At 35.5% G+C, this 144179-nt stretch overlaps 1 pseudogene; it reads right to left on the bottom strand.

Annotated features, from left to right (window-relative positions):
• LOC141499033 (alpha-enolase pseudogene) overlaps window positions 1–795 on the bottom strand; it is a 1227-nt pseudogene extending 432 nt beyond the window's left edge.
• Window positions 796–144179: the final 143384 nt, after the last annotated feature.

The raw sequence follows: 144179 nt of genomic DNA, 5'->3' as shown, positions 1-144179 counted from the left end.
AAGCTTTTTCTCGTTCACTGCCTTTTTAATGCGCTTGGGATTGGTCACTGTGAGATCATCCCCTGGATAGTTCTTGATGAAGCTCTGGTAGAGGTCCCCAAGTTCAACAGGTGAGATGTATCTGCTGGGATCATCAGGATACTTGAAGTCCAAGTCATATTTCCCAGATCAGAAGAATTCAGAGGCAGCAACATCCATGCCAATGCAATACCGTGGGCATCCTGTCCATATTTCTTCTTAACAGATTCTTCAGGTTGTGGTAGACCTCAGCTCCAATGTGCATGGCCTCCTTGAAGTTTGCTGCTCCAACAGGGAGGATCATGAACTCCTGCATTGCTAGCTTGTTACCAACATGGGAGACACCATTGAGCACATTGAAGGCTGGAACTGGCAAGATGACTTCTACATTGCCTGCAAGATCAGCAATATGGTAGAACAAGGAGACACTTTTCTCAGCAGCCCTGGCCTTACAAATAGGCAGAGGCACTCCCCATATGGCATTTGCCCCAAATTTAGATTTATTCTCAGAGCCATCAACCTTGTCCTGCTCCACAACATTCAGTTTCTTGCTAGTCAGGGTCGGGGCAGTAGTTTTATTGATTTGCTCAACACATTTTGAGACACCTTTCCCCATATAGTGGGCCTTATCATTGTCTCAGAGTTCCAGTAGAAATAGAAGGCCTACTAGGCACAGCAGCTCTGAAGAGACCTTTTTGAAGTGCAGAGATCAACTTCAATGATGGAGTTTCCCCAAGAGTCAGGGATCTCTCTTGCAATGATTTTCAAAATCGACATGTTGAATTTCTGCATGGAAATTGCTATGCTGGGTTCACAGAATAGAGGCTGAGGGTAGAAGGTGGGATTTTTGAGACTTGAGGAAGTTAGAAAAAACAGAAGGTAAAGATAAGGAAGGTGAGAATTCCAAGACTGTAGGACAGAAAGTGCCCAATTGTATCTCTCTCTTACCTTTTCCTAGAGAAGCTATAAAAGTAACTTAAAAATTAAAAAAGTTCAACAAAACTAAATATATGTATATATATGTACTACATATTGCATTCATCATCTTTATATATGTATAATGTATATTTCACACACACATATGTCAGTCAAAATATATTTGTGATAGGAAAACTGCTTTAAATGTCAGTCATATAAATAAACATCACATATAGTTATGTATAGATAGCTAGCTAGATATATTCAGTTTCCCACAGCCATGACCTCTTTCTGCAAATAAGTTTGGGAAAATCTTCTCAGATTTGGGGCCAGATTTGGCCATTATTATTTCATATTTTGTTGTTTTAATTTTATTCTCATTGTTTCAATTTATTTTGTTGTATTTATCTTATATATTTTTCCAGATTTTTCTTTCTTCACTTTTTATTGGTTCATGTCCCCCCAGCCCATGTAGCCTTTATATTAATATTTTCTTTCAGCACAACAGTATTTTATCACATTTTTGTTCCAGAATTTGTTTAGACATTCATTCCTCAATCAATAGCAGGAAGATAACATTGTCAATTTGTTGTTCAGTCATTTCAGTTGTATCTGACTCTTTGTGACTTCATTTAGGATTTTCCTGGAAAATATACTACAGTGTATATTCTCTTCTCCAGTTAGTTTTACGGAAGAGGAAACTGAGGCAAACAAGGGTTTAATTAATTTGTCCAGAGTCATCCAGACCAGATTTGGACTCAGGAAGAGGAGCCTTCCTGAGTTTAGGTCTGGTACTCCATACATTGCACCACCTAGTTGTCATAGCCTAGCACTTTTACTCTTAGTCGTTGTCAGTAAGGAAACCTTTCTTTTCCCAGACTAACAAAGTATATAGTTTGTTATTCTTCCCAAGGGCAATTTCAACAAAAACCCTATGGGTTCAGGAAATTAAAAGGAGAAAGTATTTTAACAGTTTAAAGGAAGTTAAAAAAGGAAAAAGAGAGAAACAACTTGGTTAAACATATACATACTTACATATATACATATATGCCATACATATATATATACATACATATAATTCAAGTTAAATACCTTCATTTAGTATAACACATAATGTGATGATCTCTCTAATTTAGCAGAAAGTGACTTGGAAAATTTCCCCTGCATACATCCTTGAAGAAAAATGCGGGTAGAGATATAAAGTTAGTTAAATACCTTTAATAGGCACTTCAAAGCAATGGTTATTAAATCATTTCCACAGATTTTCAAATGTTATCAGTTCCCAATGCAGGCCAAAGCCACTCCTTGATAGAGTATCATAAATTTGAAAGACAAATCAGATGTGGGCATTTTACACCAAAGAAGAACTCTATCTCCTACACAGGACCCATTTTTCAATGTCGGTATAGGGTTGCATCTATCAACTGACAGATGTGAAACACTGACCTTTGGGGATTACTTCTTTTTTTGTTAGTTTTCAGACCTACAAGATTTTGCAAGAGGCTTGTAGCAACACTTAGAAAAAGCAGCTGGTTCTGTAATGCTTGATTGGTCCGTTGACTTACTGGAACCTAAACATTTCCCCTTTCTCCTTTCCACAGGTCTCACACACACACACACACACACACACACACACACACACACACACACACACACACACACACAAAAAAGATTTAATTCTCTATGAAATAATGAACTCGATGCTCCTGAAGAGAAAAAAATCAAGAGCAATTAGAGACAACCCTGGCTATTGACAATCAATCAACAAGTACAGATTGAGTGTCTATTATTTCTTAGACTCTATGCTACTGGTGATATTAGTGTTGCTCAAACAAAGACAGAAATATAAAATTACATTATATTATATTGTATGGTATGATATTCGCTTCTATTACATTCTAGCCTCATCATGGTGCCTCTTGGAATCACTATCCAGTACAAACAGTAATGTCTATTCTAACTCCACATCACTCCCCTCCATCTTCTTCTCTCCTGCTTACACCATCACCATGCTAGTATACACACTCATTACATCTTATCAAAATCATAATAGTCAATTAATAAGTGAATACATTTCCTTCACTCTCACTCTTCCCTAATCTCCCCTAATTGATAAATCTAAAGTTACTAAGTCAGTGCTAGCACTCAAAAAGTTCAGTAGCTCGCTATGGCTCCTAAATAAAAACACAAACTCCTGAGTTTGATATTTGAAGTTTTTTAACAACCTGTCTCCAACATGTGTTTCCAGTTCCTTCATGTTATTATCCCTTATACTCTACATTCTGGCCAAATGAGCTTGTGCCTTTGTCATCTTTCCCCTAATGGGTATTTTCCCTTTTCTTTTCAGCCTCTTGAAATCTCTCACTCCCTTTAATGTTGTGCTCAAGAGCTATCTCATTCAAGAAGTTTTTCCTTATTTTCCAAATTGTTAATGATTTTTGCTTTCTCCTGTTACTTTGGGGGGGGGGGGTTGTATATATTTTGTTTTTACTTTTTCCATGTTTATACTGTAGTCCTCTACCCTTGTTCCAGAAGTTTCTGGTTTGATTTAATTAGATCACTTCACAATTCTAATGCTCACCTGAGTTTTTAAAAACCATTGTGTGTTAGTGGTTTAGAAATGCCTTGGTTCTAAGATGGATGTCTTTCAGTGCTTGTATGGATCAATGTTCTCATTAATACAAGTACTATTTTTGGTAGAGCAGATATCAACTTATTTACACCTCCTCCCCTGTGATAATATTCTTGCCCTTCATAGGTGGATTTTAGGAATTATCTGTTCCCTCTTCCCAAAAAGCCTTCCATAACCACCTAGTTGGTATCCATAAAGATAAATTCTATTAAAATGTCAGTTATGTGGGAAAAGATAATACATTAAACCTTTCTCATACTTTATTTAGTTATTGAATATCATTAACATGAATATTCCTTGTAAAAGTACATATCCTAACCCATCTAGGTCTTCTGATCCTGTATGACTCTTGCCTATGTCCTAATATAGCTCTTCCATATTTAGTCCAGCTAACCTGTTTAGAACCTTCTTCTAAGTCTCTTGGAATTGTTTAAATGCCTTTGGAGCATACATATTGTTTTATGTGATTACTCTACCTCCCTTTTTTTGGTCAAGTATTTATGTGTTAACATTTATTTGCACTCTTCTTTTAAGAAATGCATCGAATGCACCTGCCCATTTATAGTCAATAAGGTGGGAAACACCATCAAATTTAACCATTTGTGATACAAAGGTCCCAGGTATTCTTAGGTAAATTTGCTATTTCTATGACTCTGACCTAACTCAAAAAATCTGAAAAAAATTGAAGCCTGCCACCACCATGTACCTTAATATTAGCTCTCTTTGTATGTAATTTATTAAAAGAGGTGAGTTTTATTCAAAAGAACTGGCTGGAAAAACTTAGAACATTTAGAAAAGATGCATTTGAGTGTCTACTTATGTATTAGGCTCTATGCTACTGGTGATATTAGCCACTTCTCTGACAAATTTATGTAAATCTTAATGACTATATATGACAGATCACAGCTGCCTTTTGCTGTTTGCTATGGTTCTCTGATATGATTCTATCTTTAATTTCTGGCATTCTTAGTAGGTAACATCAGGTGTTGTTCTCTCCCTGGGCTTCTCCTACAGTTCTCTGTTGCTTTTATTAGGGGATTTCATGTGTGATAGTGATGGAATTGTCTTTTGTTCAAGCAGGTATCAAAAACCCTCCAAAAAAAAACCCTAAATAAAAATAACAAAAATCCCTGTTCAGGCAATTGTTTTCTCTGTCACTGGATGTAATCTTTACCAAGGGGAAAAACCTTTGTGTGGGGGGAAGGCATTTCTCTGCATCACTTAATACTAGGAAATGGGCTTACAAAGAGTTAGGTATGACTGAACAAAAAGATACTTTCCAATTCTAACTATTATGGTCTGGGGATCCAAAGAGGCTATGATATAGAAAGATCACAAGTATATTCTGAATGCTAGGAAGGAAACCATACCAAGAGTTGCTTCTGGATTTATAAAGCCATTCTGTGGCCCTTAATTTAGGTTAAGATAAAGACCAAAGAGAGATGAAGGAGGAACCTCTCTTACAGATCACTAGGGAGTATCTTGGCAATTGGTTGTGCGTAGATGAAGGTCTCAGGTTCTGTATTTAGGACTCTAGATACACAGCCAAAGAGAAGAACATCTGTAAGTGGATTTGAATATCTTAACAACTGTTAGGGGGACTGACTACCTTATACTTTCTTTGAATATACTCTGCTGTATCTTCAGGAATCTTGTTCTTAGTAATTTCTCCTCATTTTCCCTGTTTTCTTGCTTCAGTTGCAGTTCAGAGGGAAATGAAGTTTCTCAGTGCTTGCTCTATTGAGAGAAACTTGTTCCAGAGTATTGTTTTAGGCTCTTTGAATTTTTGAGTTAGACTAAAGAAATGCAAAAGGACATGGGAATTTGGGACTTGACTTAAATATGCTGTTACAAGTCACTAATGGCAATTTTTTTTTTCACATTTGCATAGGTGAAGGGAAAATATCTTTTTTTCCTAAACCCAAGGACAGTACTCATATTATACATCTCTTATGAAAAGCAGTTGGGTTCGTACATCACTCACGCTCATGAATAGTAGCATTGTAAAGCAAGCTGCAGTTACTTCAGACACAAAGGTCCATGAAAGAAGATACTAGATGCAGGTTGAACAGCAGGTGGCAGCAGAGGATATGCTAAGCAACATGGTTCTCTACAGGGGGAAAAACATTGTGGTTTGTGTAGCTTCTATAAATTTTATAAAGACTAGTTTCTCAAGATAATTGATAGATATGGCAGGGATGGGCAGCTATTTGTATTCATTTTCTCTGAGAAGTACAGGAAAAAGCATCAAGAAAGTTAATGGGAAGGCTGGTTGTGACATCTATGCCATTACAGACAAAGAGCTGGAAGTGACTTAGAGACTATGTAGTCTAATGGTCTCCAAAATATGTCCTTAGTCTCTTGGTAGGGAGGGGATCTAAGTGGACCTCAAGGCATGAATTATCAACAAATTGGAGAATGGAAAGATGAGCTATATTACACCTTCCCATAGCAACCTTGGACATGTCTCCAATACAGATATCCTACCTATATCACTTATTAAATACCCAACAACCCCTATTCTATGCCCCCTCCTTCCACTGGATTTTCATTTTCCAGAGTTTGGGAAGCTCAAACAGATACAACCTAACAAAGGCCCAGGCATAAAAAAGCAATTGTTCAAACAAAATTCTGTCCCAAACCACTCTTCTTCCCAATATCTCCTGTACCTCAACTCCTCGACCGTGGCTAATGAACATCCTTCAGTGATCATGCAACTGATCTCATCAGGATAGCAGTTAATGAAAAATCACTCCTCCCCTCCCCCCTTTTCCTTCCCCTCTTCATCTTAGTTCTTTTTGATATATTTTGTTGCAAAAGATTGTAAAGTCTATCATACGCAGTCATGAATAGATTGAGATTACCATTCCGAAACTCCAATATTGTCTTTCCCTATAAATCAATCCTTCAGTTTCCCAGAATAGCATCACTATCCTTTCAGTCTCACATATTTTCAATCTCCTCATTACCCTTGACTCCTTACTTAGCTAAAATTTTCCAAAATTACAAGTGGTGCTTTCTTGATAACCAAATCTGATGGCCTTTTCTTAGTCCTCAGTTTTATAGCATCTGTTGACTACCTACTTTTCCTGAAAAATTGCTGTTCTCTCTGGATCAATGAAAACAATATATGTCAATAACAAAATGTTCATGTTGGCACATTCATAAACTTGGAAAATAATTTTCTAATCGGTTTGAAAATTTTCCAAATGAAAAATTTAATGTGAATTTGGAATCTTCTTTTAAAAATCAAATTTGAAATAATATACCTATTTATTAGTTTCCTAGAACTAATTTACATAATAAAATATGAAAATTCACTAGCCAAATTTCAGCAAAGACTTTTGTGGAACTAATAGATTAGATTAAAAAACAAGTATCATGATTTGTAAAACACAGCCAATGATACAATTCTTTCATTTGGATCCATGTATCTTTGTGAAGTATCTTTTTCAGCAATAGTAACCATTACAGTCAAGAATCAAAATGAACTGAATTTTGAATGATTGTTTGGTTTTTTGTTTGTTTTTTAGATTTTGCAAGGCAATGGGGTTAAGTGGCTTGCCCAAGGTCACATGGCTAAGGTAATCATTAAGTGTCTGAGGTCAGATTTGAACTCAGGTACTCCTGACTCCAAGGCCAGTGCTCTATCCACTGTGCTACCTAACCACCCCTTGCATGATTGTTTAATGAAATATTAAATCAAGGCTTTTGAATAATTTTGTAGCATTAGTACATGAAATGAAAATTTCAACATATTTCAACTTTCCTAGTATATGAGAGACAGCTTGACTCAGTGGAATTTAAGCCCTGCTTCCATTATTTATTGACCTAATAACCCTGAACAAGTCTGTTAAGGTCTCAATATTATAGATTGGTTGTATTTTTATTTATTTTGTGAAATATTTGCTGATTACATTTTAACCTAATTCCATCTATACTCAGGTTGACCAGGCTATGAATTGATACTTCTTCTCTAGGCAACTAGGAGAGAAGTCATCTACCAGGTATAGGGAATTTCCTCATCTGAGGGATTCTTATATCAGGAAGCCAAAGTTGAAATCATTACTGTTTTGTAATGTATATAATTATGAGAAGCTTGATATGTGTATATATTTTATAAATAAATAAAAAATATAAATCAAAAGATCTGGAGAACTTTAATTTAGTCTTTTTCTAGATAAGGAAATGCAGTTAAGTGTCAAGTCTTATGATTTCAAGTTCAACACTCTTTTTTATCACATCATGAATTCTAGGGAAATGAAATGTGTGACAAAGAATAATTCCATCACTTTGCAAAGAACTGATACCAGTTCTGAGTGAATGTCCATATGAATTGTATTTTTTTTCTAATAAAAAAGAAACATAAGTTTTATCAAGAAGGATATTGCTCAGACTAATATTAAAATGTTTTTTTCAAAGACATGTGTTGAGAAAATAAAGTATTCTTAGCTAAGGAGAAATATTCATGGAAAACTATTCATTAACACATTAAAGAAATTAGTAGTAGAGATAAAGAAAACAAGCATTAAAACCTTTGTTCTTCTTAGACCTCTCAAAAACTATAATGGTACATAGACAAAGAGCATTGTGGAGACTGGGCACCTCAGAATAAACTTCAACAAAATAAAACAAAATTGGAAACTCTGTAGTCAGTCAAGAGGAACACCCAGGCTCATGGGATGATCGAGGGCTGTGCTTGGTGACACAAATTTATAACCTAGGCATCTGGCTGCAAGAAAAAACCAGGGAAGCAATGAAGCATTAACAAGTACTCTTGTATATCAGAGGAAAACAATTTTAAACATCTCAATGAGCATATGCTAGGTGTAGATTATCCTTCATTTGTGTGTGTCAATAATATTAGTGAGAATACATTCATTACCTGTTTGGAAGGCAATATCAAATTCCATTTACAAACTGATTCCACTAATTAAAAAGATCTTAGAGGCAATCTTGCCTCCTTACTCAGGTGAGCCCCTGAGCATTCCTGATTTCACCTGCAGAGTTCCCATTTTTCTTAGTTTTTTTTTAAGTTTATAAAGAGCCTCTGAGGCTCAACTCTGAGACTCTATGATTTTGTGACCTTTGCTTTCATACCAGTTCTTCTAAGAGAAATGTCTGTGACTGTCAACATTTCCCCCTTGATAATGATCAACACTGAATCTGCTACCTGGAGGGGTCAACACATTAACCCACATTAACAAGCAGTTTTCATTATCTGTCTGAGGATCCTCTTGACTGACTCCCTTTGAGGAAAAAAAAAGCTAAGGTGGTTAGTTGAGGTCAGATAATTTTTTTCAAGGCAATCAATGCAGCAAATCAGTGGGAAAATCAGCAAGTCAGAGATATGAAGACCAAACCAAAATCTGAAATTTTTTACTTAATACATTACATTCCTCTAGGATGAATACCACATAAATATTCAAATAGAAAGAATACTACATAAGTAACACATTATGAATATGGGTTTCTCCTACCCCCTCACTTCCAAAACTCCTCCTTATAGGGTCTGAAATTCTAATAATTATAATTATTCATTTGGATTCAGGATTGTTTCCAGGAGTCATCTAATAAAATTAATACAGAGAACTGGCATATTTTAAAATGGGTACAGTTTGTTATTAGTATTTTCTACTTCCCTTTCTGTACTCCTTTACTATCTTACACTATTATCCATTTCATCTCCTATTTATTTTCAAGTATCTCCTATTATGGAAGAAAGTGATATGATTAAAAATAATTCAGAAAAGATTGTAAATGAAAGACAACAGTTTAAAACATTACCTTTAGGGGTGTTTGAATTGTAAAAGAAAATTCCTATTGAGGTAAATGCCTTAAATCTAAAGACACAAATATCTCATGAAAGAATTTCAGGCACTTGGACACATGAAGAAGTTGAGGGAGATATGAAGTTTCCTATTATCCATTAAATTAAAGCATGGAGGAAATCACCTTTACCACCTATTCATAAGGCTTATCTTAATGTGTCATAACATAGATTAGTTTATGAGATAATCTGACTCAACTAGGAGTAACATTTTGGAGAAAAGAAGCATAAAATAACTAAATTTTGTAAAGGAGATTAAGAAAATTTCAGAAAATGAGCTGAGAGAGGCACAGATAGGATTTGATGTTCTTCCTCTTGAGCTCTAAGAAACCAGGAAGTCACCAAGCTTCTAAAGTGGTACTGAAAAGGAGAAAGAAGTTCAACTCTAAATTCCCTAAATTTCCATTTTATCTTTTAACATAATTTATCATTACACATACCTATATCTCTCAATTATTTATTTGTACTTATTTATTTATATTTTAGATTTTTCAAGGCAATGGGGTTAAGTGGCTTGCCCAAGGCCACATGACTAGGTAATTACTAATGTACTTATATATATTTAAACAGTCTAGAGAAGAGATGGTTTTGTTTTTTTTAGCAATTGTGTCAAAATAACAAAAAATATTTCAACTATGAATTTTGAGTTGTCAAGGATACTGTGAAAATCTTAAATAGCAACAAGACTTCAAAGTAAATCCCTTGGCCAAACTGGTACTTATTTATTATCAAAAAAATTCACGAGGTTGGAAAGTATAACACAGATAAGCAAGTTCTGAAGCTCCTGTCATGGATGAGGTATGGAGTGTGAGCTATTTCAGGAACCATGTTTTTGAAATGTTCATTCTATCAGTGACTGAAAAAAAAAATAGAATTACCTCCCAAAGATAAAAAAAAGATATTAATGTGTTCAATGCTTCATTTTAAGACTTTATACTTCTTAATGATAGGAAGGTTTAAAGTGAACTAAAAAGTGGGGCTGTAATATAGCAGTGTTTTGAATAAATATGAGAAGGATCCTAGAGGAATTTTAGGGTCTATTGCTTTCTATGAGTATTTTGTTTTTATCTTGACCAGGATTATAGGTTCCTTTGAGGTGGCACATTCCTAATTGCTTTCTGCTAGCACAGTCAACTAATGATAAACACAAGAGAATCTATAGCTATCCAGTCCTGCATCTTGCCAGCTATTGACATTGACCTGGTTTTGATGGATAATTGAAATAAAACAGGAATTTTCAAAGTGTTTTGCCCCAAATCACTCTGAAGCTAACTGCAAATGACCTCCTATCCTCCATCTCACCCTTTATCCCCACTAAAGAAAAATAAATTAATGTGGGAGGGGAAACTTAATTTAATGTTTCCTCAAAGAAGGAAACAATTTAATGTTTCTTCAAAGAAGGTTTTTTTTAAGGTGGATACCTACTTTAATTAATGAGGATAAAAAGTTACTGAACAAAATGATCATGTGGTACTGAATGCAGATTTCAGGGTGGACAAAGAGAAAACATAGCAATATAAATTCTTTTTAGGTTTCTTCTACAGGTGACCCCAAAGTCTTAGTTTAGTGTAAAGATAAAGACTTTTAGGTATTCTATATAAAGCTTGTGCAATCATCCCCTTCTATAGAACTAACCTCTTTTGGTCCCTTAAAAAGTTACTTTGTTAGGCTATGAGCATAGGAGTAATACAAATGACTGTGGATAGATATGATGCAGATATAGATTCTAGAACTCTATTTGCATATATTTTATCTGGATCAGTGATGCCTTAAGTATAAGAAACTCCTTTTGTATCCTGTCTAGGATAATGGAAAGAGGGCATATCTTATCATCAGGAAGACCTGGCTTCAAGTTGTTTTGTTTTGAAATATACTAGTTGTGTAGTTATGGTCAGATCATTTAATATCTCAGAATCTTAGGCAACTTTCTAAGATTATAAACTACAAATGAGTTACTACAGCCCTGAAAAGGATTTTCAAACTGAAAATTCCTTATCAGGAAAACTCAACAGCTCTCCCATATCTGTATGTCTATCTGTCTATCTGTCTATCTGTCTGTCTTTCTGTCTCTTGTCTGTCTCTCTGTCCATCTGTCTGTTCATCCATCCATCCATACATCTATCTACATCATCATGATCTGTACTCTGTCTATACATTATATATATATATATATATATATATTGAATTTCTGAAAAATGAACCCTTGTGTAACATTCAAAGTAAATGTATGTCGATGTCAATTATATAGATAAATCTAAATTAATGTATCTAGGTAGATGGATAGACAAATGGATGGAGGGATAGATTGATAGTTAAATAAGTAGGTAGACAGATAGATAGACACATAGATAGATAGATAGATAGATAGATAGATAGATAGATAGATAGATAGATAGATAGAGATAGGTAGATAGATAGGTAGATAGATAGATAGATAGATAGATAGATAGATAGATAGATAGATATGGTAACACATCTAGTAGAGGTAAGCATTCTTGAGGAAATGAGAAACAAAATAGGCCAATTTTAAAGAAGAGATTAAAGAAGTTCCAGAACATGAATAGAAAAATTCCCAGTTGTAATGGAATGTTTTCCCCTCGGATTCTAAGTAGACAAAAGGTCTCTAAGACTTTATATTTTGACACCTAGACACACAAAACTTGAATTTACAGTAGTGTTCTTTATCCTAAAACATAAAATATGTATTTAAAGATCATTTATAACAAAGAACAAAACAGTAATGTTTTGACAATACAAATGCATTTTGAGGATTACAAAGGCTAAAACTTGCATGGAGATGGGATTCTGGGTCCTAAACTGCAGTAACAAACTGTGAGTCAGTGGGTCTCAGTTTTCCTGTTTTAAACAAGGAAAAGTTTTAAGATTTTCTTGTTGATAAAAAATAATCTGAATCTAGTATGTTATAGCAAAAAATGCAATAATATTTACAGCTTCTGCCCTAGGGTCCACTGTCTTGTTTGGCAAGACCTGGCCCACTATTTCAGGCAATCTCAGGCATTTTTTTTTAACTTTATGGCTTACATTACTGCTAGCTATCTTCTGCATAGATGCCTTGTTGACCTATCTATATCCCTTTCCCCCTTCCCATTCTGGAATCAAAATACCTCTTCCTGACTATCGTTCCTATAGGTATATAGATAGACAGATAGATAGATAGATAGAGATATTTATATATGTAGATATTGATCTTGCTTTTTTTAATCCCCAGATCTTTTAGCTCTTGACAAAAAAAAACCACTTAAATACTTTTTTCATTAATTATTTTCCAACTCCATGGCCTTTCTGCCTAATACATCAGAAGGATCATGGTATCATAAATTTGAACCCCAAACATTTTACAGAGAAGGAAACTAAATCACAGAGAGATTTAATTGACTTACTCAACTTGTAGATATCTAAAATGAGATTTGAATCCAGGTCTTACTGACTCCTAGTCCAGTGTCCTAATCATTATAGTGCTCATCTTTGAAAAAAAGGATTTTAGGGATGGAGAGCAACCCTCTGACACTAATTGTGTGTCCCTAGGCAAGTTACTTAATCTCAGTTTGTCTCAACTCCCTAAAATTGGCAAAATAAAATCATGAGTAGGTTTACATTTTCACTGATGGAAAAAACATTGGAGCAAATCAACAGATTAACCCCAAATTTGCCTTTTCCATCACATCATAATGTAATATTAATTACTTGATTGTTTTCATCATATTCAAACTATTAAAATGTCCAGTTTGCCCATTTGCTTGTTAAAATGAGTCCCATTCCCCCTCAAAAAACAGCAATACTTTCAAGGTTCAAGGAGAAACCATCCCTGGCCTCCATCCAGAAGGGCCTTTTTCTGGAGACTGGGAAATGGTCTTGAAGCCTTGGTCTCCTGGGACAGCTCAGGTGAAAGTGCTGGGCTTTTTTTTTTAACTGCCTTTCCTTTCTCCTCCCGAATCATCGGGATTTCACTTTGCCACTGGAGATCCGCGCACGAATCAGCAGGGAAATGCAATCCTTAGACTCTGTATCCTGTTCAACCCTGGGAACATGTTCCCCTTCCAGTCCGCTAAGGGACAGCATCGTACCGTTCAACCTAACGGGGGCCACTTGCCGGTCGGGGCACTCCTAGGCTCACGGGGAGACACGAGGGGGCGCTCGGGCACAGCGATTGGCTCCCTTTGCTCTCCAGCCTTCCAGTCACAGAGTGAGCTGGGGAGAAACAGGAGCAGGCAGAGGTGGAGGTGGGGGTAGGGGAGGCCAGGCTTTTAGAGCAGGCAGGGATGGAAAAGCCAGGAAGCTAGATTTAATTTATTAATTAATTTATTTTATTTCTGAGGGCAGAGACATATACGGGTTACAAAAAAATCACAGGCACACGTATACCCAGATGCGCTCGGGCTGGTGAGCGCCACCGTGGGCAGCTTTCTCTTCTTTTTCCTTGAACTTGGATAAACTTGAATTTCTCCAGCGGGAGAGAGCCCAAGCTGGGGTGGCTCCGCGGGTTGGTATAGAGAAGTCTTCGGGTCTTATGCAGTTCCCTGTTTAAATAAATCTTAGTAACCAATAGAGAACAATCCCCACATTAATCTTGTGTAATTAGCGTTATAACCCTTGGCAGTTCGAGAACCACTAAAGACAAAGCTTTATGTAAATCAGTCCCCTCTCCTCTCTCCTTCCCCCAACCCCACTCCCCCCTTCCCCGACTCTCCCCTTCTCTCCCCCTTTTCTCCCCCCTTCTCTGTGTCTCTGACGCTGTTTTCGAGTCTGCTTTTAATGATACGGTACACTGAGTAACTTAAAATTAATTATAAGGTTCTTGACTGAAAAAGAGAGAGAGCGAGAGAGAAGGAGAAGGGGGAGGAGAGGGGAGGGTAGAGAGGCTGTGCTATTAAGAGGGTTTAGAATACAGACAGTTAGCCACCTGCACTTGGCAGAACTGTCCAGCTAAAGACACAGCACAGTGTGTGGGGAGCTTTAATGTCGGGGATGTGAAGTCTTCTCTAAGCCATACTTGGGGGACAGATTTCAGGCTGGAGACCTGGCTACTCCCGGGAAAGGGCTGCCAGGCTTCAAGCAGGTATGCTCTGTGTCTCCTTTAAGGACTGGTGGTTGGCACTCACTCTAGAAGGGCACATTTTCACATTGTGGGGATTCAGGGGAGCGCGAATTAAATAAGATCATGTGAAAAAAAAATCATTCCAATCATCACCTATGTTTCTAGCTGCAAATGAAAGGGTTGTGTATCCGTACCTTGGTGAGCAATTGGATACGGACCCAGGAACAGAGGAAGAAAAAAAAAAGGCAAAGGAAAGTGGGGAAAGATCTCATCACTAGGTTCTGGATTTGTCTGCATTGCTTACTGTTTCTGAGGGTTCTCCGTGAAACGAATAAATTTTTAGTTGCTCCTAGGGACTGGCTTGTTGTTTTATGGCATGTACTTATTTAAAGCTTCTTTTGTCAGGGTAGAAACGATGCAAACTCCAAATAATGTGCAGGTTTCTCTGTTGAAGTTGGAAGGCAGTTTATTTCATTGGGCGCTGCAAAATTCAAAGAGAAAGAAGAATCTTACCTTGTCGAAAGAGAGACTCCGAATGCTTGCTTTTCCTTTTCACAAATCAGCACCTAATGACTTGGAATATATTAGGTAGAAGGTAAAAAATGCCGTCTCTGGAATTATTCCTGAACTACTGGCATTGTATTGTTTTTTTTTTTCTGTATAACCTGCTTGTTGATTAAAACCAAATTCTAATATAAATCTGTTTATCTACCTGCCAAGTATGTTATCTTGTGTTTTATCTATCCCACTCTCAAAGTTAAGAAAAATTCCATATAGAGTTTAAGATCTGATAGATGTTAAACCAAACTCCGCATCTACTCACTTTGTTTACGAAATTGAATAAGAATGAGGGAGGGGGAAGAGACTTCATTTCACAGCCCAACGGGTCTGTTTAAATAAAATATTCATTTTTTAAAAACCAAAGTGGATTTAGTTTACTCTGCAGTTCAGTAATTTAAACAGCACCTATCTGCTCCAGATATAGTTGCTATGCATGCACATCTATACTGGTGAGTTTGAAATTTAGAACAAGGCTTTGATTTATTCTCTTTCCATCTGTGATTAATGCACCTTAATTAGCTAATCTCAAAGCCATTATTTACAACTCGGGTAGACAAAGGGAAAACTGATGATCCAACACTTAAATTCGGTTTGAAATTATGAAAAGCTAAGAAAAGCTTTATTATTCTTACTTGTCTTTTCTTCTCTCTACGATAAAAGCAAATTCTCCCATAAAATTAAAAGAGATAAATAACTTAAGAAACTAATTAGATTTATTTTTCAGAAATTGAATTTTGTTGGAAATACGGAGAAAGAGTAACTTGAAATAATGTTCCCTTTTTTTGAACAAAGCATTTTTCAGCTCCAGCTTTCAAGGATGTTAATGAAACGGGGTTTCCATTTTAGAAACGGAAAATCTGGGAGCTGATCAAGTGACTTCACCCCAGGCCAGGGAACCGAAGAAAGCCATGGGATAGGGTTTGCTAATCAGGACTAAATTGATCCATAAATCCTATTTACACTAAGGATATGGGTAGTAAAAGCGGACATTCTCTTACATGAAAGACCAACATCCAGAAGGGAAAAATAGCTTTTTTAGTTTTCTAATTCATACCTCATCGTCCTTCAGTTAAGTTTTTTTTTTTAATCTCATCTTTAATCCAAATAGCGAAATTGGGCACCTTTTCTTGGTATCGGATCAGGGAGAGTGCGGGACTTCCCCAGGGCAGTACAACTAACCTCGGATTTCTGGTGCTTTATTTAGCCCCACCCCTGGGGTTAGAACAAATTACCCCTAGACCCTAGGCTAGAACTTGGGGTGTCCAAAGAAGAAGGTAACCACTGTAGGTCACCTTTCAATCACTTCTGCTTTCTATTTCGCCTTGTTTGTCAAAGTCTCAAATGGTCACCCCCAGGAAACCTGTTCCAGTAGAAAGCACGACTTTCTACAAATATACCCTGGCACGAGGACAGCATTATTATCATCATTATTATTATTATTATTGGTTGGGTAAAACTCTAAAAGCCATAGGAATGCTCATTGTCGGAATCATAGGTGTATAGGAATGGCATCACGGAAGGAATGGAGGCAAAGATTCTGGAAAATAAAAAAGGAAAAGCCTTTTTCTTTTTCAGTTGAATCTGATTCTGGGAACGAAAACTGAAAATGAGCCCCGAAAATATAAACTTGTCTTCCAGGCAGCAATACATAATAAAATTAGAAATCATTCTAGAATGTTAACTTGGGGGGGGGGGTGCGGGGGGAGCAGGAGGAACCAAACTATGTTGATAACCTAGAGAGCAAAAATGGTTTAAATGGTCTGGGTTTTGGGGAGCCAGGGGGAGGTGCTTTGGGGGAAGAAAGTGAAAGGAGAGGTTCCCAGAATGCTCTATTTGGCTGAACCAGAGTCCCTAAATCTTAGGAACCACGTAATCCTTAAGGACGCTGCACCTCCCAAGCAGAGGCTTAGAGGAAGAAAATCAAGGGAGCAAACAGCATCCTTCCTACCCCTCCTGCGCTTTAGTCTTCCTTGATACCCCTCAGCCTGGAGGCTCCTTCCATTTCCTGCTCCCTCCTTAACCTCCTCCCCAACCCCCACCCCTGTCAACAAACAATACTAGAAGGTTGAAAGGAGATGAGAGACAGAGACCAAGATAGGCAAGCACAGAGACATCCCCGGGGTGAAAATCTGGAGGTGGAAAGAAACTCCAACTATCTTTTAATGTTAAAACAAGAATGGTGCATTCAGTTTACTTGCATATTTTTCAATCTGCATCACTGATTTGAAAATAATTGTATAAGTGATATTGTGTAGCCTGAGATAAACTATCTAAATCTCCAAGCTCCCAAGAATTTGGAATTTTGTTTATGAACGTCCTCAATTAAAAACAATATTATTCTTTTTCAAATTAAATCATAGGCTGGACTACAGGGTGTGGTGAAGAGACATCTGTTTAATTTAAACTATGAATTTGCGGGATTTTAGGCTGTTTGGGGGTCTACCTCTAAAGGTTATTAATCTCCCCTTCCCCTATGTCCTTGGAAAGAAATGGATTATGGATGGTATCAAGCAGGATTATGAATTTGTCGAGGACAGATGGAGCTGGATAGAACAACTTCAAATAACAAAGACAATGGTTGGGGCATAGTTGTTTGATGCCAGTTGTTAGGCAAAGAGTTGGGCTCCACACCCAAACTCAGGAAAAATTCATACTATCTCTTCGTAGTAATGTGTTACAATCTCTGCCCCTTCCCGCCCCCTATGCTGAGATGCGGCATGGGGATCCCAGTCAGTCCCAATGCCTCGCGAGAGATTCTGTCAGTCTCCCCCCCCCCACCCCACCCCACGCTAGCAGAACATTTGCTTCAGAGTTCAGCCTTCCCCGGGACAAAGCCAATTCCAGTCACCCCCCCCCTCCCCTTTTTAGCAGTCAGTTTCACCCCAATTAATGCTTTGCAAGGAGGCATACACCTGCTCCAGGGAAGGTAGAGACTGTTGTGGGTGATGGTTTTGTTTTTGGAGGCGGGGGAGAGGAGTGTGTCAGACTTTGAAGGAGACCTCTATAGGATAAAAATCAGGAATATTTTCAGAGAACTGAAGTCCAGAGAGATTTGCCTTAGTGTTTTTTGCCTGTTGCTTTCTGTATCTTGCTTACCCAGTAGCCTTCCTTCCCCGCCCCCTCGACACCTCCAAACCAAGCTATCTCAGTCTATTTCCTCTCTGACCCTTCTTTAGCCCAATTACTCCGCTTGCAAAGTTTGAGAAACACTGGGACCGTCTCTAGAGGTCTGATTTTGAAAGAAAGAGAGAATGGCACTACCTGGTATGGGAGAGAATGGAATGAGAGTGAAGCTGGGACCAAGGGTCCTCCTTTTAAAATTTTAATTTTATTGACACATCTCTGAAAGGTTTGTTTTGGTAAAAAGCAGATCTGCAAATTCCAAAAACAAACACACGGACACATTGTGTATATCAGATGTTGGGTATAAAAATGGTTTATTGATTGAAATAATAGAAGCATTATTTTGATTTGTCTTGACATGATGGCTGATTTATAGATCTTTTCCCCATTGATTTCTCCGTGCTGTCCAGACACATGGAAATGATAAAATCTCACCAAAATGCACCTTCGTGCTAATCAAGAAGAGTAGATGAACATTATTAATTTATATCTACGGATCACATATCCCGTCATGGGGGAGAAAAGGGGGCTAGCTCAGTCTTATTCTTCTGCTTGAATTTTCCTTCAAAAAACAAAACACACACACACACACACAAACACTCACAGATACACGCATACAGAAACACGCACACACACACACACACACACATACACAAACCGCCTAATGCATCTGTTTTCACTTTACACTTTCAATGAACTGGGAGGAACAATAGTGTGAGAAACATCTGAAAATATGAAGAGACAGACCTGCATGTGTATTTCATTTCTCCGGGGTTAGGGGAGAAAACAACAAAAGGGAAGAGAGCAAACACACACACACACACACACACACACACACACACACACACACACACACAAACACACACACAGCCTTTCCCCCTCCTCCTCCTCCTCCTATCCCCTGCCCCCCCCCCCCCCCCAACCCCGGCCGCCTTCACAAAGGGTGCGCTGACCCAGAGCTAGCACAAGGCAAATAAAATCGAGGAGAATGGGTGGAGATGAGAAGAAAGGGAGGAGGGGATAGGAGGAAAAGATCCAGAACAATTAAGAAGTAAACTAGAAGCGGGCGGGGGGAGGGAGGAAGGAGGGGAGAGAATGAAAGATTTTTATCTATTTCTGAATGGATATTTTAAAGTTTCTTTAAAGGTAACGAGGTTTTTGTTTTGTTTCGCTTGCGCTTTTTCTTTCTGCCACCTCCGACTAGGTCAAATGAAAACTTAAGTCTATTAAATCATTTAAGGCACAGTCCCACGGGAAGCTAAACGTGGAGTCTCTTAATTGCTCCAGGCTCGGCTCCGGGAAGGCAAGGGTCGATCTCCTTCCCCTGCCAGGGGAACTGGTCTCTTCGCCTGTGGAACGCTTTGAGCTGCTCTACTCCCAGGTTAGGGGTGGGCTAAGGAAGGAAAGCCAAACAAGAGAACGAGATAGCTTTGTTCAGTCACCAGAAGGTGACCACGTTGCCCCCCGGAAGAAAAAAAAAAGGCGTTGTGGAAAAGACCAGTGGGGAAAGTAAAAGGCTGGGGAGAGCTGCGGGATTTAATGACAGTGAAAGTATTAGGAGGAATCGGATTGAGAGAGAGCAGGCGGGCGAACAGCACGGGAGGGAAGGAGGGAGGGGGACAGGGAGCTTTACGGCATCTGGCTAATGCAGCCAATAGATATGACATTAGTGATATTGGAGAGGGAGCCGGAGAGGTTGCAGCCGGCGGGTCGGACGAGCTGGGATTACAAGGACCTTCCCAATCCGATTAGCCATTGCTCCTCTTCAGCCGGCCCTTCAACAAGGGAATCTTCTGGAGCACCACTCGGGGTTAGCTCCGGAGGGGGAGGGGCAGTGGGGGAGGGGCTTTCCACTAGGAACAAGGGGAGACCTTGGGGCCGGGAAGAGAACCCAATTAGACAGGAAGGAAATCTGAGGTAGAGGTGGCAAGAAAGTAAAAGACGACTGAGCAATGAAATGGGTCTCGTCCAGGGCTACTAGTGTCCTACACTCCAAATTGCTTTTTGTCCTTTCCCGGGTTGAGCAATAGGAGGAGTGAAGTCCACGGGGGGGGGGGGGGGGGGGGGCACGTGTCTAAGTCTTGAGACTGAAGGTCCTAGAGTTAGGGACCCATCTCCAGAGAGAGAGAAGGGGAGGGGGTTCCTGGCTCTGGAGGACTTATTTTTTTAAATGATTGATTTCTCAGCCTGTTGCTCCAGCTGGCCTCAAAGCATGAGCCTGTCTCTCCAGAGCTTCACCAGGGAGTCTTCATATGCATTTGCAATGCTGACCTAGCCGGGGGGTATGAACTGTTTTTAATCATTTTGAGAACAGTCTCAAACTTGGTGTGGCGGCTCCCTCCAGCTCCTCACCTCAGGCAGCAGAAGGAAGGAAGTTCATTCACTTGCTGTAGCTTCCTTATCTCTCCACTGGCTGGAATGTCTTCTCCGGGCGGAGGAGGCTGCCTTCTCTGGGTGATTCCGGAGATAACTGGCCGTGGCTCTGCCCTGATTACTTAAAATTTAGAAAACGGAGCCTCTCCACTACGTCTGTTTACCTCGGTAGACAGTCTCTTAGTACTGGAGAATTCTGCCTCCTCCCAGCTCCTTAAAAAAAAAAAAAAAAGAATAAATGATTAAAAAAAATCAAAACAAACCTTCGAATGAGAACGCCCAATTTTATGCTCCATCTGTTCTGTGTGTATGTGTTAGATTCTCTCTGCCAATCCCAAGAAGAGAGCATTTAGGGGCATTTACAATTCCTTTTGTCACTTGCCACTCTCTCTGTAAAATCTGTATAGATTTTACATATCATTTGTTTACCAAATTAGTTCCTGTTTCCTCCACCCAGTCCGTGGGTAAAGCATTCCTGGATTAATTGCTGTAGTGGTGGAGGGCTGGGATATTTAGCACAATCACCTGATGAAGCTAAGATTACATCTTCACAAAGACTTAATAACAAGAACTGTGTAACAGTTTCTGACCACTCAATTTTCTTTCAATTATCCTATATCACCCTGACACCCTTCTTACTTAAAAAAAAAAAAGTAGCCTGGGAAAAAAAATAAAGTCTCTACCTCCAGGCATTACAACCTGGGTCAACCTTGTGGGAAAGCAACATTGTAGCTTAAGCAGAGCTGATGGCATATGCATCCTTGACTTCAGTTCTCTCAGTGACATGATGCCTGCAGATGTTCTTGGATATTATCAGCTTATTGCCATATCTCACTGGTTAAAAGCTATTTTCCCCATGAATTATTCACCCAAAGTATGATCCAATGCCATTGATTGGCACTGAACTTGGGAATTGTAAAACCAGCATCCTTATTAGAATTTAGGGAGGAATTTTTTCAAATGAAAATGAGGGCTTTTTTTTAATGTTAGAGGGCTTTTATTTCAAGTATGCTAGTTCTTAGTTACTTAGAATATACAAATGACACACTAATTCCATGTTTTCTTACTTGACTAACTAATATAGTGTGCAAGAAGCCCCAATCTACCTTGTCTGGTAACAGGCTGGGATAAATGAATATTTATTCACCTCTAAATAGACACATAATTAAAACTTGGTTCCTTTTTGAACTTTTGTCTACCTCACAAACTGATAGGGATTTTTGTCCAATCCAGTAATCATCTTATTCCAAGAAAAAAGTAGGAATTTTTTTTAAAAAGTTTATGAATAATCTCCAAGGGACTCATTTAATTCTTTATTGACTGGTTGACTTGTTTTATTGTATATGGATTTAGACTCTCAGTCTTTTCTCTTTACTCTTATTTACAGAAGATACCTATAAAGGAATTAAAGAAATGAGCCCAACCTGGGCCACTCTTTCCACTTGTGGTTAGAAACCAAAGGAATGTTGAGACTACATGAGAATAAGGAATACAGGTGTGTGACACGTAATGAAACACTTTATGTTAGAGTAATACTAGTCTTCAGGATTTAGTTTTCTCTTATTTGAGAGATCTGAGAGATGTTGAAATAGATTAGACCAGTGACCTGTTATATTATTGCTTCATAATATCATCTTCCAAGATTTGAAAAATAACTTAAACAATTCCAATTTCTCTCACAATGTTAATTAATTCAGGATCTCATGGTGGTAGTTGAGATGGAAGGTTCTCTATCCTCTGGTGGAAATTGTAGCTCCTTTATATCTTCTGCTATGTATGAATTTATTTATTGAAAATCCTTTGAACTTCTTGTTTATGGCTCTTTGTTCTCAAAGAGGACTAAGGATATCACAAAGGTGATAACTTGAATTTCATGTAAATTGGATTTAAGTGAGACAGAGTTAGGCAAAGTCCTCAGCTGTACTATCTCCTCCAGAGACCTGTTTGAACTTATTCATATTTCAGCTTCTAGCATTAGTTTGCTCCCCCCCCCTTTTTATCTGGGGTTTAATTTGTAGAGCATTTTTATCTGCATGTTCTCAGTGGATCTTCCAACAACTCTATGAGTTAGGTGCTATTATTATCCTCACAAGGAAGCTAAGACTGAGAGAAGAAACATAACTTGCCTATGTTTACACAATTTAAATGTCTGAGGTAGCCTTTGAACTGAAGAATTCTTTATTCTGTGATTTTATTGTGAAAGCAAACTCCCAGATGAGGGAATCCAACTATCAACATAGGCTGGCAATTACTCTGTAATTTCTAGTATTAGAGAGGCATTTCTAGACAATTGAAAAGGCTTGTCCGGGATCTGTCATTGTCCAGCCAATTGTATCAGAGGCATGACCTGAAACCAGGTCTTTTTGGCTTCAAAATCAATTCTCTATCTACACACCACGATGCCTCTCTTGATCTATCATTGTTTAGTTGTTTACAGTCATATCTGATTCTTTAGGATCTCATTTTGGATTTTCTTGGCAGAGATACTGGAGGGGTTTGCTATTTCCTCCTCTAGCTCATTTTGCAGATGAGGAAACTGAAGCAAACAGGTCTAAGTGACTTGCCCAGGGTCACACAGCTAGTAAGCCTCTGAAACCAGATTTGAAACCATGAAGAGGAATCTTCCTGACTCCATGTCTGTTGCTCTATTTACTACATCATTCACTTGTCTGACCTATCTATGAAATTGTTCTATTTTATTAATTTGAATTATGACTACCAGCTGTTATTGTATTTCTAGAATAAAGAATTCTTCCCCCTCCACCTAATATCCTCAAACCTCTTGTTAATTTTCATGGTCTGTTTCTGAATTTTTCTTCATTGTCTGTTTTATTTATATGGCAATATATATTACAATCAAAGACAGTCTGTTCCTCATTATGGTGTGGAGGTGACAATGACTTTTCAAGAGCTGTAACAACTGAGTCAAATTCTGAGGGCAAATTCCATCAAGAGAGAAAAGTTCAAGACTTATAAACTGTGTCTTTTGTCTGAAACTTTGTAACTAAGTATGGAGCGGCTCATTACTTCTTCAAGAGGTGATGGATATTGTAAGGTGAAGGAAGTAGTCACTCAAAATGATGAAATCACAGATCCCTTGAAATATGTAAGAAGTATGTCATGTTCAAAGATAGTTCTTTTTTTCTTTCTATACCTTTCTTGTTGGTGTGTAGTTCAGTCATTTTAGTTCTTACTCTTCATAATCATTTAGGGTTTCTTGGCAAAGAAATTGTAATGGTTTCCTATTTCCTTCTCAAGCTCATTTTATAGATGATGAAATTTATGCAAACAGGATTAAGGTGCTTGACCAGGATAGCATAACTGGTAAGCATCTGAGGCCAAATTTGAACTCAGGTCTTGCTGATTCCACATCCTAGATTACATGCATTGTAGGATATCACCTAGCAGTCCATTTTCTGTTGATGCCTATCATTCTTTTGCTTTTTGGGACACAATCAATTAATGTCTTGGGGGTAGTCTATTAGGATTCCTTGAGTCTGTTCTTGAGTTTCTAGATTCAAAGATTTAGAGCCAGATAGCACCTAAATGGCCATGTCATCCCTTGCTGTTATTTTACTGATGATGGAATTGGAATTGATAGACCTGTCCAAGGACACCTTTAGTAGTTAGTAGAAGTGGGATTTGAACCCATGTACTTTGATTCCAAATCCATTGCCTTACCCCCATGTACTATATTACATCTCCAAAACGGAAAATGGAAAATGCCTGTTATTTTTCAGATCGTCTCTCCTATCTATGTATTCATTAGGCCCAAATCTGTTTAGCTTCTGAAATCAGATAAAATTAAGCAAATTCAGGTTTTTTAACTTAGAGCCCAATATCTTAAAAGTCTATTCTCAATGGTTTCTCTCCAGACTTTGCCACTATGCTTTCACTGTCTCTTCCTTCTACTCCTCTGGCCTCTATTTCCCATTGACCAGTTTTCTCCCAGTCCCCCTTTTTTATTGGGGGCTTCTTGGCCCCTGGCATCCCAGAACCTCCATTTTGAAGACTGACACTGATACTGATAGTCTTTCTCCCTTTTCAGTTCATTTTTATGTATGTTCGTCCCCCCATAAAAATGTAAGGTCCTTGGGAACACAGATTATTTCTTATTTCTTTTATTTCTATACTTAACATAGTCCATGGTGCATAGTAAGTGTTCAATAACTGCTTTTTGACCTGAACTTTAAATTTATCATCTTGTTTGTACTGAAACTCATAATTACTTTTCACCTACCATTTCATTGCCTGGAAGAATGTCATCAGCAAACTTGGACATTTCACTGCATAATTCTTTCAGATTATTTAAATCAAGGTCAGATGACTAGTTATAGCACCGATTCTAGGGAGACCCACAGTTATCACTTCTAGATTTAGCAAGGTTCCTATTTTTCCTAATGATTTGATAGTCATTTAGAATTAGAAGAGCATTTATAAATCTTGGATTTGTTTTTTTTCTTTTTTTGACTAATAGTAATGGCTAATTTCTATTTATGCAGTATTTTAAAGTCAGTAAAACATTTATCATACATTATCCCCTTAACAACTTTTGGAAGAGGTTCTATATTAATCCCATTTTACAGACAAGGAACCTAAGGTGGAGAGAAATCAAATGATTTGTCCAGAGTTGAGGCAGAATTGAAACTCAAGTTTTCAAGGCTCCAAGTCCAATCCTCTAACCTTTATGAATTCTTTTTCCTAACCCCATGGTAACTTCATTGAAAGAAAGCAAAAATAAAAACAGACCTTATCTTTTGAAAGTCTAAGTAAAATCACTTCCATTGATTTTTGCCTTTGTACTTATTGACCCCTTTAAAGAACTGACATGTTAGAGGGGAATGATTTGCCTCATAGAAGCTGTGGTTGCTTTTTCTTCAATGGATATGACTATTTATTCATGCAATGATCATGTACTTTAATGCAGATTCTGTCAATTTACTGAGAATGGGAAGAAAAACCCATTGATCTTTTCATGAATTTTTCCTTCTTGTGGTTGGGAATCATGATGGCAATCTTTGAAGCGCCTACTCTATTTGCCATTTATATGATAGATCATGCATTTTAGTTGCAGTTCCAGAATTTTACTTTGTTTTGTTTCCTTCTCACATTCCCCCCCCCCCACTTTTTTAAGGTTTTTTGCAAGGCAAATGGGGTTAAGTGGCTTGCCCAGGGCCACACAGCTAGGTAATTATTAAGTGTCTGAGGCTGGATTTGAACTCAGGTACTCCTGACTCCAGGACCAGTGCTCTATCCACTGCACCACCTACCTAGCCACCCCTCCTTCTTACATTTTAAAGCAGATTCCATCTAGCTGATTTGCTTCTATCTAGCTTATAGCATCCTTTGTGCTTATATCTATAATACACTTGTTTTGTAAATTATGCTGTGGCTCTTTCTTGGGTATAGACACTGAGGTCTTTCCAATTATGTAATCCCATGATTCTATTTACTTCTGATATCTAGGGTGGTAAAATCCATAGAGGATTGAACTAGGTCTCATTAAATCCTTCATTTGAATCTTGCCTCATCATCTGGGTGAGCTTGGGCAAGTTTTACCCTTTCTCCACCTCAGTATCATCATGCTTAAAATGGGAATAAAAATGGCACCTATCTTAAAGGTAGGTGGGGGGTCAAAGGAAATAAATTTATGGAAAATTCTTTAAAGCATTACATAAATGCTAGTTATTATTATTATTATAGTTATTATTAGTCAAAAGATTATTATCATAGGACACAGAGCTAAAAGGTACCACAAGAATCATCTATTCCAGTTCTAAGCTGGGATTCATGAATTTTTTTTAAAAAAGATAGTTATATGGGATTAATTTTATTTTATGCATATAAAAGAGGGTCCATAGTTTTTACCAGAACAAAAATGATTAAGAGCCCACAATCTAGTGCAATCACCTAATTTAAGAAATGAGGAAACTTTGACTTAGAGGGTTAAAGTAAATTGTCCCAAATCACAGGTGTTAAATGGTAGAGTGGGAGAGTTTACAATTTGAATTTTCCCAAAGTCTTAAGTAAAAGTGGAGACTTTCATCAACCTTTGTTTTTTCACTCCTGAGTGCATTTTTTGTGATAATTAATCCAGTAATGCATGGCAGAAAAAGTCTGGATTTCAATACTTGCTGCCTGACCTGGCCTTGGGCAAATCCCTTAAACTTGCCATACCTCTGTTTCTTCATTTGCCAAGGAGAGATAATGATTCACATCCTCCTTTCTTCATAAGATTTTCTTCTCTCCAAAAGCAAATAAGATAATGTATATTGAAGTGCTTTAAAAAGTATAAAATGCTAAACCTATGCAAAACATTATTATTATCATCATCATGAAGGGTTCCTACTGATTCTGAGGCTGATTTCCTGCCTTTGATATATTTAAAGAACCTCTTATTATTGGCTTTAGTCTGCTACAAAGTGCTCTTCATTTCTTTCACACTTCCTCATTTCTTGTTAGCACCTGATCTACCATATTTTGTGGGTTTCCCTCTTTTCTTCACTTGGGTGATCTTTTTCTTTTTCAAAAGATGCTTCCCTCCTCCAAGACATGACTTCTTTTACTTTGCCAGTTAATGATGAGGGTTTTTTTTAAATTAAATGTCAGGTCTTTTTGATATATGGTATTTACTTTCCCTTGGTAGTCAATAAAATCTTTTTAAATATCTCTAGGCTTCCAGTGGGCTTTGATTTGTATATATTATTTTATTTTGAATTAAAACTGACCAAATTTTATAACTATGTTCTAAAATTTGTATTGCTGTGGGATGGATAATTTTGGTTTGCTATTTTCCTTATAGTGTTGAAATCAATCACTTTGTTATCACTATTGTTATATTCCTTGAACCCATTCTTATCCATTTCTCAGAACCAATAGAGAAAAGAGAAAAAAATAGTTCAAGTATTTTCTTTTCAGTACATCTCTGTCCTGTGTTTCTTCAAAAAACTAATTAAAACATGATTCATGGTTGATTGGTTTAATTCTTTTGCCTTGGAAGAATGATGCTTATAGACTTGCTATACCTTAAATTTTTTTTAAAAAGTGAAATGTTTGCTCTTGGATATTATTGTTAGGGATCTCTCTTGACATGCCTCCTAGAATATTTGATTTGAGTAAGTAAAAGAATAGAGGAAAATAAGAGAGACTTGTTGTTTCCTTCTTACATTTTAAAGCTGTAGTTGTACTTCTGCTAGTGATGCAGAAAAGAGGTCCACAGTTTCTTGAACAGTTTTAAGTATTATTTTTCTTTATATATTTCAATGTTGTGCTTATTGTTAATTGCTACATTTACAAAAAAATTAAAAATGATTTAGTTTAAAAGTTAAAGTTTCCATGTGACAATGAATCAATGATATAGAAAATTAAGCAAATATGTTCATCACCATAAAATCCCATGCCTATAAAATAGTTGTTTGAAAAAATTTAACTGGCAGTTATTAAAAAGTGGAACTCAGAAAATTTTCTTATATATTCAGAGTTGTCCTATTATTTTATGACTAAAAGGTTTGCTAAGGCCTTCATAGAAATTGAAATAGATGATTCTGAGACTACATTTATGACTTACTCTGTCTCCATTCCAATAGGTTTCCCATAAATTTTCTATAATGCTTGGAATTCACATCTTTAATCCCTCACTTTGTGTTTAGATTCCTTGTTAAAATGAAAACAAGATATCCAGGAGAGATAGCACTCTCTTCCATTGGTACTTAAGTTTAGTTTATAAATTGTGCCATGGTATCTCTCAGAGCTTGAAGCAAGAAGACACAGAACTGGTAAGTTTAGGTTAGGAGTGTGGGGTCACAAAAGATCCAAAGAGATTTTACTGTACATGGGGAGCAGCAGGGCCATATGGTCCAAGGAATATTGTAACCAAATGACTATGCAATAGTGATAAAAAGTGATTAATTTTAACACCATGAAAAAGATAGGAGGTCAAAATTATACATGCTCAGTGCTAGCAACAGGAGATAAATTTCTAGGGTACCAGAATGTACACGTGAGGATCCTCTAAGATGACTAATGAAAAGAAGATAGATTGAAATATCACTTCAATATCACTCTTTGAACTAGCATTGCATTGATGTGGAATGTGGTTTTCTGTGTGTGTGTGTGTGTGTGTGTGTGTGTGTATAACCTTGTGTTAATTGTTTAGTTGGAAGCTATACAGACATGCTTCACAATTTTGCCAGAATTCTATACTTTCTTTCAAAACTATTCTCCCTTTTTGCTTTTATGAAGTTTCTTCTGTTCTCTTCTATGGGGAGGAACAATGTGAAGTGTTGGGTGAAAAACAGTGGTTATGCATAAAGGTTGCATATTTCTTTTTTTTTTTTAATTAAAGGCAATGGGGTTAAGGATGATTTGCCTAAAGTCACACAGCTAGGTAATTATTAAGTGTCTGGGGCCAGATTTGAACTTCCTCCTGACTCCAGGGCCAGTGCTCTGTCCACTGTGCCACCTAGCTGCCCTGGCAGTTTTTAAAAAGTAAAACTCAGAAAATTTTCTTATATATTCAAAGTTGTCCTACCTATTATTTTATGACTAAAAGACTTGCCAAGTTCTTCTAGCTCTCCTAGCAAGACAGTTTTGAATTCAAAGAATTTGGAGATGAGAGGGAATTTAGAAGCCATCTATCAAATCCTCTTGTTTTTATAGAGAAGGATTAAAAAAATGATAATATATAAAATTTTTAAATGGTTCTAGACTCAGAGGAAATAAATTTTAAGTTTGTTGTTGACAAAATGTACCTAGCATCAAATAAGGAATATCATTTCTCTGGAGTTTATTTTTCATATTTTTAAAATGAGGGTGTTGTATTATATCAGTAATGTCAAACTACAGTGGAATTAAGCCCTACATAAATATCCCTATGGGCCACATCTTGATTCAGTTTTGTTTAAAAATGCAATTTTTAGGGGTGGCTAGGTGGCCTAGTGGATAAAGCACTGGCCCTGGAGTCAGGAGTGCCTGGTTCAAATCCAGTCTCAGACACTTAATAATTACCTAGCTGTGTGACCTTGGGCAAGCCACTTAACCCAGTTTGCCTTACAAAAAACCCTAAAAAACATGGGATTCTTAGATTAGTTTATAAATGTAATATTACTAATGTTTTATTGTATTTTTATTTGTTCTGTTGAATATTTTTCAATTACATTTTAATTTGGTATGTGTCTCACATGGGAATGTGTTTGATACTTCTAGACTCAATAGCTTCTGTCTCACCCAGGTCTAGAGCTACTGTCCTCTGATCTCTCTTAATTTAGTTTCCTGATCTGTAAAGTGGGGTTAATGCAACTTGTACCACCTACCTAAGAAGATTATTGTGAAGAAAAAGCATTTTGCAAAATGTAAAAAGACAAAATCAATGCACAATGGTCTTCTACTTCTATGTGACCTTGGCAAATCACTTAACTTCTGTAACTCTTGATTTTTTCATTTGTAAAATGAGGAGATTGAATTATTTTGCCATAAAGACCTCTTCTGTTTCTAAACTGATTACCCAATTATTATTAAATGACAGAGTCAGAATTTGTACCCAGGACCTTTGTTTACAAAACCAATATTCTTTCCAAATAACTTTACCTCTCATGGTCTCAATTTACTTTTCTATAAAGTTAGATGGTTGGTCTAGATGATCTGCAAGGGTTTTTCCAGTTCTCAATCTGTGATAGTATAAAATGATCCTGAAAATGATGAAAACCTGTCTGTATTTGTCCAAGCAAGGATCAGGTTCATTGTTTTGTGACCATGAATTTGCAGAAACCTCTCATCTTCTCTTTACTTGTTATTCTGCCATCAAATCTTTATTTACCAATCTCTCCTCTGTGACTTTTGGCCAAGCACTTTCTTATTGAAAATATAAATCAGGTGGGGCGGCTAGGTGGCGCAGTGGATAAAGCACCAGCCCTGGAGTCTAGAGTACCTGGGTTCAAATCCGGTCTCAGACACTTAATGACCTAGCTGTGTGGCCTTGGGCAAGCCACTTAACCCCATTTGCCTTGCAAAAAAAAACCCTAAAAAAAAAGAAAGAAAATATAAATCGGAGGGGTGGAGCCAAGATGGCGACAAGAAGGGATCCAGTTTTAGTCACTCTCTGATAAAACTCATAAGCTAAGGACTCTAACTAAACTTTCGAGAGACAGAACCCACAGAGGGACCCAATGAGGCAGTTCTCCTACTCAAGATAACCTAGAAAAGAGCAGAAAGGCTCTGCTCCCTGCACAAAGTGGGGGAACAGTGGGGGACCTCTGCCAGAGTGAACACTGGAGCCCAGCCCTCAAGGCACACAGAAAGCAGTCTTTCAGCCACCCTGATCAGGAAACAGAAGCAGGCAGAGCCTGTAAGCAGCAGCCCCCAGGGCATGAGCCCATTGAACTGAGGGAGGGGAGTGAAGAGAGACTGCAAGCTCTGTCCTCTGCCTCTGGAACAGGACTCTGGGGCTCTGACCACATTCAGATGCCGATCAGTCTAGCCCCCCCCCCCCAAATAGAACAGCAGGCCACCCCCCCCCACCTCAGCCCCGTGGCAGAGGGGGGCACTTCTGGTCATTCACAGACCAGGAGGGAGGATAGAGTCTCACACACTGAGACCCTTGTAGGAGTGCCCCCAAAAGCTTAGGAATCACCCCAAAACCAGGCCCAGGCTGGGAAAATGAGCAAGCAGACAAATAAGAGGAAGACCATTGAGAAATATTTTGCATATGAGCCCAAGAAGGATCAAAATACTCAGTCTGAAGATGAGGAAGCACAAGCTCCTGCATCTAAAGACTCCAAGAAAAACAGAAATTAGGCTCAGGCTATAACAGAGCTCAAAAAAGACTTTGAAAATCAAATGAGGGAGTTGGAAGAAAAACTGGGAAAAGAGAGAGATGCAGGAAAAACATGAAAATGAAGTCAGCAGCTTAGTCAAGGAAATCCAAAAAAATGCTAAAGAAAATAGCATGCTAAAAACCAGCTTAGGTCAAATGGATAAAACAGTTCAAAAAGTTATTGAGGAGAAGAATGCTTTAAAAAGCAAAATTGGCCAGATGGAAAAAGAGATAAGAAAACTCTCTAAGGAGAACAAATCCTTCAGACAAAGAATAGAATTCAGGTAGATTGATGAATTTACCAGAAATCAGGATTCAATACTTCAAAACCAAAAAAATGAAAAATTAGAAGAAAATGTGAAATATCTCATTGAAAAAACAACTGATATGGAAAACAGACTTAGGAAAGATGATTTAAAAGTTATTGGAATACCTGAAAGTCATGATCAGGAAAAGAGCCTTGACATCATTTTCAAAGAATTACTACAGAAAAATTGCCCTGATATTCTAGAAGCAGAGGGCGAAATAGAAATGGAGAGAATCCACCGATCCCCCCGAGAAAGAGATCCCCAAAAACCAACCCCCAGGAATATTATAGCCAAGTTCCAGAACTCCCAAGTCAAAGGACACAGTTCAAATATCATGGAGCTGCAGTCAGGCTCACACAGGACTTAGCAGCAACTACATTGGAAGCTCATAGGGCTTGGGATGTAATATACCAGAAGGCAAAAGAGCTTAGAATGCAACCAAGAATGAACTACCCAGCAAGGCTGAATGTCCTCTTCCAGGGGAAAAAGATGGACTTTCAATGAACCAGGGGAATTTCAAATGTTCCTGTTGGAATGGCCAGAGCTGAACAGAAGGTTTGATCTTCAGATACAGGACTCAGTGAAGCATAGAGAGTGGAGGAAAAGGGGAAAATATGAGGGATTTAATGAGGATGGAACTGCATGTATTCCTGTATAGAAAAATGACACTGATAATACTTATATGAACCTTCTCAGTTAACAGAGCAGGTTAGAGGGAGCTTTTATAGTTGAAGCACAGGAGAAAGCTGAATTTGAAGATAAAATATGATGTAAAAATGGAGTCAATAGAAAAAAGGGAAATGTAATGGGAGAAAGAAAAAGGAGAGGGGGAATAGGCCAAGATATTTCATATAATAAAATTTTTTTATTATAATGAGCTATTGCAATGATATGGAAGGGGGTAGGCAAGGGGGAATGAGGGAACCTTTGCTCTCATCAGAGGTGGCTAGGAGAGGAAACAGCATGTATGTACTCAATGGGGCATAGACATCTGGAGTAACAAGGAGCGGGGAGCAGGGGGAAAGGGTGGATGTGAATAAAGGAGGAGAGGATGAACCATGGGGAGTGGTCAGATTTAACACATTTTCTTTTTTACTTCTTGCAAGGGGCTGGGATTGGAAGGCCTGTCCAGGACCATGGGGTCAGGTGGATTCTGGGCTTAAGGGGTGGTGTGGGGGCCCAGGACCAGGGATCTGTCTGCTGTGCCACTCAGCTACCCTACAGCAGAGTCAGAGTGAAAGGAGAGAGAAAATATAGTACATGGTAGTTGAGAAATAAGAAATAAGAAACTTTTGTGATGGACTTACCATAAAGAATGAGATCCACCCATGACAGAGTTGTTGGTGTTGGAACAAAGACTGAAGCACATTTTTTATTATTACTATTGGGGGTGGGGCAGGGCAAATGGGGCTGGGTGGCCTGCCTGGGGCCACATAGAAGGGTGATCTTTGAGTGTCTGAGGCCGAATTTGGACCCGGGTGCTCCTGGCTCAAGGGCCAATGCTCTGTCTGCTACCCAGCCACCCCTACTATTATTATTATTTTATTTTATTTTGGGTCTTTTTTTTCTTCTTTTTGGTTTTTGCAGGGCAGAGGGGATCAGGTGGCTTGCATGTCACACAGCTGGGTGATTGTTGGGTCTATGGGGCTGGATGTGGGCTTGGGTGCTCATGGCTCCAGGGCTGGTGCTTTGTCCATTGCGCCACCTGGTCATACCTACAATTGTTACTATTATTTTTTTTAATTTTAATTTTTTTTCTCTCCCCATTACTTTACCGCTCAAGCAAGTCTATATTCATGAGGGGGAGGGGTATTTTGTTTACTCTTAAAAAAGAATATTTTATTATTGTAAAAAAACATTTGTAACAAAATGAGAATAAAATAAATAAAAAATAATACGGAAAATATGTCAGTGTGCATAGCTTAGAAAGGTTCCTGGCTATGCAGCTGTAGCTTTCCCTGAGATAGAAATCTGAAGTTAAAGCCAGAAGTCTGACAGGCACAATTCACAATACTCCATTTTTTTTGTTTAAATTTTTGATTCCTTAAAGGATTACTAGAGTTATGCTATCCTAATTGGGAGCAAAAGAGAGAAAATTTCTTGGAATGTAGTTGAAGTAAAGTGACCTCTGTGAAAAAAAAAGTCTTTTAGATATTTGTTGACATTGGCAGTAGGTGGAGGCTAACTGGAATGAGAGCTTTCCTCCTCCTTCCCCAACTTCTTCCACACCACATCAGCGCCTTCAAATCAATATGTTCATCAGCAAATAGAATCTATGTTGGCCACTGTTGCAGTGACCCTCTCCTCTGCCTGAAGATACTTATGATTCCTTTTTTTTTTTTGATACTTATGATTCTTATAAGTTTAGATCAGATTTGTGAAAACAGAAGAATTTAGCAAAATAGAGATGACTGAATCACTGCTAATTTTAATAGATATATTTCTATCCATCTTTCTTTTTGTTCTTTAGCATATCAATTTTCTATTCAACACAAATGCTCTTATTATCCTGCACAAATGGAAAGTCTGTTATTGATGATATGGATTTGTGTCTAGTGTGTGTATGAGACTTGTGGCTTGAAATTGGAGAAGATTGGAGATGGAAAAGTATGTTAGAGATCAGCTGATGCAAATGCATACTTGCTTTCTAGTCTTTATGAGTCTCAATTTCTATCCTTAAAATAAGGATGGCAAAACTTTCATAATCTACCTTATAGTGAGTTGAGTACTTTGACAACTATCATAGCCACAATTTTTATTTTCCTTCTCTTCTTTCTCCTCCTCCCCTCCCCATCATTATCACAATCATCACCATCATCATCATAATCACCATCACCATCATCATTGATTAATTTTCTTGTCTTGCCCAAAATCATACAGCTTATTTAGTAGAATTTGAACTGAAGCCTCCTGCCTGCCAGGTTAGGGCTCTTTCACTATAAGAAAGATTCAAATTATATCATCCTGAGATGATTTGGAAAGATACTATTCATGTTTAGCTTTTTATTAATTTTTAGTTATGAGTTAAAGGGAGAGAGAGAGAGAGAGAGAGAGAGAGAGAGAGAGAGAGAGTGAAAGAGAGTGAGTGAGAGAGAGAGAGAGAGAGAAGAGAGAGAAAGATTTGGTTGATTAACAAAGAGTTATCAAGAAAAAATGCGTTTTGAGGACATATATTTAGAGAATATATACAACTAAATAAGATAAATAAAAGCACATACTATATGCATCACTTGTTTTCAAAGATAAGGCAAAGCAGTATTATATTTTTCATGCTCTATTGTTTAGAAAATGAATTATGCATAAACTTCCCAAAATATCAGGACAACTCATTAACATAGTTACAATGCCTTCCCAATATATTATTTTTAAAAGATATGAAGTATATATATAGGCTGTAAGAACAGGTAAACATATTGAAGGATTAGGTTATTTTTGGTCACCTTGAATGGTCACATTATCAGTATTACAAGATGAGTAGTCAAAAATTCTGGATAAGCTCCCCTGCTTTGTCATCATGACACAGTCAGAAGAGAAATAGAAAAAAGATAATTCAATTGAATCTCTGTAAACAGATTTTTTTTCCTCTTAGTCCCCTTCAAGGAGGATTTGATTTAAAGTAATTATATTGTCAATTTGAACAAAGGACAGGCATCAACATATGCTAATTTTTCCTCTACAATTGTATATGTTTGTTCTAAATTGTGTTTACTAATATATTATTAATTTTTGAAATTATAGAAGCTTTACTACCATTCATTCACTCAATTGGCATTTTTAAAGGAAGACAATATAAAATATCCTGAGAGTCAATGAAACCTGCTTGCTCAAGGGCTAACCTGGAACTGACTTGTTCTGTCTTTTGAAGCCCCTTGAGGATAGTGAATGTACTTTGTATTTCCTAGTGCATTGTGTGCTGGCATACAGTAGACCTTTATACATACATTGAATTGAACTGAATACAATACTAGCTAGTATTGAAATGAATTAAATATATGTCCAAGAGAACATCATTAAGTCACTTAAATCTAAGTGATTCAGACAGGTAGCTAAGTCTAAGTTACAAACAAGTTTTCGAGTTGCATTAATGAAGGAAATTTCTACCCTGGCAGTTCACTAGGCTAATGAATTAAGAGATGTGGACCAAAATCTTCCATCCAAAAGAAAATAGTCAGGAAGAATTTAAAACAGAGTGCCTATCCTAGAGAAATATAACTTTGGGTATGAGGACATTTAGCAAATTATAATTCACATTCTAATTCCCACTTATTTTTCTACATGAAGAAGACAATTTTGCATTCCAACATAAAGGACTATTTTGTAATGAAATACTTATAAGAGTGCTAAGTCATTTAGATAGTCTGTGTGAGATCTTACTTATTTTTAACAAGTAAAACTTAAATATACAAAATAATTTCACTTGATGTCAACACATGCATAGTCCCAGAGTTTATACTTTGAACTTTTCAAACTCCTTAAAAGTTACAGTCAACTAAACTCATTTTGCTAAGGATGCTGGGGACCCATTTTTGAATTCTGAATGTCAGCACCAAAGAACATTTGATAAAATAAGTTTTATATGTTATTTATGAGGAAGACACTTAAGGATTTAAATAATTCTTTAAAATATTTACATTTTTTCCTCTTGGCTTTTTGTTGTACACTGTGTTTTATAGAGCTTCTTTTGTATTTGATGGAGATTTCAAACTAGAGATTTATAGTTCAACACCTCACCACAAATTTTGTAAATATTCAGTGGGGGCTTGGTCCTGAAACATAAACACTTCTTCCTATTGAAGGTCTGAAGAAAAACAGAGCTCTCATTTATTATGTGATATCCAGAAGAGTAAAGAGATGTGGGACTCCCTCCCCCAACTACAACCTCCACCCCAGGAACATCTTCTTCAGAAAGAAAAATGAAATGTCATCATGCTGAGGTGAATCATAACGAATGTGATGGCTTGGCTGACACTGAAAATAAATTGAAGAAAGTTGTGAGAAATATTGGTGATTTTTTTTCTAGGATGTTGGGAACAGCTTTATAAATTAAACAGTAAGCGATGACAGCTTAGGGGCAGTAAGTAAACTACTCTGAAGATAATCACCATGGAAACTAAAAAAGTTTAGCCATCAGCAAACTAAAATAGTCCTTTTCAATTTAGCTGCTAGAGGGGACAATATAGAATCTTTATTTCCCCCCCCTTCCAGGTTGAATTAATGATGAAGGAATGAGATATCCAGTTAATTGGAGAGTCAATAGAGTTAATGGCCAGAAAACAAGATTCATCAAACTTATATAATAAACTATAATAATAATAATAATAATAATAATTTTTATATAGTCTTTAAAGTTCACAAAGCTATTTTTTATGTTAACTAATTTGATGTATAAAAGATCTCATATTATAAATGTTGTATCTGAAACCCCTCAGAATTTCCAACTTAGCTCTTTGATGCAAGGTTGCAGCTATTCTACATGTTTTATTTTATTTCCAATTTTACAGATGAGTAAATTGGGAGTCAGAATGGTGATATATAGGTTTGGAGATTTAGAATTAAAAGGAACCTCAGAGACCATCTTTTTCAAATCCTCTTTAGACAGTTGGTAAAACTGAGGCTCAGGAAGATTATGTCATAATAGATCTCAGAGGTAGTGGTAGGATTTGAATTTGTTCTTCATTTTAGAGTCACTGATTTTTTTCATCATACTGTTAAGAAACTTGCTTAAGGTTGCACAGGTGGGAGGAGATGAAAGTGTCACTAACACAGAATCTTATTGTTCAAATCTCTGTGCATGCCAAGAAATGGAGCACATGTGTACAATTTTGTAGCATTTCAGTTAGCTTTAAGCAAAACTATGAATTTCATCTCCCCTTTCTGGGTCTTAGTCCCTTTTTTGTCATGCTCCTTACCTCAGATGCTCTAGTGTATTCATACTTTCTCTACATTTCTTTTAAATCAGAAACTTCTTAAAAATTCAAAAGAGGTTCTCAGTGGATGAGGAATACTTTTACTTGGAGTATATGAATTTGTTTTTCTTATCTTTTTGGTAACCATATTTCAATATAATTGACTTCCTTTGTAATTCTATGTATTTTATTTTATGCATTTAAAAACTTTATCCTGAGAAGGGGTCCATGGGCTTTATCAGCCTGCCAAAGAGAAGCATACTGAAATAAAACAGGTGAAGAACCCCCTCCTATAAATAGTACATCCTTCAGAGGTTCCTATTTGTGGATGACACAGTGATGATTTCATTAAGCTCTGAAACTGCAGGGTCTCCTAAATGAGTTGTATAACCACTCAAAAGGGTTCAGTTTAACTCTATGTATAAGAAAAAACAAGTAGAAGAGGAATGATTATTGTCCAATAAAATATATATAAAAGAAGGATATGGATAAACCATCTAAGTGCTCTCTTACTACATACATTTAAGGCATATATTGCAGGTGGACAATGAATTGAGTCTAGAAATGAGTAAGCAAGAGTGGGCTGGATTGCATTTCAGATTCACATTGCATTTTTCATTAGCTAAAGTAGAAGTCAAATCAATCTTTTCCCAGTGGTATTATTATAAGAATGCAAGTCATGAAATACCATAATTTCTGAAGAATTAAAATTATGCCATCTAAATGGTAATGCAAATAATAATAATAAATAATGATAGCTCAGATAAGCATGATGAGTATAGAAAATATATAGCTATTACCAATGGAAAATTGCACATACACAGCAGAAACCAAAAAATTATCTGCAGAGACATGTATGACTGGAAAAAAAGGTAATTTGGAAAAGAAGGCGTGCAGGTCATACAGTAAGAACAAGGGATAATTGATGAACACTCTTGTTGCATTGTTATCCATATAATGTTAAAAGTTTCAAGGGAATAACCTCAAGCACATTGAAGGGAACCCTCCTAGAGGATTTGCATAGAACATGGATAAGAGTTGCTTAGTATGCAAAAATATGGATAAATGAAGCTTTTTACCAATGGTGGGAGTAGCCATATTGAAGAGATTGCATATATTATTATACTACTGACAGAGGTATAAATCATTTCTAGGGTTCAGTGTATTGCCCTTCCTTACAGACTTTGTATTTAAAAAACAACAGTGAGAGTAAATCTTCAACTGTGAAACTTCTGACTAGATAGAAATGGGCAGGGACTTGATTTCCTTATAATTATTTTATGAAGGCTATTTCTTATTCTACTCTAAGGTCATCTGGCATCTATTTCTGGATCTAATAGCAAAAAGTTAGCTTATACTTGGCTGCTGCCAACTCTGAGAGCTCCCTATCCAAGCCTGAAGCAAATTTGGAGAGTAAATAACCTTGAGAATTAGCATCTGATACAGTCGTCCATGTAATACTGTCATCTGTTCTGATTATCATCGTTTGTAACAGAACATTTCAAAAGGTTATTTGGCACTAGGTTTAGAGGAGTCCTTGCAAATAGGCTCAGCAATTTTTCTAGTTGCAGAGTGGCTGGACTGAGATAACTTGATGTCTAACATTGTCAGAGGAAAGTCAGTTTTATTTTGGCCCTATCCATATTTTTGATTTAATCCCCCCTTCTTTGCTAGTGGCCAAACTTTGTTACTACTGGTTGATTTAAGACTGTACCTCAACAATCGGTTGATAAATGCAATATTCAATGAACTGAGTGACTTGCCTATATGAGATTAATAGTTCAGTATGCTCAATTAAAACAGAACTGAATTAACTGAATTTTCTAATGGTGATTGGAAATTCTGATTTCATTTAGAAACGTAGTTGAAATTGAGTTAGTAATTTTAATCTTTTGTAGGTTGGTTCCACACTTTTGTAAAAGTAACAATACTTATACAATGAAAAGAGAGAATTATCATTGTTAAACTGATTTAAAAAACATTTTTCTTGGATGGGAATGATCAGAACCAGGGGAATTTATTTTGTAAAGTGAAAAACTACTTCTTGTCCATTTTTTCCAAACATAACAAAACAAACAGACAAAGCTATGAACTGGAATTAATTTTGAACATAATAAGAGTGATATATATATATATATGTATATATATATATATGACATACAAACATATATTGAATTATATAGATTTCATTTAAACAATTTTATCTGGTTTTTAGTTTATTTTTATGAGAAGTAAAGGTGAATAATTTCAAATTAAAGATCTCAAGTGAAGCTTCATATTAAAAAATCCTTTCCCCTAATTGCATATTAAAACAATTTTTTTACATTTAAGAAAAAGTTATGAGTTCTAAATTCTATCTTTCCCTCCCTTCTCTCCCATCTTTTCCATTTTTATGCTTGAAAACAGATGAATATCATACATCATGAACCTCTAAAATATCCAGAGAACTAAGTTTTCACTTTTCATCTCGATATCTAGATGCAATCAAGGGATAGACTGAAATCAGCTGTGACCTGAAGATCTGAAATGGTTTCCCTTATGCTTTGCAAGTGGAGATTTGTTCCTTGATGAAGTTTTTTCCTTTGTTTGTTCTGGAAACTGAAGGTGAGAATCTGAGAGTCTATAGTTCACTCTCTGCATTTTTATGGCCCTGATAGCCTGGTCTAAGGATAGAATAAAAGATTGGAATTCAGAAGACACAGCCCAGTTCTTAACTCTTCATTGACTTGACAAGTTATTCAACTTTGCACTTTTGTTTTCTACATTTACTTATTGGGACTTTCCACTGTGTAAGTCAAAAATATATCGAGTCCCTTTGAGTGCCAGTTTATATGAAGATAAGAGTTAATAATTGCTTCTGCAGATAATGAAAGATTGTTCAGCTGGATTGATAATAATAATTTTACTATTTTCACCCCTCTATCCTATAATTTAATATTAGTATCCATTTTAAGTAATTTTCGAAAGAATAGAATAAGCTTATCTTAAATTATCTCTATCTATATATTGATATATACATACTAATAAACAAGTCAGAAAAATAATACTGCCTAGTAGTGTTCATTTCTTACTGTGTGTCTGTGTGTGTGTTCTTTTAATAATTAACATCTCCAAAGGTTGTTTGGCATTAGGCATCAAGGAGTCCTTGCAAAGACCTGGCACAAGAATGTATGTTGAGATAGCAAAAGATTGAATCAAATCTTTCCAAGGCAAATAATCATGCCCAATCCAAACAAACGTTTCATAAAGCTTGGGAAAAATGGCATAAATGCCCCCCAAAAAGATGTGTGTGTGTATGTGTGTGTGTGTGTGTGTGTGTGTGTGTGTGTGTGTGTGTGTGTGGTATTGGTGCTTTCCTGTAGTCTAGGAAAGGAAAAACAGGAGGCAATATCTCAAAGGTCCTTTCCAACCATCATTTCATTGTTCAGTCTTAGCCATGGATTTATTTAATTTTGCATTTTACGTGAGAGAAGTTTCTTAAACACATCTGACCCACACAGGTACGGGTTTGAGTAGAATGTACCAGATGATTATATTATGTAAGGAGGTGGATTGATACTTTTTTATTTGAAGATTTTGTACATTATTAATCAAAAGATCCAAATTCCAACTATAATAATGTGGAGATACATTCTGTTTATACATTATACTTGTAGAGTCTGTGGGTTTCATTTGCACCTGCCAATGATCTACAGATATATATCCATTTGGTGGGAGTTCAGCAGCAGTGGGCCAGAGGGTTAGCTAAATACCACATGAAATCCTAAGCATTGAAAGCTAGCATTTTCTCAGTTCTTTTTGGAAACTTTGGCAACCACAAACTTTACCTTTAAGATAAGTGAGAGAGAAGTTTGGGCTGTTTGCCAGGTAAAGCATATAAATAGATTAAAACAAAACAAAACAAAAAATCAATGTATGTGCTAAAGCTGGCTTCCATTATCATCATCATTCTTATCTTCTACATATATAATGAGTAAGTTCAGTTTGCAGTTGAATTTTAATTCTACAATCACCTCAAATGATTGTTAGCTAGATCTGAAGTCTATAGATCTCATTTTATATTATATTTCTGCAGGAGAATAGAGTGTATAATCAAAATCTGACCTTCCACTTTAATTACCTAAACAGAGAATTTGCTTACTTTACTTTGGAAACGGATGTGATCCATCACATTAGCCCATAAATAAGGTGTCAAACTGTTAAGCTGATCAATGAAAATAAATTATTGAAAAATAATGTGACTCTAAGGTCTGCAAGGAAAATAGATGGTGTTATTTTAAAATGAATATCCTCCATTCCTAAAATAATTATTATTTTAAGGATGAACATGTCTATTCTAAATGGCTTTCCCAACCGTCTGATACAGATTTCTGCAAAGATAACGTGACAAAGTCATTTCCAGAACTGGCCCTGGAGAGAGGAAGTCCTGGTTTCTAGTCTCATCTTTGATTCATACAACCTGTGTGACTATGGGTAAATCAATTAAAATCTTGGTGTCTTAGGAAACTCTCTATGACTACGAATTGGAGAGAATTTGCATGAGTATTAACTAAATAAGCTTTGGTTCCCCTAAGTCTAGATTTGAGTAACTTATCTAAAAGTCAATCTTTTTTTTTATTCTTATATGACCTATGACATTTATTTGGGCACATTTGTGTATAACAGGAGGGCTCTTAGTAAATGTGCTCTTTTTCCTGCTTGACAGTGTCTTGGTCCTAAAGAAGGTTTTTTGAAGACACAGTCAGAAGCATGGATTGACAATGTCAAAACTCTCAGTGTTAACAATTTGCCATGGATTTTTGGTGTATCCCCAGCTACTAGCTAGAAGTTCCTAGGCTTGTAGTTCTTTCCCTTGTTATGCTACTTCAATACTAGAGTCCCCAGTGTTTCAACAGTGTTTCTATGACTGCTTTTACAGATACTAGTTTTTCACTTACTAGTGGTAGAAACAACTTTTACTTTAGTAATTTACCTTAAAAAGGCAAAGAGACCCATCCTCATACTTTAGTTGATCTGGGGAATGAGGTATATAAAATATCATACCTGTTGGAGTTGATGTCAATGAGATAGTGGAATTTCTAGGGCTCTGAGGGGATAGATTCCCTTTTAACCTAAAATGTCTACTGTCATGATGAATGGGAAGGACTTAAGGATGCAGTGATATTCTTTTTGATCTTAAAGAAAACTATTTTTACTGCATTGCATTATTATGGTCCATAAATAATCCTGTCTAAATCACTGAACTGACCTGAATTAGACCTGAAACATAAGCCTGGTACCCAGCTGAGGGTACTGACTAGTTAATTTAGAAACCTAATTAATCAATGTGTGCTGGATTACAGTCATGACTTAATCCCAAAGAAAGACAAGGTAGTAGTAAAAGTATTTTGGGGACAGACAGGTATTTTTGCAGCAACCTACTTCAACTGAGTATAAACCTGATCTGTTGGTGGGCACAGTAGTTGCAGTTCCTTTATTACATTTCTACACTCCTGGATACCCAAAGGGACCTTGTACCCTCACCCTCATCCTCCTCAGGATAGGAAGGTACCTTTGTTCTTTTGGAATTTGCAGATTAGAATCTTCCAGTAGAAAGGAAAACTAACTATAGCATAGATGGCCATAACTCCAAAAGGGTATTCAGAAGTACCCGAGAAGTGGTAGACTCTAGGCTACAAGGAAATACAGAATTTTTATGACACCTTGTATTATATAGGGATTATATTGGTGCAGAGAAAACAAGCTTAAAATCATTTTTCAAGAAGTATGGAGGAATAAGGTAAGTAAAGCTTTTCAGGACAGCTCAATGAAGAGAAGAAAGCTGGTATTATGTGCAGAGGTCTTAGGTGGAGAAAAACTGTAATCTGATTTATTTTACAGCATTTGGTAAAATTACTTAGCCTTTCTTTCTTGAATTGCACAGTGGAAAAAATAATAGCTTCCTACTTTTTTGGCATAAGAGGAAAATGAATTAATTTTATAAGGTTTTTTTGAAACTGTGAAGTACCATATAAATACTAATTATATCAGCAATTGGGATGTCAGGTAGGGAACTAATTCCTCTAAAGTAACCTGTGAACCAATCAATCAACAATTATTTATTAATCACCTCTCTGTCTAGCTACTAGAATTAAAAATACACTGAATGAAACAAACGTACTCTTAGGGAGTATAAATTCTAATAAGAAATACATATTCAGCAAGTGTATATGGGGATGCCATATATAATATCCATGTGCATATGTGTATATATGTGTGTAAAGAATAAATAGTATATGGCATAAAGCTGTACTTGTATAATATTTGTGTACATTTATATATAAAGGGTATTTAAACAATGTAAATAAAAATTGTACACATATGCACATTCATGTATATATTTGAATATATAAAACCATAGTATGTAGAAGATATATATATATATATATATAATATGGATACATATTCATAGATATTTAATTAGCTGTATAGTAATGCTATATAATATGATGTGCAGATATATACATGTACATGAATATATTTGTATATATAAAGAGTACTTAAGTAGTGTATGTACTTAATATTACATGTAGAAATGCATTTTTTACACACACTGAAGTAGAGTATAAGTAAAAATATACAAATAAATATAGAAAACAAACAATAGAGTAGTTAAACATAAGGTAATTTGGAAGTGAAGGCACTGGCAGTTGGGCAGATCAGGAAATGTTTTTTTAATATAAGGGGCATTTAAGTTGCATCTTAAAGGAAGAAAGATTCTATGGAGTGTCTAGAAGAGAAACTGGATGTGAAGGAAGTGGGGGAGGGGTTTGACTTGACTGGGAGAAATTGGTACTTCACTTTTGTGAAAAATAATGACCTTTCATCAGTTGATATGGAGCTGACCATTTCTGGCTAAAACAAAAAAGTGTTATTCTGTGAATTATGAAATTTAAATAAATTTTACATAGCAAAAACTGATATATCATTCACTAATCAATGCTACAAATCAAGGCAAAACTCACTAGCCAAATCTGACTTAGGAACAGTATTGTAAATAGAAGCACAGTACATACATTTCCTTTGTAACTACTATGACATAAAGAAAGATATTCACAGAGACACACATACACACAGGTATACATACATACATTAGAGCTGAATTCTAATATAACAATTACAAAATAAATTAAAGGGTATTTTAAATAGAATTTTCAGTGACTCACATTGTGATTAAATAAAAACCAAAGAGCTATTACATTTCTATCAAATAGTCAAAGGAAAGAAAGTGGAAAATTAAATCACACTGCAGTGTTCTCTTTTTGGATAAGTAATGGGCACCTGAGAATAGCATTTCCATTGACTAAATGTGATTGTCTCTGCTGAATATGCTGCTGTCACTATAAATGTAATTAACATTCAATGATTTAAGCAACAGAGTAAACTTTCAGCACACATGAATTACCTGGTTAATTATGGGAAAAGGAGCTTTAGTCTTAAAAGAGCAGACTTCTAACATTTGTTTCCCTGATATTTTTTACACAGATATGCTGGATATATTATTCCAATAGGTGAAAATGCAGCAGAGATCCAAAATAGGATGCATTTCTACATGGACTATCAGGTACCTTTGAAACTATAACTAGATCTTTGGGTCTTAACTTTTGTTATTTGACTAATATGCATACTAAAATGACAATGTTTAGAAGAAAAATATTCCATGGTTATTGGTCTTTCTTACTACTCACTTTTCCTCTTTTATTCTCTTTCCATTTTTCTTCTCCCTCCTTCTTCCTCCTTTCATTCTTACCACCCTCTCTTTTTGCCTCTCTTCTCTATCACTTGCTCCCCCCCTTCGTTTTTCCTCTCTGTTTTTCCTTTTTCTTCAGTGTAGAGAACTCAACATGGAAACTTCTCTGTTTGATACAGACTGCAAAGTTATAGGACTGTAAATTCAGAATTGGAGGGAACCTTAGAGGTCATTAAATCCAAATTCTTAATTTGACAAATGAAGATATTGAGGCACAAAGAGGCTATGTGATTTGTACAGTCACATAGCTGGTTATTTTCTAAGGCAGGATTCAAATGCAAGTCTTTCAGTCCCTAAATTGAGACTTTTACCTACTTGTATCATCTAGCCTCTATATATAAACCATTTCTTCTTTTAAAAATTCATTTTATTTTTAATTTATGAAATAAAACAAGTATTTATATAATAGAACAAAAAGATGATTGCACAGAAATTACAAATAAACATCTCACTATTCTTTTTAAATATACAATAGTTATTATGTAACTTTTTTCCTTTCCTACCCTCCTTCATGACCACCCCCCCTTAAGAAGGCTACTATTAGAAACATGTGTGTATATATGTGACTGTTTATGTAAAATCATTCTTTTTTTCTATACTATCCTCTAGCCTTCTTTTTTTGGCATGGCAGTGGAGTTCGGTGACTTGCCCGAGGTCTCACAACTACACAATTATTATTATGTGTCTAAGGATGGATTTGAACTCCTGACTCCAGGCCTGGTTCTCTATCCACTGTGCCACCTAGTTGCCCCCATATCCTCTATTCTTTTTTTTTTTATTTTTTTTTTTGGTAAGGCAATGGGGTTAAGTGACTTGCCCAAGGCCACACAGCTAGGTAATTATTAAGTGTCTGAGGTCAGATTTGAACTCAGGTACTCCTGAATCCCAGGCCGGTGCTTTATCCACTGCACCACCTTGCCACCCCTCATATCCTGTATTCTTAAGAAATTATTATGGAATTCAATGACAGTTATATAGGCAGAATAGGACAAAGGAAAGACTTGAACCTGACTTTTTGATTCTCAAGTTGGCTTTCTATCCACACACTGCTTGTTTCTTATGATTTGTTTGATCCCTGTTATCCTTTGGAAAAAATCTCTTGTTTATATTGTTGCCAAAATCATCTTACTGGTATCCATATCTGGTCATCTGAACTCTCTGCACAGACATTTTGGTTCCTGTTGCTGGGACTGGCCTCTCTCCACCACCTCACACCTTCTGTATAAAGTCATTGATATCCTGTTGGATTATATGTGATGGGGAGCAGAACTTGAAGAAGTAGTGACATAATGACACTTGAAATCTCAGCACTAATAGCACTACTCCTGTTTTACCATCTTAGGATTCTAAAAAGTCAAGAAGGGGTTTTAGAAGTCATATAGTCCAATCCCCCAAATTTATTGATGAGGAAATTGTGGTCCAGAGAAGTTGTGTTTTACCCAAGTTCATACAAGTAGTAAGTAGCTGAGAGGATTAGGTATTTAGGTGTTTCTGTGATCCTGTGATGTCTCAGATTCCAAATATTATATCAAACAGTATGTGGTGAATACATCACTTGAAACTGGGCAAGAGAAGACTGAATGATGAAGAAGATGGATTTCATATTTAATCGGGAACTACATAACTGATTGTATCTGCTGAACTTCCTTCCTCTTCCCAGACCTGACAAAGTGAAGCCTGGTGGTGGACATTAGAAAATGGCAAACTCTAGGTGCAGAATTAAGTACAAATATCTTGCTATTCAGATCTATCTAGAGTCTTTAAATTGCATTAAGACCATATTACATGAGAATGGGATTCAAAAAGGCTCTCAGAATAGGACTTCAACATCATGACGCAAAGCAGAGCACAAAAATGTTGAATTTGGAGTCAAAGTATTTGGTTTCAGATCTTAGCTCTAGCACTATGCTTCACCACTATCTGACATCATGTAAATCATGGATTTTCTGGATCTTCGCTGGATCTTAGATTCCTCTTCTGTAAAATGAGGATTAATTAGATTGGTTTGGGGACCTATGGAACTTGAGACCCTTTCAGGGTACTTATGATGTCACATCCATTTACATAATAACTAAATATTATATAATAATACTAAAATATTTTAATTTACAATAAAGTTAATAGATAACCAGGATTATGTTAGACTCATATCAATACTTATTCAGCGTGAATATTTTCACTCTGAAAATATGCAAATACTACAAATCAGGTTTTATTTTATTTTTTAAAATTATTATCTAGACAAAATGATTGAAAAAATGTTAACAATTAAATCATTAAATCAAAAAATTAATAATAATAAAGTATTAAACTTAAACCCCCCCATCTTGGAAAGTTGGTTATTAACATTTACCAGCACAACCTAAGAAGTAATCTACATTTTTAAAATCTCTTTAAAGGTGGAGTCCTCAATGATTTTTTATGAACATCAAGCATCAAGAACTTCTGGACTAGATGATTCCAAAAATTCTTTCTAGATCTGGATCTGAAATACCAGAAAAAAACATGGAAGGAATTGAAGATAGTTATAATGGAAAAGAAATAATTGGGGGGTTGGGAGGTAGACATCTAATCTGTCTTTAAGTATTTGAAAGGCTGTCATAAAGAAGAGGGATGAGACTCATTCTGTTTGGCCCCAGAGGGCAGGACTCAAAGCAGTGGTTGGAAGTTTCAGGTCAGTTTAGAGCTTGAGATAAGGAAAAACTTTTCTAATTTATTTCTATCCAGAAGGGGAATGAACTCCCTCGGGAAGTTCCTCCTCCAAGAGGCTAGGTGATTCCTTTGTTAGGGACTACATTGAATATAGCAGATGCTTGTTCCATCATGCTTTGGGTTTTGAGATTCCATGATAACTTTCAGGAAAACTCTATATACCTGCTCAACTGGACTAGCCAGACACTGTTCCTGTTTCTTATCATCTTTGTTGCCTCTTGATTTGGATGCAGGTCATCCCTCAAGTAGACCAAAGGACCAGAATTTCACTTGCATACATTCTTTTCCTTCTTCCAGATTAAATTCAAGGGTCTCTTCCTTCATCTTCTAAATTAAAAGTGGGCCCTCTCTGTCCAATTTGAGAATTATAGAGTTAAAGTGACTGAGAGTTGAAAGAGAATTTAAAGGTCAGCTATCCAAATTTTAATTGGATGGAAACACTGCTACCACAACTTCTACAGGTGGGGATCTCCACTGAAGGGCAATTATTCAAAGTAGCCCATTCCATATTTAGATAGGTCAAATTGTTAGGAAGTTTTTATTTACACAAACCTAAATCTGTCCCTACAACTTCTCCCCCTTCAGTTTTTCCTAGTTCTGCCCTTTGAGGCCAAGAAAAACAAACTTATCACCTCTGCATATCAGCTTTTAAAATAATTTTTTAAAAATCTATTTATTTTTAACATACATTTAAAAAATGAGCTCTGAATTTCCTCCCTTTCCCCCACCCTTCTCTTACCCATTCAGAAATCAAGAAATGTGATATCAATTTTAAATGTGAAATCATGCAAAACATATTTCCATAATAGTTATGTTGCAACCCACCTCCTTCCCTCCAAAAAAAGAAGAAAAGAACATTATGTTTCAGTTTATATTCAGATTATATCAGTTCTCTCTCTGAAGGTGAATTGTATCTTTCATCATAAGTCCTTTGGAGTTATTTTGGGCCAATGTGTTGATCATTATAGCTTAGTCATTCATAGCTGATGATTGTATTATATTGCTATTACTGTATACAGTATTCTACTGATTCTATTCACTTCTCTGCTTTTTGGTTTCCCTGGGTTTCAATTTAAAATATCACCTTCTGTAAAAAGTTTTTTTCCCTGATGCCCCTTAATTCTAGCATCTTCCTTCTATTTGTTAACTCCAACGTATCCTGTAGAAAGCTTGTTTGCACTTACATGTTTCCATGTTGTGACCTCTATTGACCTGAGAGCATCTTGAGAATAGGGATTGAGTTCATTTTTTTTTTTTTGTATTCCCAGAATCAAGCATAGTGCCTGGAACATAGTAAGGGTTTAATAAATGCTTACTGAATCACTGAATGATTCATTGAAAGCAATAAAGTGTTCTCTTATATATCCTTTCCATTTCATTCCTTCCCCTTCTGAATTTTGTGCATTTATCATAATCTTATTTATATTTTATGGTTGTATAACAGACCAGTCTACTTTTGATTGTGTAGAACAGTTGATCTCCCATTTCTTTGCCTTTGTGTTAGCTGTTCCTTATGGCTGAAATTTCAGCTTCAGTAACACTTCCTAGATATAGTCCGTCTCACCCCCTCCCCTCCCCTCCTGTTGCTAGTGGCCCTCTGGTTTAAGATGTTGCTACAAGTACTTCCTTTTGAAGAAGACCATTGCTATGTCCAGACGTGAGCTCAAATTGGATTTAAGTGAGGCAGAATTTTATAAAGTCTTTAGTTTCATTCTCTCGTCCTGAGTCACTGAAGTCCCGTGGCAACAAAAGTCATGATAACTGGCAATGAAAGACCTTGGTGTCTTCAATATCTAAGCGTCGTAATATTCTGCTGGGGGACATGTTCACATACTTGCATTCTTCGACTCACTAGTGATTTTGAGGCCTGGTTTAGCCCATCTGCTGAGATGGTTTTACTGAGGTGTGGCTGCTGTGCATACTGCAGTTTTTTAGAGCCACAGGTAAGAGTTAAGGGAAAGATAGATGCCAAGGTAGATGAGTAACTCTGAAAAAGACTCAGCAAATCTCACACCAGAGGTGCTAGTTCTCCTCTTACACCCTACATACTCTGATTTAATATGTACACATGAAATAAAATGTATTTTACAAAACTTTTAAAAACTTTTGTCTTCCAACAATTCAAACACGATATTTTTAAAAGAATGTGAAGCAAAGGATATAGAAAACTGGTCTCAGAGCAACAACAATCTGAGTACAAGCCTTGTCACTGGATAAATTACTTGTCTTGGTGTTCAAGGTAACTCTTTATTGATCAAACGTTTCAGAGAAGGTGATGACCTTCATTGGGAGAAGAAATTTTCTCATGTGTAAAATCCCTCCAAATCCTCAACTCACTGACTACCCTTATATTGATCTTTGTATCTATTATTTCCCACAACAGAATGTAGGATCATTGAGGGCAAAAGCTGTCTTATTTTTGTCTTTCTATCCTCAATGAATAGTATAGTATAGTGTTCAGTACAAAAGTAGTTATATTTTAAGTAATAGCTGATTACTTGATTTAAACTCCTTGAAGGTAGGAACTGTGTCTCATACATTTTGAATACCAACAGTGCATTAGATGTAAAAGATAATTTATAAGCATGGAATTTAGTGTTAGAACTGTAAATGTTCCTAACATATTTCTAGCATTGTTTTATAAAATGCAAGAAAGATAGAAATACTATGTGTTTTGATTGCAAATCTTTGACCCATTACTAGAATGATACAATCCTTGACTTTTTATGTGTGTCAGCAGTATGGAGTGGGCTTGTAGACTGAGCATTGGATAATTATTGTTATTGTTCACTTTTTATTAATGAAAATATCTGTTGGGAGATGAATGCTGGAATTCCAGTATTCACATACAGTTTTTCTGGTCATTCTTTAAAGTTTCTCTTTTTTTCCCTCTGAAATATATACTACAATTCAGAGACGTTTTTGACAGTTTGAGCTGATAACATATATCTACCCACCCACATCATGCTGGTCTCATCACCTCACACATACCTTTTTATCTCATGAATTACTCAACATCCTAGACCCTAAGCTTGAAATATCACCAAGAAAAGTTGAAGTAGAAGAAATGAGGGGAACTGAATTGAGTTTTATAGATTTTGTTTAAATTGCTGTCACCAGAGTGAGCAGCCTGAACTTTGTCAAAAAAAAAAAGTGCACAATTCCTGACTCAGGATTACTTGTCTGAGAATCTCAGTCACTGTCTTCTGACTCTTCTCGAAAAACGTTTCTACAACTTTAACTCAGAGCAGAGCCTATCATACTGGGGATTTTTCCTTTATCTGTTCTTATGTTAAGCTAGTTGAAAAACTATTCTATAAACTTGGGATCTATTTAATTCCACATTATTCAATGTTTACTCATTACTGAGCAGTATTCTAAGCATTGAGGGTGATACAAAGTTTAGATATGATACAGTCCCTACTATCTTGAAGTATACTAGAAGAGCATGTCATATTATACACATGATAAAATAGATAATATCATAAGGTATGTACAGATGAGAGATAGAGGCAGGGTGCTTCTCAAGATCCAATCTGGGAGTGGGAGAGTGGGGACTGTTGTCATAGATAGGGTAGATGTAAGGCTTCTTAACAGAGAGGTCTTTAAAGGGTGACTAGGAATTCAATAGCAAAATAGATTAATATTTAGAGATTCGCTTATTTTTCTCTGGAAATATTTAATAGTTATAAAGTTTAAAAGGTGAAACTAATTTCACAAAAGGAGGAATATTCACTAATTTTGCAGCAACATACTCAATGATTATAGTATCAAATAAATCTATTGAATTGGTGAAGTTTGGAGATAACAGCAACCTCTTCCCTTATTACTCAGAGTGAGTTTCCATAGAGTTTCGACCAGTTAGAACTTGAACAGAAAGTTCTAGATTGATTCAGGGAGCCAGAGGTACTGCCACTCTTGGGAATGATCAATGATACTCACTTAGGGGCCATGTCATCAGTGGCATTTCAATTTGACCTCCAGTTTTGGACAAATAATCATCATGCAGTCTTTTTTCTCTAAGTGCTGCTGGTGTTCAGAAACGGTAGATTGCAGTGCCCTGCCAATTTTAACTAACAGCTTGGGGGCCAGTTCAAACTCATATAAATCAACCTCAAAACACCTTTCTAGTTTGCTGCCTGTTGCTGTGGAGTTGGGTCATTGCTGGGCAAAGTCATTGAGCTAATCTTTGACTGTGTCTGTACAACCTTCCTAACTATACTCTAAACAACCTATGAGATATCGAAAGTGCTCTGAGTTGTTGAATGACAAATCTTTTCAACCATGCATTGGTAGATGTTTAATAGTATTGAACACTGAATCACCCATATCAATTGATTCATTAGCTATCATTAGAGTCCTTACAACATGAAACTTCCCTCTTATTATTATTCAATCAAAGCATTTGATAAAGACCACAATGGTCCCCCATTTGGAGTCATGAAGAATCAGACATATAACTGAAATGACTGAACAACAACCACAAAAATGTGCTAGACTCTATCTGAGAGTCTGTTTATACAGAGCCAAATGGAAACAGCCTCTTCCCTTAAGGAATTTATATTCTATTTGAATTTGAATTTTACATCTCATATGGGAATTATCTGCTTGCCACTAGGTACACAGCCAATTGTACTCACAAACATACTACTGTGTGTCTCATACATGTAATCATACATGAAAAAATCATACACATTCTTAAAATATCCATGCTCATTTACACATACACACATACACACACACACATACACATATATATATACACTATTATGAAGAAAGGGCTTTGTAAAACTTAAGGATGCATATGGATAAGTTATTGTTAAGTGATATGTTCTGTGTGTTTGGGATATGGCAATTTATAGAACTATTCCTAGAATAACTTTTAGTCAAATCAGTCAGTACAGTACTTCTACACATCAGCATAATGCAAATCAATACTAGGTCTTTCCCCATCATTTGCAAGCAGGAAAATTGTGATGATTGATTTGCACAAAAGATAGTAAGAATGTCTGGAAGCCATTGTGCTACCATGAGAAAAGATAAAGCCCTAGATGATCCTTAGAGAAATCCCAGACAAAGAGATACCAAATTATTGGTAATTTGAAATTTCTAAAACTTGTGGAAACCATTGTAATTTCCAAAACTATTGGAAACTTGAGGAAGATGATAGGAAATGGTCTGCAGATGAGAAAACTGGTTATGTATTTAATGTTGGGCCTCTGGGCAACTGGATATTTCAGGTATATTGAACTTCTACTTTGAGGAACTATGGCATTCTTCACCTACCATAGTCTCTGGAAGAGATCCAAGGATGCTGCCATTTTGAACTCAGCAGATCTAGCCTTTTAAAAAACCATGTAAATTGACTGCTACAGGGCAGATTGGACAGAACACTCATAGCTATTGATTAAAAAAAAAGTAGCAATTGTCAGCAAGTTTCCATAACTAAAAGTGTCATCCTGAAAAAAAAATCCCAGTGTCAAAACATACTCTGGTCTCATTGATCTTCACTTTTCTATGCCTTGACTTTTCTATTTTTGCTACATATTTTTTAAAACTACATTGTGTTGTCTCCCCATTCAACTTGTTTGCTCTTCTAAGAAATTCCTATGGACATTCCCAACTTGACTTTGCTCTATTATTCGTTCTAATGTCTTATTCTGGACCACTTCCAGGCTGCAGAAATGCTAAGTGCAGAGTTACCTTTGATGGTTACTACCTCTATAACATTGAGCAAACTACTTATGTAGGAATAAATGAATAAGACAAATATTTATAAAGTACCCACTGTGTTCCTGGCCCTGGGTTAAATGCTTTATAAATGTTTCATTTTATTCTCACAATGACCTTAGGAGATAGGTGTTATTATTCCCATTTTACAATAGAAGAAACAGTCCAATAAAATTAAATGGCTTGCCCAGGTCATGTAGCTAGTATAGCCCAAGGATGTGAAGAATTCTTCCTGGAAGAATGCTCTGAGGAGCATTTAGAGCTTGATCAAATATTGAAGGTGCCAAGGTCATCCATGGCATCCCAGGACATCACAAATCATTTTGACTTTTGTCTTGCCACAGGCTTTGAGGATTCTGGAAAAGAAAGTGAGGTTGATGGCTATGTGCAACCCTGTATCACTTAAATACAATTCACATGCAAATCAAGACATCGCTCTGTGATGTTATTGATTCTCTTTGAAATGAAAAATGAATGACAACCAATTTGAATTCAGGTCTTCCTTACTCCAAGCCCAACATTCTATCTAATATACAGCCTAGTTGCCTCTAAGCCTCACTAGACCTCATCTATAAAATGAAGAATTTGTGTTAAATGTCTTCAGAGGTCACTGCCAGATCTAGACCTAAAATCAAATGTTCATAAGCACCCTTACCACCTGTTCAACCAACTAATCTGTTCAACTCTTTTCTTGGGTATCATTCACAGCCTTGCAAATCTGAGTTAAACCAGTTCAAAACACAACCTTTGTTGTTAAATCAGTTCAAAACAGACCCTTGCAGCTCTATATTTAAATTGTCATGGCAGCCTGTGCCATGGATTCCACTGATAAAATATAATACTTTTGAAGATATAGTATTTGGGGCCCACAGTCATTCAAGTTACTTTTTAGTTTTCCAGGATTTTCTTGACATCCAATAGACTTTACTAACACTCAGAGCATCTCTCCATCAACACATATGGTTCTTAAGAAAAGCAAAGCACTGGATCATAAAAAAGCCCTTTTGAATTGTAGCTACCATTATTTTCATTTATGCACAAGTTAGTTAGCTTAAATTTTTCTTTACCATGCATCCAGTAATAAAGGCCATTTGGACGTTGACAGAACTGCATACTCCACAGTTAGATAAATATCTCTGCTTCACTCAGAAGTGAAAAACCAAAACAAAACAATAACAATACATCATACTTGTAAAAAGCATTTCATTAATGGGCAGAGTGGAACATACTTCTCATTATATGTCATTTAATTGTTATGTATTTAAAATGAGAAATATTTCTGATATTCTTTTCAAACTTTCTTATGCTTCACGTTGATGATGCCTCTTGTTGGCAGTGATGATATCACAAGATGAATTCAAAGCACTGATTGCTTTAACACTTAAAAAGCTTGGAGTGTACCAATTATTCAGGCTGCTAAGTGAAAGTAAAAATGTCAGCTTTGCAATCTCTAATCTCATACCCACAAAGGTTCATGAATTACACATGTGGTGGAGGGAAAGGGAGAAATCAAGTTTGACTAAAAGACCTTTTTCCATAGAAAATTTGCTGAAGCTGTTTCTTTTAATGTATTCCAGTGATTAATCAATTTGATTTAAATGGTTAGAATTATTTAAGGTCTGTACTTGGAATTGACTGAGAACTCAAGACATGTTTATATTTATTGCATCTCCTAAGTAAACAGCATATGCTTAATGCTTTTAAAATGTTCTTTGGTAAAATTTAGGTCAGTACTTACTTGTTAGCTAGCAGCTATGAAGATGATACTGACATATTTGATTAAGAGCAGGTTTCTTCTGATGCGTTTTATGTCATTTCAGTAATTGTAAGTGATTTGTTAGAAGTCAATATCAGATGCTATATCTTGGACTGAAAAATGCTGAGTTTCAATTTTTTGTCTCTCTCTCTTCAAAATCTTTTCTTTCTTTATCTTCTCTCTCTTTTAAAATTAAAAACAACTTACATTTACATAGTACTTTAAATATATTATCTCATTTAAGTCTCATCAGAGCCCAGTGAGTAGCTATTGCAGTTTTGATCCCCATTTTACATATATAGAAACTGAGGTTTAGAGAAATTCATTATCACATAACTTATAATTATCACAGGTGAGTTTTGAAATAGAACTGCCTTAATGGTAGGTCCAGCATTCCATATTGTACTTGACTATCGTTCTTCATATTCAAAGAGAATCAAAATGATATCACTATATTGGGATTAATGTACAGTGTGACTATGACTGATCAGACCAATATGAACTTGAATGGTTCTACTTCAGGTTCAGCACAAATAGCTAGTATTGAACTTATTTTAATGGCAAAATAAATCATACTAGGTAAAATTCTGTTGAGAAAAAAGGATCACAGGATTCAAAACAACTGGAGATACCTGGAATACCTTTATTTTCTAAGATATTACTTCAAATAATGACTAGTAAAGAATGACAAATAAATGACCAATAAAGAAACATTTATTTAATGCCTACTCTGTGTCAAATAATGCTGTCAAAAAGAGTTTTTATTCCACTAACTACAACTATTTGTAATCTCCTTAGCTCCTGGTATAGATTTAGTTTTGCTTGCTAGTGTAAAATATTATAAAATTTTTCTCCCTCACCTAGATCCACTAAGATCCTTGCAAATGGGAGGGATATAATAAATACTTGTTGAATTGAATGGAATTGAATTTTTTGAGCTGAATTAAACATTTGTGGCAGATCATTTGAAGCTTGGATCCATTATTACAGAACCATTAACACAAAACTCTAGTGGTTGTCTTGTTTTAGAAAGAAAAATGATGATGGACAAAAGGGGAAATTTTGGTCAGCATAATGAAGTGCTGACATCTTGAGTCTCTCTGATGATCTGTTTATCTAAACAGTATATGAACGAATGGAGACTGCTAGGAGGCTAAATAATGTTGGTTGACTTTTTGGAGATTTGGAGTCCTTTGGAGAATACTGGCAAAGTTGCAAAAATGTGAAGAGATGGTTTGTGTTAGCCTGGATTTACCAGATCACATTTCATATTTCATTCAAATGAAGCCATAGAGGAATGACCTGGGGTTCTTCTTCTATTTTGAGTTTTTTGAAATATTTAAACTAACTTGGTCATATTATTTCATAATGTCATTGGCAATTCAAATGAAGGAAAAAAGATTATTTGGGATTCATTTTTGTTTTTCTGAATTAAAATTATAATTGTCAATATTTTAAAACTATTGTATTCTCTTTGAGGCAAGTTGATGGACAATCTCTAGATGTAATATTTATAATTTTATTCAACGGATGATTGATCATATTCATCTAATTTCTCTTCCCTTCTGGTTAAGATATATCTACTTGAATGCTTTGTCATTCAAATTCAAAATATCCAAATCTGAATTCTTCATCCTAAAATAGCCAAACATCAATTTCTCATTTTTGCCAATGGTCACACCATCTTCACTCTACTTCAATGTCACCATGTAGTACTGATTTCCCTTCACAACATCTCTTGAGTTTGCCTTTTTCTCTCAATTTTCTGCCTCTTATCCTTCCTAGGACTTTAACATGAGGTACTTTAAGAATAAATTAAGAAATGTAAGAATTTAAGAATTACTTCTCCTCCAACTTCAGAACACTAATTTTCCCAAAACACATTTTTTCATAGAAAGTGGTATTAGAATTAGGAATCAAAGGTCATTATTTAAACATTCTCTGCATGACCTTGGGCAAGTCCTTCAACCTCTCTGAGCTTCAGTTTCCTTATCTGAGAGATGAAAAGGAACCTCAGCCTAGGTGTTCTCTTAGTTCCCTTCCAATTTCAAATACATGATATTATGATAATATCATCAATCTGCTGAAAACATTTTTATTACTCCAGATCAAAGTGTTGACAACTCTGTAACCTAGATCAGTTTTAGTTATAAAGGGTTAGAAATTCTATTTGCTTTACTAGGTTTTTAATGTACATTTCCAACATTGATACAAATGGTAAAATGATATAAGACCTGATATTAAACCCTGCAGTATACTCTCAGAATCTTACACAAGACTGATAATTAGTTATTAAGGTCCACTTTTTTTTGGATGCCACTTTCCAGGAGCTCTGTATATTCCCTTCACAGGGAATTAGTTAAGAACACAGAAATCCTGAAAGTGCAGTCACAGGTTCAATATACCTATGACTCTAAGATGATGTCATCATTAAAAAATAAGTAAAAAAATTATTAAATGTCTCACTACATATATTTTGGTATACATGACCTTTCTACCTTTGACCTCTTTATGGTATTATGACTAGTGGTGGAGATCTTTTAGGTCAAGAATCTATTCTAGTGTCCTTCATGCTGCATCACAAGATGACGAAATTTTGTATTTTAGGGAAAGAGGGACCCTTTGATCCAGAACTTCCGTATGCAATTGCCTACCATACTTCCAGAAATGTCAAATATATTTCATGAGGTCCACAGGACACCTCAGAGAACATTAAATTAAAAATATTTGTGAGTCAGTGGCACAAATAACATTTTCAAACTGTATTTTTGCAGAAATACAGGGCTCCAAGAAGTATTTCTGGGGTAAAAGAGTGTGGATATGGAGACAGTTTTAAATTTATGCCTGCTCAATCAGTATCAGATTTTACCCATCCCAATGCATTATGAGTTGATGTCACCTTGTCCAGTTTCCAATTTTGTAAGGAAGGAAACAAGTCAGAGAAGATGAATGACTTCTCCAAGGTAACCCAGAATAACCATTAGTAGAAGCATAACTTGAACTCAGGTCCTTGGAATCAAAATACATTATGCAATATTATCTCATGTTCCAGAAATCTTGGGGGTTAGACAACCTGATCTCTAAAATTTTAGGACCCACTGATTTTGGTATCTCATAAAGGATATGGAGGCCAATAAAAATACTTTGAATTGAATTGAAAACTAAAAAATGAAATAGAGATAATAGAAAGCATGTATACTGATAAGGCTTGGAATTGTAAAATGTGGGTCTAGGATTATTTCTCCTATAGAGTGAAATTTGGAATATTTGCATCATGCAATGAAGCTAGGGTAAAGAATTCAGTCTTCAGTTTCTATTTCAAAGATCATCAATATAAGCGCAGGATGGAAATACGTTGTATAAGATTGATTTTTTTTTACACAAAAAGAGATCTGTATAACATTCAAGGGTTTCTTAAACATTAATTTATATTCTAAAGAGTTTTTTGGTCAAATTATGATTTTTAAGAAAATATGATTTGTTTTCAGGGGCCATATATGAAACATAGAACTTTATGATGTTTCTTGTTAAGGTCAGAATGGATGCTGGTAGCATTATCTCTGCACTGAATCATGCTAAACAAGAGGCAGCATTGTACCTGAAAAGAAATAATAGACAGCCAGACAACTGGGCTCTGCCAATTGATTATGGAAAACCTGGTAAGCTCAAATGAAAGTCTTATGTGCCTTTATCTCATCAGGAGTTTCTGAACCAGTAGAGTGTATAATCATGAATTTTAAGCAAATGCCAAAGGGTTTATTCAATAGATTTGGCTTCAAGATTCAATACGGATGTCATGTGAACAGATGCCTCTAAAGAGTCTGAATGTGAGTATTTAAAAAAAAAGATTAAGCCATTTTAAGCCATTGTAAACCATTATTAGTTGTAAAACATTAAATGGATAGAGGAAAACATTTTGTAACCTTTAAAATAGATGCCCTAAGTGCAATGGTAGTTGAGTTGATACATTCTCAGGCTGATTTTGGCCTTTGGATATAGAATATTTATCAAAATTTTGACCTTATTTCATTTCTTTTTAATTTCTAAAGATCTAGATTAATTTGGACTCTGGCAGATAGTCTAATATGGCATATGTTTAACAAAGCCTGATGCTTTTGGAAAGCAAGGGTAAGTCTGGGCCTCGATGCAACAAATACCCTGGCAAACTCTGACTCTGCGATTTACGATCTTCCATTGAACAGTCTTTGTCAAATCATGAAATCTCAGTACAATATGCATTACTCTATGGTTTTCAGCAATGGAGATCAGTCAACAAACATTTATTAAGCACTTACTATGTGACAATTTAGATTCTGTTGTTTTAGGAAAAAAGTTGATAAAATATGTAGGTATCTTCACATGACTAGCTACTCTTTCAGATTTCAAATTTTGATGCCATAATTTCTTTACAGGTGAGAAATATGAATTAAATGAAGAGAATCTAATAAGCAAATTTGTGCTTCTTTAACAATACTTAAGTATATATGGTCCATGCACTTGGCTTTAAAAATTAAATAGTAATGTTTATAAGATTCTTTTTAATCTCTGAAGGGTAAATATTTCCAAGTGCAGCTGTATTAACCTTGGCCAGTATTTGTATTGGCTTCTTAATTGTTATAAAAACATGTATTTTTATACAATTATCATTAACCTACAAACAATAACCTTCTGCATGTTTGAAGTGGCTGCCGGGCTTGTTATTATAGACTGCTTTCAGGGCTGTTCATTTGGTATGCTGTGTTTTTAACACAAATGTAACCCACTCTGCATTTTCCATTTAAAATGCATAAGGCAAAGTGCATCATAACAGGATGTAACTACGTATTAATCAAATTAGCACCACACTTCAAAGGCTCTGGCTTTTTACGGGGCTACTGTTAGATCACAATTCATGATGGAAAGAAGCAGCATAATGAAAGGCTTGGCAAGGGAGCTGTTTATTTTCTTTCCAGAAAGATATAGTGTGGGTTAATTTTCATGACGGGAAAAAATGGAGAGAAAGAGTAACAGTAAGCATTAAAATAAAGTACAATAAATGGAATTTAGAATATTGTGGTGGCTTTGCCACCAGAATCAACAAATTCTGCAATTATTTGATGACACAAATAAACTCAATGACCTATTGACAAATTATTGAAACTTCATGGCCCAAGTGGAAAAAAATAGGAGTATTCAGTATTAGGGGTTGAGAACAGGGAAATTCATATGACTCTTTGTCATTGGGCGCAATGTGTAAAGTAATTCAAGAATACAATAGGCATTTCAGTGTTCTTATATAAACTTTATCAAAAGAATGTGGTATGTGCTTCTAAGTTGATATTTTAATCAATTATTTTTTCATTGATAAATAATTAACCTAGTGTAATGCAAACCATGTATTTGATGTGTCACTGGCACTAAAGAAGTGAGACAGAACTAAACTTTGAAAAAAAATACAAAAGAAATTTTGGTAACTGATGGGAAAAAATCAGCCATCTTCTAGGGCATTTTTTTTTTCAGATTCAAAATTTGTTCTTTATTTTTATGGTGGATATTTCCTTTTCCTAATTTTTGGAGGAATAATCCTTTATCATAACTTATGGATGGAAATGTTCAGAATAGACATATTAACCTTCATTTTTCTCCCTGTGCATGAGCATCCATAGATTAGGGTTTTCTCAAAGGTAGAGGGATGGATGATGGAACATTGCTTAATCTCCATTCCTTTACTTATAAAGGTAAAAGGTTAGAACAATGTGTCTTTAAGGTCCTTCTGATTTCTAATATTCCATTCTATGTCCATGTCTATGTTTATGTCTGTGTCTGTGTTTAGCATATGTTGACTACACCTATTTTTATGTCTATTGTTATGTCTATGTCAAAATCAAGGGGGCATTCAGACTTAGGTCTTTTGATTATTTATGCAGTGATCTTTCCACTACAGCAACTAGAAGTGGATTCTAATGTAATAAGAATTTCTTTTATTTAATTGTTGATTAATAGTTTCATATAGATGATCTCAATAATATTTCTTAAAGATCTTGTGAAGTGGAACAATATTCATTCCATTTGCTAGAACTTAGAAAAACTCATTGTACAAATTAGGAAAATGGGGGACAGATTTTTTTGTCTCCTTAATAAGTAGATTAATGCAATTTATTAAACAGTTATGTGCTAAGCACTAGATTAAGCAAAGGACCTACAAATAATATTTTAAAATAATAATAATAATAATAATTTAAAAATACAATACCTGCACTCAAGGAGTTTGTTCTAAATATGGAGACAACATATAGAAAATACATAAAAGAAGACTCAATTACAGGGTAAATGGAAAGACTCAGTGGTTCTTAGTTCATAGAGGTAATACAGATAGCAAGACTGCTGAGTATTTTGTGAAAAAGGCTGAAGTTATTGACTTCTAATTATTTAAATTGTGTGAGCGTTCATGTTGATCCCTGAGAGATGACTATAGGGATGGTGGCAGTGTGTGAGGTGGGGTTGATATTTAATTAGAAGGATGGAGGGGGAAAAGGTTCAGGAAAACCAGGAGAAAACTTACAATTTTGCTTATTTTGAGACATAGGCTTAAGAGTAGGGAATGGGGTGGAAGGTGATGGAAATGAGGTGGAAAGGATTCACTTAATGAAATTTTATTCATCTAGACTTTGGTTTCATTTTGTAGTATCTTCTAAAGCTCCTAATTCAGTCCTGGGAACAGAGTAGCTTCTTAATAAAAGCTGATTGAATGAAAAAAAAATGAATGAAGGACATATAAGGTGCAAACTTATGCGGGAGATTTGGTTGTGATCCTTTTGATTTTTCTTCATCCAAAGCAACCATGTTATATTAGCTGGCTTACTACCAATTCCATTTTCCTCCCACTTTAAATCTTTTTCTCCATATATGCTTCATTTGGGAAGAACAGAAACCCATATTATGACTTACATACTTCAACATGAAAAGCATATAAAAGGACTTTATAGCCATGCTTCTATTTTCATTATCTAAGTGTATTAGTAAAAGCAAATCTATTATGTCTTCCTTTTGGGAAGCCAAAAACATCTGGAATTTATGTTATGAGAAACTGCCTTGACAGGCTTTATTTGACATGCACATCGACTGCTGAGAGAAAATCACTAGAGAAAATGTTATCCTAAGTTACGATGCTGTCCTGCAAATCGAAGATTTAAGCTGTTTTGTTGGCTATGTCCTGAAGATGCATTAAAATATGAAGGTAGAAAATGGACAGCTGTTCCAAAGAGATCAAATCCGCATTATCCTAACTGATAAACAAATGTGTAATACAATTTATAATTCTGGTGCATGGCTTCAGGACAGAGATAATTCTTAAGAGCAGGGGCTCAAGTGATTTGTCACCAGGACTCTAGATGGAATGAACATTTTGTTCATTGCTGCATGCTTTGCTTTTATTTAATGTGAGGTTATATCATTTTTATTTGATTTTTTATTTATATTCCAAGATCTACCCTCCAGTCCCTCTATCTACTTCATCCCTTAAAAGTTAGATTGGTAGTAAAATGAAACTGCTTGTACTGACAAAATCATTCTCGTTTATTTGAACATTGATAACAGAATTCAACCCCCCCAACCCTTTCAATGGTACTGGAAGCATTTTCATCAACCATTTATTTTTACACTGATTCCATATCTTAGTTGGGGTGAAACTCACCCAGATTATCCCATTCTGACTTTGGACCCCATGGTAATCTACTTTATGTAAGCAGGAAGAAGGAGAAAGTATTTCCTTTGTATTACTCATAGAGTGCAACATAGGATTGTTCATCAAAAGTAAGTTGCCTAATCCAGTTTGCAAAGCCGCATTGTATTGCAGTTTTATTAAGAGAAGACACCATTCTTCCATTTAATGTCTCGGAGAAATCCTGAATATGTACTTTACTCATCCCCTTCATACCATTCTGATTCTTCTCCCATATATGTTCCTAAATAGCACTATGAAACTAGGATTGTGGGATAGTTTATTATTCATTATATTTTTGGGGAGGGTTGAAGTTGATAAGCTATTCTCTTTGTTTTGAATTTTCTTTTTTTTTTTTTTTTAGTTTTTTTGCAAGGCAAATTGGGTCAAGTTGCTTGCCCAAGGCCACACAGCTAGGTGTCTGAGACTGGATTTGAACCCAGGTACTCCTGACTCCAAAGCTGGTGCTTTATCCACTATGTCACCTAGCCGCCCCTTGAATTTTCTTCAGAGACAGTTCCTCTAATACTGCTTTCTAAAAAGCCCATTCTCAATTATGTTAAAGAATTGAGTTTTTATGAAAATTCAGATTACCTTATATATCTAAAACATGAAAGACTATTTTTAAAAAACTATTTTTAATTTTTTAGTAACTAAACAAAATTTGACTTTTATTAAAACAACCACCAATTCAAAATTTTTCTTCCCTTAATATCTAAGAAAGGCTTAGCTTTGTGGTGCAATGGTTAGAGGACTGGACTTAGAAAAATCTTCCTGAGTTCAAATCCAACCTCAGACACTTACTAGCTATGTATCCCTGAGAAAGTCATTTAATTCAATTTGTCTCAGTTTCCTCATCTGTTAAGTGAACTGGAAAAAGAAATGGATAACTTTTCCATTATCTTTTTTTTTTTTTTTTTTAGATTTTGCAAGGCAATGGGGTTAAGTGGCTCACCCAAGGCCACACAACTAGGTAATTATTAAGTGTCTGAGATCAGATTTGAACTCAGGTACTCCTGACTCCAGGGGTGGCTCTATCCACTGTGCCACCTAGCTGCCCCCATTATCTTTGCTTAATACAATCCCAAAAGGGGTCACAATGAGTTGGACATGATTGAAAATGATTAAATAACAGCAAAACAGCAACAATGTTAAAGAAAATTCAGCTGGAATCAATTTCCTTAATCAATTGAATTCATCTAAAGGTGACTATAGTACAACAGAGAGGAATTAGAGGATTTGGGTTCAAAAGCTATTTCTCAGGAATTCACCTAGGACTCAGTTTCCTCATATAAAGAGGATATTGAACTAGAGTAGATTGTCCAAGAAGAGCACTTCTTGTTCTACATGTATGATCCTATAACTCTAATTGATAAGAATTATTTAGTTCACTTGCATCTGTCATGTAGCTGGTTAGTGTAGTATATAGTACTTATAGTACAGCTAGTGTCAGGAAGACCTGAGTTTAAATCTTATATCAGCTACTCATTAGCTCTTCTGGACAAATCACTTAACATAGCTCTAATTCACATTCCTCATCTATAAAATGAAGATAATGGTAACACCTATCTCTCAGAGCTATAGTGATGATCAAATGAGATAACATTTATAAGGTATTCCATAAATATTAACTATTATTTTAATTATTTTCTTTTTCAATTGAAATATTGAATACAGGTGAAATTATTTAATATGAAAATTGTTATATTAAATAGCATCTGTGGTACAAGTCAAATATTACTAGCATTCAATTAGATATCTTCATTGCACAACCTTCTTTCACAGTCTTACGGGGTGAAAAACATTAAAATCTTTACAAAGAAATTTTATCAGTGTGTACAATTGCCAGAATTAATTATACTATATAGATACCCTTCCACATCCCCTCCCCAATAAAAGGGAAAGGAACATATGTTTTCATTTTTGTTTCCTTTTGCTTGTTTTTCTAGCACTTCTATATTTTCCAATACTTTTCCCAACAATTCTGTAGAATCACCAAAATGGGTTATTGCTGAAAAAATTACTCTTATGACTACAACTGCAAGGTTGTGATAGGGAAACATCATTCCTTCAGAGTTTCTCTTTCATTTCAGACCCAGCAAGTCAAAGGAACCCATATCCATCAGGTGTAATCTCTTATCAGCTAATGCAGTTCATAAAACATTAATGGGGTGGACCCCACTTACGATCTCATGGAAAAATGACTCCATATATAATACACGCTGACTCTTTCAAGATGGAGACTAATGCATTTATGTGTACCAATTAGAGTTATCCTTTTTTTTTTTAGTATTTTGGAAATGATTACCATGATTGAGGCTATAGAGCTTTGTATTTAGAAAGTATTTGTCCTTGCAACAGCATAAAGTTCAGAGAGATAGTACTCAATTTCATTTGGAGGGTTAAAACTTTGAGACTCAGAAAAATAAACCCAATCAGACAGATAGCAGAAGCAAGAATGAAACTCTCCAATGGATCACATTCCTGGAAACCTCTTACCTTGTTAGACATACACTTGATTAAAATAGGTTCTAATTCACATTATTGTTCAATTTCAATTTTTCAGGAACTGGCACAGGCAAGTATATTCAAGCTCATGATCTGATTTTACCTGATTATGACTTCCCCTCCCTCTCTTTGCTAAAGGATTTGAGAACTAGCTTTTATGGTTTACACAGTAAGCAGCACAAGAATTTTTCTAACATTGGGAGAATATTAAGAAGAGGAAGTTAGGGAGAGATACAAAAATTTAGGCCAAACATAAGTTTAAGCTCAAGGATAAAAATAGAATGGATGTTGCCTCAGACAAACAGATCTGGAAAGACCTTAATTTAAAAATACCAAAGACTCCCACTGCCTCCTGGGCTCTTATCAGTTGTTCTGAACTGTGTCTTGCTCCTGGACCCTGATGACTCTGGAGAAGAGAGGGAAGCTGATGACCCTGCACAGCCCTGCCTCACTCCAATCTAATTCACTTGTGAGTCAAGACATCTCTCTGCCGATACCATTGGTCCTTTTTCTTCAGAATGAAGGATGGACAACAATGGCAACAAAAATGGAAAACAGCTCAAGGACTGGGAGAAGTGTGAGCTAAATTAGGTGACCTTGTCCAGTGTTTCTTATGTCTTTGGAACTAAAAGACAACTCAGGACAATTCATTAATACAAGGTCCCAAGGGTATTTCCATGACTGTCAGACTAGGGGTAGGGGATGTCTGGCTAACAGGCTATATAAGTCCATGAAATAATTTGGTCTGGCACTACCATGGCAGCCACAGGCAGGATTTGAAATACAATAAATCTAGTTTGTTTTTTTTTTAGGGGAGAATTAATTAAATTTTTGACCAAATATAGCAGACTAATTTTTAAGTTGGTTATTTTGCATGGCTTGTGAATGTTTAAATATCCAAATGGGCCTTGGCAGAAGGAGGGTTTCTGACCTCCTGACATAGGATCAGGACACTTACACTTGGCACCTTGGTGGAACAGTGAAGAGAGAAGTTGGAGTACTAGATTTAGAGTCAGGAAGACCTAAGTTAAAATCTAACCTTAGGTTGTTACTAGATGTGTGACCCTGGACAAGTCATTAACCTCTCCTAGCTTAAATTTTCTAATCAGAAAAATGGTAATAGTAAAAGCACCTGTTTCACAGACTTTTGTGAGAATCAAGATAACATGAATAGCAGTTTGCAAGCCTTAAAGTGATATAAAAATGCTATTATTATTGGTATTGTCATCAGACAGTAGGCCATTAGGATAGGATCCTTGGTTCCCCATTTTCCATACCCCTCCTTACGTCATTCGGATCAGGAGACATGGTACATGTACAGTGATTAATTTAACTTGCAAAGCTATTTTCCTACAGTGTAGGTATCTTCAGTAAGTCAAAAAGCATTTATGATATACCTATCATATGCCAGGCATTATGATAAACACTGTGGATAAAAAGATCAAACAAATGGAACAATGTCTGTCTTCTAGGATCTTATCTCAACTGGAAAGATAATCTGAGCAATTATATATATGTATGTACCCTATAGATATCACTATCATAGATACTGATATCATATATATAAACATACAATAAATATATACATATATATGATAAACACAAGATTTTTTGGTAGAGGAAGCTACTAGCTACTACTTGGAGGAGCAGGGAAGCCTTCTGAAATATAGCAACAGCAGAGTTGCAAACTTAATCTCATCCATCACTTTTGCTAAAAATCATTTAAATGCTATTTTTACAATTCTCTTCAGGTCTAAAACCAAGCTCATCCCAATTCATATCCTCCCTTCCTTCACCCCTGATTCTCTCAGCACTTTTAGCTTTTCTGGATACTGAGGAAGTACTGGTTAGGTGTTTAAGTTAAACACTAAATTGGAAATTCTAAAAATTAAAACTTAGATTAATAAAATTGAGTGTAAAAAAGCAATTGAATTATTAAGTGAAACTGAGTTGGTTTTATGAAAAAGTCAATAAAAGATAAACCATTGGTTAATTTGATTAAAAAACAGAAGAAAACAAAATCACTAGTATTAAAAATTAAAAGGCTGAATATAACACTAATGAAGATGAAATTAAAGTAATTATAAAGAGTTATTTTACTCAATAATTTAGCAATTTAAGTGAAATTGGAAAATATTTACCAAAATTATAAATTGCCTAGATTAGCAAAAGAGGAAATAGAATATTAAAAGTAAACTATGCTAGAAAAAGAAATTAATCAGGCCATAAATAAGCTTCCTAAGGAAAAAAAGACAGGACTGGATCGATTTGAAAGGGAATTTTACTGAACATTTAAGATCAACTAGTTCCAATATTAAATAAATTATTTGGAATAATAGACAAAGAAGAGAGCCTACTAAATTGGTTTTATGAAGCAAATATGATACTGATATCTAAACCAGGAAAAGTAAAAACAGAAAAAATTATGTCAATTTAATTAATGAATGAATAAAAATCTTAAATAAAATACTACTAAAATATTATAAAATTATACATTATGACTAAATTTTTGTTATGAATCTTAAAGGATCCTTGCCAAGATAGAGAACAAGGATCTAGAAGTCTATCATATGAAGACTAGCTAAAAGAACTAGTAATATTAAGCTTGTAGATTGGAGAGAGATATAATAGCTGTCTCCAAATATCTGAAAGATTATTACTTAGAAGAGGGAGCAGAGAGCAGAACTCGGACTGTATACAGAAATATGAGAAAAATCTTATGTGTTCCAATTAAAGTTATCCTTTTTTTAGGATTTTGGAAATGATTACCATGATTGAGGCTTTACAGCTTTGTATTTAGAAAGTATTTGTCCTTGAAACAGCATAAAGTTCAGAGAGATAGTACTCAATTTCATTTGGAGGGTTAAAACTTTGAGACTCAGAAAAAATAAATCCAATCAGACCAACAGATTTTTATCAATATAATAAATAACTATTTCAATAATTATAATTGTCCAAATCATAACAGACTTTTGTGGAAGTTACTTAGATTTTTATTTTTTATTTTTACTGCAGCTATTTGAGGAGATGCATTTCTTGCATCCTGAGGAAGGTTAGAATCTAAGGTATCAATCTTCCTTCTCTAAGATTCTCTGTAGAATTTCTCCATAGTATTTCTGAAATAGTCTTCATTTCTTGGCTTACAGCCTGGGCAAAAAACCAGGAGAGGGTCTCTGTCTTCCCCAATTCAATCCCTCCCCATGCTTTTGGAACCCTGTTTCTCTAAAAGTCCTAGATTTCTTCACATTTTTTTTTATTTCTCTGTGCCATGGTTCTTTTCAGGTTGTCTGCTTACATATTTTGCTTTTTTTTTCTTTCTGTATCTGTGGAGGGTTCATTTTATTTACCTGTAATCTCAAATCACCCCATTGTTAGTCAGGTAAAAGTTTATATGATACTCATCTAGATAGTTTTACTTAAGAAAGGAGAAAAAAAATGTACAAAGCATAGGTTTTTGCTTCAATCACTTTAAAATTGAAAGGGAGGACAACAACATTAATGATTGTGAGAGAGGTACAAAATGATAAATAATATCATACACTTCTCCATTCTTTCATAGTCAAAGACCTTAAAAAATCCATACTCATTGCCTCTATTTTGTAACTTTTACTCTTCAATCTTCATTCTGGTTTGGAACTCATCACTCAACTGAGTCTGCTCTTTTTAAGTTCATTAATGAGCTCTTAATTGTCAAATCTAGTTGTCTTTTCTCTTTCCCAATTCTTTTGTTTTTTTTTTAGGTTTTTGCAAGGCAATGGGGTTAAGTGGCTTGCCCAAGGCCACACAACTAGGTAATTATTAAGTGTCTGAGGTCAGATTTGAACCCAGGTACTCCTGACTCCAGGGCTGGTGCTCTATTCACTGCTTCTATCCTAACTGTTCTTGACTGGTCTGTGACATTTGACATTGCTGACAAGTGTCTCCAAGATATTCCATCCTTCTTGAGTTTTGTTATACTACCAATGAATAGTAGCACCTTCTCTGGAACTTAAAGTCTCCTAGAGTTTTTTAGAATACTGAGTGAATTAGGGACTTGTTGAAGTTCACAATGCAAGTATGTATTAAAGGCAGCACTTATATCTAGGTCTTCATGGCTCCAAGACCAGATATCAACTATGCCACATGGAGTCTCCTTAATAAAAAAAGGATGACAAAATTTGTGCTTAAAGGTTTATAATAACAAAAGGCATGACCAATGGCTCTCTATTGAGGATAGTTTTTTTTTATCTTTACATATGCATAGCCCTTTATACTTTCCAAAGTGCTTTCCCATTATTATTTCATTTGCTCCATCTGTTAGGAACTTTATCATCTACTTTTCTCTACATCTCAAAATACCTCTATATAGATTCTCTCTGCTCCCCTCCCCCAGACAGTTAGAAGAAGAGGTTTCTTCTCTTAGTTTCACTCCAATCCTACTATTTTCATTCTCCCCAGAGTATGAGTTCTATCTGCTTCTATTATAATATCTCTCCAGCGTTTTTATTTTCTCCCTTCCTACTGTTTTTCTCTTTTGCCTTTGTCCACAAACATGCAAACCTCTATTCTTAAAAAAAAATCCATTAATCCTGCTGAGTCACAGCTATCATCCCATTTCTCTTTTTAAATGAGTGGCCCATATTCACTGACTGTTTTTGATGCTCATTGCCTTTATATCCCTGAACAAATCACAAGTTCCCTGGGCCACAGTTTCCTCACCTGCAAAATGAGAGGATTGGATTATCTCTCCTCTAATATAGCTTCCTGTAACTACCTACAATTGGAACTTGTTAGCAGCATTCTAATTGTACTGCATTACTGAGGATGTCATGACTTCTTTTTTGAAAATTTCATTGACCTTTTTGAGTAATTTTCCTTGATTTCTCAGTTGTCTATTGGTCTGGATCTTTTACCCCTCTTATTATTTCCTTCAAGGAATTGTTCTTAACTCACCAACTCCTTGAATACGAATTTTCTCCAAATTCAGTGCATGGTTGTCAGCTTCACTCTATCCCTTAAATATTTCATCCATTTCTGTGCTTCAATGATAACTTTTAGATATTGTCCAGATTGGCATACTCTGATATTGATATTGAACTGTCTTGCATATCTAATTTGTCTTCTGGACATTTCTAAAAGAATATCTCACCATAGGCTAAAAATGTCAAAAATTAAACAACATCTTTTCATGTTCCCCATTTCTGAACTTGTTATACTAATTTCTTCCAGTTTTCCAAGTTCTCCTGGACTTAAAATGTCAATATTTTTGTTTTCTTGATTTCCATTACCTACATATCTAATCTGTCATCATGTTTTGTGGATTCTTCTTTTTATTACTTCTTGAATACAACACTTCTTTTCATTTCCATTTCCACTAGTTCAGGCTGCAGGTATATCATATCTGAATTATTACAATAGTCTCCTAACTGATCTCTTTGCCTCCACCTCCAGACTCTGATTCATCTTGCATACTGATATCAAACTCGTCCTTCTATTATACTGCTTTCATCATGTCACTGTTATTAAAACCCCAACAAGTATATATCTTTTACTGAATAATTTTTGTATCCATTGTTCAAAAGATAAGTGTACCTTATAATGTATATACTAATCTACCTGAAACTTCTGTGCACCTGTGGGACCCAATGCTGAAGGGCTTTGCATTGTAGCATGAGTCAATAAAGCATAGGTGGTTCATTGTTCCCCTTCTCCATGTTGTCTGAAGTTTGCAGGGATATGTCATAATTGTATCTGAACCAGACCACTGACCTAGGAAAAATTGCCTCCTCAGTAGAATTTAAAAGAAGTTAATCTGCCACTCTGCCCTCTGGCCTGCTCTTTGCTTTCCTCTGGAACATGTGGCAGGCAGTTCTCTCATATTAAATTTCCCTTGAGGAATGTTGGAACAGAGGGTTCTCTCCCCTCCTTCACAGAATGGGGGCTGTGAGCATATGGCAATGTGAATATGGAACCCCTAGATGCCTCTTCTACTTTGTACTTCTTTCTTGAACATAGTAGAGCCCTTAATAGAGATACTGAGATGAGCATCTTCAGCCTTGGAGGCAGCTTTGTCAGTTCCATGATGCCTCTGATCCTTTCTGACCATTCTACTTTTGGGCCCATTCTCCCTATTACTGAATTCTTCCCAGACCCTCCATTTTGAGACCTGGACAAGTCATTTCACATTCCTGGGGCTTAGCCTTCATGCCCTAGTGTGGATATGCTTCCTCTCCCCACTGCTTTGTCTTTTATGCTCCATCATCTCCAATTAGAATGCATGTTTCATGGAGGCAGGAATTGTCTTTGTTTCTCCTTATATTTTCAGCCCTTAACACATTGCCTGGAACATCATAAATGCTTAATAAATGTGTGTTGAGTCACTAACCAATTTACAAGTCCTGGGTCCTTCAGTTGCTATTACATGCCCTAAGGGAAGTGAATCTTTTTATCTGTTACAATTCTTATCGAAAAGATGACCAACAAAATCAGAAGGCACCTACAACCTGGTCTAGTTTGCTGGAAATTGTGAACCTTATTGGAGACAGTGTAGAGTCACAGGAATGGGGAAATAACTATTCTTGAGTCCTAAAAAATATTTCTTGTTTTGATATTTTAAATATCAGCCTCCCAATAGAGGACCAAAGTATTCATATCTTACTGTTTCATGTTTTTAAGCCTCTGAGTGTGTATGTTAAACATTATTGTGTGTGTGTATGTGTGTGTGTGTATGCATGCGTGTGTGTGTGCATGCGTGTGTGTGTGTGTGTGTGTGTGTGTGTAAAGGAAATCATTTACTGTCCTATATCTGATTCAAACTGTGTATCAGTTCCCTTTCTACCCTGCCTACTCTGTTGAGAGACCCTTGACATGAGCTATACTTAAGTTGCAAGTATTTGATATTTTCCCTGTCCTTTCTCCCCCTACCCCTGGTCCCTCCAGTTTTAGTTTGGAGATGTAAAAAAATTAGTGTGAGAAAAAGTCTCACAACTCTCTTTGGAAAGCAATCCCATTTGTATTTTACAAAAGCATCATAGAATTATTAAGGGACCTTAGAAGGCATCTAGTCCAAAGCTCTCATTTTATTAATGAAGACCTGAGGCTAAGGGAGCTTAAGTTATTTGACCAAGATCACAGATGCAGCAAATATCAGAAGTGGAATTTGAATTCAGGTTCAATTCTAGTCCAGTCTTCCTAATCGATGAAGTCCTCTTTAACATTCTGAACAAGTAGACAACAAAATCTGCTTGAAGATGTTCAGGGACTTGTGACTTGTGACTTGTTTAAAACCACATGATATTAGTTAATTCCATTTTAAGGAGACTAACTGTTAGACAATTTTATTTCCATATCCAGTAGCAGTCATCATATATGTCTAGCAATGTTTGAGTTAGGAGGTGTTAGGATAAGGAGATTTAGTGATAGTTTCTTTATTGGTTTCCTGTTGTGGATGATACCCTTTGTCCTCAACTCCTTTTTTTAGGTCCATGATCTGCCCTTTATTTAATGAAGCAGGACTCAATATTTCAGGTTTATAAACCTATTTAGAAGGGGGGGGAACCGGGGGAGGGAAATTACATAAAATTCTCTCTGTCTCTGCTCTCTCTCTCTCTCTCTCTCTCTCTCTCTCTCTCTCTCTCTCTCACACACACACACACACACACACACACACAGACACTTTTTGTTATCCATCTAACTTTTTCCCATCTGGCTCTCTAATCAGATTAGAAAAAGCAAGAACTGTATAGACAATTCCTCTTGGTTCCACAGTATGACTATCCTTATTATTACTTCTCTACTCTACTTGCAGTTCCCTAACAACTGCTTTCCCTGGCTTCTGTTGACCTGAGTCTCCTGCTTCTTTCCTTGGTCTCTGGTGAGGTTGTTGTCTTGCTTTCTTTTGGCCAGTCTCCAAACTTCTCACACCATTTCCAAGGGTGGTAGTGATCTGGTGTGTGGTGGCAAACTTGAGACTTGGCAGTGATGGCATGAATTGTCTGCATTGCTTAATGACTTCATCTCTTTTTTGTTCTACTCAAATACTTGTCAATTTGTCAAAAGTCACCTTTTGGTAATGTTTCTCCTCTCTTCCCCTGTAAGAAATGGGAAGAAATGAATTCTTTATAGACTCAGATAACGCTGAATAATTCCTGAATGCTAATGTCTGGTTCAGATATATAACTATGTATTCTGAACTATAAGGAAAACTGAGCACTGAAGAATCAATACTTTCAAATTGTAGTGCTAGAGAAGTTTTTGAGATTCTCTGTGACAAGAAAGAGATCAAATAAGTCGATCCTTTTTTTTTTTATTTTTTTATTTTTTGCAAGGCAATGGGGTTAAGTGGCTTGCCCAAGGCCACATGGCTAGGTAATTATTAAGTGTCTGAGGTCAGATTTGAACTCAGGTACTCCTGCCTCCAGGGCCAGTGCTCTATACACTGTGTCACCTAGCTGTCCCCAAATAAGTCAGTTCTTAAGAAATTAATTCAGATTATTGAATGGCAAGTCAAATACCAAAGTTGAAGTTTAAATACTTTGGTTACATAATAAGATGACAGGATTCATTGGGGGAAAAAAGACCCTGTTGTTGGGAAAGATTGAAGGTAAAAGGAATGGCAGAGAATGAGATGGATAGATAGTCTAATGGAAGCATAGAATATGAGCTTGGATAGATTTTGAGAGATAATGAGGGCTAGAAGGGCCTAGAATGCTATGGTCCATGGAATCACAAAGAGATGGACATAAATGAGCAACTGAACAACATCATATTTTTGTTTTACTTTGTTTTGTTTTTAATTGGATCATTAATTTAAACAATGTGAGACTCTTATGAGGAACATCTCTTTATCAGTGCAGAACAGCACCAAATATTCTTTAAAATTCTTAAAGAGTGGCCTAGCAATGAGAGTTTCAGTAACTTGCTGAGGGACTTATAGACTCTGGTCTCAGAGGCATGACTAAAATTCACCACTTTCTTATTCTCTATCCATTGTCATTGGTCCGTCTGCTGTCTGGCTGTGTGCCCATCTTTCATACACATGCACACACACACACACACACACACACACAAAGACACTCTATGGACATTTTATATACACATATATACACATGCGGTCTATTTATATAGATGGGTAAGATCTATATGTGATTGTGTGTGCTATGTGTGTGTGTGTGTGTGTGTGTGTGTGTGTGTGTATTTGTGGTACATATGTATTATTTGAGCAATTACCATAGTAAGTACTATGAGATAGGTAAGATGGATGTTACTATCCTTATTTTACAAATAATTAAAATGGGACTGGTAAAGTTCAGTGACTTCCCTAAGGTCACCTATCTAATTACTTCCAGTTTAAGGGAATTTTCCAATTCCCCTTTAATTCCTCTGAACAAATTCTAGCATTTCTAAATAGTACCTTGCAACTTAACATTTGTTTGCATTGGTCTACTTCCCTGTGTGCAAATTTTATATATTCAAAGAGGCTATAAACTTGAAGACAGAGAATATTCATGATGTTTCTTTTCTATCTCCAATAGTGCTAGATTTAATACATGTTTTCTGACTTAAATACATTTCTGATACAATATTTTTGGCTGTCCTCTTTTTTTATTTTCCCTTTTGTATTATTTCATCCTGAAGGGTGAACATTTTGTTTTCTCCTGATATAATGCAGTCTCCTTAAAGGTAAAAACTATTTCATATTGTTTACTCTCAGAAGCTAGCACAGTGCCTTGGCAATTACTAAATATTTAATAAATGCTAGTGGATTGATTCTTCTGAAGAAAACCATCTGATTCTTTACAATTCAGATTTATGCACATTAGTCTTTTTTGTACTACAATTGATAAGTAATATTTTATTTCTATAGGTGAACATTATTTTTAAAGTTCAAGTAAAATACAAAATCTTTATTAAAAAAAAAAGAATCTTCAATCTTATGATCACTAGATTAGTCCAAGAATAATTCTAGCTTCTTTTCTCTTATCAGATTCCTGTTGAGATATCTGTACCATATTCAATAATTATCTATCATCCAGCAGTTTCACAACACTGGAAAAATTGAACATGATCACCTTGTTGTCATGGTATTTTGGTGATATTTTGCCATCCACTCAACAAAGTACATACTTCACCACAGCCATTGGGGGGGGTGAAAAAAAAGGATAAAGGCCTAGAAAATTACTGAATCTTTGTGTTCTTCATAGTATATATCAAACTGTGTGGGCCAATTTAATTTTAAGTGAATTAACTCAATGTGGTTCTCCCATTCTACTCTCATATTAGTCTATATTAAATTTGGTTTCTATTTTTTATCACCTAGAAAATACTTTGAACATTTTTGTTCAATTTCATGCTATTACTATTATTTTCCCATAGTACAATTTCCCACTCCTCCAAACTTTCCAACATGCCCAGAGAGCACTTCAGCCTGGAAGATCACTTCAGTCCTGAAACTTGTAAATTTATATTTCAGAAGAACCCTATATCCCTGGGGCCCCTCACTGGCACCCTCCTCTTAAGGATGATGTCTAGCCATTTCTCAATTTCCCACCAGGCAGGACTCCCCTGTATAGCTCAATCATTCTCCTGGGTCACAGTTAACTCCCCCCCCCCTCTCCTGTCACCTCCCAGCTTCTCAGCTATTTATTTAATTTCTTACTCATTAGAATGGAGGCTTGTCTAACACTAGTCTTTCTGTTTTTATTTGTACTCCCAGCACTTGTAGGAAGTACTAAATTAATGTTTGTTGACTGACTGACTCTTGAGAGTCTGGGTGGCATAATGGATAGGGTTCCGGTCTTGGTGTCAGGATGGCCTGGCATCAAGTCCCCATTAAACAAGACACTAAAACTCTTGGTGCCCCAGGGTCCTCTCTAAGATTCTAAATTGTAAATTAGGTACTGATCTTCATTTCTAGAATCCCTGATACCAATAAAATCTCAGGTCCCCTTAAAATGACAAATATTGTTTTAAGAAGTCACATTTAAGAAGGCAAAGGTCATTTTTAATTGTTATTGTTTTAATTTCTCTGCTAAAGTTATGTTCTAATGCCTGCCTGCCTTATCAAGTCATGGAGGCAAACTCAGCTTTGTTGTACAAGAGCAAAGTTCTCTTCGGGCAAACAAAGGCTTTGACAAGAGATTTAACAGCAAGTAAGGTAGTTACTAGTAGTAAACACCTATTTTGTGCTAGTTAGTACTAAGCACTGGGATAAGTGGAAAGATGAAAGATAATCCTTTTTCTCAAGGACTTCACATTCCAATGGAAGAAATAGCATGCAAACAACAATATACCAACAATATCTAGACAGGGATGCATTAGAGGTAATGGACAGAGGGAAGGCATTAACATTAAGGGGAGATTGGAAAAGCTTCTTGAAGATGGTAGGGTGTCAGCTGGGACTTTAAGGAGTCCAGGGAAATCAGGAGGCATCGATGAGAAGAGAGATTTCCCCATTCGGGGAATGGGGAGGGGGATACCAGAGAAAATGACTGGAGTTGGAGGATGAAAGAATAGTCTTGTCACTTGATCAAAGAGTCTATGCTGGGAGTTGTGAACTGTTTTCCTGCAGTTTAAGGAGCAACCTAGCTAATTTTGGAGATATTTGTCACCAGGTTGGCTAGTGGGTGAGAGATTTGGAGGCAAAAGTGATGAAAACTCATCTGATGGAAAGTTTATGATCTCTGTCAGTGACAGGAAGATTTGACTCCCATGAAGCCATAGTTCTGAGTTGGTAAATGGGACTTGCTGTAACGGCTATTCTTCAAGTTGATTAGATTTGGTCGAATATGTCAGACCTTAAAAACTGGATTGACTGGTTTTTTAAGAGGTCTTTTTTGTCACAGAGACTAAACTACAGTCAGGAATGTTTAGGAATGATTGGGTAGTATGTGATTTCTTGAATCTGAATCATTTGATCCCCCTTCTCCCACCAATCTAACAGATATAGGGGGTTATATATTTGTCCTAATAAAAAGCAGGATGTGAGGAAATGGAGTATTTTATCATTGTTAAATAGATAATGAAGCTAAAGTGGTGAAAAACATAAAATAGGAAAAAATGCCACCCAGAAGTAACATTATGGGTTCTGATACTTAGCTATTTGGATGTTGTAATACCCACAAACACTATTATAAGTTTTTGATAGAGCATTTGTTGTTGTCATTTTTCAGTTGTGCCTGGCTCTCTGTAATCCCACTTAAAGTCTTGCCGAAGAAACTGGAGTAGTTTGCCATTTCCTTCTCCAATTCAATTTACAGTTGAGGAAACTGACATTTAAGTGACTTGCTCAGGTTCACACACAGGTAGTAAGGGACTGAGGTCAGATTTGACTTCAAGTTCAGTCCTCTAACCCCTTCACCACCTAGCTGCCCTAGAAGCAAAGAAAATGAAAGTAAGAAGGAATCTTAAGACAGGACATATCTAGAGGAAAGAATATCAGACCTAGACTTAGGAACTGAAAGTTAAAGTTCCAATTCTGCTACTTAATTACTGTCCAGAACCACACATTCCACATCTATAAAATGGGAATATTTATAATCACATTATCTATGACACAGGGCTCAGAAATGTGGCTTGTAGATCTTAAAGTGTAGTGGTAAAAGTAGCTATAAGAAATCATCTTGTGGGGAGGCTAGATGGCATAGTGGATAAAGCACCGGCCCTGGAGTCAGGAGTACTTGGGTTCAAATCTGGTCTCAGACACTTAATAATGACCTAGCTGTGTGGCCTTGGGCAAACCACTTAACCCCGTTTGCCTTGCAAAAACCTAAAAAAAAAAAAAAAGAAAGAAATCATCTTGTTCAATCTCTAATTTTACAGATAAGGGAATTGAATTTCAGAGACAATAAGGGATTTGGCCTGTGTTAGTGGTGGAGTAGGTGCACATACAAATGACATCAAAGCTCAAATGGTGGGAGCATGTTCATTCCTTATGTCAGTTACTTCCACAGGAAAGAAAACAAGAAAATTGATGTTCTAGCAATTCATCACAAACATACACACAACGGAAAAAAAAATCTTTATTTTTTTTATTAACAATTGGATAACTACATTGTGCTTCTTAAAAAAAACAATGATTTTAAATTACCTTTTATTTTATTTTATTTTATTTTTTTATTTAAGGCAATAGGGTTAAGTGACTTGCCCAAGGTCACACAGCTGAGGCAATTATTAAGTGTCTAAGGCTGGATTTATACTCAGGTCCTCTTGACTCCAGGGTCGGTGCTCTATTCACTGCACCACCTAGCTACCATAACAATGATTTTTTTTTAATGGCAAAAATAGAACAAAAATCAAAATTAAAACAAAAAATGATTTTCCCAGATAACTCTGCAAAACCAACCAACAAACAAAAACTTAAGTTGGACCCTATAGATTTAAAAAAAATAGATTGGGCAATTATACATTTGCATGTGCATTTTAGTATTTCCAAATTTTTGGAATTTAGATCATCATCAAAGATCAGGAACTTAACATTGTTTACCACTCAGAGTTCTCACGTTTCAAATATCACAATATGTACACTGTATTACAGTGAAAAAAATCAGAAAATGTAATTCAAGCATACTTTATAAACCAGGCCTGTCATGTCATTCAATATGTTGTGCTTCAGGTGCAATGCCAGGTATTTAAGCAGCACACTTAGGCGTCTGAAACATGCCATCTGGAATGGCTGATGTGTTTATGAGATGGAAATTATGAAAGGGGAATATTTATTCCTAAGCCTTCTGGACCTGTATGGATTTGGTATTAAACTTGATACTTTGATGGGATACATGATCTTATTGACATGAGCTTTCCCTTTAGTTTTAGTCCTACATTACAAAATGTCTATTGAACATGTCCCAGAGGCATCTCAAACTTAAGGTGTCCAAAAAGCCAAGAGTCATTGTTTTCCTTCAAAGCCTACTTCTTTCAAACTTCCCCATTTCTGTCAAAGGCATGACTATTTTTCCAGTCTTCTGGGTGTGTAAGCTTGGAATTATTTGTGAATCCTCACTCTCCCTCATGCTACCCATTCAGTCAATTGCCACTACTTACCAATTCTACCTCCACATTGTCTCTTGAATTTCAACCCTTCTCTCTACTAGCAAAGCTGCCTCTTTAAGTTCAGGCTCTCACCACCTCTTGCTTGGACTATAACAATGACTTTCTAAGATCTTTGGATTTTTCTTTAAACACAGCTCTGACCATGTTGTGTCTGTATTCAATAAACACTAGAAGCTCTCTGTTGCCTCCAGAATACACTGTAAACTCCACTGTTTGGTTTTCAAAACCCTTCACTACCCAGTACTATCTTTCGTAAACTCTCAGATGGATTTCTCTCATTTCTCCACATGTGGTATTTCATCTGGTCTTTTTCGACCTTTATGCTGTCTATGGCAGAAGGCATTTTTCCTTCTCATGTCTGCCTCAAAAGATTCCTTTAGAACACAGTTCAAGTACAGTCTTCTCCATCAGGTTTTCTTAAAACTTTTTTTGTATCAAAGAAGTCTGTGGATCCTTTATTGGAAGAATGTTTAAGAAGACATACAATAAAATATAAAGATTTACAGAGGAAGCAAAATTTAACAAAACTAAATATGTATATATATATATATGTATATATATATACACATATATATATATATATATGAATGCATATCTATGTATGTAGGTATGTGGGAAAACTCTTTGTCTTTGTCACTGTCTCTGTCTCTGTTTGACTGTCTGAGTTTCCTCATCCAAGTTCATAGAGTGTCTGAAATTAATCTAGTATCTCTTTGCAGGTCCATGGACCTCAGATTAGGAATCTGTTCTATAAGTTTTCCCTGATGCAGCCATCCTTATCTAATTGTATTGCATTTAGTTACTTTGCATTTATTTCATGTATACTTTTATATATACACATATTTTCTCCCTGATAGTATGAATAATTTGGATTGGGTTATTTAATCTCTCTATATCTACAAATCTATCTGTCTTTCTATTTTTCTTTATCTATCTTTCTATCTTTCTTTCTCTATCAATCATCTATCTATTTATCTATCTATCTGTCGAGGTATCTCCAGGGGTCCTTAAAATTACAAATACTGCTTTGAAAAATCACATTTAAGAAGGCAAAGGTTATTTTTAATTGACACATTATTATTTAGAGCTTTCAATTGTGTCTGATTATTCATGATCCCATTTGAGGTTTTCTTGGCAAAAGTACTGGAATATTTGTCATTTGCTTCTCCCTTCCTTATTTGCCTCAGTTAAGTGCTTCCCCTAGGGTCACATAACTAGTAAGTGTCTGAGGCCAGATTTGAACTCAGGAAAATGAATCTTTGGACTTCAGGTCCAGCATTCTATCCAATGTACCACCTAGCTTTCTATACCTGAGACTTTTAATACCTGAGAAATTAATAAATTCATAATTCCTAATTATCTTATCCATAATTTATTATTTTTGTGGAACAGAGACTATTCGCTGAAAGTTTTAACAGTTTCATCACTGGAACTTGGGTCCCTCTATTTGGATTGGTGTGGACCTCAGCCTATCCACTAAATTTTCCAGACAATTTCCAGTCATGCTTCACTTTACTTACTACTTCTCAGTGTCTCCTGCCTTGCCATCAAAATCATGCCCTTGTTTATATCCCTTATCCCTTCACACCAAACACCTAAACTTCCATTTCTGGAAACATGATTAAATAGCTCCTGTAAAGGTTATGTTGATCTATTCCCCTTTGGCCCTATTCTCTATGACTCCAACTTTTTGGACCAAGGTATCTATCTCTTGCCTCCACTTCCTGATATGTACTATTTTCTGTTATTAAATATAAGCTTCTTGAGGGCTGGGACTTTTGTATTTGATACCCAGATTTAATAGTGCATGGAACATAACTTAAAAGATAGGTTTCTTTATTCACTGTTGATGGAATGATTGATTAGAATACCCTCTCCCCAGTATAAAACATCACTTGATCATGCCTTCTTATCTAATATTATTTATATTCATATTTCTCCCAGAGTAGTATTTTTTACATTATTTTCTCATGTAAGTTAGTATTGATACAATGCTGCAGCCTACTTGCACCCATCTTTCTGTTGCCTTTCAAGTCACCTGCAATTTTGCCTTTGCTGAGATTTTGGTGATTTATTAATATTGGTGCTTTTAAAAGATATGCTTTTATGGTTGGAGTTAGCTTGGGATTATTGAAAACAACACATAATATGCTAAATGTGATTCGGTCTCTTTCTTGAATTCTAGACCCATCTTATTGTTCATCTCCAGCATCTATCCAAAATATCAATAAGTACTAAGAGATTAATTCAATGGATTGTTCATCCAGGAGCAAGTAGAAATCTGTGCCTCACTCTTGAGTGCAGCCTGAACCAGATTGAAATGTGTTCTAGCTGACTTTAATGTGTTGATATATTAATAAAAATTTCAATATACAAAAAGATTTGGTGCTAGTGACCTCCAGGGATCCTTATATATAGTTTAGTGACCCAAGGATAGGAAGCCCAACCCAACTGTTAAATCAGATCAGACTCAGATCTGGTAGCTTTTTTTTTTATGGGGGTGGGCTGGGGATTGGGAAAATTATCCTTTGGTTGGAATGCAATCAAGGAAATCTACTTTTTCATGCTGTAGTAGAAAGAATATTGGCCTGACAGTCTTGGGTCTGAGTCCAGTTCTTCCCTTTACTTGCTATATTGCCTTAGATAAGTCATTCTCTTATTTTCTTATTTTAAAATGAGGGGGTTAAATGGGAAATAATTGAGCTCCAAGTTTCTTAATTCATCTAAAGAGTAAGATTATTGTCTAAATACATCACTCTTATAGCTTACAAAACATTCCTGAACTATTTACCTCCCTAATATTATCTATCTATCTATCTATCTATCTATCTATCTATCTATCTATCTATCCCTCAGTTGTCCTTCCCTTTGTTTGTTTGTTTATTTATTTATTTGCAAAGCAAATTGGGATTAAGTGGCTTGCCCAAGGTCATGCAGCTAGGTAATTATTTTAAAAAAATTTTTTTTAGTTTTTTTTTTTTTTTGCAAGGCAATGGGGCTGAGTGGCTTGCCCAATGCCCACAGCTAGGTAATTATTTTTTTTTAATTTTTTTAGGGTTTTTTTTTTTTGCAAGGGAATGGGGTTAAGTGGTTTGCCCAAGGCCACACAGCTAGGTAATTATTAAGTGTCCGGGGTCAGATTTTGAACTCAGGTACTCCTGACTCCAGGGCCAGTGCTTTATGCACTGTGCCACCTAGCCGTTGCCCCCCCCCCCCCATATTATTTAAAAGAATCAGTTTGTTCTTGAGTTTAGTCAAGTTGTTCTTGGCCTAGAGAAAATTTATATATTAAAAAAATTAATAAGAACTGTGTTTATGGCTTCTACTAAAGTCTTGTTTTAATATCTCATTGTAACATGGAATTAATTCTGAGTATTAGAAAGTTTTGGAAGTTTAGTTAGGGTTAAATTGACTATTTCTGGCTCCTAAATATCCAAACCAATGCTATAGAAAACTTTCTCTGGTTTCTTTGTAAGTGGGTCTAATTAGGGCTCACAAAATTTGATTCTTAGCTCCTCAAAGCTCTATGTTGCTTGGTGTTGCTGACCTGTGTTTTTATTTTTTTAATATTTGGTACAAAGAAAGACTTGCTGGGTAGGGAAAAGAGGAAGAGTATTTTATAAATGAATTTGATGTAAAAGTAAGAGGAATAAGTTAAAAACTGTGAACAAATGAGATATAAAATTGAGAAGGTATGAGCCAGATATGGAAGGTCTTGATTGTCAGATTAAGTAGTTTGAATTACATCTTGCAGAATCATTCAAGTTTTTAGAAGACTGAATGACCAAAGAGGGATTTCATGTAGTCAATAAGTCAGCCAATAAGCATTTATTAAGCTTCTACAATTTGTACTAAACTTTGCCGATACAAAGAAAGATGAAAGGCAGTGTTTTTAGATTCATATTGATCATGTTGTGACACAAAAAATCAGATGCAAATGGAAGAAAGAAAACATTCGAGAGGAAAAACATGATATAATATATAGGAGAACTTTAAAATCAAAGATAATAAGCTTTGGTCTTCATTTAAGCTCCACAGTTCCTTCTCTGGACACGGATGGTATTTTCCATCACAAATCTTTTAAAATTGTCTTTGATAATTGTATTGCTGAAATGAATAAGTACATCATGGTTGATCATCACCCCATGTTTCTATTAGGCTATATAATAATGTTCTTTTAGCTCTGTTCATTTTACTCAGCATTAATCCATGCAACTCTTTATATGCTTTTCCTGTTCTTCATGATTTCTTATAGAACAATAGTGCTCCATTACATACACATATACTACAATTTGTTCAGTTATTCCCCAATTGATGGGCATTCCCTCAATTTGCAGGTCTCTGCCACTACGAAAAAAAAGAGCTGCTGTGAATAATTTTGTACATGTGGGATTTTTACACCTTTCCATGATCTCTTCAGGACTGGATCAAAAGGTATGTACACTTTTATTACCTCTTTTTTCCTAAATTGCTCTCCAGAAAGGTTGGATCAATTCACAACTCCACCAACAATGAATTAGTGTCCCAATTTTCCCACATCCCTTCCAACAGTGCTCATTTTTCTTTCTAGTCATATTGATCAATCTGAGAAGTATATGGTGGCATCACAGAGAGGTTTTAATTTGCGTTTCTCTAATCAATAATGATTTAGAGAAATTTTTCATATGACTATAGATAACTGATTATTTTTTTGTCTGAGAATTGTCTTTCCATATCTTTTGACCATTTATCATTTGAGAATAACATGTTTTCCTCATAAACTTGACTCAGTTCTCTATTTACTTTAGAAATGAAATACTGGTTGTAAAAAATTGTTTCACAGCTTAGTACATTTCTTACTACATTACAGCATACCACATTTCAATCCTGGTTGCAATGGTTTTATTTGTACAAAGCCTTTTTAATTTAATGTATTAACAAGTAAACAGTTTTTTTTAATAATTTCTGTATCTCTTCTTTTGTCCTAAACTGCTCCCCTTTCCACAGATTTGACCCATAAACTATTCCTTGCTCTCCTAATTGACTTATAATATTACCATTTATTTCTAAATTCTGTACCTATTTCAATCTTATCTTGGTATACTCTGTGAGATGTTAGTCTCACCCACTTTCTGCCATACTATTTTCCAGTTTTCCCAGAGGTTTTTTTACTAAAGAGTAAGTTCTTATCCCAGAAGCTGGATTCTTTGGGTTTATCAAACAGCAGATTACTACAGTCATTTACTATTATCTCTTTTGCACCTAATCTATTACATTGATCCACTATTCTATTTCCTACCCAATACCAGACAGTTTTGATGACTGATGCTTTATAATGAAATTTTAGAACTGATATGACTAGACAAGAAAGGCAATTCTTGTCAAGGAACTCATAGACTAAAGGGGGAGACAACATGCAAGCAACTATGGTGCAAGCAGGATATAAAGAGGATAATCACTATATTATACAGAAGGAAGATAATGACTATAAGGGGAATTGGGTCAAACATTCTGTAGGAAATTTTTGGAAGATATGTTTTTGACTGTGATTTGAAGGAAGCCATTTATATAAAATAGGCCTGGGAGATGGCAAATGAAAATGCCTTGATTTAGGAAATTGAGCCCCTGGATCAGAGATTACATGGCAGGTAAACAAGGCATAGGAAAATAATGAATGTATGCGTGTGTGTGTGTGTGTGTGTGTGTGTGAAGGTTGTAAATGACTTTGAACCAAAGTATTTTATATTTGGTTCTGGAGATTATAGGTAGTCACTTTTGAATTTATTGAATGGAGCAGTGACATAGTCAGAGCTTATTTTTGGTAATTATATTGAAAACTAAAAGGAGGTCTTTGATTAATGTAGGTTTTGGTTGAATTAGGACTGCACCAACGTGATAGTAGTATAATTAAAAAAAGGAGGTATATATAAGAGATGTTATGAAATCAAAATTGTGCCTTCGTAACACTCAGGTCATGAGGATGAGAGAGAGAGAGTAAAGAATGAGGATTACATCTAGGCTATGAACTTAGATGATTAGAGAAATAGTGGTATCCTAAACAGTAATAAGAAAGGTTTAGGAATAGGGTGTATTTTTTTGGGCAGGGGAGATAATAAGTTTAGTTTTGGACATGTTGAATTTTGTATGTCTATGGGATATCTTCAAATAGGTAATTGCAAATGCAAATCTAAAAATCAGCAGAGAGGTTAGGGAAGGTCAAGTAGATCTGAGAATTATCAGCATGAAGGGTCTGATATTGAATCTGTGGAAGCTAGTGTGATTAGCAAGTGAAATAGTATAGAAGGAGAAGAAAATTTAGCCTGGACAGAACCCTGTGGGCCATTCACGAGCAGGGTGAACTGAATGAAGATACAGCAAAGGAGACTCAGAAGAAGACATCAGATAAATTAGGAGGGGAAGCAGAATAAAATAGTATGGGGGGGAGACAAACAGACAGACACACACACACACACAGAGGGAGAGAGGGAGAGAGAGAGAGAAAAAATTAGTATTAAGAAGAAGGTGATAATCAGAGAAAGATGAGAACTGATAAAATGCTATTATATTTGGCAATTTAGGTATCATTGGTAACTTTGGAAAGAGCACTTTCATTGAATGCAGATTTAATGATAAGGTTAGAAGTCAGAAGGCAGAGACTTAAGAAGAATAAATAGAACGGAAATGGAGTCATTGATTGTCTATGTCCTTCTAGAAGTATTTAGCCACAAAAAATAAGGGATAGCTAAGATAGATGAGAAATGGCATTTACAGATCTAATGAAGGGTTTTTTTTGAGAATGGGAAGATATGGAATATGTTTGTATGAAGTAGAGAAGTAGACACTAGAGAGGGAAACATTGAAGGTAAGTGAGAGAGTGGTAGATGAGAAAGGGGGATTCTGTTAGGCTATAGAAAAAAAAGAGGATATAAAGGAGATATTAGTATAGATAAGGGTTTGCCTTGATAAGAAGAGTCACTTCTTCACGTGGGAAAGAGTTGACAGAAGAGAAAGTAAAGAAGGCATCTGACTGAGACAAGGTATAGAGGAAAGGGAGCTCTCAGCAAATAGGCTCATTTAAAAAAAATTGAAATAAGAGGAATGATTCTCAGTTGAGAGGATGGGGATAATGAGAATCCTGGAAAGTTTGAGAAATGATTAAGAGGCTTGACAAAGCTGTTGTGGAGATTGGGATATTGAACCATTTAGGGAATTATAAAAAAAGATTATCTTGCTGCCATGAAGTTCTAGTTTTGATTGGGTAACAACTTTGCAGTGGACCCTCTTAGAGTGGTTTCATGATTTTTTTTCCTGATTTTTCAGGGCCTAAATTGATTCTGCCTCCTGGAATTCAACTAAGCTGAATTTTTAGAGGAAACTTAGGTTTGTAGCTATATCATGACATGGGTGTTGTGTACTTACAATACATTGCTTAAACTATCCTGCCTATTTCCCTGTGCCCCACCCTGCCTCTATCTCTCCTCTCCTTTCATTACCTTTAGTTCCAGTGGTTGAGGGTTTAGGGAGATATGTGATGATGCATTGTATCCTTCTGTATAGGTAAAGGATATGAGTGGGAAACCCACTCTATTTATGTTCAGAGGAAGGCTACATACATCAAGATCTTGAGATACTTAAGATGCTCTTAAGAGTCATGGACCCCTCACAGAGATAACATGTTTACCCCAATTTCAAAACCTTTCTTTGTTTCACAGTTTCTACTTCAGTGAAGTGACCTGTCATTTCCTGATTTTGCCAGGATCTTTTCAAGGCTCAATAGTTAATACCCGAATCATCACCTATACATTTTACTCACTTAGGCACTTTACCCCTTTCCCAGTTTACTCTCATTGCCACCACTGTCAGATACAGATTATCCACTGTCAGTTGCATTCCAAAATTTAGATTTTCTGCCTCTGCTGGAGGTATCCCAGAATTCTATTGCATTCTGAATCTTAAACCTATTATTTTCTTGGTCAAGGTCTATCAGTTCTGCCATTAATCCTCAAACTATTTTGGATTTTTCCATCTGTCCTATAATTTTCTCTTTTTAAGACTTTTTCATGTTTCATGAACTGAATAAAAACATAAAGTCTTCTACATGTGTTGGTGCCCTCAATTGTAATGTGAGCTCCATGGGAGTATGGAATTTCTCTATTTTCTAATTGTATGTCAAATATTTAGCTAGGTAAATTGGAAAAAGGTACTTTCCTATTCCATTACATAATATTTCTAGGCAGATAGGGATATGAAATGAATTATCATACTTTTAAATGGGATTTCTACAACAGCATTGTCTTCAAAGTAACTGAACTCTTGTCATGTTATGGAATAGTTCATTCCTATAGGAATGAATTCTTACCTTCACTCAGCAAACCCTCTTCTTTGAAAACTGTAGAAGCCTAGTAGTACCAGAGAGAATTTGAAGGTGGAGGTCTCTAGAAACCAATGCCAGGTCCACAGATTGGGAAATACTGTGAGAGTTCTTTTTAAGTTAAGAGGAACCCTTTATATGAGTTCAATCTGTATATTTACTTTTAGGAATTATAGATCATTTAAACCTATTCCTGGACTTCATTTGTATATGTCCCCTTAAACCTACTATGGAGGGGATCAAGGTGGTTTCACAGTGATAGAGTGCTGGACCTGAATTGAAAAAGATTCATTGTGAGTTCAAATCTGGTCTCAGACATTTATTACCTGTGTGACCTTGGGCAAGTCACTTAATCATGTTTACCTCAGTTTCCTTATTTGTAAAATGAGCTGGAGAAGGAAATGACAAACTGTTCTAATATCTTTGTCGAGAAAACCCCATTTGGTGTCACAACGAGTCAAACAAGACCAAAATTAATGAATGATGACAACCTAATATGGAGTGATTACTAAGAGGTTGTGGAGAGCGTTACCAAGTCCTCTAAACTAGGGGGTTCTGATATTCTGGAGTGTAGAGAATGTTAATGGGTTTGTATCCTTTATCAGTCAGTGCACCATGGAAGAGAATCTCAAGGAAGTTAAGAGTATGATGACACAATGTAGTTTATTTCCTTAAGCAATACTGCTAGAGTTAGGAAAACTATAAAGTTTCATACTTGTAAAAAACAAATAAAAACAAAAACACTTTAAAAGAATTAAGAATTCTGTTTCAATGATCATGACTCCAAAAGACCAATGATGTTTCTGTTTTTCAGTTGTGAGCAGATTGAAGGTGTTGATTGAAGCCTACGTATTTGGATTTTTGAACACATTATGTAGATTGATTTTGCTCGACTCTGCTTACTTCTTATAAAGCAAGAATTGTTGTTATTGTTGTTATTTTCTTTGGGGAGGTTGTGGTAGAGGGAATCTAATGATAGCAATGCCAAAAAAAGATCATAGAAGTATGTTAAAAATATGCTCAAAAGAACAGAAGGAAGCTCATAGAAAGAAAAATGCAATAGCTTAGATTTGTTTTGTTATTTACTATTAAAATATAATAGAGATTTATGGTTTCATATACAGTCCTATTTTACTGCTCTTTATACAAGAGAATGCTCATGTTTGTTGGGGTTTGTCATGTTCACAATAACAATTAAAAAAATTCACAGATGCTATTAGCAGGCACAGTAGGATCCCTGTTAATGGATACTCTATAGAAGTGCTGGGCAACAGAAAGCTATAAGATGCACTAAACAGGAGAGACCTCAAATTGCACCTGGGGCCCTTCTAATGGAATGAGTTATTGGGATACAAGCTAACAGCAAAAGCCAAAGGACCCAAGCCTTAGGAGCTATGTCAGAAACTTTTGGAAGCTATATTAGGGTGCCAATGGATCTTTTATATTCATGTATCTTGAGAATATCAGGTACAATATGAAGAGTAACCCAGATAGGCATTGGGACTTGGAAAATTTTTCTTCCCTCAAACTTCAAGAGTCAATCTTTCTTGTTTATGTGGCTCTAGCTATAGCTGAAGAAGAGTTTTATATCTAGATCTCGATCTATATAGTAAGCATCAGAGCTGGGGTTTACACCAGGTTCTCTTTGTACTTCACCAACCTTATGAAGTTGAGGAGGGAATGATTACTTGATTAATAGTATAATAGAGCAGAAGTTGCAAAGACCTTCTGAATTTAGGATCAGAGAACAAGAATTCAAATCCTGGTTCTGCCATAACTAAACCTGACTTTTTGACAAGCTAGTTAATCTCCCTGGACCTTGGATTCCATGTCCATAATGTGGATAGTTGAATCATTTGATTCCTAAGATTCTTTTCAGCTCTTTGGCTATGATAGGGATAAGGTTTAGAACAAAAATAGAGAACCTGGCCCACAAATTCTTTCTTTTTTGGGGGGTGGGGGGGGCAAGGCAATGAGGTTAAGTGACTTGCCCAAGATCACACAGCTAGAAAATTATTAAGTGTCTGAGGACAGATTTGAACTCAGGTGCTCCTGACTCCAGAGCTGGTGCTCTATCCATTGTGCCATCTAGTTGCCTCCTAGGCCCACACATTGTTATGGAAGGGAAGGTCTAGTTGAAAAGTGGTTATATATGTATGTGTGTATGTGAGTGTGTATTTACATACATATATATATATATATGTATATATATATATATACACAAACACAAATTTTAAGCTGGAAAAAAGTCATTTTTATATAAAATAGAAATGTAAAAAAATCTACTTATTGGGCAACTGGAAGGATGGAAGGATTTTATGAAAGTTATTTCATTATGATTCAGTTTTTATTTTTGTTAAATTCCATATCAATTAATAAATTCATTTGGCACAACAGTTTTTACTCCCCAGCTTTTTAAATGTTCTCATGGAAGAAATTGTTCAAAATGGAAAATTGATGACTCCTCCCCTTTTCTTTTAATTCAAACCATTCTTCTGTCTATAATATTTTTATTATGTAAATAACTGTTTAATCAGGTTTTCATTGCAAGTGTTTAGTGCAGAATTTGAAGGGAAAGTATTCCTAAGAAATAAGCCCATATAAAATGTTTTGTTTTATAAAGAATATTGCTTTTGTTGTTCAAGTGTTTTAGTTTTGTCTGATTCTCCATGATCCTATTTGGCGTTTTCTTGGCAATAATCTTGGAATAGTCTCCCATTTTCTTCTCTAATTCTCTTTATAGATGAAGAAAATGAAGCAAATAGGGTTAAGTGACTTTCCCAGGATCACACAGCTAGTAAATGTCTGAGATCAGGTTTGCACTCACAAATATAAGTATTCTTGATTTGCTCATTTCACTCTCCTTTTTTTCACCTATCCTATTCATTTAGGAAAAAAGGTATATGCTTTCAAAACTATATTCTATTAAATCTCAGTAATACAGAAAAAAATCAAATATGGTCTCCTTGATTTAAAATCTCTATCCATACTTTGTGCTTTTTTTTTTTAGATATCTGAAGTCATAGATTTTAGCCATCACTGCTGCTATTCATCTTTTGTAGTCAGGAATTTGCTGAATAGATTACATAGGTATTTTCTCTCTCCATTTTCTTTTCAGTTTAAAACATTTTTAAGAGACAATATGGATGAATACATTCTTTGTTTTCCTTGTTCAATATACCCCATCCTTTGACAGAATCTTTAAAACAGAGACTTTAGGCCATAGTTTAGAAGTCTAAATACCATTTTTATTTAGCATCTCCTCAGTCAGTTACTTATTTCTTAAGTGTGCCTTACTCTTCTGATATCCTTTCTTTCAATCAGCATCAATGATAAAAAAAAAAGCACCTGTATCTATAAGATCTTCGGTATTTAAATTAGCAATATAAATTCTATTGGCAGTATCATTTGTACCCACATAAATCAGTGGAAATAGTAGAGAAATCTAGAGGTTCGTGCTCTGGATGTGTGATCTGGGAAGACAGTCAACCTCTGTGACTGTAATCACATTAAAAAAAATAGTTGCCTTAGTAATCCTTAGCAAGAGGCCACCAACTATCCCTCAGCTTCTTTTTGTCTCTGTCCTTCCCTAAATGATCTTTCACCTGACAGCTCCTGTGGCTCCACATCACCAGGTAACCCTTGGAGGACAAGCAGATATGTCCTCCCATGCTCCTTCTCTTTTGGAAAAAACCTCATCCATTCGTAGTCCCAAATGTTCAGGTTTCCTTTTTTTCCTCTTTTTCTTCTGTGTCACATTCCTCTACATTCCAGTCTCTTGATACAGGAAAGACTTTCCTTCTTCCCCTATATCTTTTTTTCTTTGTTTTTACATCAAATCTTTCTTCCATTTTTTTAAAGTAATGATTCATTTACCCTGATAATGTGGAAAATGGGAAGTCATTCCTCAACCCTTTATCTCTTCTTCAGAGTGGTAGATAATTACTTTCAATAGTCACTTGTTTAGGATTGGAATACAGACAGTTCAGTCCTGTTCATGTCACTGTAAAAGCTCCCTTATTTTCCATACCTGTTGGAAGTGAACTCTGAAGTCTTTTGTTGTTCCTTCTAGTTATGCCCCTGGAAAACTGTTATGGGAAGTTTCCAAATCCAAAGTTGTCATTCCCCAGACCTTGTTAACACCGCTACACACTCGTGCCTGACTCCTCCTCCAATTTATAATCTCTTACCTGGTTTAGCATAATTGATTTACCAACTACTTTCTCTTTCTCTTTTACCCCTTTTCATTTCTTGAATCCTTCTTTTTCCTCAGCTAGTCATTTCCCCTTTGTATGGAGTCATTCTTTAGCTTCCCTGCTCCATTTTCTTCTCCTTTTACTCCCATACCTCAGTTGTAGTTCTGTCTTTTATTCTCCAGTTCCTCTTGTTTTGTTCTCTCCAGGCTCCTTAAATCCCCCATTCTGGCTCCTTCAGAGCAATCCTATTTCAACTCCAGTTCTTCTTTGTCTCTTCTTTTGCCTTTTCAAGGCCTTTCAAAGTTTCTGTCCCTAAATTCTATATCGTTCCTCTAGTTTCTTGTTATTGTTCAGGTATCTTTCAGTTTGTGTCCAGCTCTTTCTTATTCCATTTAGTGTTTTCTTGGGAAAGATACCAGAGTGATCTGTTTTATGCATAGAAATGCTCTTTATGATGTTTAAATTCAGTAATATTTAAAAAAACAAAGTTTTTTATTTTAAATAAATGTGAACACTACCTTATAATACTTGTTTTAAGTATATAATTTTATAATTTCATTTCAAAAGTGTCTTGCTTATCATTTTCCTGTTTGAACTGACTTATTCTCTTGTCTGAATTTTTTTCCAAGGTTCTTCAGTCTTCTACTCTGGGACCTTCAGCACAATCCTGTTTCACCACCAGCTCCTCTTCATCTCTTCTTTTGCCTTGTAAAGTTCTTACAAATTTTCGCTCCTCAAATTCAATATTTTCACTTTATTTTCTTGTTGCTGTTCCTTTTCCTCAATTAACTCATCTTTCTTCCACCAAAGTCAGAAGTAAAAAATATGCCTTGGGTACTTGTCCCTTTTGTTTTCAATTTTTCAAAGTGAATTGAACACCAGGGAACATAGATTCTTTTAGTACCCTGGTCTGGAATTCATCTAGACTCTGTGACTTAAACAGAGTAAGAAGAGTTATATAGTCTTTTATTATTTCCCTACTTATCATATATTACAACATTTGATTAAAATTTTATTTGCTACTTCATAAAGTTCAAAGTACATTTTCCTTGACAAAATAAGCTGAGATAAATAAGAGTATTTTATATCTCATCACTCATTTATTATAATCAACTCATCTACCAGTTCCCTTTGATTCTTCTCATTTTTGAAGTTAACTTAAGAAATATACTTTATGTTGTTTTTAATTAATACATTTTATGATAATAATAGCTAGCATTTGCACAGTACTTTAAGGCTTGCAAAACATTATATGTTCTCACAGCAACGTGGGGAACTAGATGCATTTTGCTATTGTTCAGACATTTTCAGCTATGTATAACTCTTTGTGACTCCATTTTGTGTTTTCCTGGCAAAGGTACTGGAGTTGTTTTCCATTTCTTTAAGTGACTTGGCTGGGTTTATATAGCTAGGAAGTGCCCAATGATGAATTTGAACTCAGGTCTTCCTGATTCTAGGTTCAGTGATGAATCTACTTCATTACCTATCTGCCTCTCAGAGTATATCTACCTTCTGGTCTTTAGTACTTCTGAAGTTGTTTTTATTGATTCATGACCAACTGGTTCATTCATCCTCAGTTATCTACATTTGTTTTGATCTTCTGTAATTGTATTTTAAGACTGCAAGTTGGTATATAGGATTAGCCAAATAAGTTGGAAGAGAAGTCAAAAACCCACTCTTGCGTTTTCATCAGTTATATGCAATACCTCTGTGGGCTCACCTATTTGAGTTCAAACTGTACAATCAAATTAGTTACTTGGAGGGAAAGTATTACTTTGAAGTCCTAGGGCAAGGGTTCTTAACTTGAGGTCCATGAACATTAAAACACCAACAACAATTACATTTTAAAATTATTAATTTTCTTTTTAATTTTATGTAATTTATTTTATACATTTAAAGGCATTATTCTGCAATAGGTACTAGATGATAAGACCAGAATACAACAAAGGTTAAGGCCTGTAGTTCCAGGGATGACCTGGAAAGGTTGGTCACAAATATGGTCATTCATGGGCCCCTACCCAATGTCCTTACTGATATCTATCAGCTATTTGGCATAGATTATCTTTTTACAAAAATATATTTACTGAGAAGGTAGAACTTAAACTCTATCAAACCAGGGATTTGCTTGGCCCTTTGCATACATACTAGGAGTCTGGGGGTGGAATGAGGGGGTGGAAAAAGGAGTGCTTTTTTTTCCAGACTAGCTGAAGAAGTTACTAGCTACCAAAGTGAGGCTCCTCAGAGGGTTCTTCTAGCCTAATCAGTAGTTTGTATACTTCTATCTCGGAATACTTGCTTTCCCTAAGAATATAAAAGAATATGAACAAAAGAAACAGAGTGCCATTAGAAAGGTGGACAGCTCAAGACAGTTCTCACTTGAAAATTGCCAAAGCAAAAGATCATTCACTCACATTTTTGAAATATACATTGTGTTTCGGCTCATCTTTTCTCGACTCATCCTTCTAAATCTGAAGAAAATTAAGTCTTTTCATCACATTGTACTATTTTGAGTTATCATAGTCTATACATGACTCCCCAAAGGTCCGTGTAGTTATGTAGAATCAGGAAAGGAATGGTTGAATTGACTGCAAGGAAATGATTCATGTCCCTTGTTCATTATCCTCATTGCATATAGATAAGGAAACTGGGGACTAGGGGTGAAGTAAGTGACTTGCTCATAACCATACAATTGGTAAGTATCAGAAATGGGATTACTAAGTATCTTATGTATCCACGTTGGTTTGTTTGGACAACTTCTGCTTTTTCTCCTCATCAGCATTATATTTATTTTTGTATTTAGGATTTATTTCATGAGGATTTCCTATCCCTCTTGGGCTGATTTTTCCAGTGATATTTTACAATGAGGGTCCTTCCCATACTTTCTCTGAACAACTTGAAATCTGTGAATCTATTATGTCTGTTTGATGATATAGAGATTCTATTTCTCTATCACAAATTCTTGGAAATTATCATTTCCCCTCCCCATTCATTCTCTTCTCCCTTCCCCATTCCTCTTCCCCACCCATGCCAAGGTCATGGCCATTTCAATTTCATCAACAAATTCCCACCCTTACTTTAGTCTTGGTTGGAAAGTCTAAATATCTATTTTTGATTTAGTGTTCATTCCAGTAATATAATTTCTTTCTTTTTCACTTTTTTGTAAACTTTTGAGTTCCACATTTTTCTATCTCCCTGTTATAATTTCTTTTTAAATTTGAAATTGTTCTGGATACTTCTGAGAAGCCCAAAGAACCTACTTTAATATACTTAAGATTCAGACCTGTATCATAAGCTCAAATGTGTCAAAATTAAAAGATTAACTAGCACCTAGTTAATTATAACAAAAGGTATAATTATCACAATATTCATTATAATTATTCAACAAATTATTTAACAAAATATAATTGTGACAATAATTCATCAAAAAAAAAACTATAAGATGATGTACTCTCTCTTTCAAACAACTATCTTGCTCTTTATGTCCAGGATATCTCAGAGTCTGTCCACAAAGGAGATCTTCCCCTGGGATCTTTCCTCACCTCCTTTCAAGTTTTTTATTTTCAATAATTGATTTGAGGGCATCTTTCACACTGATTACCTTAGGTACCAAAACTACTACTGTTCTGAGTCACAGTGCCTGTCTAAGAGGTCCCTGAATTTGCCCTCCTGTGGGTCCATATCCCTTAAGTGCTTTTTTCAGGTAGAGGTCAGGCAGTGTTCCACCCAGCTAAGTCACTCTTGGTTCCAGATAAATATTAAATTGTGGGGTCCCTACTTTTCCACCAGATGACCACAGGATAATTTATAGCTAGTTGCAGATCTCACAAAAGTGGGAAATTAAATAAAACTTTGTAAACGGCATTTGTATAACCTTAAATACCATCTGAAGTGTTATTACTACAAACACTCCACAGTGCCTTATTTAATCAGCAACCCACTTAAACAAAGTTGACTTAATGAAAAAAGTCAGTAATTTTGTACAGCTGTAGCCCATCAATATTCCCAGCCTGATCATTTTGTGTATAGGAAGATATAGAATAAATGAACGAGACATGACCTAGGATGGCCTGTCTCTATTTTTCCTAATTCCAAAAGCCCATTTATTGATTTTTGTTTTTGTCATGGTTAGAATAATACAAACATTTGTCAGCTGCATCCTTTAGCACTCAGCTTGTGTAGAACTATTAAAAGTTGCCTCTGTAGAGTGGATCATAAATAAAACACTGTTGCAGTGTATGTCACCCTACAGCCTTTTAGATAGGTGAAGAAATGCATTTTATGCATTGCTGTTAGTTGGCTGAAGGCACTCAAGGAACAATCACTAAAGATCATGATGAAAATACTTTATGGATGAATTATGTATTAATTGTTTTTCTAATAAAAAATGCCAAATACAAAAAACGAATGGCAGCAGTGGTGGTGGTGGTGGTGGTGGTGGTGGTGGTGGTGGTGGTGGTTGTGGGGGAAATGTAGGCTTTACTTATGCTTGGATTTCTCTAAAAGGGTTAGAAGGGTTCGTGCTCTATGATATACTCTAGGTTATCAAATCAATATTTATACATTTTCCACTATGCTAATACAGCATGATCCATTTGTTAAAATAAACAGCAAAATTGACCCAGTTAGAGTGCCCTCCAAGGGTTATGTTCCAGGTCTCAGAGTGGGAAATGGTGCTATAAGTTTATGGAAAATATATTTTAAAGTATTTCCTGAATACATTATTGGCACATTGAGAGATCATCACCCCGTCCTCTAGCTATACTCTCTGGATACATGGTATTCCTGAGACTCTTCATCTGTCATAGGCTGATCCTACAATTAGTGTCTGGTTGAAGTCCAGTCAAAGAAATACTTCTTCAAATTGCTAGATTTATTAATAGGCTCTTGATGTCAGCTCAACTTTGACCTGAACAAATCTTTTCCATTCCCATCCCTTGTCACTCCCTCATTGTGAATGGAAAAGATATTTTAGTCCACTTACTCATTTGTCTTTGGCCTTCTTTTGAAAGCTAAGATGACAGAAAGATGTGCCTGGGGCTTTTTGATGAGGATAATGTTAATTTAGCTCATTCAGAGCCAAAGGGAAACTCACCAACCTCATTTACCTGGGCCCTTTGCTCAGCATCTGTTAAAGATGACTTATTCTCCTCTCAGCTGGTCTATACACAAAGTAGCTATTAGGTGTAAAGGCCCAGTACGAAATCCATCAATTCAATATTCCATTTATGTCATTTGATTTGGTATTATCTTAAATCATTCTTGTTTAACAATATAATTCCAGTAATCTCAGGTATAATTCATAAGGACCCATTAACTAACAATGATTACAATAATTTCTTTTTAAAAAAAAACTTGTTTATAGGACTAGAAAAAAGAGATACATACTTCTAGTCAAGAACACAGAAAATATTTGAACTGAAGATGACAAATTGCTAAACCTCTAAAAAGTATTAGTGGGCACAATACTACAAGCATTACAAACATTTCAAATTGGAATATTACTTCTCATGTTAAACACCTTATAAAAGAAATTATGAATTCTACTTTATGATTTAGTATATCTGCAAAAGCTTAAACAGAATCACTGGAAAACTAATACATGTGAATAAATGTCAAAAAGGCTGAGAGCAATGAATTCCCACTTTTTTTTGTGAGTTAACATCTTCATCAGAGAGATAGTATGATGGAATAGTAACTTTAAATGGTGACCCTGCAATTTGGTAACTATGTAATGTAGGTCAATCATTCTTTTTTTTTTTAGGCTTTTGCAAGGCAATGGGGTTAAGTGGCTTGCCCAAGGCCACACAGCTAGGTAATTATTAAGTGTCTGAGACCGGATTTGAACCCAGGTACTCCTGACTCCAGGGCTGGTGCTTTTATCCACTGCGCTACCTAGCCACCCCAGTCAATCATTCTTTACCTTATTTTCTTTATTGTAAAATAGGAGTGATATTAATACTGATTTTTGGCTCATAACTGAGATTTTGTTGGAATTCACTATCTTTACTGTAATTTTCAGTCTCAGGGAGTAACCTGGAACTCTGAGAAGTTATGACTTGCCTAAATCTTTCAACCATAGTATCAGGGATGGGACTTGAATTCAGCTCTTCCTTACTCCAAGGCTAAATAATTCAACAGAGTCTCAATACTACAATGCTTCCATTATGAAAATTCAATAAGACATTGAATTTGAAAGCATTTTGTGAACAGTTCAGTGTTATACATATGGATTACATATAGTTTGCACTGGGTTTGTGATTTAATAGGAATTTCTGTTCCTCTTATTCACTTGGACATTGAGAGTTAATGGCTTGGCCCAGAGTCACACAACTAGTTTGTGCTAGATGTAAGTATTGAATCTATCCTCTTCATTTAGAGACAATTATAACCATACTCCCTTTTGTTATATACATATATATTATTATTCTGTTATATACATATTTTGTTATATACATATACATTATTTTTTTTCTTTAGACTACCAAAAAGACCTATGTGAAATGTGCTTTTTTAAAAATTTGGTAAATTTAAATCAGTTGGATTTTGAGATCTCACTTTTGAGATTGCTAGAACTACATTTAGTATTTGCAAAACCAAGATTAGAAATCACTATTGTATCATCTTATAATAGTTTTTAAAATAAATATATATGTATATTGCACATATGTATATATAAATACACACACATATGGATAATATGGATTTATGTAGTCTGGATTTATACAAGACAATATGAAACATATGTGCTCATTTTTATACAACTCTCCATGAAGGGAAGGAAAAGTTGCTAATTGATAAGGCAAAAAGGGAAGTTAATGTAACATAGGAAATTTTATGTTCCAGATATTTCAGATCTTTAATATTTTAAAATCTTTGCTAATGCTTTATAATCACACAATATTTTTATTTGAATATTTATGACATCTTATAAACACTAATTCCCAGAACATTATAATGACCTTATTATATAAACTCTAATCATAAATAGCAAACCTGAAATTGGAGGGGCTTAAGGACTCTTTAATAACTACATAGTGAGTCAAATGTACTTTATTAAAAAAATTAAAATGTAAAGTTCATTACTTTAAACTTTGTACTTGCAGTCTAATTTGGGAAAACCAAAGAGAATGGAATATTTTAGATTGTATACTTATGAACAAAATCTCATGTTTATATAGATTTTTAAAGTTTCCAACTTAATTTTCACATGTATTAGCTCACATGATTCTCCCAGATCAGTGAATTAAGTTGGATAGATATGACTATCTCAATTTACGGATAAAGAAACTAAAACTTAGAGGGGTTTAAGTAACTTTGGAAAGATCACAGTAGATGGTGGAGCATTATACTTGGAACATATCTTCTGATTCTTTGTCCTATGCTTTCTCTTATCCATTCTCAGTTCTGAGCCCAATGTGTAGTTCTTTCACCACAATCTATAGGTACTCAAAAGCATTTCTTCACTGCAGAATACTGGGTAGAAATGTAGCCAGGATTCTTATCCTTGAGGAAATTTCTGACTTGTGGGGCCATGGGAAGGAGTAGTAGTTGTCAAAGAGGATAGTCCAACTATGAGTGCAGTTGTGCTGGGAGAGGGAGAAGGTTACCTCCTAGTTTAGTCCCTGCTTCTACAGAAGTTGTAAGTGGAGAGAGTTGGACCCAGTCCTAAGGTTGACTGTCTTGAATTGGTGAGGATGTATTGCACTTTTCTTCCCCCTCCCTTCATGAGCTTTTTAGGACCTTGGGATCAGTCCGGGAAACTGTGACCATGACAGGAAGGCTGCACCTCTTTCCTTATGTAGAAGAATTTAAGCAAAATCTTATTTATCCCATATTTGTTATAGCTATGATTAAGGGTGATAATCAGAGGTTTTTAAGTTGTCCCATCTTCTTTTGCTCGCTACTGTGGGAGGACATAGCAGAAACAATTTCCTTTCTATCCAAGTTGGCATTCATGATTTGTTCCCCTTGGTCCTGGGACAAATGTACAAATAAAAGTGATTTTCTCAAATATTACTTCTCTAATATTTTTAGACAAAAAATTTCAAAGGAGAAAATTAACCAAAATCAACAAGTTTTGTTGGCTGTTAGATAAAACTAAATACTGAGAGCCATTCTCATTTTTAACCTCTAATTATAAACAAAATTCTCCCAAGTTTTCCTTCAAATATGTGATACCTTGATAATTTCATAAGTAAATCTATGCTTAGGTTAAGTGATGATTATGAAATCCAAAACCCCCAAAATTGTGTACCGAATCCTTCTTTTAGAAGAAAAGTCTATAAATGTCTGGAGAAAAATGGTTAGTAATCTGGTCAATAATAATAAGAGCAAAATGTTCCTTTAAAATGTTCAATGTTATTTTTCTTTTAAAAATTATACATATTTTTCAATCAGGAAAAACCTACCTTTTCTCTCTCTTATACTAACTTCTCCATTCAATGAAAGCGAAAGAAAAACAAAACCCCTGCTATAAAAAATGTACAGTCAAGCAAAATAAATTTCTGTAGTATTCATATAAAACCATAGGAGTCATTTTGCAAAAAAAAACTCTTAATATTAATTTTCAAAAATATATTTCAGTTCAGACTATGAGGCCCTGAGTCATAGGACAATAAAGTGAGCATAGTCTCTGCTTCACTGCTGATTCTATGAAGTATAGTCTCTAAGTGGATAAATGCTCCTTGGTAGAATAGTCACTCATTCAAGTTGATAAATTATTCCACATATTGAGAAACTATTTTGAGAGTAAAGAACATTGGACTAGGAATTCATACTACTAGTTTTTTTCTCTGAGTCCTGTCACTTTTAATTGTTGACTTTTAATCAAGACATAGAATGGTGATTTTAGAACAGAGTATCTCATTTGAAGTTTGAAATAATCCTATAAATTGGACTCAACAGGTTCTTGGGCACCACAGATATGAATAACTCTATTTTTCCACTGAAAAATGGAAGCTCAGAAAGCTTATTTGAATCTCACAAGAATACAAGAAGTAGGTTCTATTATTATTATTTCCATTTTTATAAGGGAGGTAACTGAGACAAATAGAAGTTCAGTGAATTGTGCAGGGAAACAAAGCTATTGTCTGAGGCAGGATGTGAAATGAAGTCCTCCTTATGCCAGATCCAACACACTACCATCAGCTATAACTGCCAGTGAAAATCACTTTTTTTCCGGGGGTGGCTAGGTAGTGCAGTGGATAGAGCACTGGCCCTGGAGTCAGGATACCTGAGTTCAAATCCGGCCTCAGACACTTAATAATTACCTAGCTGTGTAGCCTTAGGCAAGCCACTTAACCCTATTGTCTTGCAAAAACCTAAAAAAATATCGTTCTTTTTTTTCACCTAACATAAATTAAGTTGAATAGCTTTTTTCCTTTGATTATTCAGGAAAAAAAAAGGAATTCTAGGGTAAAAAAAAAAGAAAAAACATATTAAATATCTTAAGTATCTTATATTATTTATATTGCCCAGTATGAAGTTAATGACAGCTACCCTCTAAAACACCACTGATGATATTTATGAGAAATGACAAGTGATCTGAAATTCATGGAGAAATTTCTTTATAAATATTGGTATTATTATTATGATTAACATTACCAATGTTTGCCACTGTTCTACCCCACAGACATGTTGTGAAAGTTCAAATGAGGTAATGTCTACAAATCCCTATACGCTCCCTGAATGAGAATTGAATATAAATACCATCTTTTGTCAATACAGTATGAGTTGGATCTGGTCTAGACAGAAAGTAATAAAATTTAAGTAATGAAGAACAACCTGATTTCTTATTACAGAAAATGTAAATTTTCTGTAGTTTGTAGTTTAGTGTAAATTTTGAGCCATGGGAGACAAAAATTTCTCTATGTTCCCAAGATCATATGCATCTCAGTTATTACATTTCTTCATTACTCCCTCTTATGCCAATCTTTGTTCAGAAACCTAAGTAAAAAATTTGGTACTTGTGATGTGGTACTTAGATATGGAAAAAAGGTTTGACCCTTTTTCCTAGGAAGGTGGAAATGACAACATTATTTGACATTTAATACAACTAAATCTTTCATTAATATTTTTTCTAATCTTTTTCCTCTGTGACATTTTATGAATTTAGAGATCAAGCTGCTTTCAAAAATATTATCATGGACAATGAACATTTGTAGAAACGGTTTTGAAAATGTTGAAAATAAGAATTGGTTTCCTTATTTCTATTTTTCTTAATCTTTAATCACATTTTAGAAACATAGAATACATAAACAACTTGACAAGCATGTGTGGAGGGTTGTTTTCCAAATTATTTGTATTGTTATTGAAATGAATTGTTGAATTTAGAAACTAGGGAAATAGAACTCTAGTCATAGAAGGGTAACGTTATCAGGTCAGACACTCTGGATCTAGAGTTGAAGACTTAGGTTCCAGGCCTGGCTTTGCCAGTTCCACTGCTACATTACTTGCCTTGTGACCATGGAAAAGTCACTTGAAACTGAGCTTTGTCATATGAAAATAAATGACAAAATAGGTGATGATGATAATGCCTGCTATACCTATTTCTCAGACTAGTTTGTGGGGAAAACACTTTGGAAGTTGCAAAGCAATCAATCTTTCAATAAACATTTATTAAGCACTTACTATTACACTGTATTAGGCCTGAGAATACAAAAACAATAATAAAATAATCTCTGCCCTTTGCTTTCTTTGTAACAAGGAGCAGTATAATAAAGGAATGTGAAGATAAGAAAGTAATTTTGAGTTATGTTCTCTGCTATGCTTCAGGGTTATCTTGTGTTGCTTAGTATCAGTTATCTTCTTTTCACATGCAATAATCACTAATAATACTTTAATGTTGTAGATTCAGATTCAATATTTTGTTTTATTTTAAATTTTTAATTTATTTTTGATATATTTTAATTTCTAAACTTTCTTCCTCTTTATTCTGCACTAGACAGTCACTATTTCATACTCATATCTACCCATGTATATATGTATGCATGTAAAATCATGTTTTAATACATATATATATATATATATATATATATATATATATATATATATATATATATATATATCAGTTCTTTCTCTGGAGGTGGATAGCATCTTCCTTCACAGATTTGTTGTTGATGATTTGAGTATTTATAATACTCAGAATAACAGTCATTCATAATTGTTCTTTGAACAATATTGCTGTTATTGTATATAATATTCTTTTGGTTCTATTCATTTCACTCTTCATTATTTCATGCAATTTCTTTTGCATATTTTTCCACAATCAACTTACTATTTCTTAGAGTACAATAGTATTCCATCACAGGCTCAAGATTTTAGATGATAAAATAAGTCTATCTAATTTTTGCTATATTGTCTTTCTAAACAAACAGGTCATCCCTATATCTCTATATCATTTACAACTAAGAGTCAGACCTATTACAATAGTACTATGGTGTTATAATGACTCTCAGCTCTCAAATACTTTACCAGTGGAGTGTTATTTTTGACAGATCTTAGCCATTTGGAAATACTTCATTTAGGGGATATGTGAAGGATTATATATATAATCCTAAGGACCAATATAGTTAAGTCTAGATGTTAACAAGAAGTTAGCCACCAGTTTGGCCACTAACTCATGAATATAATTTACCAAGTTTTGGAGTGGTAGTAATTTCTATTAGTGTTCAAGAGCCACACTGATCAAATCATGGATCTTTTGAAGTATTGGTATAAGCCTTTATTCAGATGGAAATCAAGACCTGGATCACAAATCTAGAAGTTTTCATTTTAATTAAATTAGATAATTTCTTTTGGTATCTAGTTAAAAAAATCAAACCCTAATGCTAACACTGAGGTTTATGATGTAGGTAATTTCTTACTTCAGAGAAAAACCATAATATCATTCAATTTTATTTTCTAGCCTATTATGATGACTGGAGAAGAAAGATTTAGAAAGAAGTATGTTTTGCCTTCGAATTGTATTTTCATAATCACAAATTGGAGTGGAGGATTATGGAAATTATTTAAATAACTCAGACTGTCAAACTCTGTTTTGACCTGAAATATTCAGATAATTGAAGCAAAAACATTTATGAGAGGAATTGACAGATGTTTGCCTCAGTTTCTCATATTTTACATTGTATGGTCATATATAACTCATTATACTCTTCCCCCCCATTATACTCTTTAGTTAATAAAGATGAATTTTGGTGAGAAGTTTTTTTGCCAAAGATTACTATATAGACCAATGAGACATATGTTTTGTTTCCACATTGATTCATTTTCTATTTCTATCTCAAATATACTTAGCCAACACTCAGCTGACTGGGGATCTTAAAAAGTCTGAGGCTAACCTAAGAAGTCATCTGTCATTGACCATGGAACTTTAAAAAAGAGGATTGTGGATTAATTATTAAATTAATTGTTGCCAGCAGATACTGGAATGGATTCTTTGGCATCTATGAACCTGATTTTCTTTTTCCAATGGAAGACTAATGCCATTCTTTTCAATTCTCTTAGGCATCTTTTGCTCTCCAAAGTTATAACAAGATGTGACATCCAGTCCTAGTTAATCAGTGTTCAGTCAGAACCTACAGTGGGAGTAGAGGGGTGGCACTTACAATTTGCCCATGATACTGACCAGGTTTTTAAAGAATCAGGAGCAAGGGGAAAATAGCATCAAATACTTAAATTTTTATGGAAAAGGTATAACTTGGTGAAAAAGCACCATCATAAATTCCCCCAAAGTATATCTTAATGATACACTTAGAGTAAATCATTTGCCTTGAGAGACAGGAGGTCTCTGGTGACCTGCATTGCAGCCACAAGAGACTCCCAGACTAGCTACTTTCAGCTAAATGTACTCTCATATTAATATTTTAAAATGCCATAATGCCTCTCTGAAAACCTCAGAGGACAGATACATCAATTTGCGAGGTCTTCACTCCAGGAAATAGAAACAGGGATAATCTGCCATTAAAAGAAATAGTTCATTATGTCTGCTTCTTGGGAGCACATAAACTATGTCCCTCACATACTTAAGTTGCAAATCCTCACTTTAATGTGAAGGGAAACACCATGCCCCAGAGCTTTATTGTCCCACTGTTTATTAGTACAAAAAGGTTTGTTGTGGTATGAAATCTTAAGCTTGTTGCAGTAATCAATCAGCTTCAAAGAGTCTTTACCCTGAGCCAGATTCATTACAAATAAATCAATTAAACATAAAGTTTCTATTTTCAGGAGGTTCACAATGCAGAAGAGAACTGATGCATCATAGTTAGAGAAAGGAATTTTCCTGGAGCAATGTTTCTTTGGAAAATACCCCCTCCCCTTAGAGGACCACCTTCTTCCTAATCTTTATATGGAATCACTCAAGCTCTAGTTTGGGGGTTCTTTTAGTTAATTTTGGACAATCTTCTCAGTAACTTTTTTTTGTTAGAGGAAAAAAATCACTTTCACATGAAAAAGATATCTGGTAAACTAAACCTATTACTGGAGGAAAGAAAAATATATAAATAATTGTTTTATGTCTTCTGCCACTGCCAGCCTGAACCTCTTATGTGGCATTTGTACAATTTTCATTCCTAGATTTTTATTGTTATATTTTTCCCAACCCCTCCTTTTCAAGAGTGTTTACGGGAAAGATAACTCAATAGCAAGGAGTAAAAAAATGGACCTCAATAGAATTCCTCAGGATTGTGAAATATAAAGAATTGTAGATTCCACATCAAAGACTTCTGTGATTTGTGTGTGGGCAGGGTTGGGAAGTGAGGAAAGAATATGAGGAGATGGAGATCAAAGTTTCAAAGAAGTCAAATTTATCAAAAGTATCAATTTGCAAAGTATTGACTGACATTCTATCAATTTTCACATATTTTGCCCTATTTTTTTAAGGTTTTTTTGAAAGGCAAATGGGGTTAAGTGGCTTGCCCAAGGCCACACATCTAGGTCATCTTTAAGTGTCTGAGACCAGATTTGAACCCAGTTACTCCTGACTCCAGGGCCGGCGCTTTATCCACTGCGCCACCTAGCCGCCCCATTTTGCCCTATTTTTAAAATTAATTTTTAATGAATGTTACCATTGGAAAAATGACTTGGCACTCCACAGTCTCTGCAATGGAAAAGTTTAAAAAAAAAGTCCTTAGCTAAATACATTTGGGCACCATATCATGGGGAAAGAACCCTCTACAACATCATTCTGTATATAAAAGAATACTCAAATCAGTTCAAATCCAAAGGAATAAACAGCTGCCTAATTGTGTAGTTTCTGTCTCCTCCCTTCCCCCAACCAGTAATATCAGTCAGGTTGATGACACATGATATGCTCTGCATATGGTGATGTGTCACACTGTACTTCTAGACTTATCAAAGAGACAAAGGTAAGAAGCTGCTTAATATAACGATGGCACTTCCTGTGAAGTGTTACTATTTCGACCAGCATCCTGAGTGGCATCATTATTTGGAGAAAAGTATAAAGCAACCAGTTAAACATTTTCTTTTAGGTTGCCAGATGGTCCTTTTGAGAAAGGAAAATCTCTCTTTCCCAAGAATTGACAGTGTGATTGCTCTGATTTGTTTCTCTGTGATAAGGTTGTGGTGGGACCCCTGATGGTAATAAAACACCTGCTCTGGAAGTAAACAAAACGTACAGGGGAGAGGAAGGAAAATCCCCCTGTGATCCGTTGGGTAGATTTTTCAAGGTGTTTGGAAAACATTTTCCCAATATGTCACCTTTGGAATGTGGACTCCTTTAGAAACCTCATTTTCAGTGAGAATCATGTTTATGTCCCAATGTGGTTTCGGTTTATTAATGCTAATGCTCTATCAGCTACCAATGAGGGTGTTTAGTTGGATAGATGCCTCTGTATGTGTAAGCAGAACATTAAAACTCAGACTATGACATTTTAGTATATATTAGTAAATCACAATTTAATGCCTGGCTTTGGATAGCTTTGTTTTCTTTTTAATTTATTAGGTCCAACAATGAATGCAATTATAGTCTAAGGACAAAATATTCTTTTGGAAAACCACAGTAATTATTTCCTCAGACTTGCTAAATCTGCTCTTTTTTTGCAGTTAATTCTTCCACCCTCTTCTTTTTAGGGAACTCCAAATAGTCTTCTGTATTGACATGTCACTTATACTTTTGATATCTTGACTATTAGAAAGACAAAACACTTCTAACAGTCTAACAGGGGTTCTTAACCTAAGGACAATGAACTTATTTTTATTTGTTTTTTTAATAAATGTATATTTATACATCATGAAAATATTTCAATATAATAGACTTATTTTATAATCATATATTTTGCAAATTTTATAATATTCTCCTGAGAAGGACTCTACTGAATTCATCAGATGGACAAAGGAGAGATCATGACACAAAAAAGGTTAAAAAATCCATTTTTAACACAAGTCTGGACCCATTAAGCATTACTATATTCTTTGCCTTTTGTATCACTTGCAATTTTTGTAACCCAGAGATTGTAGGTATTTCCAAATTTCAAAATTATATACTATTACTGGTAAAGCATTTGTGTAGGGAAAAATGAGCCATTTTTTTCTAGGAGAGTATGAAGTTCTTGTGGTTTCTGGCAAAGAATTGCTATATTGCTGAGGCAAAGATGGTATCAAGAAATGCAGGTACATTTCCACCTAGTCACTGTTTAAATGGCAGCATCTCCACTCATTATAACCTGGTATTTCCCAGTTGTTTTCCCTAAAGAAGATCTGCCTATTCAATCCAAAATCAATAATTATTTATTAAACATTGGACATCAGTTAGTCAAAAAAATTGTAGAGTTCCTGTTGTATGTTAGATATTGTGTTAAATGGTAGAATACAAATATTAGCACAAAAACAGACAGTCCTTATTCTGAAGAAGCAAATTGTTTGCTCATGGGTGAAGACAACGTATTCAGTGTTATGAAAGACAAAGGAAACTGAAAACAGGAAGGGTGACAAGTGCCCTGCATGGGAGCATGGTAAATAAAGTCTAAAATGCAGTCTAGAGAGGAATGGGACATGGCTGTCTTGAGTGTTCTCCTTAAACAAATGTTCTGAAATCAAAGAAGTTGCAGTTTTTGAGGTTTGAATTCCAGGAAGATGAGCTGGGACATGGTAGATAAGGTCTGGAGAAGGAGGTCTGTGACTCTCTCCCTTTCTAAAAACTCTTAGACTAAGCCTCTGCGAGATTTTATCATCTGCTACACATATTTGCTTGAAAATAACCTAATTACATGTTTTTAGGATAGTTATGTGATGATCTCTCCATTTCTGATTATCTTTTTTTTTTTGGTATGGTATTTTATTTTATTTTTCTCATGCAAAAACTCATTTTTAAAACTTTGAGTTTTGAATTCTCTCCCTTCCTCTTACCCCAGTTCCCCCTTATTGAGAAAAGCTATTTGAAATAGATTAAACATGTGTAGTCATAAAAAACATGATAATAGTCATATTGTAATGTTTTTGTTCTTAATTTCCAAAGACCATAATATTAGGGAGATAATATCTCAAAAAGCATGGGAATTGAATTTGAGTGAAGGGTTACTGTCTAAGTAACTAGCCCCACTCCACTCTCCCTTTCTGAGTCCAGTGGCTAGATATGAATCAGGACAACTAGATATGACCCTGGATGTGAGGAAATCAGAGTTAAGTGACTTGCCCAGGGTGAAATATCTAGTAACAGTCCAATGTCTGAAGCTGGATTTGAACTCCTGTTCTCCTGACTCCAAGGTTAGTGTTCTATACACTTTGCCACCTAGCTGCCTAGTCATATTGTAAAAGTTAACATAACCCCCACCCTTCCAAAAAAGAAGCCTCAAGAAAATAAGATAAAAAAAAAATGTATACTTCAATCTGTATTCAGACATCAACAGTTCTGTCTTTGGAATGGATAATATTCTTGATCATATGTCCTTTATATCTTGAATCACAGCATTGCTGAGTAAGTCATTCACAGCAGATCATCCTACAACATTCCTGTTTCTTTGTAAATAGTATATTTCCCATTGTATCTGCTCATGCAAGTTTTTTTTTTTACTGAGAGCATCCTGTTCATCATTTCTTATAATAGAATAGCATTTCATCATAATCATATGCCACAATTTGTTCAGCCATTCTTCAACCAAAGGGCATTCCCTCAATTTCCAGTCCCTTACCACCATAAAAAAGCTATTATAAATATCCTTATACACATATATCCCTTTTCTTACTTTTCATCTTTTCTGGAATACATACCTGGTAGTATTGCTAGGTCAGAGGATAGGCATGGTTTTATAGACCTTTTGAGATAGTTCCAAATTGCTTTACAGAATTTTTGAATCCTTTCACAACTCTTCCAACAGTACATTAATGTCATTTTTCCTATATCCCCTCCTACATTTTTCATTTTCTCTTTCTGTTCTATTAGCCAATCCAAAAGGTATAAGGTAGTAGCTATGAATACTTCCAACCCACATTTCTCCTCTCAATTGTGTTAGAATATTTTTTTAAATGATTTAAATAGGGGTGGCTAGGTGGCATAGTAGGTAAAGTACCAGCCTTGGAGTCAGGAGTACCTGGGTTCAAATCCGGTCTCAGACACTTAATAATTACCTAACTGTGTGGCCTTGGGCAAGCCACTTAACCCCATTTGCCTTGTAAAAACCTAAAAAAAATGATTTAAATAGATAGCACTGATAATCTCATCTGAAAACTGTTCATATCATTTGATCATTTATCAATTGGGGAATGGCTCTTATTTTTTCAAATAAATTTTACTCTGTTCTTTATGTTTGAAAAATAAGCTCTTTTATGAGAGAAACATTTCAATATTTCTCCCAGAGATGCTATTGCTAATAGTATTTCCTTCCATCCTTTTACCCTACCCCCATTTCTTCTATTCTCACTCTCCTTTCATCCATGCCCTTCTCAAAAGTGTTTTGCATCTGACTACCCCATCCCACAATTTTTGTTCTCTTTTATCACTTATGGCTAACTCAAAGTGACTGCCCAGTTCCTCCAGTGGCTGTGTGGGCATAGAGGTGAGATTGAGAAGAATCTGGATACATGATTAATATGGTATTGCTGATCAGAAAGGGATGGGTAGTGCTGAATTATTTAGATGATGTTAGCTTCATTTCTGATATGGGAAGGCAGAGTGAGTCATCTTCTGATTCTATTTGAGAACATCTACCCAAGGCAAAAATGGGTTTGCAGCTCAATTAAATCCAACAAACATAACTGAAGTAACTGCTATTTGCCAGTTTGCTTGACATTGTATAGAACTCTAAGCCTTGAATAAGGAAAAATGAGTTCAAATTTGGCCTTAGACACTTTCTAGTTATGTGATCATGGGTAAATCATTTATTATTTGTTTGCCTCAGTTTCTTCAACTGTAAAATGGAGGCAATAGCAGTACCTTCCTTGCAGGGCTGTTGTGAAGGTCAAATGAGATAATATTTGTAAAGTAATTGACAGAGTATCTGGCACATATAAATATGTATGTATTTATGAGTATATAATGAGTATATGAGTATATATGAGTATATAAATATCCATTACTTTCTTTCTTCCATTATTTATTTCCATTAATTCATAGATATGATTCACTGTCTTGAAAGACAAAATAAGAGAGATAATTTTGTTCAGTAACTATTGACAAAATGCATTTAATGACTCCAATCTTTTTCCAGAAACAATAACATATCTTGAATAACAAAGTTCTAGTGACTGTTGGTTGTGAAGCATGGGATATAATATCATAAGAGCAGGAAAATGATGGATCTGATTAGTCCCTAATATATTACAAATATACTTTGAAGAAGAATAGGAATAAAGGATAGTATCAGGAAATTGTCAGATAGAAAAAAAAGATGAGCTTTTGGTCATGTGTCAAGGGCAAAGATTTATTAGCAGTAGATAGAGCAACTACTTCACTGATTTCAACTCAATTTTAGGAGAAAATATGGCAATTCTCTAATTATTGAATAGACTCTCAGTGTTGAATTTATGGAATGGCATTGATAAGAGTCAAATGAGATGGGTAGACAAAGTGTGTCCTCTGAATCAGGAGAAGAAACATTCAAATCAGTGGGATCATAGATCTATTTGATTAATTGTATATTTATATTCTATTTGCCAGGATCTCTGTAATCAGCCAAAATTGATACAACATGGGTTCTATTTTCAAGAATTTATAATATTATGGGAGGAAAGTACACATACACATAAATATCTATATTATAAAGATGAATCATATGGGTACAAAGGGGAATTCTAAACAAAGTTTCCTTTTCTAAAAATGTGGAAAATCAGAAGCAAAATCCTAGTGATCCAAGAACATAAGACAAATTTCTTTCAAACATGAAGTACATCAACGGGAGTAATATGTGATGATTTTGAAAAAAGCAGGTTGAATGCCAAGATCAGGATAAAACTCACTCTGACCTCTACCTTAAATCACAGAACACACAGATATACTCACTGTATTTGGGGAAGGAAAAAAAAATTCTTTATCTATTAGGGGAATATGACCTATTCTTGACATAATGAGATCCTTTACTGGTCCTCTATCCCACCTCATGGAAGACTACCAGGGTATTTTGGTGTGGTACATAATATATTGACTGTAGCAATTTGGGGAAGTAGTGGGGTTCAGTGGCTCACACTATTGGAGAACAGAAGATGAAAGTGTCACTATAGGCTGAAGTGAAGCTTGATCTTGGTCTAGATAGATAGACAGTTTTTCCTGTGGACAGAAGTGATATGGCATTCCAAGTAGAGAGAATGTTGTGAGTAAAGACATGAAGATGGGAAAATGCAAGAAATGATCAGAGAACCTGGGTTCAAATCTATGCTCTTCTATTTATTAGCTATATGTCATGAAACAACAAACAACCATACTGAGATTCAGTTTTCTCATTTACACAGTGATTATTTGAATTAGATGATATCTGACATACCATTGAGCTCTAATTTCTATGACTTTACATCATGGTGTTTCTGAATAGATTAATTTTGTATAGAGATGAAGGATCATGGAAAAACATAGTGGAAGATAAGGTATAAAAGTACAGTGAAGCCAGTTGAGGGGGGGGGACCTTTAATGTCCGATTAAGGAACTTGCATTTTAGGCAATGAGAAGAGGGAAGATGCTATTTTTGTTTGTTTTTGTTTGTTTTGTTTTGTTTTTATCAGGGGATGATGAAAGTTAACATTTAGGAAGATTAATCTGGCATTAGTGAGTACCTAGGCTTGGAAAGGGGAGAAGGAGCTATCAGGGAAGCCAGGAAGCTATTGCAGTGATTCAGGCATGAGGTTAATTAGTTTAATCAAATCTCTATGTCTGAATTAGAGCATCAGGAATAGAAGATACTGGCTAGCTGTAAGAGTATTTTGAAGGAAGAATCCATGATTGTTCCTAAATGAACATGGGGAATTAAGGAGGAAGGGTTGAAAAATCAATTTGAGATTCTAAGTTATAATAATTATCACTAATGGAAAAGGGGGAGGCAGTTGCTGGGTAAAGATGATTAATTTAGAGTTCGACTTGTTGAGTTTTTAAAGGGCATCCTATTAGGGAACTATCCAGCACATGACTGGAGAGGAGGGGCAGAGATTCAGAAATATGTAAGTGCTACATATTGGCAGTCATTTGCATCAAGGTAATAATTGTTAATTCCATGGAAATGGATGCGATCATTAAGGAAAAGAGTAGAGAAAGAGTAGAGAAGAGGACTGAGGATTGAGTGTTGGGATAAATTATGTAGTGGGAAGAAGAGCAGGAGCTACCAGAGTAGCACAGCGTTATGGAAGCCAATGTGTTGGGGGGAGGGGGAGAAATGGTTATTAGGGTCATATGCTGCAGAGGTCAAGGAGAATAAAAAATGAGAACAGGTCATTGGATTTGTCAATTAGATCACTGATAACCTTGAGTAATGTGGGGAGAATTGGATTCAATAAATATTTGACCCCAAGGGCTTGGGCAAATGGGTAGATATGAAACAGAGAGACTGGGTAAAGAATCCTTATTTGAATTTTTTTTTCCCATGTAAAGGAAGGAGAAAAATATAGTGATTGGAACTGGGAAGGGAATTTGGCTTGAGTGACTTTTTACAGGAATAGCTGTGCATATTTCAATACATGGGACCAAAAGATAATGGAAATGAAATTAAAGGCATTTGAAAGAGGGTATAATTGGGGGGAAAACAAAAAAATCCCAGAGGAAATGGGAGAGGAGAGTATTAAGAGTTCAGACAGAAGATATAAGTTGGGAAAAGGAAAAAGGAAAACTCTGTTCTGAGACTATTGGCTCTAGAGATAGGTATTTCCAGTTGTAAAGGAATGAAGATGTGGGAATTCATTCCTAATAGTCATGAATATTTTAGTGGAGTGGGAGGTAAAGTTATCAACCAAGAATTGGGAGGGGAAAGGTTTGGTATGACTATTTGTATGCAATTAAATCAGTAGGAGTGGGGTCTTTAGAGAGAACTCAAGTCAAATGAAATATATCTTTATATCTCTTTACTTTTTTGAACACTTCTCCAGGAACTCAGAGTATTTATGTTTTGCTCTTACTCCTCAGAATACTTACTGGGTGTCTTCCCCACAAAGTCCTAATGGTTTTCTAAATTTTCTTATTTGTTGACATTCCCACCCTCCTCCATTTATCCATCCTTCCATTTTTAGTCCATTTCATAAATTAATACTTGGATGATGTTTGCTTATACATGTTCCCATTCCTCAGTAAAAAGTTTACTGGATTTTAATATCTTTATGGATACAACTTTTTAAACAAAAGGAAAGACTCTAAAGATACCATAGAAGCCCCGTTGTTAGACATTTTGGGGTACCTGAGCCTTTTAGAACTCCCCAAATCACCCACCATATGTCTGAATGCCTACAGGCAGCATGGCATATTGGCAGGAGTCCTGAATCTGGAATGAGAAGACCTGAACTTAAAGTTCAGCTTCTCTCTCTCTCTCTCTCTCTCTCTCTCTCTCTCTCCTCTCTCACTCTCTCACTGTCTCTGTCTCCCCTCTCTCTCTGTCTCTCTCTTCTGTCTCTGTCTCTTTCTCTCTCTTTGTCTCTCTGTCTCTGACTGTCTCTGCCCCCCCCCCTCCACCATTTGTATGACCTTGAGTATGTTTCATACCTTTTTTTGGTCTTGGTTTCCTCATCTATAAAATGAAGAGGGGGGGGGGGGCTTGCACTAAGCTATTTCTAAAAGTTCTTCTTGGTTCTAAAGTCCATGTTTAAGGACAATCTGGCTTTTTTACCTTTGTCCTGAAAGCCTTAATAGGCAAGGTCGAATTGTAGTTTTGCATATATTTTTCCTGACAACACTATAGATTATTTCCAAACCACATAATGTTCAAAATTCTTTACACTGAAAACTCTGTTACTCAGTGAATCTCTTGTTAACTGCTTCCCTTAAATTTGGCTTTTGATTTAGTAGGCCCATTTAGAGACAGCTCATATTTTCTAGACATACTGTAGGGTTTTTAATGCCTTAATCAATTTTTGCCACTTTAGCTTGTGCACTGGACTTGATTAATTTTTCCCTGGGTTCCCTGACTTCAAAAGAAGATTACTTACCAAAATCATCTTTATAGGAAAAAACCAAGCTGTTGTTTAAAAAACAAAATCTAAAAAGAAAGAACTATTTTTGTACTCTCATAATTCATGAATCATGAATATCTTAGATATTAATTTATTATATAAAATGTAAAGTAAATATACAACCTTCATATTAAAAGCTTAAAAATTGATATACTATAGTTCTGGAAAATGCTTTCAGCAATTAAGTTAGATTTCATTTCTATTCAATTTGACATTCCTCTCTTATTTCACTACCTGACATAAGGCAGTAGTGAGGAAGGTCTCTAGCATGGTGGCTTCTGTGATAAATGTTTGGGAGGATGTGGACAAGAGCAGTAAAAAGTTGGCAGGTTTGGATGACTTCGGATCTGTATCATTGGAGGGAATTTCTAAATTGCTTTGAATATTGTATTACTCTATTTTCAATATGGCACTTGAAAAATGGTAGAGAAATGACATTGGAAGTGGATGGAGAAATTCTATATAAATCAGTTTTCAATATTTCACTTGTTCATCCCTTTTGCTTTTTCTTTTCTGTTTCACTTTTCTTTCTTTTAGCTTCCCTAAAGTTTCATAGTGGGCAGTGAGGTGACACAGTGGATAGAGCATTGGGCCTGGAATTAGGCAAGACTCATATTCCTAAATTCAAATCTGACTTCAGACACTTTCTAGCTTTGTGACCCTAGGCTAGTCACTTAACTTTGTCTTGGTTTCTTATCTGTAAAATGAGCTAGAGAAGGAAATCATAAATCATTCTATTAATTTTGCCAAGAAAACCCAAAATGAGCTCATGAAAAATCAGATATGACTGAAATGACTGAAAAACAACAGCAAAGGTTCATTTGTTCTTCAGAGGGAATTCACAAAGAAAGAAAAGGTTGATTTGTTTTGATTATAATAACTAGATATCTCTTACCCCACCCATTCTCCCCACCTCTTTATTTTCTACAAAAGTAATAGAAAGGATGTAGTGGGGTTGAGACAGAAGCTTCCTCCTGCTTAAGATGAAATCCCACTAAAACCATATTGAAGTAATGCAGCAGGCTTCCGTTCTTCCCTGATTCTTTGTCTTCTCTTGATCAAATCCTTTCTGCATGCAGTTATAGTTACTGGTGGTGTAAAGGCAAGAATTCTTGGAAACTTGCTCGCCCAAAATCTCCAAAATTCATCAAATTATGACTCTAGCCAAAATTTAGAGGCGCAGAACCCACAGAAAGATTGAGTGGTATAATTTCCCAGAAGTTCCATGTAAAAAGTCTGTTTCACTGGGAAAAGGGGTTGAAAAAAGCCATTGTGAGTGCAGTTGTAGTCACAGTACAGTGCAGTGCAGCCTGGCTAGGTGTCTAGATCCCTGGGGATGCCTGGATCCTTGGCAGAGGGGGCTGCTTTACAGACCTCCTGGCTCAGGGATCACTGGGAACAGCTTGAAGGGATGGTGAAAGAACTCAGCAGCACCAGAGTGAGTATGGGGCAAGCCCTGGCCTCAGAAAAGCCCTGCAGAGAGAACCTGCAGGGGGGATGGGGGAAGCTAGCCTGCACTTTCATAGTGCAGCTCATAGATGGTAAGGGGGTTGGCGGAGACTGCAGAGGTCTCTCTTCTCTCCCTGGGGTAGAACTCTGCTGCTTTGCCCATACTCAGATCCAGATTGCAGTCTGAGTCCCCATACTACCATAGTCAAGCAGGGACTCTCTTCACAGCTCCAGGACAGAAGGGAGGGCCTATGGTCATCCACATAATAAAGCACAGACAAGGGAACAGTCAGAACCTCTCATAAGACCTTGGAAGAATTAAGGTTCTTGTAGGTTGCCCAAAAAACCTCCAAATCCTTGGAATTGCGGTAAATCTGTCACAGGTTGAGAAAATGAGCAATGAAAAGAAAAGGAAGAATCTGAACATAGAAAATTACTTTTGGTCCCATGGAAAAATTCAGAAGATGACAAAATTGAAGCTTCAGTGTCCAAAACCTTCAAGATAAATAGAAAATGGGTTCAGTCAATAGAAGAGCTAAAAAAAAACTTTGAAAAGCAATTAAGGGAGGTAGAGGAAAAATGGAGAAATGAGAACAATGCAGATATGAAAACCAAATCAGCAGTTTTGTGAAAGAAATACCAAAACATGCTGAAGAAAATAATATGTTAAAAACCAGTTTAGGCCAAAATGAAAAAGCAATACAAAAGGCAAATGAAAATGCCTTAAAAAGCAGAATTGGCCAGCTGGAAAAGAAGATAAAAAATATCTATGAAGAAAATAACTCCTTCAAAAGCAGAATGGAACTTAATGAAGCTGATGACTTTGTAAGAAATCAGGAATAAATAAAACTCTTCCAAAAAAAGCCAAAAATCAGAAGAAAATGTGAAAAACAGTTGGAAAAACAACTGACCTCGAAAACAGATCCAGAAGAAATAATTTAAAAATTATTGGGCTACCTGAAAATCATGACCAGGAAAGAGTCTAGACTTCAGTTTTCAAGAAACAATACAGCAAAATTTCCCTGAAATCCTAGAAACAGAGGGTAAAATAGAAATTGAGGGAATTCACTGGTCACCTCCTGAAAGTGATCCCAAAAGAAAAACTTCCAGAAATTTTATAGCCAAACTCCAAAGCTCACGAGTCAAAGAGAAAATTCTAAAAGCCGCCAGAAACAAAAAAATTCAATTACTGTGGCTCTATAGTTAGTATTACACAGGATCTGCAAGGTTCTACATTAAGGACTTGGTGGTTTGTAATATGATATTCTGGAAGGCAGAAGATTGTGGTTTACACTCAGCAATCAACTACCCAGAAAAATTGAACATACCCTTTTGGGGAAAAGATGGACTTTCAATGAAACAGGACTTTCAAACTTTCCTATTGAAACAAACAGAGCTGAACAGAAATTTTGATCTCCAAGGACAGGACTCAGGTGAATCATAGAGGGGGTAGATGAGAAGGACTAATTATGAGGAACTTACTCATGTTGAACTGCTTGTATTCCTGCAAGGGAAGAAGATACTGATAACTTTCTCTTTCATAAGAGCAGTTAGAAGGAGCATATATAGACAAGACATAGGAAGGAGCTGAATATAATGGTATAACAAAGTAAAAAGGTGGAGTCAATGGAAAGTACTGGAAGGAAGAGAAAGGAGAGGAAGAAGGGACTAAGATATTTCACATAAGAGTCAAGAAAAAGCTTTTTTAATAGGGTAGAACAAGGCAAGGAAAGGGGGAATGAGTGAATCTTCATTCTCATCAGACATGACTGAGAGAGGAAATAACATACATACTTACTAGGGTCTAGAAATCTATCTTACCCTAGAGAAAAATGAGAAGAAAGGGATGGGATAAGGGGGAATAGGTGATAGAAGAGAGGGAAGATTGAGGGAGAGGGTACTCAGATTCAACACACTTTTGAACAGGGCCAGGATGAAAGGGGAGAGAGAGAATAGAAAAAAAATGAGTGGGAAGGAATAGAGTGGAGGGAAATACAGCTAGTAATAGCAACTGTGGGGAAAATATTGAAGCAGCTTCTCTAGTGGCTATGATGGGGAAGGCAACTCATCCCAGAGACAGAGCCATTGGAATCTGAACATAGACAAGTACATTTTTTCCCTCTCTTACTATTCGTGGTTTCTCATCTTTTTTTTTGGGGGGGGGAGTTTATGTCTCCTTTCACGACAAGGTGATTGTAACAATATAAAATAAATAAACTAAAAAAAAGAATTTACTTCAAACTCTTTACTCCAAATGCTTCAGATTTCCATGTTACTTCAGTGACATGAGATTGTTCATTGTGTCTCATGACATGGGAGACTATTTGTAAATTCTTGCAAATTCTTGGTAATTCAACCCAAATAGGGCTTGTTAAAGAATTATGTTCATGGGGAAGATAGATACCTTTTCAGTAATTAACACAACAAAGATTTCTCTGAACAAAACTTTTCATCATTGCAGGTATATTGAATAATCTGAATCATAATCTCGAGATCATTGTAGGAAATAATGTTCCAATAATTCACTTCTATAATCATGATTTATAGATATGTTTACATTGTCATAAAGGCAGTCATTTCATTGTCTGTTCTTTTTTTTCCAAGGCAAATGGGGTTAAGTGACTTGCCCAAGGCCAAATAGCTAGGTAATTATTAAGTGTCTGAGGCCAGATTTGAACTCAGGTCCTCCTGACTCCAGGACCGGGGTGCTCTATCCATTGCGCCCCACCTAGCTGCCCCTCATTGTCTGTTCTTATCTAGCAAGATTTCATTGTTTAGCAAGTAAACAAAATCAGTGATCAGAAGTACTGTAGTGCCATGGAAATCAAAAGCCTTGAGTCTTAGTCCAGTCTTTTCCATTTAACCACTTTTGTGACCTTTCAGAAATTTAGTCTCATATCAGATGAAAAGAATGGGGAAGATTTAAACCTCTGCCCTCTAAGGTTCAAATCAAGTTCTGCCCTGCATTTGAAAGTATTTCTCCAAAGAAATTGTTCCAATCATTCGAGAAAGAGTAATTACTCATTTAGAATGGCTGTGAGATGTCAGATATGAAAATTAAAATTCTCTGACTTTCCAGCATCTTTACCATATCATGAGATTTTGACAAAGAATATTTAAATGTATTAAAATTATAAATGACTGAGCAAAAGAGCTAATATTAAAAATAATGATAAAAGTGTTACATAAAACCCTTAGCACTTAACAAAGTAGAACTAAACAGATGGACAAATGATGAACTGAGAAATAGAAATAGTGTTTACTCTCAGTTCTCTTCCAAGTATATCTAAAGTCTCACTTATTTTGGTTTCACTTTTTTGGTTTTACATATGACTGTACCAGGCATTGACCTTTTTTAAAAAAGCACTATATTTCATTTGCTTCTCAGAAAAACCCTGGGAGGTAGAGGTAGGTGCCAATATTATTCACATTTTATAGTGAAGGACACTGAGGCAGAGACAGGTTAAGTGGCTTGCCTTGGGTTACACAGCTAATAATAATCTGAGGCTAGATTTGAATTGAGGACTTTCACTTTTATCCCCTGTTTTGTCAGTTGCCTCCCCACTTCTAGTTCTACTTAGTTTGCTTTGAATTACTTCATGTAAATCTTCTTATATTTGGTAAGGAATCTTTTAAATAAACATACCAGAAAAACAAAGAAAAATAAAGTTATAAATATCGATTACCTCAATTATCAATTATCTATAGATTCCCAAATGAGAACTACTCTATTTTTATGCTCAATAATTGAAGGAGGAATCATTCAGTGTTGGATAGGACTCTGGACTTGGAGCCAGGAAGGCATAAATTCAAACTTTGCCTTAGACAACTGCTATCTGTGTGACCCGATGGGAGGTCACTGAACAGCTCTCAGCCCAAGTTTTTTCATCTGACTCAAATGAAATAATGCATATGAAATGTTTCATAAATCTTAAAGCACTATAGGCATGCAGCTACTATTATTATTATTCAATAGACATAGGATCAAATGATCATAAAATTTTAGCTGAAGGTGACCTTTCAACACCTACATGGTATGTTACAGCTGAGGAAGCCGAGATCCAGGGAGGAGAAATGCCTTGCCTCAAGTCACACATGTAATGTGACAAATACCAGAACCAAGACTGGTTGCATCTTTGACCTTGAAAATGCCAGGTTGTTTAGGAGGCATGGTGGGAGTTGGAGAGAAGTTGCTTTGAAGATTATATGACTGCTAGGAGATGCTATTGGTCTAAATGAGCTGCCAGTCTTTTACTTGTCCTCATTCATTCCAATGTACCTGTTCAAAAGTAATTAAACAGGTTAAAATGTGTCAGATCACATTCTTCCAAAGAAAACTGTAATCAGATATTTTATTAACCCTTCAATTTGGAGAGACTAACTTTGTATTTATCTCATGACAACCTCATCAGTCTCAGCCACGAGCTGATGACCACAACATTCTACTGCTGTAATATCATGTCAGTCATCTTTCAGTAGAATTTCTTCTTCTGTCACCCCGCTACTTAAATTAAGTAGACGAGCTCATATTATGCTTGCCTTGATTTCTTTGCAAGGGCTGCTGATAGAATTTCCTATTGATTTTAAGCTGGCGCTCCTCCATTTCTAACTGCCGGCAAGTCGGGAATCTGGTGCTATTTGAAGCCTTTTTGACTGTTGCTCTGACGGGTGCTGATGATCTGGTACCACTTGCCTTTTATAGCATTCACCTTCTACCCCTAATCATTTGCATGTCACTTTTCCACATTAGGGTGGAAAATTTCCCATTATAGCAGTTCTTTAGGCGTGGAACTGGTCACCTTTCACCTCTCATTGTTCTTTACAGGACAGTGAGACGGGCCTGGGTCACACTTAAGGAATATAAAGTACAATTAGACAGAGAGGTACCAAGGGACATGGAGACAAGGGTCACCATGTGGAGCAGAAGGTATTAATAGCAGACTTATCCAAAGTCATTTAATTCATTTCATCAATCTATGTATTAGTCCAGATTTTTCTTAGAATAAGCCTTAATGAGATATTTGAAGAAAGAGACAGGTAAATGAAGAGGTAAATAGTTGTAAGTGTGACTTAAAAAAAACTATTTCATTGTATTATGAAGAGGCAGTCATGAACTTGGTGATTAGATTGATGATAGAGCTATGGAGATATGACTCCAAGGTCCAACTCCATCACAGTGGCTGTATGATAAGGGAAATATCACTTAATCTTTCAGTGTTTAAGGTAATTCTTTAAGATTTTAGGCTGTAGAGTACATGCCTATTTACATTGGTAGAGATTATTTTGTCATCTCAAAGTTCCCTATATCAATGAAATCTCAGATACAGTCCCTATACCTCCGTTTTCATTGATTGTAAACTGACTGCTCTCAACAATCTTAATTTGGAATGAGATGACACCAAATATTGCATTTAAATCATATTGACACCATCATCAAAAAAACTGGGCATGAGTGACTTCTATGATAGACTTGAATCTTGCAATGGTTCATAGATCATCAGGCCTTAAACTTTATGTCACCTCCTGGCTATTTAGAAGTTACATGACTATCTTCTCAAGGGTGTGCCCTCAGAGTATAATCATCCCCCAGAGCATTCATTTATTCATAGGGGCAGAGCAGGATACTTTTACTAGTATCATATGAAGTACAGCAGCAATCCAGAGTCTGCATGTTTATCATTCGCAAATGATTTTTAGAATTTTCCCAATTGGTCAGCCCCATTGTAATTTTAATTTCATTGTATCTGTACTTTTAATGCAGAGAAAATGAGATGGAGAAGAAGGACAAGAAAGAATCAGATACACAGTGAATTTGATGGACATTAAATCACAAGCGTAGTATATTGCATGGGCTTTTATAAGTAGATAGAGTATTTATGTTCTGAAGTGCTCCTTTATGGGCTATATTCATCCCTCAGTATACTATTTAGTCTTATTGTAAACATCATCCTTACACAAATCCAAATCTATTTGTTTTTCCTTTGTATAAAGTACTTATAGTTTTCAAAATGTGTTTATGTTCAGAGATGAAATGTTTAGTTTCTTTTCTAGGAGCCTTTCACTTGCTTTGGGAATTTGCAAAATTTACTATAAATATCTTCAACATCACTTACATTTCCTTCTTTACAAATATTCTACGATGCTTGAGTATTTATTCTCCTTTTTTTGATTCAATGACTATTTTTCTCTTCAGTTATAGCCCCCCATAAAGTGGATTTCAAACCACACTTTGTTAACTTTCAAGAAGGAAAGGACTTTGAAAATAATCCATTTATAGACATTCTATAGGCTTTCTTCTCCTCCCCATTTTTAAGTGCAGAGTTTAAATTAGGAACGATAATAATGAATTTTAACTTAAATGATTGTTTCTGTTTCAGGCAGTGAAACAGATTATGATAATTTAAGTGCTGCATCTACTCTGATTGTAGAAGCTAAAGATATTCTAGCTTGAAAATTTGACCATGCTTTTGTGAGGTCTCTGTAGACCTTTGAACAGTCTATTGTATTTTTCACTTTAAATATAGAAATCTTAAAAGGTTTCTTCTAGTATTGATCAAAACAAACTCACCTATTTTTCCAGAGTTCATTTCACAAATTTTATTATTATATTTTCTGCTCTGCTCTTTACCTTTCTGTATATCTTTTTTTGACTTCATAAAAATTGCAATAGTAAGGAAATTTCTAAATCAACTTCGACTTCCAGCTTCTAATATTTCATGTTCAGAAGTTTGAACTCCAAATGCATTCATCTTTTTCAACATTTGGGATGCAATTTCACTGGGGATTTATTTTTGCAGCACAGACCATGAAATTATTTGCTCTTCTTAATACTCCCACAGACTTGGGGTTCCTGAGTTCTTTTCTCCTACAATACCTTTGAGATTATCTGCCCTCGAGTTCAATACTGAGGTATGGTAGCATATTCTCTTAATAAGATGCATAGTCATAGTTAACAGCTGTCCAAAACCTTGGCAATGAAACCTAAAACCCACCACAACTCACCAGTTTCTCTAAGAAAAAACTTAAAATGCAGTTCAGATTCATGAAATGCCTTGTGAAGGTAAAAATGTTTTTTCCATGAACTCAAGTCAACCCAGCCCAAACTTGGGGTAAATTCTAGTTTTCAGAGGGAAATGTTACCAAACTTAATACTTGGAGATTTGCTTAGAGTCTTAAAGTTTATCCAAAGCGAACCTCAGGAGAGATAAAATGAAACAGAAATATTAGGTTCAAAGGGTCCCTGAAAAGTGAAACCACTCAGCTCCATGCAGCTGCAGCCATTGTGATATTATGCCCACAAATTCTATAGAAGTTTATGCTTAGTAAAGTCATTAATTTAGTAATTGACCCCAAATTTTATTGGCCCATCAACTGGCAACTGGATGAAGCATTTTATTATTTTTTTTTGTCCTGATGTTTCTATTCAAGTTTTGTTTTTGGTGGTTCTTGTCCTGGTGCCACAGAGGGAAAAACCTACAGGGAGAAGAACCCCAAAGACATCTCACTCTGATGTTTCCGCTAGAAAGCCTTAGAGTGGACTTAACAGGAGCCAGCTGTGTGGAAGCACATATTGATGACTTGGTTGGCAGGAGTTTCCCGCTGAGTGCCAAGTTACTGATGTACTCCCAATCAATTCCTACACAGCTATAGCTCAGAGAGCTATTTTAAAAAGAAAGACCATAACACTAGGGACCAGAAGATCTAGAAACACCAGGAAGAAGGAGAAAAGAAAACTAGCAAAACAAAGATAAAGACAAACTGAGCAGAAACTTAACACTGGAAGATAGAAGAAATGGGCAAAGACAAATTGGATGGGTAGGAAAAATGACCACTAAAACAACTACCAATACAATACACTCATAATTCTATCAATATTTGTGGGATGTCAATTTTGAAGGAGATTAGCATGGATTCTAGTTGTAAAGTTAGTGGCATAAAAGAAATAGAAGACTCCAATCCTATATTCAAAGACAATAAAGGTAACAAACTGGGTAAAGTGGTCAAGATCTGGTACTAGGTCCTATGGTAGATGCCAGTCATCTGAAAAATTCTGAAGTGCCTGCTATATGCAACACTTACATAAGTACTTTAGACCTATTACTAGGTGAGAGACAAAGAACCTACAGTCCAATGTGGGAAAAGTTAAGTCTGCAAATAACTGTAATAGAAGGGAGAACAAGGAAAATACAAAAGAGAAACCCAGAGAATGGGATGTGGAAAACCCAAGGAGGATATTGATTTTTACCTAGGGGGTCTCAGTAAGACCTGATAGGGGAAGAGGCATGAGAGTTGGGTCTTGAAGAAATGGAAGGACTTTAACAGCTAGACATGTATGTGTACGGGGTAGAGGTTTTACCTATAACAAGGCATGGAAATATCAGGGAGGCAGCTAGGTGGCACAGTGGAGAGAAAGCAGTACCTGGAGTCAAAAAGAACTGATTTCAATTCCATGTGTGTGACATTCACTAATTGTAGTTAGTAGATGGTAGGTAAGTCACTTGGTCTCCCTTTCTCTCAATTTTTTTGTCAATAAAATGGGAATAATAGCACTTATCTCCTATGACTTTTGTCAGGATCAAATGAGAACATATTTGGATTACTTAGTACATGGTCTGGTAGACAGTAGGGGCAGGTAAAGTAAATATTAGACATTATTATTGTTATTATTAAAGGTGTCATGTCACATGACATGTTTGTTCTTTGTTTTTCTTGAAAGCCCCAGATCTGTCTCTTAACCTGTACCATGTTTACCTAATTTCAAATCTATAAATTAGCTAATGAGATACAAAAAAGCTTGTATACCTTTACAATCAACAAGGTTAATTTAAAAGATTATATTGCATTTTAGGAAATTTCATGAAGGTAATTTCATTTTTAAAAAGAAAGGAGGGGGCAGAGCCAAGATGGCAACAAGAAGGGATCAAGTCTTAGGTGCTCTCTGATGAAATTCATGGGCTAAGGACTCTAACTAAACTTTCAAGAGACAGAACCCACAAAGGGACCCAGTGAGGCAGTTCTCCTACTCAAGGTAACCTGGAAAAGAGCAGAAGGGCTCTGCTCCCCAGGTTGGAGGGGTGGCCCACCAGAGGGGTGGCCGCCAGAGCGAAAGAACTTCAGCCTCCGGGAGGCAGCCCCAGGGCGCTGGAAGCCATTGCTCCCAGCAGCATGGGAGTTTCCTGACCTGCACCCCGAGGAGCACCAGACACAAAGTGGGGGAACAGCGGGGGACCTCTGCCAAAGTGAGCATGTGGAGCCCAGCCCTTGGGGCACAAAGGGAGCAGCTTAGTCTTTCCACAGCCCAGAGCCAGAAACAGAAGCAGGGGGTGCCGGTAAGCAGGAGCCCCCAGGGCATGAGCCCATTTAGCTGAGGGAGGGGAGTGAAGAGAAACTGAGAGCTCGGTCCTCTGCCACTGGAACAGGACTCTGGGGCTCTGACCACATTCAGATCCTGATCGCAGTCTAGGCCCCCCCATAGAACAGCAGGGCTCCCCCCCCACCTCAGCCCCGTGGCAGAGTGAGGTGCTTATGGTCATTCACAGACCAGGAGGGAGGAAAGAGCCTCACACACTGAGACCCTTGTGGGAGTGTCCCAAAAGCTCAGGAAGCACCCCCAAACCAGGCCCAAGCTGGGAAAATGAGCAAGCAAAGAAACAAAAGGAAGACTATTGAGAAATATTTTGCAAATGAGCCCAAGAAGGATCAAAATACGCAGTCTGAAGATGAAAAAGCACAAGCTCCTGCATCTAAAGACTCCAAGAAAAACAGAAATTGGGCTCAGGCTATGACAGAGCTCAAAAAAGATTTTGAAAATCAAATGAGGCAGTTGGAAGAAAAACTGGGAAAAGAAAGGAGAGAGATGCAGGAAAAATATGAAAATGAAGTCAGTAGCTTAGTCAAGGAAATCCAAAAAAATGCTGAAGAAAATAGCATGCTAAAAACCAGCTTAGGTCAAATGGATAAAACAGTTCAAAAAGTTATTGAGGAGAAGAATGCTTTAAAAAGCAAAATTGGCCAGATGGAAAAAGAGATAAGAAAACTCTCTAAGGAGAACAAATCCTTCAGACAAAGAATAGAATTCAGGGAGATTGATGAATTTACCAGAAATCAGGAATCAATACTTCAAAACCAAAAGAATGAAAAATTAGAAGAAAATGTGAAATATCTCATTGAAAAAACAACTGATATGGAAAACAGACTTAGGAAAGATAATTTAAAAATTATTGGAATACCTGAAAGTCATGATCAGGAAAAGAGCCTTGACATCATTTTCAAAGAATTACTACAGGAAAATTGCCCTGATATTCTAGAAGCAGAGGGAGAAATAGAAATGGAGAGAATCCACCGATCCCCCAGAGAAAGAGATCCCCCAAAACCCAATCCCTAGGAATATTATAGCCAAGTTCCAGAACTCCCACGTCAAAGAGAAAATATTACAAGCATCCAGAAGGACACAGCTCAAATATTGTGGAGCTGCAATCAGGATCACACAGGACTTAGCAGCAGCTACATTGAAAGCTCGTAGGGCTTGGAATACAATATACCGGAAGGCAAAAGAGCTTTGAATGCAGCCAGCCAAGAATGAACTACCCAGCAAGGCTGAATATCCTCTTCCAGGGAAAAAGATGGACTTTCAATGAACCAGGGGAATTTCAAATGTTCCTGTTGGAATGACCAGAGCTGAACACAAGGTTTGATCTTCAGATACAGGAGTCAGATGAAGCATGGAGATTGGAGGAGAGGGGGGGAAATATGAGGGATTTAATGAGGATGAACTGCATGTATTCCTGCATAGAAAAATGACACTGATATGAACCTTCTCAGTTAATAGAGCAGGTAGAGAGAGCTTTTATAGTTGAAGCACAGGAGAAAGCTGAATTTAAAGATAAAATATAGTGTAAAAATGGATTCAATAGAAAAAAAAGGGAAATGGAATGGGAGAAAGAAAAAGGAGAGGGGGAATAGTCTAAGATATTTCACATAAGAATTTTTTTTATTACAATGAGCTATTGAAATGATATGGAAGGGGGGAGGCAAGGGGGAATGAGGGAACCTTTGCTCTCATCAGAGATGGCTGGGAGAGGAAACAGCATATAAACTCAATGGGGTATAGACATCAGGAGTAAGAAGGAGGGGAGAGCAGGGGGAAGGGGTGGGGATGTGAATAAAGGAGGAGAGGATGGACCATGGTGGGAGAGTGGTCAGATATAACACATTTTCCTTCTTACTTCTTGCAAGGGGCTGGAATGGGAAGGCCTGCCCAGGACCATAGGGCCAGGTAGATTGTGGGCCTAAGGGGTGGTATGGGGGCTCAGGGCTTCTTGGCCCCAGGACCAGGGATCTGTCTGCTGAGCCAGTCAAAGACCCTACAGCAGAGTCAGAGTGAAAGGGGAAAGAAAATAGAGTACATGGTAGTGGAGAAATAAGAAAGGAGGGAGTTGCGATCAGCAATGGCAATATTGGAAAAATATGGAAGTAACTTTTGTTATGGACTTATCATAAAGAATGAGATCCACCCATGACAGATTTGTTGGTGTTGGAACAAAGACTCAAGCACATTTTTTGTTATTATTATTTAGGGGAGGGTGCAGGGCAGGTGGGGATGGATGGCCTGCCTGGGGCCACATAGCAGGGTGATCTTTGGGTGTTTGGGGCCGGATTTGGACCCAGGTGCTCCTGGCTCAAGGGCCAATGCTCTGTCTGCCACCCAGCCACCCCTACTATTATTACTATTTTATTTTATTTTGGGTCTTTTTTTTTTTCCTTCTTTTTTGGTTTTTGCAGGGCAGTGGGGATCGAGTGGCTTACATGTTACACGGCTGGGTGATTGTTGGGATTACGAGGCTGGATATGGGCTCGGGTGCTCGTGGCTCCAGGGCTGGTGCATCGTCCATTGCGCCACCTGGCCATACCTACAATTATTACTATTATTTTTTTTTAGATTTTTTTTCTCTCCCCTTTACTTTTTTAGCCCAAGCAAGTCTATCTATATTCATGGGGAGAGGAGGGGTATTTTGTTTACTTGTAAACAAGAATATTTTATTAATGTAAAAAAATTTGTACAAAATAAGAATTAAAAAAATAACATGCTTTCCAAAAAAATAATAAAATAATGAAAAAAAGAAAGGAAATGTTTTCTCATAAATTTCTTTTAAATTTAAGTGGATTGAACTTAAAAACTAGAAAATTAATTGCTCAAAAATAAACATTAAATTCATTTTTAAAATGCATGCCTCCTTATATGGTGTGAGTGTTATCTATGGCTTAAGGTTTATTCAACAGGTTGGGTCCTTCCTCTAGACTTATTGACATTAAATGTCAACCAGTGTAGTATGCAGTGGGTGCATGTGTCATTGCTCACTCATGATATAGCTGATCCACAACATTTTCTTTAAAAATCTCTCTTCACCAGTATTTCTTAAGCTGTGTGTATATTTACACAGACAGACACACATACATATACACACACACACACACATATATGTATATATACAAATTTGTGTGTATAATATATTATTAAGACTGAATATATGTATATTTATATGTATACAAACATATATGTGTATGCATATATAGATATATTTATATGTATGGTTGTTTTTTCATTATTTCATTCATATCTGACCCTACATAACCCCATTTAGGATTTTCTTGCCAAAGATAAAAGAATCATTTTCCATATCCTATCTAAACTAATGTGATCATGATAGAATGATCCAAAAACGTTCCAAAAAAGAAAGAAACACAAAGATTTTAGATGATCTGAAAACAGTATTTACATCATAGACATCATTAACAAAAGAAACATACAAACCCCAAACCAGCATAAACCCAAAATGATCTTCCTTAGCTGAAACAAAGTCAAGAGGGTACCATTGATTCTAACTTTGTAGATCTATAAGTCATAACAGACCAATTCTAAGCTCTATCAACAGTGAATTTATGTGCCTCTTCGCACAGCCCCTCAGCACTGAGTTTCTTTTGTTTTTTTTTTATCGGCTCTGTCAATCTGATGACTTGGGGATAGCATTTCAGTTACTTTATTTAGCATTTTGATCATTATAAGTGATTTTGATGATTTTTTTTCATTTTACTATCGATAACTTGGATTTCTTCCCTTGAAAACTACTCCTTTTTTTATCCTTTGCCTACTTATTAATTGAGGTATGACTTTTATTCTTTTACATTTAAATCAATTCTTTATATATCTTGGAAATGAGATTTTTATCAGGGAAATTTGTTACGGAGAGTTTTTTTTATCTCCAAAATTTGTCCAGGGAATAACACTGATTTAATTCCTTGTAGTCTTAACTCTTCAGAGATAATAAAACTGTCTTTTGCATACATTTTGAGGTTTGCAAAATGCCTTATGGGGTCCAGCTAGGTGGCTTAGTGGATAAAGAACTGGCCTTGGAGTCAGGAGTACCTGGGTTCAAATCCAGTTTCAGACACTTAATAATTACCTAGCTGTGTGCCCTTGGGCAAGCCATTTAACCCCATTTACCTTGTAAAAAACCTTAAAAAAAAGCAAAATGCCTTATGTCCATTAACTCATTTTATCTTTATGATAAACTTGCAGTAGGTTGTAATGTGGTAGGCAAAATAATTATTACGCACATTTTATAGATGAAGAAACAAAGGTCAAGAAATTTTTTCCCAGGGCCAAATAGTCTGAGATAGGATTTGGACCCAGGTATTCCTGGGTCTATCTAGCTCAAGCCTGCTAACCCTTATACCACAATGACCTCTCTAAGGTAACTAATAGCCTGAAGTAAGTGAATTTGAATACAGTAACAATCTTAGGTTCTTGATTAGATATGTAAAGGAGAGAATTTTTTTTTAATGGGAAGTAAGTCTTAGAGCTAAGGAAACATTTGAATTAGACGGTTTGCCCAGTGCAGTAAGCTTAATAAACTCTTGTTGACAGACTGCTAAACTTATTCATCTTCCCATCCCAACACAGTTTTCAGCTCTTCCTACTCTCATTTTTTTTAGGTTTGTATCTTCAAGATATATCTTCCTGAATAAATATGTCATCCATGAAAGCAACCCAAAAAGTCAGCAGTAAAACATTAAGGTATGGTTTTAAGGATCAGTTTCATTTTCAGGACATAAATAAAAATGGTTGTTTCCCTAGGGATGAGGGGTAGAATGAGAAATCAGTATTGTTTGGGTGTGGCCAAATTACAGAAGGGGGGAAAAAGGATAAAAATAAACAAGCAAAGAACAATTATGCTCCAGAAGATAGACACTAGTGCATGATTGTTTAGGTACAGAGTGAGAAGACAGCAACAAACTTGAATCTTCTTGGTTTATGACTTTAAGCAGGCAAAAATAATATTTGCAGGAATGGGAACAAAAGCTAGAAAACTACATTGGTAAGTGCTGAGTTTGTGTTGTTTCAAATTTGTTTAAGGGCTCTTTCCCCCTTCATTCTTCTTCTTTTTCCCCTTCTTTTTCAGTCTCGAGCTAGTCTGTCTCAGAAAGCAATGTTTTGAATGTCTTGGCAGTAGACTAAAGGAACATAGAGTGTTGGCATAGAACGGAGGAACTAATAGGGTTATAATTTGAGAGCTAGATGGGCCTAAGAGGTCATCTAATCCAATCCCTTCTTTTTATGGATGAGGAAATTGAAGCCCAGTTAAGTTAAATGAGTAATCCAAGTTCACAAAGGTAAATAAGTGGTAGAGTCAGGAATCATTTCCAAGTCCTCCAACTCCAAGTTCATCCTACTGTTCACTTCACTGTGCTTGATTATTTCCATAATACAATGCTCTCAACCTCTCTAATCTATTTTCCAATAATGAAGTATAATACTCACTACTTAAATTAATGTTGGTAAAGTGCTTTGGTCTCCTTGGAGGAAAAAAAACCTAAGTATAATGGACTACATACTATGAAGGGAAGTGTTGTTTCAGTTGTGTCCGATTCTTTGGGACCCCATTTGGGTTTTTCTTGGCAAAGATACTGAAGTGATTTGCCATTTCCTTCTTCATGAAGGAAGGTAGCATTCCTTTTCCAAACATTTTATTTTCAATTTAAAGGGGAAAAAAATTAATAGCACCAGAGAGCAATTTGCTAATATATACCTTTGAAAGTGCAAACAGAAATTTTCTACTTCCTAGATAATTCATATTATGAATTCTGGCATAAAAAAATCAAATTTGGAACTAAAAGTTAATTTTTTGTTTGACTGGTACAGCTTTATCTAGTAATAGATCCTTATGATCATTTAGGTTTTACTCCACAAGAAAAGACAAAATACCATTTCATTGTTATTGTTCCCGCTGTTATTCTAACAGGAAGTGGACTCTTCTCTGAGTAGTCAATGACATGAACTGCTTAAATGGATTAACTTGGAGCCTGTAAGTAACAATTAATATCAAGCAGAAGATTCCTGGAATCTGTGAATATATGAACTTCAGAGTGAGGAGAAAGCTTAAAAGGAGCCAGAAAAGGACCTTATGACTCTGGATGGAATCTGTGACCTAAATACTAGTCAAAACTGTAACTTCAATAGGAGTGGGAACAAACTCCGGAGGATAAATTGTGTAATGGTTTACGGGAGTGTTGAGCTGTAGAGGAATTCTCTCTCCCTCTCTGATGGTCTATGTCATATTTAGCAGCTGGCTTTAAACCTGACTATAGATGGAAGCTGGTAAGCCTTGTAACTGAGATAGAGAGGGAAACAGAATGATTTTCTACACTGACTAAAATTAGGATCTATCACTTTTTGTGAGTCAGGTTACATTTTGATTGGAAATCTATTTGGTTCCAGCATGTGTGTCTTTGGGCAAGTCAGTTAGTTAACCTTTCTGGGCTTCTGTTTTCTCATTTGGATAGGAGGAGGTTGGACTAGTCCCAAGATGGTCTTGAAAATGTCTTCTAGCTCTAACTCCCAAGATCTCATGTTAAGAGATGTTCATTTGTAAGGGCTTTGTTTCATATTGACTTGTTGCAAAAAATCTTTCACTTCATGGACTTTTGAATACTGATTTGAATAGAGGGCAAGAGAAGCTTGGGAGGGGGAGGCTACCCTTACTTTTAGAGGTGGTTTGTGGGGTACCATAAAAGTCTATTTGTCCCAAAATATTTCTCCACTAGTTTATTTTGGTGCCTAAAAATTTCAGTCCATGAAATTACTTCTCTAAATAAGGAATTATCTCACTAAGGCCACTATGAAAATGCACTTATGTCAAATGAATATGGCAACACATTTAGCAGAAGCATGGTGCAACAGTAGAGTCAGGAAGACCCAATTTAAGTCCCATTGCCCAAGACCATGCTAAAGACAAGAGGGTATAGATTATGTGCCTATCTGCATTAGTGGAAGGACTTCCTTCACTGTATATAAATGAAATCAAAGATACAATCTTAAAGAAAAATAACAAAAAGGAAAACATTCCATCTTCATGGGAACACATATATTTTCATAGCAGTAGAGGTAATGGGTCTGAAAATGTGGTGGTAGTAGTGGTGGTAGCTGGGATTGACCTGGAGAAATGACTTGCTATAGGACAAAAATTAGGGAATTTGGATAGGCAAGGGCAAGATGAAAGCAAACGGCCCCTTTAAATTGAAAAAAAAAAGAACTGACATGGGCCTCAGGGACCAATTTTGCTTATTTGAAAAAAATTTTCCCTTCCTTGATCTTTAATGTCTTCCTTAGTAGGCAGCTCTTAGTAGTAAACATTTTTTCTCTTTCCATATAGATTATTTATTTGCAGATAACTGTAACAATTTAAAAAAAGGTCATATGAAAATATTTGTGATTCCTGTTGGAGACAAAATCAGATACTGATAAAATACTACTGTGGCAGGTTGCCTGCATTCAAAATTGAAGAACATAATAAATTACACTTAGAGGATGGTAAAATGAAGTTATCTGCATTTATACCATCAATATTTACCTATATCTGTATATGATTGTCATCTGTCTATCTCTCTCTCTCTCTCTCTCTCTCTCTCTCTCTCTCTCTCTCTCTCTCTCTCTCTCCATTCATGTATTAATGTGTTCTTCTATTGGACAATACCTTATTTACAAACTTTCCTTTGGAGGCAGATTCCATTTTCTTATTTGTAAGAAAAAATTATCTTACCACCCTAAAATCTTTGAAAAGAGTAAACTTTTTTTTTTAAGGATTTTTGCAATGCAAATGGGGTTAAGTGGCTTGCCCAAGGCCACACGACTATGTAATTATTAAGTGTCTGAGACCAAATTTGAACTCAGGTATTACTGACTCCAGGGCCGGTGCTCTATCCACTTATCAATAAAGATTTTTTTTTAAAAGACAAGCAGGGAGGCTATGTGGCACAGTGGAGAGAGAGCACTGGTCCTAGAGTCAGGAGCACCTGAGTTCAAATCTGGTCTCAGACACTTAATAATTACATAGTCCTGTGGCCTTGGGCAAGCCACTTAATCCCATTGTCTTGAAAAATCTTAAAAAAAAAAAGACAAGTGACTGCTTTGAAATAGTTTTTCCGTCTCAGAATTTTCATAGAAAAAAGAACATAAATACTCTTTACTCTTAAGAAACCAGAACTTAAAATATATCCAATATACAATAGTTTTTAAATGCTGAGGTATTATAACCTTTTCCTTTCTTGTCTAACATCCCCCTAAAATTGTACATTGTAAGTTGTGAAAAATATAATCCTTTCAGTTTACCTTAATGCAATATACAATCCACTATAGCATTCTGTCATTAGCTAGCTTCTTGATTTTGAGGAAATAAGTTAATTTTTCTGATTTTTAGTTTTCTCCCATGTTAAATGAGAGGATTTCATGAGATGATCACTAAACCATTCCATTTTGATTTAAATTCTTTCCCCCTTTTCATTAAGTATTGCATTACTGGTTCTGAGATATTTTTGTAACTACACTAATTTTGAATTTAGATTTTTTTATAAATATATGGCATTTCAGAGTAGTTTTGTAGTATGTCCTCAAACTGATCAAAATGGAGGTCTTATCAGCTCAGGATTGTAAGTTCCAAAGGCATTTCACTATTCTTGGGCCCTAAAAACAGATATTTTTATCCTCTAGAAAAGATTACACAGATATTAAATTATAAAAACATAAAACAATTTAAGAATCTTTTGAGTTACAAAACATAGGCATCATTTGAACTAATTCTCAGATCTTGCTAAAACATTTAAGAATTCTGTCATTTTTAAACAAAAACAATCTACTATTTTACATTGCATACATATAAATATAAGATTTAATGTAATTTATATATGTAATGAGTTTTATCTTGGAAAATGCTAAGCATTTTTATCATTTATACTCTAGTTTATATCCTAGTTAACTACATTGAGTTCAGACAAAAAGTTAGAGTGGAGTTCTTCTCTTCATTGGTGCATTAGTTTTTGATGCTCTCTAGCCTTATAGAGTAATTCTTCTATGCTTAAAATTAATATATATATATGTATATATATATATATATATAGTACTAAGCTTAGAAAAGTGGGAAATTTCTGAAGCTAGATTTAACATTTATAGATTCATAGCATCTCACTTTTAGGCAAAATTAAAATTAAAACATTTTGTCAGAATAATATTTTCCTTTTGCTTTTTAAAAAAATTTCCGAATTAAGCTTTTTTTTGTTATATTTGTTCATTACCAATATTGTTTTTTAAAAAAGATGAAAACTGCCTATTTCTACTCCCTGATATTCATTTCAACTTTCATCTCCTTCTTATAGTTAGCTCAATATTTCAGCTCAATATCTGCAGTCTGATGGTCTATAGCTCATTTCTGATGGGAAGTTATTGTTAATGATTAATCTTTTTCACCTTTTATTGAGGGTTCAGATGTGAAATAGGATGGAAAGGTTAGAGTTTCAATATTAGTGCAGCACTTATCAGAAATGAGGACACATGTAATGTTTTCTAATTATATTTACTTGGGCTGCTTCACTAGTTTGCTGGAAAACTGTACATAACAAAAAAGGTCCTATCAGAGAGATAAAAATGAAACAAATTAAGCACCTAGAGAAACTTTCTAGCAGTCGATTTAAAGTAGACTATGATCACAAGAGAAGTTGTTCTATATGAGGCCCACGTTCTTTGGACTTGTCATGGAATAACTGTGGAGAATTTAATAATAATGGAATTAGCTGTTTCCATTTCTGGATAACACATTCTGCATTTTTATTTTCATTTTCTTTTTTTTTTTAATTCAAAATCTAATTAGTTCAGGATCATCATTCCTATTAGTTCTAGTTCATCTCTTCAGCGGTTTTGACAAGGGAGTCATGAATGAATATGTTTTTGTTTGTTCTTTTTACATCATCTTTCAAGACATGACTCTTTTATGCTCTTGCAACAGGTGTCCTCCCTCCCACTCTTGCATATTTTACTGATTACTCTCTTGGGTTTGCCTCAAATTCTCTCAAGTCCTAGAGACTAATGAAGTTTTACGTTGCCATGCATTTGATTTTTCCAATGAGTAATGGCAACTGAACCATCACATCCTGGGCTATAAGAAAACTTTTCATTATTATTATTTTTTTTCAGTTTTTTAAAATGCAGGCTTTTTCTAATGCTATGGATTTTCATGTTAGTACTATCATTATGTTTAAAGGAAATTAGCCTGTATGTAGTTTCTCTTTATATAATTAAGGACATATATCTCAAAAGAGAAAAGCAAAAAATAAATTTATGTGGAGTAGGAAGAAGACTAAAAAATGTGTTTTTACCCTCTATTGATTCAGAAAAAGGATAAAAACTGAACTTCCAGCAGTTTAATTGAGACCACAGATATTTTCCAAGTTTATTTTTACCGTAAGTAACTACTATCATGATTAACTGAATGTTTGATTAGAAATATGGTGTTTCATGCTAGTATCTTTTGATGTGTGACTCATTACTAAAACATGTTCTGAGTTTTGTTTTTGTCTTTTCAGAAAAAAACTTTTAAATTATCATGCTCAGTGGGTTTTATCAATAGTATGTTCTGACTAGGATAATGAAATACTATTTATAATATTAACTTTATATCAGGAGAAAGAAAACATAATTTTTCCTCCCATAGATTTGTCAAAGAAAATATGAAATTATGATCGAGATCTACTTGTTATTTCATACCAGAGAATCATGTAGATTCCTTAATTTAGAAAATTGCAACTTAAGCAAAGCTCATGTATGTGGTAAAGGAATTGAGAACCCTTTATCAAAATAATATTTTGCTAATTTATCTTGACAAGTGCAGTTCAGATGCTTAGGTGATTGCTGCTTTCAAGATCCTAACACATTTGGTCAAAATAATAGCATTTTAGTAACACGATGACTTAACACAGGAAAACTTCTTCATAGAATTGTTCTTTTTCTGAGATTTTAAATAATTCACAACCATTTATTGACATTTTCTTTCTATTTTTTTCTCCCTACCCCAACATTTTCCCCAATTCCTTACCAAGTAAGCAGAGATGTATAATGTTTACAATGGAAATGTGATTTTTATAGGAGGTAAATGCATTGAAAAACTGATTTCATAGTTGGTTGGCTAATGTGATTTGATTGTTATGTTTTCTGTAACATTCAGGTATTTTGTTCTTCAAAATTCATATTTTTATCTGTGACTATGTATTATCATAGTATTGTTTATAAAACATAAAATTTACTAATATAGTTAGACTAGAAAATGAAATGACTTCATATTGTATATCGTTAGTGAGTCTAAGAGTTGGAAATCTGAACATTTAGCTACTGAAGACAGCAAATCAAAAGAGCTCATTACTTTGAAAAAAGAAATCAACTCAGTTTTAAACCTAATTTTTAAAAAGTACTTGCATAAATAGTAAGTTCCTAGCACAGAGTTTATGCTTTCTTCTACATTTTTTTCTCAGAAGGAAAATATTATATAAATAAAAGTTAAGATTATATAATATCATTCTTATTTCTGGACTAATAGTTAATAGATTGTGATCAATGGATATAGAGTAAAACTATATGTCTGATCCAATACTGTGAGGTGGAAAATTAAAATAAAATTCTAAATTGTAATCACTGATCTTTTTAAAAATTTTACCTGAATTATCTAAATAATGGGGAGTTTGGGGGTGAGGGGTAAAGGAGGAAGAAGTAGATGAAATAATGGCGATAAAAAGGCATTGCTTCAGTTCTCTACCTCTATGTTTGTAGATTTAGATTATGTACTAAATAGCCTATTTAATATTAGTATCAATTTTTGGTAGAATTGAATCCAGTGAATAGAGCACCCGCCCTGGAGTGGGATACCTGATTTCAAATCAGGCCTCTGACAATTAATAATTACCTAGCTGTGTGGCCTTGGGCAAGCCACTTAACCCCATTTGCCTTGCAAAAATCTAAAACAAACAGACAAATAAATAATTAGAATTTTTAAAAAAGCCAAAACATTCTCAGATAATTTATTTCTATTTTGTAAGTAGAAAATAATGCAATAGTCTATCATTTCAATTTTAACATTTTAAATTATTTTAAGGCAATTTTTGATAATTTATCAAGAAAGTAAACCTGATTTATTTTTCTTGCATTTGAAGAGACAGTGCATTATGATGGTGGATGGAATGTTCCTATGAACTTGTTGACAAAACTACTAGGTTCATTGCTGACCTAGTAGAGTAAACTTAACTATTGATATAATACTTTGCTATCTATTTTCCTGATTAAATCATCAAAATGTTCTTAGGGCAGCGATTAATGAAAAGGAATTTATAAGAGATTTAACATTTTTGTTGAGCTGGGAACAATTTAGAAATCAAGCATGATCAGGTTTCCTCCTTAAATTTTGTAGCCATTGGAGTAGTCCTTAAGCATGGCCTTAATTTAATATATTTTCTTATGGGGAGAACAGAGAGGGTTAACAGTCAATAACTGACAGTTGTAAGAAAGGAGTCCGTGACTGCTCAATTTTTATCTTAGAGGAGGAAGACATGGAGAGTAGGAGAATCAATTATTATAAAAACATATAATGAAGTGCTAGGAGGGTTTTTCCTACATGTCAGAGATTAATGACTATATCAGATCTGGTTTATACACTTGTCATATTCTAGCTTACTTTGATTCGTAGTATACTTCATTTTATACACATTTCTCTCTCTTTTAGCTCTAACTTCTTGAAGGTAGTGACTGTTCCTTGATTATCTTTGCTTCTCTTCTGGCATGCTGTAGTGTTTGGAACAGAATAAGTGTTTAATAATATGTATTGATAGAAGGAAAATGTTATAGATAAATTACTATAGTCTGACCCTTCTTCAAAATGCAATCTGCAGTGGGGCGGCTAGGTGGCGTAGTGGATAAAGCACTGGCCTTGGAGTCAGCAGTACCTGGGTTCAAATCTGGTCTCAGACACTTAATTACCTAGCTGTGTGGCCTTGGGCAAGCCACTTAACCCTGTTTGCCTTCCAAAAACCTAAAAAAAATGCAATCTGCAGTTTATCACCTCCTGTTATCAGAGAGGAATTAGAAAAGAACAGGACAGCAATACCTTTGTAGAGGGGCGGCTAGGTGGTGCAGTTGATAGAGCACCTGCCCTGGAGTCAGGAGTACCTGGATTCAAATCTGGCCTCAGACACTTAATAATTACCTAGCCCTGTGGCCTTGGGCAAGCCACTTAACCCCATTTGCCTTGCAAAAACCTAAAAAAAAAAATACCTTTGTAGAAGTCAGTAAACTAGACAAACCAACAAATGAGGAATCTGAAAAAAAAACATTCTAGAGCTAAAGATGGTATATACTGAAGAGTAGTTGCTTGAGATCCATTAAACATAGATTTAGAGTTAGATTTTCATAATCTGTGGTATAATTTGTTTGTAATCCTTCAATATACTTCTCAGAATAGGTGGTTTCTTCAAGATAATCAGTGCTTTTTTTGTCACCAAATATAAATAAAATCCTCCTTTCAAAGTAAAAATTACATGTGTTTTGCTTAAGACAGGGCAGACTAATGCTTTGTGCATTATATAGGAACATTGATGAAGAGGTTATTACTCTAATAAACCATAGATCTTGAACTTCTATAAATATATTTCCCTGTAATTTGATTATTCTTGTCAAAGTCTAACTTCAATTACCTTTGACCTACATTTTAGTTAAATGTGGCCTAGAAAAAGCTTGAATGTTATCTAAGGAATGCAATGAGGAAAAAGAATGAACAACTATAAGAATTGTTTGTTTGTAATTAAAAAATGTAAAATTATAAACAATATTCATAGAAATGCAAACATTTAAAATAAAAATTCTCAGTTGCTTATAAATTATTTTAAATGAATGTTAGCTAAAAAGAGAGTCTTCTTTACTTTTGGATTCCCATTCAAACTATTTTTCCATTGTATATTTTAACCTAGATTTTGTTGCTATATTTTGAAATTATTGAAAATAGTACATATATTCCTTTTCTGATTTTGCAGTATTCACTTCATATGATGTTTTATATTCTTCATTTTTTCTATTTATTCTAAGGTGACAATATTCCTCTGAGTTGTTGTGATATATTATTTTTGATCATTCCTCAATTATTAGATTATAGGCTATTTTCCATTGTAATTATAAAAATCTCTTAATATTTCTTATGAATATATTGCTAGTATATTATATAAGGATCTATTTCTAATATAATCATAATTTCTTCAGTACTATATATTAAATAATGATTCTTCTCCCCTCCAATATTTATACAGTCTTGAATTTGTCCATTGTATGCTTTAGGTTCTAACTCTAGTTATTTGATTTGCTTCACTGACCTTTTCTTTTTTTGTTGTTGTTGAATTTTTTATTTATTTAAGGCAATAGGATTAAGTGACTTGCCCAAGGTCACACGGCTAGGCATTTATTAAGTATCTGAGACAACATTTGAATTCAGGTCCTCCCGACTCCAGGCTGGTGCTCTATCCATTATACCACCTAGCTGTTCCTTCACTGACCTTTTCTAAACTTTTTAAAAAAATCTACTCTTGGATAAGTTAAAAAAAAACATTCCTTGAACATAATATGGAATTAATCTTTGCTTGTCAAATGCTTTTTTAAAAAATATGGCATAACATTTTGACTTACTCATTTTTAATAGTTTGCCTTCAGTTATTGTATTATTTCTCCTAATATTATCTATTTTTTCTATTTCTATGAAGTTGTCTATTGATAAATTGATTGGTTTTTCATTCAAACTGTAAATTAGTTTGACTATACATCCAAATTACTTGATATTTTATTATATTGATTTGCCCTAGTCACATGCCTGAGATTTCTCCAAAAAGTTCACCTTTGACTTCTTTTAAAAAAAGTTTTATTTTTGTATATCTTTTCAAATCTTTATAAACTAGTACCCAGTATCTCTTCACTGTTAACCTTATATGGAAATGATGATTATAAAATAGGCATATCTTCTTTCTCATCAGTCTTCTAAGGTAGTTTACTTTTTTTTGGTGAATATCTCAGATTTTCTAAATATATCATCATATTATCTGCAATGAAAACTAGTTTAGCCTTTTATTTGCTTATTTCTTTATTTGTTTTTTTTTACTTTGTACTAAAATTAGCATATTTCAAACCATATTAAATAGCAATGATGGAAGGATAGGCCTGTTTTAATACTGCTCTCAATAGGATGGTGAATGTTTTTTTCACTGCATTATAACAATAATTATTGATTTTGGATACATACATTTTTGGGGGGCAAGCAAGAAAAAATCCTTCTATACCTGTAGTAATTAGTACTTTTTAATGGATATTATTTAGAAATGCATTATAAAACAACTTTTATACTTTAGTCTGTCAACTTAATGTTTGTTTGAGTTATAACTTTTGATATGATTATAATCATTGATCAACAAATATATACTCTTACAGTCACAAATATGTTTAGCCAATTAGTTGATTTGAAAATATGTATACAGAGAAATACAATATATTTTTATTGTGAATATTAGTAGGTATTTAGTTTTCCCTAACACACACACACACACACACACACACACACACACACCTGTCCACTGGCCTTTTGTATTAATTATTTTTTATTTTATGCCACTGAAATCCTACTTTCACATCTTATTGTGTTATGGGAGTGTCAATGGTACTCAAATTTATAACAATAGAACACAATTTCTAGCAGAAAGCTACCAAAGCTTGAGTACATATTTAAAGGTAAGTTGTATGTCTGTCATCTGAGGATCATCCTATCTAAATTTGGAAAGACTCAAAAGAGATTAACAAGAAAGGGTAAAAACATCACTTGTACAAAGATATTCATAGCAACCCTGTTTGTGGTGTCAAAGAATTGGAAATTGAGTGAGTGTTCATCAATTGAGGAATGGCTGAACAAATTGTGGTATATGTACATTATGGAACACTATTGTTCTATTAGAAACCAGGAGGGCTGGGAATTCAGAGAAACCTGGAAGGCTTTGCATGAACTGATGCTGAATGAGATGAGCAGAACCAGAAAAACATTGTACACCATAACAACAACATGGGGTTGCTCATTCCATCAGTGCAACAATTAGGGACAATTTTGGAGTATTTGCAATGGCGAATATCATGTCTCCAGAGAAAGAATTGTGGAGTTTGAACAAAGACCAAAGACCATTACCTTTAACTTAAAAAAACCCATAATCTTATTATGTAATTTTGCTAGCTCATATTTTTTTTCCTTAAGGATATGATTTCTCTCTCAACACATTCAATTTAGATCAATGTTTAACATGGAAACAAAATAAAGACTAATAGATTGCCTTCTGTGGGGGTTGAGGGGAGGGAAGCGAGATTAGGGGAAAAATTGTAAAATTCAAAAATAAACAAATTTTAAAAAAGAAATTAACAGGAGTTAACAAATTTTTTGTTCACTGAAACTTAGGAAGGTCATTTACCAAGTAACTGAAAGAGTGTTATTTCTAATTGGTAGAAGGAAGATTATCATCAATAAAATCACAGATACTGGAAGTACTATTTTGTTTGTATGATTATTTTTTAATGAAGTGTCTCTAGCTCACAGACTTCATTGTAGGAATGATTGTTCTTGCACAAACCATGCTCCATATAATTTCATAACCATGGCTTGTTTTCCCAAATCCAATGCACAAAGAGAAGCAGGGAGCAAAGATAGATCAATGTAAATCCAGTGACAACAATAGAAAGAGACCTTCTATTTCCAGCCTTAAAGAGGAAGGTCAACAGAGCAACTTTAACTCCAGCATTTCTAAGATTTAGCTAGCCCTCCCCTCAAAGATTCCCTGATCACAAAAGAAAAAAAAAATCTGCTTAGTAAAGCAAGTAACCAGAGGAGAATCTTTACTATCGACTTCACTATAAATGCGTCATAAACACTGAATAGTATTACTCTTCTATCTCTAGTACTTCCACACTTGTATCATTTAAGTGATATCTCAAATGCAATGATACTTCAGATGCAAGTATTACACATTATTAGACTGTGAGAGTCCTGAACTATGGATCTGAAGGGTTTTTTTGGATAATCCCCAAATATGACTACATGTGATACACTGGATCTTGCGCCAGTGTATCTAGGCTCAAATGTCAGCTTTGTACTTATTTCCTGTATGACTCTTGGCAAATAATTTCATTTCTCTGGGCCTGAAGTTCTTCATTTGTAAAAGAAGACCCCTGGATAAGATGATTTCTAAGGTCTCTTCCAACTCTCAATCTATAATCCTAAAGTACTTGGAAAACAGTTTTTTGAAAATGATGGAAAGATACAGATTGGCAACTGGAGACACTTAAAACTTCAAACCTAACAATATAGATACAAAGAGAAAATTAAGAATTCCTTTTACCTTTGAAGTTTCTGAAATTGTTTTCCAAGTCCTTGATATTGATTTTAAAAAAATAGAAAAAGATGGCCATTCATTATCTGCCCAACTGTGTTCTATTAGGAGGCGGATGTTGAAGTCAAACTGGTAGGCGTTTCTGGGTTATTTTATCCATTGCAATTGTACACAGAATATTTCACTTTCCTATTGGAAAGTCATACAATCGGAAGCCATTCTGAAAAGAAAAGTGCTAGTCCTTGGGGAATTCAATTCTTGTAACTGTCAGAAAGTTTAAAATGTAATGCAGAGGAAGGCAGCTGTTCACTTATATTCAAAGAATCTTTGCTTCTTTTGATGGATGAAAAATGAGTATTTTTTTTACATTTCTGCTATAAAATGTTGAGTGTGTGCAAAATGGGGGTAAAGCTGTTGTTTTCATAAAAACCCCAATAAATGAGAAAGTGGACAGAAGAAACAAGTTAGATATCTAATATGCTTTAGCACTTTCTTTTTTAAATCAATTGCACAGAAATAATCAAGCTAAGCTTACCTTACAAGATTTGTATGGGCCTTTACTACTTCAAAAGAGTCACTGAGAGGCTCTCAATGGTCAGTCATGACCACTTTGCCATGTGGCAAAATATCAGATCATGGAGTTAGAGGTGAAAAGGAAAGCAAATGTCATCTAGTCTTACTGCCTCATTTTACAGATGAAAAAAAAATTGACTTGCCCAAAGTCACATAAGTGGTAACCATCCCAACCAGAATTTAAATCGGAGGTCCTTGTTCTGTAGAATCAGGGTTCGTTTCATTGTACTGTATGACTTTCTAGAAAATCTAGAAAGAAAACAATTTGCTATAGTGGAGAGGAGGGGCAGCTAAATGGAGGAGTGGGTAGAATGCTGGCTCTAGAAACAGAAGAACCTGAGTTTAAATCTGGTTGCAGACACTGACTGTGTGATCCTAGGCAAGTCTGTGTCTGCATCAGTTTCCTCATCTTTAAAATGATCTGGAGAAGGAAATGGCAAATCACTCCAGTCTTTACCAATAAAACTCCAAAAGTGATCCTTGAGAGTCAGATACAACTCAATA

This window comes from Macrotis lagotis, chromosome X, assembly GCF_037893015.1.
Source record: "Macrotis lagotis isolate mMagLag1 chromosome X, bilby.v1.9.chrom.fasta, whole genome shotgun sequence".
NCBI classification, from domain to species: domain Eukaryota; kingdom Metazoa; phylum Chordata; class Mammalia; order Peramelemorphia; family Peramelidae; genus Macrotis; species Macrotis lagotis.
This window is presented reverse-complemented; position numbering and strand designations above follow the sequence as displayed.